General features: G+C 47.3%; 1 protein-coding gene and 5 long non-coding RNA genes across 13 annotated transcripts in view; 2 read left to right on the plus strand and 4 right to left on the minus strand.

Moving 5' to 3' along the window:
- Window positions 1-1185: 1185 nt before the first annotated feature.
- Window positions 1186-28561, minus strand: LOC123380310. Of its 5 annotated transcripts, none has more exons than XR_006585860.1 (3): window positions 24423-27305; window positions 11336-18710; window positions 1186-8283 (listed from the first exon to the last, which is right to left on the minus strand). It is a non-coding gene; the product is annotated as an uncharacterized LOC123380310 (long non-coding RNA). The 5 variants fall into 5 exon arrangements; XR_006585862.1 differs by having other exon boundaries at window positions 1186-17347; window positions 18551-18710; window positions 24423-26955; XR_006585861.1 differs by having other exon boundaries at window positions 1186-14458; window positions 15344-18710; window positions 24423-26955.
- Window positions 28562-28614: 53 nt separating this feature from the next.
- Window positions 28615-31638, plus strand: LOC123380311. Its single transcript, XR_006585864.1, has 3 exons — window positions 28615-28882; window positions 30269-30515; window positions 30859-31638. It is a non-coding gene; the product is annotated as an uncharacterized LOC123380311 (long non-coding RNA).
- Window positions 31639-31651: 13 nt separating this feature from the next.
- On the minus strand, window positions 31652-87493 carry LOC109491759. Of its 2 annotated transcripts, none has more exons than XR_002736029.2 (5): window positions 85913-87493; window positions 84915-85066; window positions 48129-48220; window positions 46436-46597; window positions 31652-34226 (listed from the first exon to the last, which is right to left on the minus strand). It is a non-coding gene; the product is annotated as an uncharacterized LOC109491759 (long non-coding RNA). The 2 variants fall into 2 exon arrangements; XR_006585863.1 differs by lacking the exons at window positions 84915-85066; window positions 85913-87493 and adding exons at window positions 64057-64163; window positions 74346-75162.
- A 5741-nt stretch (window positions 87494-93234) lies between these two features.
- On the minus strand, window positions 93235-111168 carry LOC123380312. Its single transcript, XR_006585866.1, has 2 exons — window positions 110604-111168; window positions 93235-99771 (listed from the first exon to the last, which is right to left on the minus strand). It is a non-coding gene; the product is annotated as an uncharacterized LOC123380312 (long non-coding RNA).
- Window positions 102501-106356, plus strand: LOC111556550. 2 transcript variants are annotated; one of them, XR_002736030.2, is made up of 3 exons: window positions 102501-103838; window positions 104701-105661; window positions 106244-106356. It is a non-coding gene; the product is annotated as an uncharacterized LOC111556550 (long non-coding RNA). The 2 variants fall into 2 exon arrangements; XR_006585865.1 differs by having other exon boundaries at window positions 102504-103838; window positions 104701-104957; window positions 105184-106350.
- Window positions 111169-134934: 23766 nt separating the features above from the next.
- PDGFD (platelet derived growth factor D) overlaps window positions 134935-144179 on the minus strand; it is a 221306-nt gene continuing 212061 nt past the window's right edge. For both annotated transcript variants that reach the window (XM_023239055.2, XM_023239054.2), the window contains exon 7: window positions 134935-137623. In XM_023239055.2, the coding sequence (XP_023094823.1) occupies window positions 137498-137623 (126 nt within the window). In that variant the 3' untranslated portion in view covers window positions 134935-137497. The remainder of the gene's footprint in view (window positions 137624-144179) is intronic.

Genomic DNA, 144179 nt, shown 5'->3' on the forward strand with positions numbered 1-144179 from the left:
AGATTATGATAGACTTTATGATGTCTTGTAAGTAGCGATCATGTGGTAGTCAAGTAAAACAAGAACTTTTTTGCTTTTTAGTAAGGGTTTATTCATGTAACTTCTGAGAGACAGCCCAAGAAGGGGAGGTTCAGAGAGGAGACACAGAATCCGAGGCAGGGTCCAGGCTCTAAGCTGTCAGTGCAGAGCCGCACACGGGGTTTGAACTCACCAACCAGGAGTTCATGACTTGAGCCAAAGTTGGTGCTTAACCAACTTAGCCATCCAGGCGCCCCAACAAACCCCTTTGAAGTACTCATGATTCAAGAATTAGCTTTGATCTTTCATAATTTTATGCATCAGGGAGAGCTCCCCATGGTGCTGTCGTTTAAATTATTATACAGGATTATCACAGCAACTTTGTAAGGTAGGGGAGCTACCCTCTCCCTAAATCTAAGACCAAGGGCTCCGAAGTGCCAGGTGTCGAAGAGAAACATGCCGGGAAGGTGGGCTCCCACATACTTCCTCGTAAACACCATTCCCGATCATTTGTCACATGCCATTATACCAGCCAGAGCCACAAGTGGCATTTGGGTCTGCTACTTGCCTTCCCAGGGTCATCTCACTTTCCCCGTATGAAAACTGAGTAAAACTGGAGGTTAGTGTTAGACTCTGGACACCTGAACAAGTGTTTCTAAGGCTCCTGTCCCCAGCCCCAAGCTGGAGCTCGTAAGAATCCTGGCTGTGTGTCCTCTGGCAGCATGGAGGACTTCTCTTCCCACAAGTCCGAGATCACTGGACTTCCAAGGGCAGTATCACAAGGTGAAGCTTGAGTGATCCCAATAGGGCCAGGACAAAGCCACTGGCTGGGCATAGCAAAGTCAGAAGTCGGGAAAATGGAAACTCAGTTCCATACACTCGCGAGGAGAAGTCCGGACCAGCATTGCTCATCCCACAAGGACAGCAAGCAAATCCACTGCACAGATGGGCTGGACCCAGTTTTGCCATCCAGCAATCCCCCAAAGCAAGCAAGCAAGCAAGCAAGCAAGGGACACGGCTGGTCATAGCCACCTTACGTATGAGTGCTGGAATCAGGGCTCGAGTTCTTAACCCTCATCTGTTGACATGCATGGGATACATATTTATGATGTGCATGTGAAATCTAGGTCATTCATTTTGCCCATCTTTTTCATCCTCTAGCTTTCATTTATGTAGATGTATTGTTCATCAACACACAAACACTCCTCAGAGACCAACCGAAGAGAACAAACGTTAGCCATCAGTCCCTTGGTCTTGAAGAACAAACTAGACTCCCACAAGGTTAATTCACCGAGGCCACACAGATAGGGATAGTGCTAGAAGGAAACACAATTGCTGCTGTGGAATCAGGTGGAATGTAGGACAGCTGACCATCAGTCCTGACAGGCGAGCATCCCCATCCTGCTACATGGAGGTGGGGAGCAGAGTCCGGTTTGCTCACCTGTGATTGGTCACATCTACACACATGCCTTTCCCTCTCTCTTCCTGGGGAACATTTAGGCCCAGCTTTTCTTCCAGAGGTTATCCAGCCACTGGCTGGACAGACCTGGATCTTACCCCTGGAGATGGTGGGCCCCACCTAAAATGAACCCAGGATGTAGGGGTCGTCTGCATTGTCTCCAATCTCCTGCACCCGGCGAGGCAGTCGTCCCTGCGAGGGATTATCTCCCAGTAAGCACAGTTTCCTGGTTCAGGCTCACACACATGTAAGTCCTGTCATGAGACAGGGCCCCCAAAGAACACAGGTGTTTTTAAAAGCCTGTTTTCAGAATTGTGTTCCACTTAAGTCAGATTTCTTAAACTGTCATAATTCACCTCCACATTTCAAACGCCATGAATCATGATTCCCTTCTATTGTAACAAACCCACCAAATTGTTCCAGGGAGCAGGGGAGGAGCCTTTAAAGACCTAATTGTTCTGTGACTCACCAGAAGAATTTCAGTTGGGGAAATTTTTCTAGAATTTAACAGATGAGTGTATGTTATGGTTTGTTTCAATATGGCTTGCTGAAAGGCACGGTCACAAAGGCATGGGCACTGATTCGACGCCCAAGAATTCCTCTCTCCAGGGTAAAATAAACAACCTGAGTGATTGGCAAAGACGTCAGCATATAGAAATTCCAGGCGACCTTGGATTTCAACTCCTTTACACTTTTCTTCCAAGTAGCTGAAGACTATTCTCTACCCCTCGACCCTTCCTTTTGACCTTTTAGGCGACACACTTAATTTAGCCATGACTAGTCCCGGCACTCAGCCACTCCCTGCAGGGACACAGATGTATATCCCAGCTCTCCCAGTATCAGTAGGCAGGCAGAGAAGACAAACTACCACTAGCACTCAGTGGTCCATCCACTAGTCTTCCTAAGTCATCTGCTCAAGTTTGGCACCTCAATTTCTGGTGGAAACGGTCAGCAAGTGACCAGAACGTTCTGGTTTCCTTGGTCTTTTTTAACACATAGCTAGGTGGGCATGTTAGTTTCTAATGCTCTTAGAATTTGGGAGTTCTTCCTCAATATTCGACTCCCACAGGACAACTACAGGGCTTGGGCTGCCCTGAGATACAGTGCTTTGAGCCCTCGGAAACCGTAGTAAAATGAAGACATCCACCTTAAGATTGAGCCTGAGGTGTTCACCTTCTCCAGAAAATCATCCAGGTAAGATAATGAAAAACGGACTAGTGTTTGGCCCTTCAGGAAGGTGTTACCTCTCTAGTTAGAGCCTTATGTGGGCAGAGGAAAAAGGGAAGACACGTTCCCTGAGCCTTCACTACACGGGTTAATGTGATTCGCCTACAATTGAGTTCACCTCCAATGGCCACAATCAGTACAGAGTGGGACATTTGAATCTAGATGCCCATTCTGCCTGTTTTTTCCCCCCCTAAAGATGACCGCAAAGATCAAGATCTCAAATTCTTTGGGACTGTCATGTCATTTCCATCGCTAAGGAAACAACCAGAGACCTAGCCAAAGAATATTCACAGGGGTGTTATACTAAAGGGTGGAGGAGACAGGCACGTCAGCAAGGGCAACTGGTTATCTCATGATGCAGTTATAGGATCAAACATTATACACAAAGAATATTTGATGACAAGAACTAGCCCAGGACGGGGGCGCCTGGGTGGCGCAGTCGGTTAAGTGTCCGACTTCAGCCAGGTCATGATCTCGCGGTCCGGGAGTTCGAGCCCCGCGTCGGGCTCTGGGCTGATGGCTCGGAGCCTGGAGCCTGTTTCCGATTCTGTGTCTCCCTCTCTCTCTGCCCCTCCCCCGTTCATGCTCTGTCTCTCTGTCCCAAAAATAAACAAACGTTGAAAAAAAAAAAGAACTAGCCCAGGACAATGTTCATGAACAAAAGCAGCATACAGTGATGACATCAGTCCAGTATTTTTAAAATGTACAAAGAAAGTATATCCTGAATGGGCATCCGAGTTAATTTCTTTTTGGTTTTCAGTGATTTAGATACAATAGTAAGAAACCTATTTTGTTGTGGTTTTTCAAGTGGTTTCCTTGAGGTTCTTGATACAATTTTAAGTTTTTCCAGCCTTTTCACTTATGTTCTCTTTAATCCCCTAGTGTGGTCTATAGAGTGGTTCTTCCCCTTTCAAGGTAGGAAAAGAAGCCCAGAGATCAGTAACAATCGGGTGGAGCCCACACGGCGAGATTCGGGATTTGAATTCTGGTGGGCTTTTTCTTGTTCCTTCGTGACCATCAAGGCCCTCTTTCAAGAACCTGTGAATGGCCAACTCATCACCTCCTATCATCTCTAGGAAGACTCCTCACTTGTGTCCCCACTTCTCTGTTGCTAAAGAAATATTCAAATCCAGGGAGAACCAGCTTCCCAGGCTTCCCTGTACCCCTCTATGGTCTCCCCCGAAATATCGTTTTCCAACTCAGACTGCCCACAAACAGAAACAGCGTCCTGGTTGTCAGGGGCCAACCCGGGTCTCAGTCAGAATCTCAGACACTGGGGTGTGAGCTCTAGGGCTGAAAACCCCAAGTAGGGATCACAACTTTTTCTAATCTGAAAACTCCAGGGGGTTGAATTGATGACTCATGTTACTTTCTCTTTAATGCTTACTTTATTAAAGTTAATTTTAAGCGTAGTATTATCTCAGAGCCAATGTTTAAGTCACTACTTCTGAACAAACTCCATGACAGAGTTCTGGTCACTACTTAATTGTTCACAGGACCCAAGTGATCAGTGGTCTGCAGGAAGTCAGTCATGACTACTACTTCTGGCTTAGTTCTTAACTACCAAAGAAGGAAATACAACTCTTCCTCCCAAGGATACAAAATTAAACTCAACAGATTAAGGTCAATGCCAGGTCAAAATTTGAACACTGTATGTAATTCCATCTTGTTTCATGGAGTGCTAAGCAGTTTTGCTCTGGTTCAGAACTCCACAGTGAAGGAGCAAGTTGTGGGACCAATACAACACAGTATTCTTTGTTTTTCTCCCCTTTCCTCTGGAGACAACTTTATGGATTGCATTGTACTTGGAGCCCCTCAACTCAGCCTTGATGCTTCTAGGTGAAGCCTGATAAGAATCAGCTATGAAGAAGTTTGTGTTACTGATCATGAGAGCCTTCAGGGCAGAGAACCCCAAGTTTGCTGAAGACTTGTATCCCTAGCTGATTAACACACCAACACAACACTGTAGACTAGGTGGTTTAAAAAACAAATCCGTAGGTCATTCTGGAAATCTGAGAAGACACATATTGCCTTTCTTGGGACAGAGCAGAGGCTGGACCTCTTTTCTTCTATGATGGTTATTCCAACATCAGGTCCCCACCCTCAGGACTTAACCCTAATTGCCTCCCAAGATCCCACCTCCAGAAAGCATTGTATTGGGGGTTAGGGCTTCCATGTAAAATCTTGGAGAGTTACACAGATTTGCATGGGTTTTCCAGAGCTCACCAGATGATTCCCAGGAGTTGCTGAATCCTGGGAAGTAACTCAAGAAAGGTTTCCTTCCCCGGAGTAGAGAGCAGGGCTTTCCTGATGGCAGCATGAGCAATTATTCTTGCTCTGCAAACTAAGAGGGTTGCTCACTGCCCCCCCCCCCCCCCCCGGGATCCAGCTCAGAGATGTGTTTCCGGGAGCCCACTGACCCCTGTGGTCTTTAGTCCTGGTCACAAGGCAGTTGCTAGATCCTCACCAAGGTCAGGAAAGAAGGGGAAGGAGGACAACTACGAAGCGAATTGTCAAGAAGAAATCAAGATCTGCTGTCAGTCCCAGAACAAATTCCTTAATCTCCTTTATCCTGCAGCTCATCAGGGGGTCATTTGTATTCTGTGTAGCAACAGGCTTCATTCTACCAACGCCACCCGCTGCAACAGCTCCCTGAAATTCGTCATTTTGACTTAGTTTTCATTTTTACTAAAGCTGCTTAATGAAACTGTTAAAATAGTTTGCAGATTCTCCTACATGAAGTGAACAATGGCATGGATACTAGCCAAAGATGGGCTCAAAAGTTCACATCTTATCGATGAAGAAAAAAATCACCATGTAGCTCTAGCAAGCTGATCAAAGCCTGAAGCAGGTAAGTTCAAGGACAGGTATCCTGTCCTGGCAAAGCAAACAGACTCGCTTTTTTTTTCCTGAAAGAACCCCGGACCCAAGTATGTTTTTCTCTGATCTTCAATATTCATCAGAGCCGAGGCTGGAGAGATTGTTAAACTTCATGTTCCCAGCACACACACCTCAGTAGACACCCTGCCTGTGTTTACAAGTTAAAGCCACGATTTCAATTTAACAGTATGTGGATGTTGAGTATTTGGAGGGTGAAAACATCCAACGCTGTTGGAAACCAGATGGGTGTGAAATGATGTAGCACAAGTTATGTGCGGGATGAGCTAAGTAGCAATGGATTCCATGTCTGTTTCAGCCCTAAATCCTTATGCCGAAAGGTCATCCAAGGTCATGGTTTGGGAGGTGGAGTGTTTGGGAGGTGATTAGGGGAGAAGGGTGAGCCCTCCGAAACAGGACCATTGCGTTTTTAAGAGCATTTCCTCCCACACCCTTCCAACTACGTGAGGACACAGGGACAAAAATACCCATTTTTGAGCCAAGAGACCCTCATCAGATCCTTCATCTGCCAGCACCCTCCATGTTGGACTTCTCAGCCTTCAGAAATGAGAAAGGAGCTCTTGTTTCTAGGCATGCAATCTGTGCAGTTTTGTTCAAGCAGCCCAAACACAGATGAAGATAGAAGGCAGGCTATATCAGACCATTAGCCATGCCAAGTCCAGCAGCAGGAGGGCTCCCTAGTTGGGTAGCATGTTAGCATCACCTAGTGAAGGATCTGGATTCCCACATCACATCCCAGAGACTTAATCTAAAGTCTCTGGGGCTGGGATGCAGGTATCCAGGGAGAGGACTCCCATGCACCAAGCTGAGAAATACCACCCAGGGGACTTTGTCACTGAAAGCCGCTTTTGCAACAGTCTGTCTTGTGGACAGCGGTTTCTGTAGATATGAGAAATGGTGGATCCATAGTCCAGAATCTGAACAATTCCTCCAGCAAGTTTTTCTCTTAAAAAAAAATCCATCCTAAGACAAAAAAGGTCCAAGTGTGTTGACAATATCAAGTCTACTGAAGTAATGGCTAGAATAAGGCCACTGGAAATTCCAATTCCTGCTTCAATAAACTGCCCAAAGGCTCAAGAGCAGGAAAATAAAATCCAATTCTATAGTATTGCTATTAGATTATAAGACCATTAGTGATTACATGGACATTTCTGGAAGTTCAGATTTGTGGCACTGTTTAGGGACTTCTAGGATTCAGTTATTCAGCAGATTATTTCTTTCACTGACTTGTTACCAGCTTCTATTCTAGGCACTGGAGACGTTACTGAACAAGGCCAAGTTCTTACTCTCGTTGAATGGATATTCAGGTAGGGAGAGACACCACGTCATTACCATCTCTGGCCTGCTGCCTAGGATTTTCTTGAGTCTCACACAGGGATTCTCCAAATTCACCGTGCGGACAGGTCGCACAGGGGTGCTTGCTGAAACGTAGGTGTCTGGACTCTACACTTGCAGATTTGGGATCCCAGCCTTAGTGCGGGAAGGTTAACAAGCATCCTGGTCATCGAAGCAGGCCGCCCATCACTTTGAAGAATTCTAGCACCGAGACCTCCTTTCTCCTGGCCTACAGGCAGCACTATGGGTAGGAGGGCTCTTCAGGACTTACCTAGCTGTACACTCACCCTACACTCAGATACAGAGATGGCCTCTTGGGAGGATGACGTTTGCTCATTGGAGGGGAATGGCAGCTGCCAAGAATTCCTTTCCTTTCAGAATAGAAGGTGCAGTTTCTACGAACCGTTTTGGGGTTAAGTTGGACCTACTACACATTAACAGCACATAAATATAGACTACTGCATTTCCCTCCACCTCAAAATATGGCTATTTTGATTGCAAAAGAAAACCCAATAAAAAGGAAGTTGTGGTAGGATACTTGGGTGTGGCCACAAAGCCCATACTGTGGTCCAGGAAGTGGGGGTGGCTGAGCCCAGTCCTGGGACAAATATGGCTCCAGCGATCGTCGTCATCCTCTTTCTACAGTTTTGAGATTTTGTTCAATTCCCCTCATCTTGCCAGGCTCCGTTTGATTCAACTTTGGTCACATGATTTCTTGGGTTCCACTGAAACTAAGAATGCCTAGGAATGGGCCAACCCAAATCTGCAGATCAGGTCTAGAGATAGGTTTATATTCAACAAAAAGCCCACTCAAAATATTGTTAAAGTAGTTGCTTACATGTTTGTGTTTCCACCACGAATGGCAGGTTACCTAAAACCCTCCAAGTTGATGAAAGCTCAGAATTAGCCACGTAGCCAATGGAACAAACCACTATGGCAGTGACCAGCTGTCCTTTGTCCTGGTTTCAGATTCAGAGAACGGAAGGGTTTCCTGTAACAGGGGACTTCCAGTGTGAAAACCAGGAAGAACTGGTCACTTTACTCATTATCGACCAGGTAGTGCTGCTATCTGCTCCGGGCATTTACAGCCTCGTCAAAAAATGCAACATAGCACATACAGTAACTTATTGCCGAATTATGTGCTCCACTGGGTGATACGATCTCCAAGCACAATAGGGACCCGGAGAAAGGTCAGTTTGATCTGCAGTCGCTGCAGAGCTGCATGAATTAGGTGGGATGGGGTCCAAGCCTCATGACTTGCAATCCTGCTTCCTCCTTTACAAGAAGTGTGGTCAGGTTTTCTGTGCGTAGAAACTTATTAATTGCCTTGAATCCACATTTTGCACCTAACAGGAAGGGGCAAAGAATGACATGGGCTTAGAAGTTGCTATGAAAACCTTTTCTCTATTTAACCAGTTAACATTTCCATGAACATACAAGAAATACAATTCCTGCCCTTGAGGTGTTCGTGGTCTACTGAGTTTTGTGTACAGGATTACCTACAAGCGCCAAGTTCAATTATATGTGAGGAGACCTTGACAGCTTCTCAGCTTTGGGGACCCCCCAGAAATGCTAGAGAAGAAAGCCAAGTTCAGTAACTAAACCTATCTTTTCCATACTTATTATGAAGAACTGTCAAACAGCCTTTCGGGGCAGCCAGAGGAGTTCAACTCAAGAGACTTGGTAGTGAAATACTCTTTGAATAACCAATAAACAGGCTATTTTGGAGTCTAATCATTTTTCACTTCATTATATGCCCCCACTGTGCTTACTCTAGGACTAATAAAAGGCACACTTATCGGAGAGCAGGGCAGAAGACCACTCTACAAGCCTAGGACTCTCTCTTGGCAGATTCACTGCTGCCCCAGGACCGTAAGCTTTGCAATTTCCCTATTTAGTGGGGTTTGAGGGAGGTTAGGCAGAAGTTAGGTTGTGAACTGCTTTTTCATGGGACAGGAAGCTAACCCACCGAAGAGCTGGGTGGGCCCATCAAAGGAATTCACCCTCTAGTGACGTTACCAGGTAGGGTAAGTGCTGGATCATCGTTTCTAAAGCCAAATAAAGAGATAAACAAGATGCACAGAATACGAAGTGTAGAATCCACTAACAACTCTGTCAGTAGAGGGGGACAGTTTGGGGACCCAACAGGACAGTGGATAGGAAGATTATGACAACTAAGTCCTGTCTTAGTCATCACACCTGGCAAGGCTCCCAAGATTTAAGAGCTCACACGGAAGGGAGGAGGGTGTTCAGTCCCCTCATCTAGGTACCAGTTTATTTCCTGAAGCATCCTGAGGGATCCGAGATCGTGGCCAGATTCTACCTTTTGTGTGGCCTGTGCACTTGACATCCAGGCAGGTGTCTTCTCACCTCTCAGTATCTGGACCATTTGCATTCCAGAAAAGAAGAGGTGCTGGTGGGGGGTGCAGAATCCCCCTTCCCCGGCGTCTCCAAAAGCCTATGAAATAGCCATATACTTTTCTCTCTCTTCGAAGACACTCCTCTTCATGTGAGTTCTGGGCTTTTACCCCAGATTAGCCAACCCTCAACAGCACCATTAAAGGGAAGATGCTAACCCATCAAACACTTAGAGGTTTTGCAAGCTGGCTTTTGGGACCTAGGCCTGGATGCATCTCCATCTGGGACCTGCAGGGTGAACCATCACCTCCGGATGCAATTTCCCTTCTTTCTACCTGGATGTGCAGAGGCCTGGGAGAGCCTTCTGTGCACTGCCACGAAGCTTCCGGGCTCAAATCCTGTCTCCACTGTTTATCTGCCCTGCCACAGCGCAGAAGTTATTTAACCTTTGTAAGTTGGTTTCCTCTTGGGGAATGTTGCTTTTAACACAGCTCAGAGGGGTTGAATTAAGGACTCAAGATTATGTATGCAAAGCACTGAGTCGAGTGCCTGACCCCGCAGCTGGCACTGGAGAACTATTTTTACGTGCCCCCAGCACGGGCAGCCCCGACTTCTTGCCATCAGGTTTCCTGTGCCCTGAGCTGGCGATGCGGATAAAGCCATTATGAAGCATGCCCCAAGCCTGCGGTCAAGGCCAGAAACCCCACCGGCTGGGCTCAACCCTCCCACTTCCACACCAATTACCTAGCAGAAGCACAAGCACCGTTGGGATAGACCATTGCACCCATGTCCTCCCTCTGCCTGTTTTACATGGTTGCAGGGCTAGAACATTCTCCATCAGGGCTGCTGAGGTCTCTGGTTTTGGCCATGTGCCTTAGCAGGCATGAGGCGCTCGCTATAGGTCCTGGGAGGCAGATGTGGACACATCAACTACCAGCTGGCAGGGCAATGGGCCAGAGCATAGAAGGATGTGTGGTCAGCCAGTACTTGCCAAACCCACGGCATTCTACCAGGCTAAGTGTCTTGCTTAAGTTCACGGGCAAGCTATGGAGGCTTTTTAACATCAGCCATTCTTGCTTTGTACTTGGGTGGGGATAAAACTCCCACCTCCTTTCCTTTGTTCCCCTGGTTTCCTGCGTCTGCATAAACACACCCATCGGCTCAGAATCCTGTTTAGACCTTGCACTTGGTTGGAAAAACAATGGAAGAGAAAACAGCCGCCTCCCCCTTCTCCCCTCCTCGCCCCAGTGTGAGTTCCAAGCCACAGCCTCTGACGCGGGGGACTCTTCTTATCGGTCCTGGTTCCCTGCTCTTTGCAGATCTGAAACTGTTGACAAGTTACGGCTGCATTCCCTCAGCTTTCCGCACAAACAATTCCCATTTGCAGCCCAACCCGCAGACCGTGCAGCGTGGGGTCATGACGCCTTCAGGGCCACAGGAGGCAGGGAATCGGACGCCAGGCTTCCAAGGAGCCAAACGCCAACGCTCAGTCCTTTGCAGAAAAACGGGTTTAATGAAGATGTTTTATACCTGCTTTTACCCTTCTAAGTGTACGAATTTAAACGTCTGTAATATTAAGTAGTTCTGTCTTCAGAAGCCTACTTTTCCTTAAACAAAAACCCAGCCTGGCAGGTTTTCCTTTAAACAAATGCTTTGTTTCAGTGAAATAGGAGAATGCAAATGAGCCGAGGTCCATGAAAAATCGTTGATTTTCTCTCCTGGTTTTACCTCAACCCCTTCAGGGCTCAGACGTTTGACAACACACCTTTAACTTAGGTCTATTTGTATGAAAATGACCGTGTTTCCTCCCTCTCTAGTGCCTAGAGATGGTTACAAGGCATTTTTGACAAGCGGTAGGCCAGTCTTTTTTTCTTTCCAGTGACATTTGCTTTGGAATGGTGAAAAATGAGCCAGGACAAGCCTTCTTCAGTGAAGGTTAGCAATGCAAACTGGGAAAGGACAGGCAGGCCCCGGCCGTCAAGGCTGGCGGTACAAACAGCATTTCTGGGGCGCTGGGGCAAAACATTCCAGCAGACTCACCCTGGCCCCACTTGCTAGGATCGGGTCTCTGGGCTGACTCTGGAGGTAGCCAAGGAGGACAGGCTGTCAGAGTGGTAGGTAACAAGGTTGATCCTGGACCAGCGAAGTAGGACGTGGTTCTAGAGTGGTTCCTGACCGTGGCTTCCCCTGGGCTGTGGCACAGAATTCTGTGTGAGAAACACCTTCGCACCTACAAAGCTGTAGCATTTTAACGCTTCCGCTAAGAGCGGACAGAAAGGCAAGCATGATAGGGTTTTTTCCAGAATGTTCGGGTTGTTTCTACAAGGTTTGTAGGCTAGTAAACTACTCGGCAAGTTGGGATCTGCAAGTATTTGCTGAATGAGGTGTACTGTATTTGAAGGGGTGAACGCAGGGTCGAAATTACACCCAACAGGATTCTGGGTGACAGGATCCCCGAACAGGCTGTGTGACGCACCCTTCCAGGCCAGAGCTATAGCCCGTGTACCAAGTCTAAGAGGAGACAGTTCCAATGGCTGAAATGAGGACACCTCTCCAAAAAAAAGGAAGGGTAGCATAGGGACTATCAGGGGGTCTCAGGTCAAACGTACGTTAGTTCTTTCCTCTGTGCTATTGATGAGGCAGCCTGGGGCCAGCTGAGAGTCAACTACAGGCTAACAGCACCCCCCCGCCCACACACACACCTAGTGGGATATAGAGGACCCACTTCGGGCTCTCCTAGCTACCCAAGAACAAAGTAAACAGATGGTTAAGTGGTACAGATCACAGTCACGCAGGACAGGAATCTTCATCAGTTCAAGATCTTCCTAATGAGCACACCGTACACCTTGTATTTTAGACAAGTTGACCATAATCCAAGAATAATCTTCCTAAGTTAAAAGACATAGGTTTCTGGAGATGAGGCTGTTGACAAGATTGCCTATCAACTCAGTTTCCTAGAGCCCCAACATCACCCCCCTTTCTCCACAGTCATGTGAGGAACCAAGTAGAAAACGGCAGGTAAAATTAAGTTTCCTAACCTGGAGCCCGTAGACAAGTCCTTGAGACCAGGACAGAGTAGGTTTCTCCCAGAACCCACACCATCCTGACGTTGATGCCTTCCAAGAGGAAAAACCACCTCAAGCTTGACAATAGCAAGGCCTCAGGTATCTTAGGAGTCCTCTTTAGCCTATCGAGGTCCCTCTAGGAATCTCCGTGCGACTTGACCTTCCCCAACTCCCAAGTTTATTATCACTCTTCACAACCCCAGGGCAGCTCGTTCTGCCCTTGGGTCCTGTCCCCATGCTTTACGGGATCACCTATTTCCAACAGAAGTGTCTTTAAGAATTCGTACTTGGCTGTCAGCTCTGGACACCATGAACCCCCAACCATTACCCCAAAACCTCATCACCATGAGGAAAAAGAGCGTCAAAAGACAGGAGGTCATCTCCCTCACAGGGTTCCTTCAAAGTTTAGTACTGCGGCCAACACTCCAAGCACTTGGGTAGAAGCAAATCATATGAAGTTCAGTAAATGTTAAACAATGAAGGACCCTCAGTACTTAGTTGTGTGGCACATTGATGAATTTAGGTGGCCTGAAGAGGTACAAGAAAAAATGCTTCCTGTTTTAATTGACAGGGACACCTGGGTGGCTCAGTCAGTAAGTGTCCGACTCTCGTTTTCTGCTCAGGTCCTATCAGTTTCAGGAGTTTGAGCCTCACTTCAAGGCTCTATCACCGACGGCACAGAGCCTGGTTGAGATTCCCTCTCGCCCACTCTACCCCTCCCCTACTTGTGTTTTCACTCAAACTTAAGGATATATGTATTAAAGTCAGAAACGAGGCTTGAAGGCTTATTTTACTGAGTGCACCTGGTCAGTTAGTTTAGGACCAGTCTATCCCTCATGACCAGTGCACTCGGTTTGTGCCACTCTAAAGAAAATACTACAGCTTTGGTGGCTGGAACACAAAAGTTTTTCTCATGGTTCTGGAGACTGGGACATCTAAGACCATGTGCTGGCTGGATCAGTTCCTAGTGAGGACCCTTCCTGGCCTGCCAATAGCCTTCTTGCCATATTCTCTGCAGAGAGATCATCAGTTCCCTGGGTCTTCTTGTAAGGGCACCAGCCCCAATCACCAAGGCTCCGCCTCGTGACGGGATCATCTCCTTAAGGTCCCACATCCAAATCCCATCACCATGGGGATTAGAACATAAGGATTCTGGGGAAACAGTCCGAAACGGGAAGAAGGATAGGTCATAAGGTTGTCAGGACTATTACTACAGAGGAAATGTTTCTATACTTTAGAGAGAACCCAGTAATGACTGTAAATTGGTTTCAAAGATTGCTTTACATTTTTATCACTTAGAATTTTAATGTTTTGTACCTTGTTTCAATTAACCCAAGGCTTTCTTATCTGTTTATGAACTTACTGTAATACTCTAGTTCTGTTGGTAGAGGTTTAGTAGAGAGCTTCTGATCTTGGGTCCCTCAAGAGGGTGCAGTTACACACTGGCTGTGGTTTCAGACACCTAAATATTGTCACTGGGCATGACAGTCAAGATGGCCCCTCTTGCACGTCTGGCCCCAGGCTATGACAGCTGCAGTAGCTTGGGGGGGGGGGTGTGGGGAAGGTTTCTTTATGTGGCTGGTGGGAGCCTACCGTCTTCTGGACAATCTCTTCATGGACAGCCTCTTACATGGGGTCAGGGGGCTCCCACCAGAGTGAGTTAACAGAAATTTGATGTCTTTTTCCATCTTCTGTCACTTTTCCAATATCCTCCTGGTTCTTCAGGACTGGGCCAGCCCATAGTCGGCAAGAGGGGACCACACTAGAGCATCTAGATCAGGATGTATGAGCAGTGCATTGGGACAGCTTCCCAATGAGCTAAAGTCAAGTCCATCAGTTGGCATAGCATTTCCCAAGCTTAGTTCGTTCCACTTAAAAAAAGAACCTCTTGTATTTTAATTTGTTGTTCATACTGGAGACACAGATTTTAGACTTAGGAGTCATCCAGAGACATCTTCTAGAAATGCTGGACCTCAAGTGTCTTCTGGTACACAAGGATAGTTACCAATGACCTAAACGATTTCTTCAAGGAAGACAAGCAAGCTTGAGCTCCTATATTCCCAGGGTCCCTCGGAGCCTCCATCCATGCCCCCAGACCCTAGAGAAAGAGCTTTTATCAGATCCATTGTATGCTCTGAAGCTCTGAGATGGAACAGGTGTTTAAGCAAGTTCATGTGACCATTCTACCCGGAGACACTGTTCTAGGGATGGCTACTGAATTTGCTTCAATTATGAATACAAACCATTTATTCCTTCATTTATTCAGATCTTTTGTAGGTCAGCCATTAGTTAAGCATCATGTAGTGGTGTTGTAGGTGTGCACGCGCCTTCAAGTACATCTCCGTGTTTTCAAGATCAACTTCTAAGGATTTACCTCCTGATGCTCCTGCTGTCCAAGTTTTACCACTTTGTCCTCCCATACTTGAGGCTCTCCGGCCTCCAAGTTCCTGGGCACACCTTACTTCAAGAGGAGGGTTCAAGATCGACTTCTTACCAGAACTGTCCCTTGAGTATCTTAACCTGCAGGCTATTCTGCCCTCTTACCTTCACAACACCATTCATACCTTGATGTCCCACATTTATTGACAAGTATTAACACCTAAAATCCTCTGCTCTATAATCTGTTTACTAGATTTGTTCCCTACTATAGAAAACCAGATTAAGCACACAGACATTTAGCATGAATGGTTACCATTTTGCCTGTATTGTTATTTAAGCCAACTGTGCACCTAACATAGGGCTTGAATTCATGACCCCGAGATCAAGAGTCACATGCTATATCCACGGAAACAGCCAGGGGGTCCCCCCACCCCCCATAGTATTTAAGCACCTTGAAAATATTTTTTATTCACTGCTCTCTTCCCAAGAAAGGCTGAGGCAGCTTACCTGTTACAGGGCATGGGCAGTGACCATCTCTGGGGCTGGCACTTGCCCCTAGGACCTCCCCAATGGGTCAAGGGGCACACGGCTCACGTATACTCACCTGAACCAAATGGACAGCGTACCAGCTCCCTATCTTGTGTGGGTATCATGACACCTGGTGTCCAAATTCAGTAGGAGTGCACATGTTGCCACCCGGAAGTTCTACTTGGTGCACCAGCTGTTACTTGGACTGGAAAGCAGCTTCTGATGATGTGCTTTAAGTCTAACCACGTGTCAGCTGAATGATCCCTCCGATAACAAATTAACCTTCCCTGCTTTCATCCCGTTCCTTTCCACTGGATGTCACTCCAGATCATCTTTAAAAATCGGGCTGGACAACATGGGGTGCCACCAACTGCCCCGGGGCCACTAGTTTGGATTTCTTGGTCTCTGCCACACTTCCTGCGGCTCGTGGATCTGAACCTCCAGCAGAGCAAGAATGGTGTGAAGCTGAATAAGGGCTTCAGCGGGGGCCAGAAATACTATTTGCAGCATCTGCGGGATCCCGAACCCTCGAGGCCAGGGCTTGCTGCAGACACAGCAGGCTAGGCACTTGGAAATAATTCCATCCAGGTTTTTTTTTGGTCAACCTCAACCAGCGGGCTCATGCTTCTAGCGCTCAGATTTCCCCCACGACCTTCGTTCAAGAGCAAGGGACTCAACGGCAATTGGGGCAGTGGACATTTTGGGGACTTCCCCGTCCGACCACAGCCTCAAGCCCCCACCGCTTTTATTTGAGCCTTTTCTGGTATCCCTCCCCACCGTTGTTCTCCTTGTAGATCTATTCATCTTTCACACATGTATTAAGTGACACTATGGGAGCCCATGATGTGCCAGGCATCCAGATGGAGGACAGCACATGAAGGCGGCCATGTTAGACAGGCTGCCCCCCAGGAGTTTAAGGAGCTTCCTGTTGATGTGGTTTTCTTGGAGCCCATCTTCAATTAGTGGTAACAGATTGCCCGGCATGAGCCGTGGTTGTGGCGGAGCACCAGCACCACTAAGTGGGGCTGTGGTCAGTCTGGGGGGGCTGCAGGAACCCCAGGTTTCAGGTGTATTTCCCCATAAGATCATGGTTCAAGGAAGTTCTGTTTAAGAGAGCTAGTAGACTGAAAATCAGCCAACTCAGTGATTGACCTTACAAGAGGCTCTAGACACTCAGCAAACAGAGGGCCTAACCAGAGGCTGGGAGAGGAGAGGCAAGGCCAGGGAAGGCTTCTTGCAGGCAGGGCTAACTCACCTGCGGGTTGAAAGAGGATTGGAAGGTCTTCCGGCTGACCAGATGACCTCCAGACCCAGGAAGAAGCATGAAGAGAAACATGGAGTCTGTTTAGCAGGAAGGACTTTTAATGCCCAAGAGATCTACTCTGAGGAGCCCCTGGAGAGCTGGGAGCACATTCATCAAAGATCACCCTGCACCACTGTCCAGGAGACTTTCCAGTCATGGGTGGGAGGGGCTGGAACCAGAAGAGCCTAGGGGCCACAGGTTATTCCGGGAGATTGAGACAAAGTCAGGAGGTAGTGGCTAGGGACCATGTGTAGAGACCACACTCTAGTTATGGGGCATCACCGGTTCCAACCCTGTGAACATGGGGATAGAGATGCAGGGGTCCCACACGGAGATGCAACATAGTATCTGAGAGAAAAGCCCTCCCTCAACCCACAAGGACCTCTGTAGCCTCTCATAAAAGTCAACTCTTCATAATTAAGCTTTCACTCTTAGGGCATTTTCGGGACAACCGTGCAAATCCTTCTTTCAACACTTGAGAGATGACACGACTTGGATTTATTCACTGCTTCAATTCTGAAAGCCTCTGGGTTGTTTGTGTTTAGCCTTAGACCTTTCCTTTCGTTCCTTGCGCACCTGCAGAGACCTTGTGTGTCCACGGCTCTGAAGCCCAATCTTGCAGCGCCCTTGCCCGTGAGCCAGCAGCCTCGTTTCTGTCGTCCGGCATGAAAACAACGGTGCTCGTGCTATTCTCCTAGATCCTGCATCAGAGTAACGGCTGCCAAGGGGTCCGTCTGCCCCACTGATCCAGAGTGAAAAGTGTCTCGGCCAGCGTGTCTGTGGAGGCCGGGGACCACCAAGGCCCAGCAGGTGAGGTAGTCAGCACCCTCATGGTACTGAGGGGCCATCCCTGGGCTTTATATTGCACCATACCTTGCCCGGTATTTTATGAGAACTCCTTTATTCTTTCCACCCCAAATTACCTTTTGCAGATACTGTTCCAATATATACACCATCCCCCAACCCCAGGGGTTATGACAAACACCTGACTGGCTTGTCAGGGGCCACTGTCCAGATTCTTTGGGGTGCCTTCGTGCTTCATACAGCCCTGGAAGGCCTGGCTCCTCAAGGACCCCTCATTTTCACATACACAGGTCCCCAGAATCCCTCAGCACATCCATGCCACATGGCTGGGGTTGACCCTCTTGTTTAGCACTGGGACCAACACCCCTGACTCCCCTACCTACCACCAGGGGCAAGAGAAGGTGGCAGGACCCTTGGACTAAGTTATAGATTGGCCTTTATGATGCAAGGTGTGATAGGTGAGTCGTGGCCCCTAAAGATATACCCGTGACCTAATCCCTGGGCCTGGGAACATTAAGTGGCTAAGACGGAGCTAGGACAGAGACTGAAGATGGACAGGTCACCCAGGTGGGCCTCAATGTCCTGTGTCTCAGGCAGAGGGGACACAGGGGACACAGGTGACAATGTGACCCAAGGCAGGGACTGCAGGACATGGATGTAAGCCAAGGGTGCTGGCAGCATGGAACCCCCACCCCTGGAGGGCCTGCCACAAGCATGGCCCGAGGGCACCTGAACTTCTGCCCGATACAGGTTTTGGACTTAAGGCTCCCAAACTGGGAGAATGTATTTGTTTTAAGCCCCCCAGTTTGTGGTCATGTGCCCCAGCAGCCACGGGACCTTAATACAGGCTAGATGCCCTCAGATGGTCTCCAGGCATTCTGGGGCTGGCAGGCCAAGAACCTCACTCTAAAAGCATCCGAGCAGGCTTCAGTGACATGGTGGCAATGGCACCAGGTCTGGGATAATTGGGCATCGGGCACTCAAGTATCTAATAGGACAGCGTCTGAGAACAAGGACTTCTCCGTTCACCTGGAACAGTTTACAAAGGTGAGGGGAGACCACAGCAAAGACCCCAACGATAGACCCGTGACCTAATCGCTGAGCAGAGAGGTCCGCGCCCCACACAAAGGTGTTGACATTCACAACTGAACACCACTACGCTTACCAGACACCCACCTGTGGGTGGAACTTGAACAGTCTTACGGGCTGAGCAGCTTAAGCTCACCCTTGTCTGCAGCCAGACCCATCAGCCAAAGGAAGAAACTAATGGAGCTTCGACAGTCCTTTCCCTGATGCAAATGGAGACAGGTGTGCCATGTATTTTCTCCGAGGTCACCTTTAGAAGGATGCATCTTGCCTGAGAGGAGATAAAGACTGCACAAATTCCCAAACAAGCAAAGGCACGTGGTCATTTCTGATGGTTACCTTCCAAGTCCCCCAGAACCAGGCTTGAGAGTAGGAGAGCTGACAGGTGTCAGGACACAGAGAAAGGACCTCAGGAGAGACAAAATGCCCTGTGAGGGGCCACATGGACACTCGGTGAGGTAACAGGAGGGTCACCGGTGGTACAACTTTTACAAGCACCCCTACTGGACAAGTCCTGTGTACAGAGGCATGGCCTTAGCTTCACAAACACCTTGTTACACCCCCCGGAGTCCAGCCTCAGAGACCCCAGCCTGGGACTTGACTTGGGCAAGTCATCCCTTATGAAATTGTGTGGAGGTCGTTCGTTTTCCAGGACACGGTCAAGGGAATTGGGGCTGACCTCACGCATAGGACTCCAGAACCAATGGAAAATAATCTACCTTAAAAGCTCTATCTCACATGATTATCATGCCTTTCTCGACCACTTCAGATGGCAATTATTAGGTTTTGCATGCTCTTAGAACTCATAGTTGACTTTTAATTAAGTGCCAGCCTGTTTCCAACTGTAGCCCATACCCTGAGGATTCCCTACCTCATTTCTCATTTACTGCAGTTGCTTACCCAGCACACAAAGGAAGGCAGAAACACACTTTACTGTTGGAACTGCAGGGAGGGTTGGGGGGTGGAGGTTGGGGAGAAATGGCAGGCTTTCATAAGCTTTCAACAACACCGATCAGGAAAACTAAAGCATTCTTTTTAAAAGAATTGCTAAGATCGGTCTTGAGGTGTATTATGTTCACAGCTCTCTGATGAACTTGGAAATCACAGCTACAGTTCTGGCTCAGATGTCAGCTCACAAAAACAAAGTACAGGTAGACCAACTATCTTTGGCATTCCCCGATATCGTCCTCAGTACTCAAGGATACATAACACCCGTACAGCATTTTATCACACGTCAATATGCAAAATGTAATTCTCTAAGGTTCCTAACTAGCTAGGCAAGCCACTTAAAACCATGAAAGCCATTTGAGATCAAGTAATGAAGGGAACAGATTAGCAGGTTGAGTTCTTCTAAGACCCCCCCAGCACACTTTCACCTTTGAGCTGTGGGGACGGAAAACTTCCTCTGCTGTGATACACTCTCATTTGAGATGGTTTTCTGATCAAAGGTCATCTTATCAGAGGCATTCTATAGTGTCAGTGTAACCAAACAGCGACTTCAGTTAATTCTCTCAACTAAATGGAAACTGGAGCAAGTCCATGATCTTTCCTGAAAGCCTCATTCCAATTACTGTTTGTTTTGCTATGTGAGAAGTTCCAAGTTTTTCGAACCCCAATGTGGTGGACCTTGGATTCATTCACTTCCTCTTCCTGCCTTCAGTGAGGGTTTATTGAAAACCTCCTCTGCCCCAGGCACAGTTCATCCAGGTCATAGACATAGAGAGGAAAAACAAACATCAAGGTCCTTGCCCTCCTGCAATTAAGCTTCAAAGGGAAGGGAAGAAATAAGCCAACAATTATGTATCAAGTAGTTAAAAGAAGAGCGAACACACTAAGGGGGTAGAGGCAGGATGCTGGTCCTAGGAGTCTAAGCACCTGTCCAAGCACAGACATCTCTGAGGTACACTGGAGCTGAGACCTGGAAGTTCAGAAAAGATGTGAAGTATTCCAGGTAGAACGAGCCCATTAGGTCAAGGATGGTCTTAGGACTGGAGGAGGATTTGGCACAGGGGAGGGACCAAGAGGACGTTGACAAGGGCCAGATTTGGGGTGTGTAGGCCATTGGGAGGATTCTGGCCTCTCCTACCTCCAGCTCCTATGTCACAGCTACGTAGGTTTTTCAGGTTCCCAGTAGCCACCCTTCACTTACCTAGACCCCTTAAAACTGCCCTGAGGATTCATCTTCCAAGATGATCCTGTGAGCAAACACAACACCCAGACGCTGCCCAACAGCCGAGTTCTCCCACCAAATTCTGGAACTGTTTACCTAACAGTCTGTTCTTTTGAGATGAAGTTGTTAAAGTAAAGGTGAAATTCGCTCTTCTAAATGTCATGGATGGCTGTTCACATTTGGCATCCTTGGTACGGAAAGCCCCGGGGGGCCTGACAAGAGTGGAGTTTTTGTTTATAGCAGTTTCAACATTATCCAAGGTTGGCTCTGTTGCTCCGCACTTCTCTACCAGTTTTTTTCTTTTCCTCTGTATGTTTTACCCTCCACCTGCACTTAATCCTCTAAAATGCTATGAGATTTACTGGTTTTGCATTAAAGTTGTTCCGTTTTCTCCTCACATGGACTTCTATGCACAAAGAACTGTGCAGACACTCAACTCTAAGTTCCTGAGATCGATTCCTGATTTGAAGCCCAGTGGAGTGGTCTCTGCAACCCAGCTACCCAGACACCTACCACAGGGATCAAGAGTGGCATTGTCTGTTTTTGGTTAAGTGTTCCAACAATTTTTCAGGTTTATTTGAAAGAGACAGGGAGCGAATGAATGAGGGAGGGGCAGAGAGAGGGAGACCCAGATCTGAAGCAGGCTCCAGGCTCAGAGCTGTAGACACGGAGCTAGAACTCAAAACCGTGATCCCAGACTGGAGCCCAGGTCAGACACTCCACTGACCCAGCCACCCAAGCACCCGGAAGTTTTAAGGGCTTTCATCATACAAGTATTTAAGGACACATTTAAAAATTTGAGATCCTTCACCTATAAGGTACCACTGGAGTTCCTGGTTAACCTTCATGAACAGCTCCTGTTCTAACATCCCATCTAGAATTCAATAGGACACCAACAGGGGAGTGCAGGAGTGGGACATTTTGGCTTCACCTGCAGTTTCCTGGTCTCCTGACAAGACCCTTCTTGCTGATATACGTAGAACATTTCAGTTTTTGATTTTAGTTTCTATTGTGCATGCATATCAAGTATCAACAAGCTGTCCAAGGGTTTTAAGACACTCTTGTACAACTCTCACCCCTTTCCCTCAACCCTGGGGGCAACTCAGGTTTCTTGATCTGTTTATGTTGCCATTTCATTTTCTAGCACATTTCCCTGGGATTCATCACTTTGCCTTAATTTCCCCTTACAATGCTCAGTCATCCAACACAGAACTCTTGGCCCAGGGTCTAGATCTGCTCCTTCAAGATGTTCAGAGAGGTCATGTGTTCAGTTCAAAATTACCTTCAATCAGTCCCTCCCCTGACTTCTCTCTGGGCCTGGGGATCAGCTGTCATCCCATGTTTTCCCTATGTAATAAACCCAGAGAATTCCAGGTTTCTCCCAAGCTGAATTTCCTAGATTCAGGTCTGCCTTGTGTGTGTATCTTGGGGGCGGAGCTTATTCTCTATCAACTTTGAGAGATGTGGGAACCCAGGCATTCTCGTGAGCCTTGGCCTTCCTAATTCCATAGTAATCTTACTCTCCAGTTTGATTTTGAATAGGCTGGCTCAAGAGTTCTAGGTTGGGCATTAGTCTTCAGAATTTTGAAGGCATTTTCCTACCGCCTTCTGGTACCTGGGACTGCAGTGTCTCAAGTCCTCATTCCTCGTCTTTGGTAGGCTATCTACTTTTACTTCTTTGATAGCTTGAGGACCCTCTCTGCTGTTTGAGCATTTCATGGCAACATGGATGATGTGTCATGTTCATCATTGGAGTGGGGCCAAGAGTGAGTGACCTCAAACCGGGAACTCTTAAGTTTGGTGAAGTTTTCCATTTTACATAAAGATGTTTCTGTATTTTGATTCCTTTGCCTGATCACATTTTCTCCCCCCTAGTCCTCTTAGCAAGGCTGGAGAAGGCATAGTACAGGCTGCATTCAATGCCTCTTATTTATCCAGAGGTTCCAATGCTGCTTTTATGTCCTTACTCCTGAGTGATAGTTTTTCAAATTCATTCGAATGTAATTCAGCAAAGGTCATGCCTACTCGTACTGTCCCTTTCTATTTGCATTTCTTGTAAGGAATAAAGTCTTCCAGGATTTAATGCTCTCTTCCATGAGGGAAGAACAAGCCATCCCCCCCTCCATTTCTAGAACACATTTCCATTTCTACCAAGTAACACGTTCTCAGGTGCCATGTATAGTGCTAACCCAGGATAGACGATTTTAAGGTTATCATAGGCCAGCCTGCTGCTCATTCGAAGAACCTAACGTGTTTTAAAGACCTAGGCTTGGGGTGCCTGGGTAGCTCAAACAGTTAAGCATCCATTCCACTCTTCATTTTGGCTCAGGTTATCATGTCATGGGTTGGGAGTTTGAGCCCCACACTGGGCTCTATGGTGACAGCTGAGAGCCTGCCTGGGATTCCCTGTCCCTCCCCTGCTTTCCTGCAAGCTCTGAAAATACATGGCCTTGCTAGGGTTGCCACATGGCTAGATCTACTTATTCAACAGATGAGTCCCACCAAATGTCTCAGAAAAACAAGCACCTGTAGAGGAACCTTTCCAAAATTCTTAAACCCAAAATAGGTTTTCAGGGCAGGAAGGACGGAGGCTGGTATGTGCCCAAGACAGGGCTGGACACTAGAGGGGAACAAGCCACGTAGACACAAACAAGAGGACTTGTGGGGACCTTCAACAGCCGTGGTAGCAAAGCCCGGGCCCAGACAGAACACCCTTCTGGACTGCTGGAGGCTAGAGAGGCACTCAGACCTACAGCCCTCCTCGGACCCAGCCCTCCATCACTCCAAGAGGGGGAGATCCAGGGTACAAGCGGGGGGGGGGGGGGGGGGGGGGGGGGGGGGAGGGGTAGTTACTGTAATTTTGCTTAACATATGGGCCAGATGGAATTACAGATCATTGTAACAGAGCTGACTACTATCCCAACAGGGTTGAACGAAGCACTCAATGCCATTTACAGAAAAGGTTGGGCGAGTTTTTCAAGCATGAGGCTGAGCTACAGGAAAGTTACTGGAGACGGTTTTGGGGAGGCTGGTCAGGGTGATTCGGTTCTGTAATTAGTGCTTAAGCTAGGCTCCGCTGGAGACCAGGAGATAGACACCCTGTCTCCCTTCAAGAGGTCAGGTCCAAACAGTCGGCTTCTGGGTCTTTGTAAAAATATCAAGACACTGAAGTCTTACATCTTAGCCTTAAAATCTTAAGGTTTGATTGCCAGTTTTCTGAAGTAAATGCTCCGGGGGGAAAAAAATTGCAGGTCAGGACTTCTAGTTGGGAGGAAACCAGTGTAAAGTTTAGCCAAGCCAAGATGACCGTCCATCTTGGTTCATGCCAGGCAGGTGTGTGGCCTCCTTCCTCCAATGCTCCTGCCTGTACATGACGTCTAGGAGACAGCATCATTGTGCTTAGCTTCAGGGAGAAGGCCTTGACCCCCTCAGGTCTGTCTCCTAACAGGCAGAACCTGAAACCACATCACCTCCACTTATCCCATTCACAGGTGAAAGGTAGGCTGGTGACGCCAGGCCAGGATTAAGTCAGGAATGGAGGGATTTGAACCAAATACAATTTAAGAGCTTCAAAGATGGCTCTTTAGCACAGTCAAGGACAAAGTTCAGGTGGAGTTGTTTAAGAACTTAAATATGGAAGATTGCCAAGAGACCAATAGACTGTAGTCATGATACTACGTTTTTTCCAGTAAGGAGGGAAGAAAACTCTGGATTGGGATCCCAGGTCTCCCTCCCCCACCCCCCATCATCCATTTGCTCAATTCGGTTCATCTGGGCAGAATCGTGCCCTACCCTCGAGGTAGTTCCGAAGCTAAAGGGTGGGTCATCACTTAAAATCTTCCAGGAAGCTTCTTAGAGGTTTAACAGCTTTGTAAGGCCATTCTTCGGCACTTCCCCCATTTTCAGCCCAGAGGCAGGAGTCTGGATACAAAAGAGCTTGTCTAGGTGAGCCAAGAGGTTACCCAGGGGGACAGAAAAGTCCAGGATCAACTTGACTAGTGTGGGGAATTAGCCTGAAACTGCTCCACAATTAAGTTAGAAAAGGCACAGCAACTTTGCCCGGCCACCACCCCTGCCCTTTAAGAACACCTTGTATGTGCCCTTGTGGAAAAGGGTGATTAGTACCCTCAGGGTTTTTAGCATACGGTAGGCATTTAATTAACGTTAGTTCCTCCCCACATTCCTGTTTACAACTGTTTTAGTTTCTATCAACACTTTTCATGAAACTTCAACTCTAGTATGGTTACTATACAGTGTTTAGGTTTAAGGAATACACCCTGATACCTGGGCAAACTTTAGAGATCGTTGAACACAGACGTTGCAACAGTAAATTAGGAGTTAATTGGATGCACTTTTGGCCCCTTTCTCAGCTGCCCCACGGCTACTCGTGCGTATTTGTCCTCGGGGAATCCACCTACATCCTTAGGTTGCTTAATGACCCCTTTCTGCCTGGATCTCTTAACTCCTCCCCACAGGGTGATCTGCACAGGAGCGCAGATTTGGTCTCCTCCTAGATTCTATGCGCCCTAGGACTTCTACTTTGGTCACATCATGGCGTGGTACTGTGCTTCAGGACTTGGGTTTGGAGTTAGACTTAGCTTGCGCTGGAACTCTTACGTTCACATATGACTGGACCTCTCTGAACTGCACTTTTAGCCCAACACCAAGGGGGCGACCGGGCCTTTCCGTTTCGACATTTAAGTGGCAGAATAGATGCAAAATGCTTAACCAAGTACACCTGGATTCTAGAAGGGATAGCTTGGAGCCCATGTCTAGATCAGGCTCACAGTAACCCCAGGAGGTAGACCGAATCGCTCTTGTTAGTGGATCACTGATGACAGAAACAGGACAGGGGTATAAAAAAGCCTAGGACACGCGGAGTTTTCAACATCTTGTTTCTGGCCTTTCATCTGGGAGAAGTAGGACAAAGTCAGGAACTCAGGTAAAGGAAGGCCTAAATTTAGGCCTGAAAGCATAATTAGGGTCAGGTGGACACATGAACCGCTTTCCAAAAATTAAGGTTTTATAGGGGCGCTTGGAGGCGGCGGGGGCTCAGTCGGTTGATCAGTTTCAGCTCAGGTCATGATCTCCTGGTTCAAGAGTTTGAGCCCCACACTGGGTTTTACGCTGGCAGCTCAGAGCCTGCCCATGCCGCTCTGCCCCTCCCCCACTTGCACTCTCAAAAAATGGCCCTTCATGGAAGGAATTAAGGTTTGAAAGCACACAACAGCCTTCAGCCAGCCCCAGGGCCTTCTGATTGCGAATGAAGGCAAAGCTTCCCACCGGCTCTTCTTCCAGGAACCTGAGCTGCCATTTAACTTAAGAGCCCAGTGATTTTTCTGTTTTGCAAGAACGGTCTTCTTTAAACGGCTCAAAAATGCGGTCTTCTTTAAACGGCTCAAAAATGCCCGGGACTCAAACACCTACGGACTAGGAGAGGGGGGAGGGAATCACGTATACTCTTCCCAGAGCTGAACAGATAAGGGGAGCTTGAAAGGCCAAAGGCAGAGCCCAACAGGAGAAAGACAACAGCAAGGACTAGGTTCTAGGTCCCAGGGAAAGTCCTTCCTTAACGCCGGGCCTGTGTCCCCAGTCCCAACAAGACGGACCCAAGGGGCTCCCGGGTGGGCGAAACCACACAGAAAAAGTAGAACCTAAAAAAGCCAACAGTCAGGAACGTTAGCTTTAACGTCACCCCGCTCTTGAAAAAAATGTTTGGGCCTTTTGAAACAAAGTAGGTAGAGATTTCGAGGCAGATAAGGACACAGAGTAGCTTGAAACCCTTCCTATGGAAGCTAGCACGGCTCCTTTTTAACAGATTATGCCAAACTTAGAAATGAAGCTCCAGCAAGTCTAAGAGGCTCCTTCCTGCAGGTGGCCTCTGTAGAAAGTGCCAGAAAAGTTAGGGCCCTTCCTGTGAAAGATTAATGCTTCTATCCCACAAAGCTGGTTAATCCCAGGCCCAGATTTTCCAACAGCCTTCAACCAACAAGCAAAGACCCAGAAGAAAAGAGCAGGGCCCGACATAGCACTTCTGGCGTTTTCTTGGCCCAAGGAAGTTCTTCAGTACAAAACAGGGCTTTCTCTATAGCACAAACAGGGGATGTTGGTGCCCAAATCGTGACTTCGCGAGAATTTGTGATTCTGAGAAAGGAAAGGAAAGTTCCCTACTTATCTTGCCTCCCTCTCCCCCAGCCAGGCAGCAGGAAACTCCCTGTCCCTCAAAGAAAGCAGAAACAGAAAAGCAGAAACTAAAAATACAGAGACCCCAGTCCCGACCCACTCCAGCCCCATGCCTTCTCAGGCTGCAGTTTAAGAAACAGGCGAGCCCTGGGGATGTCCCTTAAATAGAAGGTGGGCGAGGATGATTGGTCAGAGGTGAGGCCCTGATTGGCCAGAGCCAAAGAGCTTTCTGGACACATCAAAAGAAGTCAGGTAGCAGCTGAGAGCTGGGCTGTGTTAATTGAGGGACGCGTGTTTCCACCTGTAAGGACGCTGCGCTGATTCACACTCCAACGTGGTCATTGGGATTCACAAGGCAAAAAAAAAGTGGCACCTGTCGAAATGGGCTAGAATCCCAAATTTGACAGAAAAGAAGCTAACTCCGCAAAGGGGAACATTACACCGTCCCACGTGAAAAACAATAAATATTTCTTTTCTTGAATGGCCTGGAGGAAGACCCAAGCCACATGACTTTCTGTGTGCGCACGGAGCCCTGCCGACGCCTTCCGTTTTAGGGCTTTTTGCTGGTTTCTTTCTTACCAGCTGTCGCGTTCTCCTTCCAGAAACTTGACAGAGCAAAACAAGATCCTTGTGGCCGCGGGATCACTTCCGGCCCTCAAGTGCGCCTCTGGATGGCCGCAGTGGATGTCTAAATCCACTCTCTATGCTTGGAGTTTTTCTCACGGAGATAGCCTCAGCCTCAAGCTTAGGAAAATCGATGGAATGTCTGACGGCGATGCAGGACAGCAACAGTTTCTGTTACCCTGAGAAAATCCACGTGACGTGGAGAGTGTTCATGCTGCCAGAACATTCGTGTGTGTGTGTCTGTGTGTGTGTGTGTGTTAGGAATGCTGGTCTGGCGACTAGAGCGGCAGGTGGGAAGGGTAGAAAGGCAGGCAAGGGTTATTCTTTTTCAGTGCCTTTTTAAAAACAGTGGTAAAATTCAGAACATAAAAGTTGCCATCGTCACCATGTTAAACATACAGTTCGGGGGCATCCAGAATATTCCCATTGTCGCGTGCAGGCGTCAGAACTGTTTGTCTTGTAGACCCGAGAATCCTGCCACCTGAACGGCCTTCTTTCCCGGGTCCCTCCCTCTGGCGACCACCCTTCCACCTGCCGATTCTGAGTCTGACCACTGTAGATACCTCATGTGAGTGAAATCATGCTGTGCTTTTGGGGACTGGCTTATTTCGCTTGGGATAATGTCCTCAAGATTCACCCGTGGTGGCTCATGGGAGAGGACGTCTGTTTCCAAAGCAGCATCACACAGCACTGTATGTATGCCCCACGTTTTCCTTACCCACTTCTCCACCCGTGGCTTGCGGCTCGCTTCCCACCTGTTGGCCGTTGTGAATAATGCGAACGAACATGTGTATTCGTAAATCTGTATTCGACTCGAACTTCTTTAAAGCAGAGGGTCAGTACTTTTTCTTTTCACTGAGGACTAACTGACATATTCATTCTGCGTGCACCACACAATGATTTGATATTTGTATACATTGTGAACTGATCACCAAAATCAGCCGCGTTGATACCTGTCACCGTACATAATGGCAAATTTTTCCTGTCCTACAATCTTTTAAGATTGCGTCTTAGTGGGGTGCCTGGGTGGCTCAGTCAGTCAAGCCGAAGTCAGACTTCGGCTCAGGTCATGATCTCCTGGTTTGTGAGTTGGAGCCCAGCATCGGACTCTGTGCTGACAGCTCGGAGCCTGGAGCCTGCTTCGGATTCTGAGTCTCCCTCTCTCTCTGCCCCTCCCCCACTCCCTCGCGTGCCCTGTCTCTCAAAAATAAATAAATACGAAAGAACAGATCTACTCTGACACCTTTCAAATACACGACTGCAGTATTTTCCACCGCAGTTGCCAAGTGGCCCTGCTGTACCTGCAGCCCCACGGCTTATGTTATAACTGGAACTTTGTGCCTTTGGACTTTCTTACCCGTTTGCCCACCCACCAGCCCCCACTCCTGGCAGCCCCCAGCCTGGTCTCTGCGTCTGAGTTTGCTTTGTTTGTGTAGATTCCACAAGTAAGTGAGAACATACGGTCTGTGTCTTTCTCCGACTTCTTTTACTCAGGGCACCGCCCTCAGGTTCTAGCCACGTTGTCCCAAATGTCAAGGTTTCACTCTTCTGGCTGAGTAGTACGTCATAGTGCAAGTATATGCATTTCCTCTGTCTGTTCACCCATCGATGGACACCCAGGTGTTTCCGGATCTCACCCACTGTCCGTAATGCTTCTGTGGATGCGAGGGTGCACATATCTTGTGGAATCCGTATTTTCACGTCCTTTGGCTCTTTTCCCAGAATTGCTATTGCTCGACATCATGCGAGTTCCATTTGCAGTTTTGTGAGGAACTCCATTCTGCTTTCCGCAGTACCCGCACCAATTTACACGCCCACCGAGACACAAGGGTTCCTTTTCCCCTCCATCTTTCCCACTTCTTGTTGTTTCTTGTCTTTTTGGCGATAGCCATTGCCACAGGCGTGAGGTGGTAATCTTGTGGCTTTGACGTGCATTTCCCTGATGGTTAACGATGCTATTTTTTCATGTGTCGATTGGCGATCTGTAGGTCATCTTTGGGGGAAAAAATGCTATTCGGACCCTCTGGCCATTTTTTAATTAGATTGTTTTGTTTTTGCTGTTGACTTCTATGATTTCTTTATATATTTTGTGTATGAACCCCTTATCAGATATAGGACTTGCAAATATCCCATTATGTTCCCTTTGTCGTGCAGAAGCTTTTTAATTTGATGTCCTCTAACCTCTTTATTTTTGCTTTTGTTGCTTTTAATTTTGGAGCCAGATCCAAAAAAAAGGATCAAGACCCATGCCAATGAGCTTACCACCTGTTTCCTTTCAGGAGGCTTAGGATTTGAGGTCGTACATTCAAGCCTTTAATCCATTCTGAGTTACCACTGGCTCATGTGGATCTCTTTAGGTTCATTTTATCGGGAATTCTCTGGGCTTCCGGGTCTTAGATGTCTGTTTTCTTCCCCAGGTTAGGGAAGTTTTTAGCTTTGATTTCTTCAAGTAACTTTTCTGCCCCCTCATCTCTGTCTTCTCCTCCTGAAACCCTCCCCGGATGATGTGAATGTTAGTCTAGTTCGTGTTGCTGCATAAATCCCTTAAACTATCTTAGTGTCAGAGTTTGTTATTCATATCAGGTTATTTTGGAAAATTGGCTAAAATGAGAAATAATAAGGTTAAAGCCACATAGATGTGTTCATCCAATCTTACGACAGAAGTTACCCATGACTTTAAAGACCTGAGCTCCGGTGCTATTATAATCCCTTTCGGACTATTACTATAGTAATGAGAAGCCATTTAGCAGGATGGATTCTTTCATATTTGCTATCATACAATACGGTTTACTAGGAAAGTAACTGGAGAGTGTCTTGAATTTATGCTGCAGATTTGCAAATCAGCCACTGGTACGTGAGGTTTGAAGGAAGAAAGTGTCCAACACCCAAACCCGGAAGTGATGCCAAACAAAAATGGTGCCACGCCTTGAAGGGAGAGGTCTGGGGCCATCCCTGTAAGCTGTGGCCCCCTGGGCCCGAGATCATTTCCCTCCCCTGCGTTTCTCCCGCCGGTCAACGTGCACACTGGCCAAGAAGTAAGCAAGACCGCAGGCCTTCCAGAAAACAAGACAATTTATTGTAAGTCCAAGTAAAAGCTTCCTTAAAATTCTTTTATCTGAGGAGCTGGGGGCTCCGGTTTGTGGGGGTGTCTTGTTCATCATTTCCTGATACGTGAGGCCTGTGGCACCGTGGCCACCACACAGTGTGTGGGGAGGAGCCTGTGGCCACGTGCTGCCGGCCTGTCAGCCCATCCCCCACGGGAGCAGGGTCACGGTGGGGCCTCATGGTTCTGCAGGGGCCCACGGCCCTGCTGGATTCTCGGCATTTCTTAGTGTTCCCGGCCGGCCTCCTCCTCGCTCTTTCTCCAGCTCTCACATCGGTCCTGGGAAATTAAGCTCTCCCTTTTTTTCTTTTCATTTAGGTACCGATCCTCGTGTAGTATTGCACGGTAATATCAGACACTTCACCGAGTAGACACCGAAATGGTCATAATTCACCTTTCCGTTTTAAGAAAAGAAGGATCTGGTGATTCAGTGCTTTCTCCTCCTTTACCGAAACATGCGTGGGTGCCACGAACCCACCAACTGCAAACAACGGCTCCTATCTCCTACTGCTGCCCGTGTCCCTGTGGTTACTTTCTGGAAAGGAACGGGTGTGTGAGGAGTACTAAGTCGGTTTCTTCCTTTGGGATTTTATAAATTAGAAGTTCAGCCACACAGCCCTCAGAGTGGGAAGTACAAGGACCAAGGTGGGACAGAAATAAGTTTTGGCAACATCCACGGGTCACTCATTTAACAATACCGCTGCGTCCCCACCACGTCCCAAGCGCTGTGCTTGCCTGGGGCCACACGGCCCTTCCTTGCACAGACCTTAGAGTCTGACGGGGGAACGCACAGACTGGACACGTCGGAAGAGGTCGTAGAAAGTGCATTAGAACGCGTCTTTGTGAAACAACAAAGAAATCGTTAACGATCATAATCTCATTCTCTCAGTATGTAAAACACAACACATACCCAGATTTTATGACATTTACTGACATGAAAGGCTAGTATCCAGGGTAAATTCCACTTGTTTAACCGTCTTGGGGCGCCTGCGTGGCTCAGTCGGTGGAGCGTCCGACTTCGGCTCAGGTCAGGATCTCGCAGTTCGTGAGTTCGAGCCCCGCATCGGGCTCTGTGGTAACAAACAGCTCAGAGCCTGGAGCCTGCTTCAGATTCTGTGTCTCCCTCTCTCTCTCTCCCCCTCCCTTGCTCATGCTCTGTCTCTCAAAAATAAATAAATGTTAAAAAAAAAAAAAAAACAACGACAACTCCTATGGACAACCTTTGACCTCTTAATGTATACTGCCTCCAAACTGAATCCCGATATTACGTCTTTTTATCTAAGAAGTCTGAAGCAATTCATTATAACCTGAATTAATAATATCATAAATACTGAAAGTTTGTCTGTGAATATTGATTAGAAAGCATTCTTTCCATGCAAGGAACGAGGCTAGGAGGCCGTCACCTGTAGCGCTGGCTGCTTAAATACATTCTTGAACCTTTCCAGGCCTTAGAATATATGACGCAGATGAACTAATGATTTGTAATTACACCGCAGCTCTAAAATTAATGATATTGTGATTTTTATTAACTTGCAGGAGATCTAATATTCTTGACAGGGAAATGCAATTTCGTAGCAGAACAAGACACAATTGTCCGTGTTTCCTCCTTGGAATGTTTAGTTAGTGTCACTGTGTGCGTGACAAGTGAGCCTCCTCTCCCAGGGGTCCCTCGTACATACCCACTTGCCTTTCCTTTCTGACTCAGATCCCAACCGACGAAGCCAGCCTTGATGACACTTCATCACTCTTCTGTGTTGTTCCTCAAAAGCCTTCTTTTCCCCAAGGAAGGGTATTCTCCCCAAGAGCTGTGTCAGAACAAGAACAGTCAGTACCCGGGAGGCTGGGTGAGGAGGCTTAGAGATTTTTTAGACTTCCCTGGGGAGATCTCTTCTCTCTCCGTGCTTGGTTCAAGAGATCATACTCTACACGTATTTTTTTCTCACCTGTCTTCTGCGTCATGTTTACCACGGTTTCAACATAACCCACAAAATCTATTTGCATCTTGATTTGTATCCAGTGTATTAATTTTGCAGAACCTCCAGCCTCTTAGTTCACATAAGTTTACTCTTCTGTTGTGTATGTGGCAAAAATCATCATGGTTAAGTCCTCCTGGAGAAGGATATACCATGAGCCTAAGGGGGACACGTATTTCTGGCCCTTCAACAAGCAAAAACTTCTGACTGATGACAGAAGTTCGTTTTAACCCTTCGAGCACGTACTCCCAGAAGATTTAGTTGTTTATAATGGGGGAGCCTGAACAAACTCCTGGAGGCATTCTTTTAATAAATATTTGTCTGAGAAGCTACTGTGTGTAAGGCACTGTGTTGGGTCTACATCTAGAGCAGACGAGGTCCCTGCCTTCCTGATATTTAGTCTTCTAGCTCTGACAGAGTGTGTTTGCAACAGAGCCTGAGAATCAGCATTCCTGATGAGCCTCCGGGTGAAGCCACAGGTCTGTGGACCACACGGTGAGGAGCACGGTTTCAGCCAAGGTTGACACACCTTTGGTATGCCTCATGAGCTAAGAGTGGTTAGCAATTTTAAGAAATCACAAGAAGAACAGTATTTCTTGACGTAGGCAAATTCCGTGCAGTTCAAATCCCAGTGCCCAGAAGTACAGGCATAAGAAAGGCTAGAAAAAATACGTTTAGGGTATGATCTCTGTTCCGTTGAAACAGAGTCACGTTCATTCACTTTTTGGCTTTTGCGCTCTAATGGGAGAGTCGAGTTGTCGCAAAAGGTACTAAATGACCCACAAAGACTAAAATATTTTCCATCTGACCCTTTAGAGAAAAAGTCTGCCTACTTCTGGGGTAGAAGGAAACTCGAACTCATAGGAGTCAATTAGCCTCTAGAATTTTTTTTTTTTTTTTTTCATTGCTATTAGGACCTCATAGGATCAGCCTTCTCATTGGGAGCAGACTCAATGACACGGACCTTCTCTCTCACCAAGGTCCTGTGTGGCACCCTGCAGGCCTTCAAGGCTGTGAACCTAGGGCTTGTGCAATGGTTCCTCTTACACAATGATGGGCCGAGTCACCCCCTCTGGCTCTTGTTCACCCTCACACCTTGCTAGGGTCCGAATATTCGCATCTCCCCAAAACTCTTCTGTGGGAATTCTAACCCCAAAGGTGATGGGGCTCTGGGGGGGTGTGGTTAGATCATGAAGGTTCTGCCTTTTTGCAGCAACCCCAGCGAGCTAGCGTGTCCCTTCCACCGCGGGAGGACATGGCAAGGAGTCTGCAGCCTGCAGCCCGGAGGAGGGTCTTCGCCAGAACCCAGCCGTGCTGATGTCCTGACAGTGGACCTTCCAGCCTCCAGAGCTGTGAGCAATGAACTTCTGTGGTGTAGGCACCACCCAGTCCGTGGCATTTGGTTCTGGCAGCATAAATGGACTGAGACCTACTATCACAGCATCAGGGTATTGTCACACGCAAGGGACTTGTCCCATGTGCAGAGGAAAACTGTGACTTACAGCTTTCAAAACAAACGTTTCTATTTGTTAATTGACAATCTCTTGAAACTGGACATTAAAATCAATGTTTCTCTGCTACACACAGATTCGTCTCCCCTGCTTTGAAATAAAACGATAGAATGTCTATGGAGATTTTTCATCAGTGTGAGGGCTTGCTATCTTCAGACGGGACCTGCAATACCATTCTTCATCACCGCAGTCGGCCTGACACCTGCCACAAGAGAAAATGCCGTAAGGTTTCTACCCACCTCTCTCACCAGTATCTTAATATCTAATATGTTTGCAGAAGATCGCACGCTTGGATTACTCAAGAATAAACTGCAGTTAATAAGTGAGTGAAAAGAATCTGGGAAGCAGAAGAGAGAAAAATTACCGCCAAGCAAGCTCTGTGAGTTCACAGAGAAGTGGCTACGGACGCACCGATACCGTGGCTCTTCCATATTCAGAGCGATAGCCACAGCCACTTCTCACACAGTGGTGACCTTGAAACTACCTTAAAAGGTAACTTGAGGGGGCGCCTGGGTGTCTCAGTATGTTTGTCCGACTCCTGACCTCTGCTCAGGGCATGACCTCGTAGTTCGGGAGATCAAGTCCTGCATCAGACTCTGTGCCGACGGCACGGATCCCGCTTGCGATTCTCTCTCTCCTCTCTCTGCCCCTCTCCCGCTAATACCCTTTCTCTCAAAATAAATGGGCACACTTAAAAAAACAAAAGCAACTTATGAACAATCTTGAATCACATCCAAGCAAATAAATCTATTTTACTTATTCTTCTTAATGGCTCCAGCTCAAAACTTGTCAACATAATGGTCTCTGGTTTGGGGATCGTCTGGAACTGACGGCTGCCGGGCCTAAAAGGTACGTTCTCCGTTATTTTTCGCTCCTCACAATCATCGCAAGTCCAGACACGCGACCCAAGCTAGCCACAAAACGGTAGCTCTCTTCCAGGTCAGTCGTTGTGAAAGCTAATGCGTCAAGAAAGATGGAGTGACCCATGCTTTTCTCAGAGCCCTTGTTGTCATGGGCACATCTGCTCTTTTGTTTTGGGTACTCGCATGGTCAATAGAAATAATCAAGTAAAGATAAATAAAGTAAAAACAAAGAAATAAAAATTGAAAACACCTTTCATTAGGTCATTCGAGCACACGTCTGTTGTAATAATCCCAAGAAATAAGTGTGGTTATTCCCCCAAACAGTGTAGCGACTTGCCCAAAGGCCTCCGGTTATGTCATGAAGGAAGGTAAATTCAACCCCAGGCCCCGTGGCTCCAGAAATGAAAGCTTTCATTTGAATCTGTGTTTACTCTTCACAGAGTAACTCTCAAAAACGTTCTCTGGAGTCTGGTGTCACGCAGACGTGGGGAATTCTCCAGGTTGTGTCCTCCTCTTAAAGATCTATAGCATACATTATTCTGGCAGTGGCTCCAGGCTTACTAGTGGCTTCTGCATATAAATCTATTTATATTTCCTTAATGCTGTATTTCTTAAATTTATTTTTTTTTTGGACCCCCGCTCCTCCTTGCCGTTTTTTCCAGAACAACTATGAGCAATCTGCACGGAGTCATTCAGGTCCCGGTGTGGATGCGGTCAGCACTTGAAATCAATTCAGAAAATATTCCAGGACAAAAAAGAAACAAAGAAGAGAGCGTGGTTGGGAAGATGGGTAAAGGTGGAATAATGAAGGGAAAAAAAAGAGGAGGAGGAAGAAGAAAAAGAGAAAAGAAAGAAAAGACAAAGAAAGACAAGGGTACATCCTTAACGACCTGAACACAGGAAGAGAAGGGAGCAGAGCATTCTGGCCAAAAACATTCATTTGGAAAATCATTCACAGATTCAACAGCATGTTGATATAAACTGAGTTTTTAACATGCTGATATTTCGAAGCAATTAAAAAACGGTTTTGGTAAGTAGCAAAAACAGCTCTCGGCCTTGTGAGGCCCTAACAGAGGGACAGCGAGATTCAGATGACCCTGTCTGACCCGTCCAGGGGAACATAAGATGTTTGGGCGGACAAGACAAAGGTAGAGATAGCACTAACAGCATGGAGACACAGACCGGGCGAGCCACGGTGGTTTAGGGGAGGCCTGTTTGGACATGTGATTGTGGGGGCCCCCCACCAGCATCCTGGTCCTAGGAAACTGCTCCCACAGCTACATATCCGGACCTCAAACCACGTCTTGATTCTGTGTCCTTTGCCAACTGACTTAGCTCATTTGTGCCTCAGTTTCCTTATCTGTAAAGTGGCGATCACAGGAGAATCTATGTGACAGGGTTGTCACCAAGATTCAAGTGCTCAGAACGTTCCGGTGCATGTATGTTTTAGGAGTCTCAGTCATTCTGATGCGTGAAATTACTCTTTCGGAACACATGCGGGAAGAAGTTGAGATCCAAGAAACAGACAAAGGGGCTGCGAATGTGCCCTGGGAAACGAGGAGGCACACATTTATAAGTCACGTTTCGTCCTGACTACGTGCGTCAGAGAAGGAGGCGTGGGAGGAACTCGGGGACTGAAGAGCCCGAGAGAGCATGTCGCTCTAGAACTGGGTTCTGGCAGCTCAGATAGGGAGGCATGATGGCCAAGTGTCCCAAAGATAGTACAGACACCACTAGCAGGCTGGCCTGCAGGTGCAAAGCCAGGGAACAGGCCACTGGGAGGCGTCAGGCTTGGGAAGCCCAGGCTCCTGGAACCATCCACCCCAGACTGTGGGCCCAGCATCCTTGCACTGACCCCAGCCAGCTGCACCTGTGGAAGGAGAGGCTGGGGCGGAAGGTGCCAGAAAGAGGGCGTAAACCCGAGAGAGAATCCATCCTCAGGGACTGGAGGACTGGTCTTGACTTCATCTCGAAAAATAAGCAATACGTTCAGCCCAATCGTGATTCTGCTTGTTTTTTTGAAAAAACCGGGGGTGGCTTATCATTGTTTGTCCCACAGATGGGTTTGCAAATTGTCAGCCAATTAAAATACACAAAGTTAGCAAAACCGGTTACTCATGTTCCCCAAACTGCACACTGAATGTGCTGTAAATGAGCTTGCTTTCAAAAGTTCAGTGAGGTATACAGATTCCAGTTACTGGTAATGACTTAAAATAGAGCAGTGAAAAAAAACAACAACAACACAAAATGCCACGGCAGACTCTGGTGTTTCACCCTATACTTTTGGTTCTTGATGTGGCTCCCTGAGAAGTATAATTGGAATGACAGGTTGAGTTGTGGCTGCTGAAATCTGTCTTTGTTGACGTGGAAGCCAGAGAAGGCGTGGAGTTAGGGACGGGTGGGAAGGGGGCGTGGGGGCGGGGCGGGCTTCTACAGATGGAGGAGAAGACCCCCTTGTACCTTCATCCCTCATCAGGATTAGTGGTGGGCTAATGCCCGGGGTGTCCTGCCAATCTGTGTGTCTCATAAGGACTGAGACTAGAGTCTCTGGGACATCAGCTGGTTCCCGCTGGCATGGCATTCCATTTTAAAATATCTCCCCTCGAACGATGGTACCGAGACTTGCATCATGGTATTTACAATAATTATGAGAGGCATTTGCCCGTTCCTCAAGTCACGTGGGTCCGTGTAGCTGACGAACAAGTTACGGAGGAATGAATCTCGGGGGGGTTGCAAGTAAACGGCCAGAGAAAACTGGAAGAGAGTGATGAGCACAAGGTAACAGAAAACTCCAAAACACAGAACTCTTGAGAAGGCTACTCTAGAAAATGTGTAACCAGAGCACAGAAAAGCAACACCTCAAGTGTTAATTCCTCCAAGACAGTGGTTCTCCGCCGGCTGTCACAATTAGGGGAGCGGGTGACTCTGGCATCTGCTGGATAGACATGAGAGATGGGATTGTGTTGTCTGGGGTGTAGACGTCAGAGACCGTGCTGACCATCTTACAATGCACAGCGCACACCCCCACACAAAAAGTTACCCACTTATTCACCCCCAAATGTCAGGCGGATCGGGATGGAGATTTCCTGCCTTGTATGACACAAGATTTCTGCAAACCCAATGTTTTTCTAGTTGGAGAAAATGATGGCTGCTGTAGTGTCTAAGTCCTTCACAGTCCTCTGCTTTGGACAGCGTTGGTAACGCAGTGTTATAAAGGCATCGCATTAAACATGAGTGTACAGATTAATGGATGGCTGTGCCCTGGACACTCGCATGACCCCCGGCCAGGTCAAGAAATGGGGCTTTGGCCAAGAGCCGAGAACCTCGCCATCCACTGCGGGGCTCCTCGACGGCGCAGACGCTTCCTTTCTCCACATTCTCCTTTCTTGGCTCCTAGGTTTTCTTTGTACATTACCAGGCAATTATTTACCCCTAGACCTTTTTTGGTTTTATCTGTTTTTGACCTTGATGTACATGAAGCGTGTGTTCTTATCTTTCTTCCCTCGTCATTTTGGTGCATTCTGTCTACGCCGCTGCATGTAGCAGTAGTAGGTGCCATTCACTGCCGTGTGGTAGTGTGTTGTATGCTCACACCGCATCTTTCGTAGGGTTGACGGGTGTTTGGGTTGTTTCGAGTTTGGGGCTATCGCGCTTGTTGCTGCGGACATTTTTGTAGGTCTGCTCTGACGCGCACATGCACACTGGTCTATTGGGTTCATACTTAGGGATGCAGCTCCTGTTAAATAAACTTTAAAACAATTAAAAAAACAAAAACGGGGGCACCTGGGTGGCTCAGTTGCTCACCTGTCTGATTCAGTTTCAGCTCAGGTCGTGCTCTCAGGATTCTTGAGTTCGAGCCCCACATCAGGCTCTGCGCTGAGAGTGAGGTGCAGAGCCCTCTTGGGATGCTCTCTCTCCCACTCTCTCTCTCTCAAAATAAAGAAATAAACCTTAAAAATTTTATATATAAAAAAAGGAATGCAGCCCCTAGGCCACAGAGTGTAAGCGTCCTCAACATCAGTAGAGAACATCAAATTCTTTTCAGAAGTATTGGTAGAAACTTCCGCGTCCACACGCTGTACTTGAGCAGCAATTACTGCACGTTTTCTTCATTAGTGGGTATTGTCCGTCTTTTTAATCGTAGCCATTCTGGTGACCGGTGGACGGATCATACTGTGGCTTTGATCTGCGTTCCTCCGATGACCAAGAGGGTTCAGTAGCTTCTCACGTGTTTATCGGCCACTGAAATATCCTCTCTTTGTGATGTGCCTCGTCAGGTCCCCTATCCACTTTTCCACAGGGATGTCTTTTTCTTGTAGTGTAGTTCTGTATATATTTTTGACATGAGCCCTTTGTAGCTTATTCAAGTTCACGTATTTTCTCCCTATCTGTGGCTTGCTTTTCACCTTCATGAGTGTGTCTTTAATGAATGTTTTTTTTAGGTTTCTTTATTTACTTTGAAAGAGAGAGAGCATGAGCAGGGGAGGGGCAAAGAAAGAAGGAAAGGGAGAGGGAGAGGGAGAGAAAGAGAGAGAGAGAGAGAGAGAGAGAGAGAGATTGAGAATCCCAAGCAGGCTATGCATTGTCAGCACAGAGCCCAATTTGGGGATCGATCTCACAAATCCACAAACTGTGAGATCATGTCCCAGGTCGAAATCAAGAGTCAGATGCTCAACAGACTAAGCAACTCGGGTGCCCCTGAACATAAGTTTTTAATTGTAATGTAGTTGATGAAATGTATACATCTTTTACGTCCTGTTGAAGAAATTTTTTTACCTTGCAATCATGAAGACAATCATTTACGTTATTTTACACAACTTTTATTGTTTTGTCCTTCGTTTTAGGACTGTAATCCACTTGGAGCATTTGGATATATGGGTGAGAAAGAGGTTTTATGTGTTATATGTGTATTTATTTTAGTGCATACTCCCCGGGATAGTTACTGAAATAACTGTTTTCTCCCCACTGCTTTGTGGTGACACATTTGTCGTAAATCAAATGTCCCTAAATATGTAGTCCTGGCCTTTGGGTTTTTATGCCATTTCAGTCATGAGTTGATTTTTGAGTCTATGCCACATTATCTTAATGAGTACAGGCTTACAGCAATCTTAATATCTATACAGCAAGCCCTGCTACTCCTTCGTTGTCAATAATGTCTGGGCTGCCTTCAGCCTTTTGATTTTCAAATGAATCTTACAGTCAGCCTTTCAAGTTTTCTTATACACACACATTTCAGAAACGTTAATGCCACTGCAAGGAATCTATACCTTTTCAGTGTCAAGTTTTGCAATCCATAACACAATACACCTGTCCACATAGGAAGGCCTTCTTTAAAATACCTCATTAATGTTTGATGGTGTTCTGTACAGGTCTAATAGAACACAAAGGGTAGAAATGTCAACTCAGGCATATGTGAATTATAGATTGGATTCAACAGAAAACATTACTCATAATTCAAAGGATGCAGGATAAGAATACAAGATGCGGGCAATGTGTTCTTCCTTCGGAAACGTCCAAAGGCATCCACAGAGCTCCAGAGAGATTCTTCTTCCTCCGGTCTCGGGTGTGTGGGGGCTCAGATTCACCACCTGATGTGTCAGTGATGCCTGTGGAATATTGCTTACGTAAAGGAGACCACGCTGGTTAGAGATCGTCCCCATCGTACACTCAACAAATTGTGTAGCTCATGTGACATTCTCCGGTCTATCATGCCCTCAAAACACAATATGTTCCAGGGTGTGTGTTTGTTTGTTTTTACAAGAGGTAAATAGCACTACAAGCAATTTATTAGAAAAAGACTCTCATTCATCTTTCTGCTGCGAAATACCAGGAGCACGCTGACCAGGAGGCGGGTTACTGGTGTGTTTACCAGGGGACTGATCTCCATTATTCTCCTTTCTGGGAAAGCCTGCTATATATAAGCCCACTATTACCATTTTTCCTGCCAGGTATCTTTGTTAGATATGCCTTCTACCTCGTTGATGATACTGCTGTTATTTTATTTTATTTTTTTAATTTTTTAATGTTTTTATTTATTTTTGAGTCAGAGAGAGACAGAGCACGAGCAGGGGAGGGGCAGAGAGAGAGGGAGACGCAGAATCCGAAGCAGGCTCCAGGCTCTGAGCTGTCAGCACAGAGCCCGACGTGGGGCTCGAACTCACAGACTGTGAGGTCATGACCTGAGCTGACGTTGGACGCTTAAATGACTGAGCCCCCCAGGCGCCCCCCATTGCTGTTATTTTAAATGATGTATTTGTTTGAAATATCATTTCTAACTGCTCATGGTTGGTATGGAGAAATCCAGGTATTAAATTTATATCGACTTTGTAATAAAAACTTAAAAATGTATTAAGTTTTATAAGTTTCTTATGAATCTATTCATTCTAATCATCTGTAGCTTATGTTAGATTTTCTACTACCTGGCCATATAATTGGCTGTAATGAAAGCTTTCTTTCTTCCTTTTTTTCTTCAATCTTTGTATTTTTCATTTGTCTCATCTTATTTCACAGGCTGGAGCCTCGGATACAAGGCTGAACACCAGTGGTGAGAGCTGCTTCCTTTCTGATTCCAATAGAAAATGTGTCAATATTTCACGAGTGAGTAGGATGCTTGCTGTAGTTTTGGGAAGATGACATTCATCAGGTTAAAGAATATACTTTCTACTACTAATGTGCTGAAAATTTCATAATAAAGAGATGTTGAATTTTATCAAACACCTGTTTTTTGGTGCCCATTGAGATGATCATATAGTCTTATCTTATTTATGTGATTTACCACATTGACAACAAGTTCGCATTTCTAGAATAAATCCAACTTGACCATGACAATATATACTTACACGTTGCTGAAATCAATTTGCTAATATTTTGATTAGCATTTTTGCATCTGTATTCATGGGTGAGATTGGCCCATAGATCTTGTTTTTTGCATTGCCCTTGTGAGGTTATGGCAATTCATAAAGCAAAGTGGTTAATATTCTTTCTTTTCTTATTCTATGGGAAATTTTGTGTACATCGGTATTATTGTTTCCTTAAATGTTTGTGAAATTTGCTGGTGAAACCATCTGGGTTTCACAGACTCTTTCATTGAAGCTTCCAACCATCCAGGGACTTTGGGGCCATCCCAGTGTTACAAACATATGTAGCAGCAGGAAATAGAAGAGAAAAATAAAATATGGCGACCACTACGGTTAATTGGAAAGCACTTCAGTGTGTTCCAGAGCAGGTAAACCTACCTATGGACGCACACGCAGATGGACAGGCCAGCCACGGCTGCTGCCCCATTTCCTGAGGGCCTCCTTCAAAACTCGGCCATTTGGTGAGTGATAGAAGATATAGGGCCTTCAACAGCCTCTTCCTATGTGAGGCCTTAATCTTAAATCATTTGTTTATCTTACTCTACATAGCACATTCCCACCTGTTCCTTAGCCTAGATATTTCCGAAGAAACTGCCTTCTGGATGGCCCCTGGGGGACTGAGATGGAGACCGATCTGGACGGGACCCTCTAAGACCTCAGTATTTCTATGCCTCTCTGAAAAGATAGACCCAAAGCTAACAGATAAAAATGATCGGCTTTCCTAAAAGGAGCATTCCTAAAGACACAGTCGTCACGAACGCCTTCTTGACGGCCTTCAATAACCTGTATGTGGGAACTATAACCTGGAGTTGAGGGCAAGTTTATTTTGTTCAAGGTTGCCGATAAAAATAGCCTCACATAATGGGTTTTACCCAGTAGCTGAGGCACGCAGGGAGGAATGCTGAGCCACAGCAGAATGGCTAACACACTACAATTATTCGCTGACCGTCTCTTTCTCTAAGCTTTCCCCACATTGTGGGGTTTTCATTCTCAAGTGTTCTCACTGAATACGAATTTCCACAGTGGAGACTTTCAATTACACCCATCCTGCAGATTCAGCTCAAATTCTCATGTCTTCACGAAGCCTTTGAGAACCAGCTCTATCACGTCTCCTGTCCATATTGTCTATACTCGCTATAATAACGCACATACTACGGAGGCATGCTTCATACTTCTGACACCACCTACACCAACCGCGAGTAAATGGTGGGTATGGCTAGAACCCAGACCTTCTGACCCAGCCCGGCTGTCTTTCCGGTAGAATCCTCCAACCTCTGACATTCTTGACATTGTACGTTCAGGGCCCTGGCCTCGTAGGGGGTGAGTCCTGACATGAAGTTCAAGGCAAGTGGGCACAGCAGGGAGAGAGGAGAGAGAAATTCTCGAGATTGTGCATAAGGATTACACTTTATGTGTTCCGTGGCACAAAGGATCCGGGAGTAAAGGGACCCTTCTTCCAAACCTCAGGAGTGAACTTGCCACCTGCTCCAGGGGAGAAGGGGTTTACGATTTCCTCACTGCCAGCCGGACTGTAGGCGATCACTTTGCAGAACTGATAATGATCCTTTTCCTTTTGATAAGCACCTGGGCTTTCCTGCACAATTCCGTCCTTCACCCAGCTGTTAAACAGTTTGTAAAATAAAATCACATCATACTAATGGATGGGATTGCTTGACTCTTCCTGATAAGCCCACGTCGGCCGCTTTCTCTTCTGACAACCATGTCAATGACGGGGAGAGGAAGGAAGGTACAGAAGCAGCTACCGGGTGTGGTGAGACGCCCTCATAAATGGCTGCATAATGAAGATTTAATCACAAAACAGCTATAATGAGGCTTTTAAACAGCCTATTCATGATTCTGAATCTTTTTTTCACCAGACTCCTACCAAATTCTGCAGCAGGCAGTGGGGAGACTGAATTTATGGCTCATTAATAAAGATTGCTTTCTCAAAAGCAGGTCTTTTACATAATCATGAAGACGAGGGAACTTTTACAGGAATTGTATATCATTGCAAAAGTGACTGATGGGTCTGATCAGCAATGATTCCATTCTTAACCCAGCTGAAGGTTTCTATTTGAATAATTCCTGCAAGTATATCTTCTGTGCAAATACATTTTTGATTGGTAATAAATGTAACTAGTTATTTCGTTTGCAACCTACAGTCTGATCTGATATGATCCTCTTTTATATGTGGCCTTGATTGGTATTCCAGAAGTTCCTGTCGGGGGACTGTGGAAGAGACGAGATGACGTAGCGCCCGAGGGGATAATGTGGAGAAAGTGCAGGCGGGAGAGGAAGCCATCACTCTGGTGATTCTGGGACCTGAGAAAAATATGCTTCTTCCCTGTGTTTGAGAGCAGGGAGACAAAGTTCCACTTTCCACATGACTTATCAAAAACAGATCCAAGTACCTCCCCGAAGCTCCTGTTTGCCAGTTTGTAAACTGGGTCCATTAAAAAGCCCTTATTGACATTGCCAAAGCTGGGTTTCTGAAGAAAATTCTGAAGCTCAAAAAAAAGGATTAAGGACCTTGACATTTGGCTTTGAGGCTGCCTGGCTTTTAATGACCATCTAGCATCTTCACAGCTCCTGTCATGGCTGTTGTCATGCCATCACCTGTCGGACTACCACCAGCTGCCATGGCTGGGAACTCACTGCGTCCAACACGCCGGTGTCCTTTGCATGCATTGTATCTCATTAAATCCTAAGTTCTCTGTGGACCTTTTATATGTGAGAGATCACATTTGGATACGTTAATTCACCTGAGCAAGATAACCGAGGTACAAAGTTGGCATTGCCTGGGATTAGACTAAGGCACTCTGATGTCAAAATCCAAGGTTTTTAACGACTGAGATGCTCTGCTTATAATCTGCCGTGGAGTTAAAAACCAGGTGGTCAAGCTCATTGCCACTGTATCTGAAGATAAAGTATGTAAGTGCTGTATTATGATTAAGAAACTCTCCTGATAGCAATGTATCTGGGCTTTGGAGTGGTGGGTTCCAGTCGGTGTTGGGGAAGGCAGGAGCATTGGGTCTATGAAACTAGGTAAAATAGCTTGCAATACACATATCACCACTTTTCAGATGTATGTATTTTTTTTTAAGTCCCTTTGGAATGGCACTCACCCGTCTCTCAGGACCAACTGACCGGTGGTGAACCATTGTTCACAGATGTATGTATTTAAAGGTAATGATTTAGGGGCGCCTGGTTGGCTCAGTTGGTTGAGCCTCTCATTCTTGGTTTCGGCGGTCAAGATCTCATGGTTTGTGAGTTTGAGCCCCACGTGGGGCTCTGTGCCGACAGCATGGAGTCTGCACGGGATTCCCTCCCCTCTCTCTTTGCCTCTCCCCTGCTCTCTCTCTCAAAATAAATAAGCATTTAAAAATAAACAAAGGTACTGATTAAAATGTGCTCATAGATTCATAGCCTGTCTGGTGTATTAGTGGAGAGAAGGATAGCACAGCGGTGTGGATATGCCACAGACTCGGAAGCTATATTTCCTGAGTTCAGATCCCAACTCTATCACTGTCCAGCTGGGAGGCCTTGGTTACCTAGTCTCTTTGTCTCAGTTCCCTCTCATGTACAATGAGGTTAACAATGGTAAATATCTACCCATAGGACCTTTGTGAGGATGAAAGAAATCAGACAAGGAACACTGAGAATGCTTCCGAGTACCCATGGTGGGCCCCACACTCATCCCGGATGCCAAAGGCTCACTACATAACAAGCTGTCCTTAAGAGGGTCTGTCACTATTTTGGGTTAACTGAAACCGTTAAGAACCATGGCTCTGGAACAGATAAATTGAGACATCTTGTTTGGTTGTTTCAGAGAAAATCCTAAAGCCCTTCCAGGTTCTGACTTGTGTTCTGGGTGGTTCAGAATATTCTGTAAAGAGATGCCTCTACAGTGTGTTAGGAATTTACATGCATATGGTTTGCACGTAGGGGCTGAATCAAAGTCCGTATGAAATAACACCACCTCTGGGGATTGACATTTAATGTAAAGGCAACATAATAGATGTAATCTAAAGATAACAGAGAAGAAATTTAAGGAAATATATTTTCCTTTTTTTACTGTTTCATTTTTATGTTTGGAGAAGTAGACCATTATTCTCACTCTTTGGGGGGTTTCATTAACCCAGTTTATATAATGTATTTCTCTCCCTGCCCACACATCTATATATTAATTCTCTCATCAGCTGAATTTTCAACTCAGATTCCTCATTAATTGTTATTGTTCTTCTCAAGCGGAAACTGGGGTATGCTCTGAATGCTATTTGATAAGCCCTGTCTTTATTTGTATTCACAAATTCTGCTGCAGTCTACTAAAAGTCATTTCTTGGCAGCCGTGGGTAATTGCAGATGAAAAGGCTATGCAAGTAATTTCCCCCTACAGGAAAGTGAGGAAGGATGCTGCTGGAACTAGGTAGGAGGATTCCAACCCAGGCAAATAAGGAAATAATTAAAGGCAGGAAAAACAATTTGGCTCTATCGTATCTCATGCAAATTAGAGAGCCCCAGGATTCTCTAAGAAAACCTTCACTCCCTCACCACCCCCACACATACCAGCACAGACTCAGAGCAGAAACAAACAAACAAACAAACAAAATCCCCCCCAACAAGGTGGTAGGTAGCTCACAAGTGAGCCTCCCAAAGCTTGAGACCTGACATGTGGGTTGCACAGTCCTCACCTGGACAGATTGAGGGTCCTGTGGGATTTGTTCACAAAGTCTGCACCATGAACAGGAACTCCATGAGGTGATGCAAATAACATGCTGAACATTTCCTACTTGCACGTCCTGTCACGTGGAAGGATGATACAGTCATCTTTGATACGGGAACAGGAAACAAAACTGTACGATACGGGAACAGGAAACAAAACTGTACACATGATGTGCGCTCTGAAAGAACACCCCGCCTGTGTCTGTGTGTGTGTGTGGCACGACACAGAACAGAATGGCCCTCCCCTGGCCCCTGGCTGCTCTTTACAGTATGTTACATGCCCACGTGGATGCCACCCTCAGCGTCCGAAGGACACTTAGTCTCCCCGTTCCACAAGGACAAAACAGAGAGTGCACTCCTTCTCAACGATTTGTTTCATGCATCGCCAAGAGCTCTTTTTTAGAGAACACTGAATCTCAAAATCGATTGTACATTAATCCAAAGATCTTGCTCAGGTCTTTATCCTCAGGGATTCTGATTCTGTAGGTTTCAGGCAGGCCCGAGAACTGCCACTTTTAACAGGTTCCCGGGTGATACAGAGCTTCATGCTAAGAGTGCAGGGGTTTTCAAACTATTCTGCACTTTGGAATCACGTAGAGATCTACAAAATCACTGCTGCCTGGCACCGTCCCCAGCAATTCCAATTTCGTTGCTATGGGGTGTGAACTGAGCATTAGGATTTTTCAAAGCTCCCTATGAGATTTGAAAAAGCAGCAAAGTTTGGGAACTGGTAATGACAGGTATACTCTCTCTGCCTCTCCTGAAAAAGTTTAAAAAATTTTTTTAACGTTTATTTATTTTTGAGAAGAGAGAGACAGAGCATGAGCAGGGGAGGAGAAAGAAGGAGGGAGACACAGAATCTGAAACAGGCTCCAGGCTCTGAGCTGTCAGCACAGAGCCCAACGTGGGGCTCGAACTCACGGACTGTGAGATCATGACCTGAGCTGAAGTTGGACGCTCAACCAACTGAACCACCCAGGCACCCCAGAAGTTTAAAGCCCTTATTCTCACCCTAGTGTTTCACTGGCGTTTGGTAAGCAAAAGTCCCAAGCTTGGGCTAGTACATGAGCTGTATTTTTAACTTCTTTAGCCATGTCGTGCACTTCCACAGAAAATAATGCACTTGCAAATCCTGATGTGTTGGGGCACCACAAAGTCACTGGCCCAGATCGGCAGGGCCCTCAATTGTTTCTAACTGTCATTAGATGAGACCTGATTCCATTCATTTATTGTCATCCTCATTTTCTCTCTCATGTATGAGCTCTTTTTCTTCCTCTCTCATTTCTCTTAATATTTTTTTTTCATGCTCTCTCAACATCAGATCTATTTCAGTGGTGCTCAGTCTGGGGCAATTTTGCCCCCCAGGGGACATTGGGCAGTGTTGGGAGCCAATTTGGTTGTCACAAATGGCGATGGATATGTCTGCTATGGGCATCCAGTAGGTACGGGCCAAGGATGGTACTGAACATCCTACAAGGGACAGGAAGCCCCCCAAACATGGAATTATTCAGCCAAAACGTCAGTAGAGCTGTGGATGAGAAACACTAGTATTTCCATGCCACCTTCCCCAACTCCGCAGAGGACATCATGTGAGCTTCAAAGAGGAAAGAGAGCCCACTGCCCCCTCCGACCTCACTCTCGCGTATCCAAACATGTTCTTACCTGTTCAATTAGGTTTCTGTAGACAGGGGAGACCTCTATGGTTAGCAGCACACAACTGCTCCTCCTACCATCTGTGATCTCTTCAATCACTCCTGCAAGATAGAAAAATTTTAAATGAGTACTCATTTACTCACTGATTTATTATTTTATTCACTTGGAAAATGTTTATTATCTACTGTATGTCAGGTGTTATGCGAGGTGCTAGGAATATAATCCTGAGCAAACCAGACATTCTCTGTCTTCAATGATTTTCATGTCCAGTAGAAGCAACACACATTAATGAAATAATCCTCCAAACAAACATTAATTACAAAATGTGGTCAACGCTAAGCAAGCCTCTCTCTGGTGAACTTGACCTAGTAGGAGGGGTCAGAGAAAGCTTTTGTGAGGTACTGTTGGCCTCTGCACGAGTTTGGTTAGCTGGGCAGCAAGGTTGAGAATGGAGAGGAGACAGACCCCAGGCAGAGGGACCAGCATGCACTGAGGTCCTGAGGCCCGATGTATAAAGCTTGTCTCATTGGAGGATGTAAAAGAAGGTCATTGCTACCGGAGAACAGACAAGAGGGAAAGAATGCACAAATGCGAGCCAGGGGGCATTTCTTTAATTCTTGCATTCATTTGACATGGAAGTATTGAAATTTACTAGGTGCCAAGCTCCACTCTAGACACAGGAGATCTAGCAGTTGAGTTTTTTTTTTTTTTTTAATTTTTAAATGTTTATTCATGTTTGAGAGACAGAGCAAGCAAGGGTGGGGCAGAGAGAGACAGGGAGACTTAGAATCTGAAGCAGGCTCCAGGCTCTGAGCTGTCAGCACAGGGCCCAATGCGGGGCTCAAACTCATGAACCATGAGATCATGACCTGAGCAGAAGTCGGATGCTTAACTGACTGAGCCACCCAGGTGCCCAGCAGCCGAGTTTTATTATGCTGGGTGCCACAGACTGTAAACAAAAGAAGTAGGAAAACTATGTTTTGTGGTCACTGACGAAGAGATGACTACATTGGGGAAGGAGTGTGGGAGCATGGTAGGAGTGGTAAGTTTCTATTTTATGTAGGGTGCTGACATTTGGGTAAACCTGAGGAGGATGAAGGAGCAGCCTCTGCCACAGGACACACCTTTCCTGGTGGAGGGACCAGAGAAAGCCAAAGCCCTGAGGAGATGCCTGTTCAGTTCGAGGAAGAGTGGTAGGGTCTGTGTGACTGAGGCAGAACAAGCGAAAGGCGACGACAGAAGGAGGAACGGATAGAAAAAGGTAAGGGTAACAGAGATTGGCAGAGGGGATTACAAACAGGACCCAACAATTATGCTGTCTAAAAAAACAAAAACAAAAACCACATCTCACTTCAAATATAATGACATAAGCAGGTTGCTAGCAAAAGGATGAAAAAAGATATGTTAGCAAGCATTAAGCAAAGAAAAGCAGAAGTGGCTACATTAATATCAGATAAACTTTGGAGCAAAAAGAACCACTAGACACAAAGAGGAGCACTGTATAACGATTAAAGGGCCAATCAACTAGGAAGACATAGGAATCCTAAACGTGTACGCACCAAACAACAGAGCTACAAAATACATGAAACAAAAAGTAATCAAACTAAAAAGAGAAATAGACATATCCACAGTTGTGGGTGGAGACTTCAACAGTTGATAAAACAAGTAGACAGGACATCACCCAGTATATAAAATAATTCAATATCATCAATCAAGATTTTACTGACAGTTATAGTACATTTCACCTAACGGCAGCAGAATACACATTCTTCTCCATTGCTCGCAAATCATAAAACAAACCTGAATATATTTAGAGATGGAAATCATATAGACTGTGTTCTCTGACCGCAATGGGAGTAAATTATAATCAGTGCAAGAAAGATAAAGGGAAAATTTCAAACACGCAGAAAGTAAAGAACACACTGCTCAATAATCCACAGGTCAAAGAAAAAGTCTAAAGGAAAACAAAACAATGCAAGGAATTTAATGAACATGAAACACAAGACATCAAAAATCGCAGGATACAGCTAAAACCACTGCTGTAAAAGTAGTTTATAGCATTACATACACACATTAGAAATAAGAGAAGTCTCAATAATAGAAATTCTCATGTCATGGATCTAGAAAAAATGCAAGATAGACTAAAAATGCTCAGAAGGAAGGAAATAACAAATGTAAGAGCTGAGGTCAATGAAGGTAAAAAACAGAACAGTAGAGAAAATCAATGAAACAGAGTTGGTTCTTCAAAAAGATCAATAAAACCAACAGATCTCCAGGAAGAGGAACAAGAGGGGGGAACAGGCTGAGAATTTACCAATATCAGGAATGAAACAAGGAATATCACTACAGACTCTACAGATAATAAAAGGATAACCAAGGAATACTATGAACAACTCCACATGCATAAATGTGACAGTGTAGATGCAATGGACTAATTCCTCAAAAGCAAAACTAACAATTCACCCAATACAAAATATGTCATTTGAATAGCTCCACAAATATTAAGAAAATTGAATTCATGACTTTGAAACCCCCCAAAAAGAAATTTTTAGGCACAGATGGTGTCACTGAAGTATTCTCCCGAACATTTGAAAATAGAACACCGCCAATTCTACGCAATGTCTTCCAGAAAAGAGAAGAAGGAGTACTTTTTAATTCATCACATAAAGCTATTACTACTCTGATGGCAAAAACTAAATGAAGATATAACACTCACAAAAAAGCAAAAAAGAATGAAAGAAAACCCCAGACCAATATCCTGCATGTATATGGATGTTGAAAACCTTAATGAGATATTAACAAACAGAATTTAGCAATATATATAAAAAAATTATACACCATTATAAGTTTCTTCCAGGCATGTAAGGTGGGTTAAATAGTTGAAAATCAACCAATGTAATCCACCACATTAATAGGCTAAAGTAGAAAATCACATGATGATATCAATCAACGCAGCAAAGGCATTTGATGAGATTTGACACCCATGCATGATAAAAACGCTCAGAAGACTAAAAATAGAGGGAAAGTTTCTCTATCTGATAAAAAGCAAATACAAAAATCCTGCAGGCAACATTATACTTAATGTTGCAAAACTGAATGCTTCTCCTCCCAGGATGAGGAACACAGTTAAGACGTAACTCTCACCACTCTTATGTAACATAATACTGGAAGTTCTAGCCAGTGCACTAGTGCAAGAGAAGGAAATAAAAGCATACAGGTGAGAAAGGAATAAACAGAAGAAAATAAGAGGCATACAGATACGAAAGAAAGATGGATGATGCCCTTGTCAACATAAAAAACTTTAAGAGATATCTACAAAAAAAACCTCTAAGAACTAAAATGTGAGCTCAGTAAAGTCACAGTTTAGCAGATCAATATACAAAAATCAAATGTAGTTTTATATCCTAACGGTAAGCATGTGGACACCAAAATTAAAAATATATAACGTTTACAATTGCTCAAAAAATGAAATACTTTGGTGTGTGTCTAATAAAAGCACACACAGGACTCTTCCACTGACAACTGCAAAGCACTAATGAAAGAAATAAAGAAAAAGATCTAAAGAAATGAAAAGACATACAAGGTCTTTGGATTGGAAGGGTCAATATAGTGTAGATGTCAATTCTTCCCAAATGGCATAAAGGTCTTAACACAATTCCTATGAAAATCCTAGCAAGAGTTTTTGTAAATATAGACCAGATTATTTTAAAATGTATATGAAAACCAAAGGAAACTAGAATAGGTAAAATAATCTTGCTAAGAAGAAAGTAGGATGAATTATTCAACTTCAAGACTTATATAACTACAGTAATCAAAATTACGTGACATTGTCAGAAACATGAATGGAACAGATGTGATTTTTGACAAAGGTGTAAAGACAGTTCACTAGAAGAAAGATGGTCTTTTCAACAAATGGTGCTTGAACAATTGGACTTCCATAAGCAAAAAACAAACACAAAACCCAAAACCAAAACAAAAAACCTTGACCTAAGGTATAAAAAAGGTTAGCTCAAAAGGGATCACAAACTTCAATTAAAACATAAGATTATAAAACTTTTAGAGTAGGGGCGCCTGGGTGGCTCAGTCGGTTAAGCGTCCGACTTCGGCTCAGGTCGTGATCTCGCGGTCCGTGAGTTCGAGTCCCGCGTCGGGCTCTGTGCTGACACCTCAGAGCCTGGAGCCTGTTTCAGATTCTGTGTCTGCCTCTCTCTGACCCTCCCCCGTTCATGCTCTGTCTCTCTCTGTCTCAAAAATAAATAAACGTTAAATAAAAAAAAAATTTAATAAAACTTTTAGAGTAAAATACAGGAAATCTTTGGAACCTCTACCAAGTCAAATAGTTTTAAAACATGACACCCAAAGGACAATCCATAAAAGAAAAATTAATAAGTTGTATTTTATCAAAATAAAAAATTTTACACTGTCAAAGGCCAAACTATCCAGTGGAAAATGGACAAAAGTAATAAAGAGACATTTCATCAGAGAGGATATGCAAATGGAAAATAAGCACATGAAAAGATGTGTAACATCATTAGCCACCAGAGAAATGCAAGTTGAAACCACAATCAAATATTGATACACACCTATGAGAGTGGCTAAAAAAACCCAAAAACCAAAAACAAAACAGTAGCAACACTAAATTTTGGTGAGGATGCAGAGACAGCAGTTCACTCCTATACTGATGACGTGAATGTAAAATGACACAGCCCCTCTGGAAAACAGGTAACTACGCGGGGCACCTGGGTGGCTCAGTCGGTTGAGCGTCCAACTTCAGCTCAGGTCATGATCTCACAGCTTGTGAGTTCGAACCCCATGTTGGGCTCTGTGCTGACAGCTCAAAGCCTGGAGCCTGCTTCGGATTCTCTGTCTCCCTCTCTCTCTGCCCCGCCCCTGCTCACACTCTGTCTCTCTCTCCCTCAAAATAAATCAACATTAAAAAAAAAAAATTTAACGACAATATGATCCATCAAGTTGACTTCTGGGCATTCACCCCAGAGAAATAAAGATTTATGTTCATACAAAGAAACCCAAGCATGAATGTTCACAGCAGCTTTACTAATAACGGACCCAAACTGGAAACAACCCTGATGTCCTTGAACAGGTAAATGGTTAACAAACTGCGGTATGTCCATAGGACGGAACAGCACTCAGCAATGAAGAGGAATGAACTATTGGTATGCACAGCAACCCGGTTCAATCTCCAGAGAATAAAGCTGATTAAATATTGACAGCTGATATATTAAGCTGATATATTGACATCACATAAGTCATAATTCCATTTGGATAACATTCTTAAAAATGACAAAATATATATCTGGAGAACAAGTTAGTGACTGTCAGGGTTGAGGTGACGCTGGGGGAAAGAGAGAAGTGAGTGTGGCTTTAAAAAGGTAAAATGAGGGATCTTCGCGGTGACGTAAATGTTCGCTATCCTGACCATATCAGTGTCAACATCCTGGTGTGATATTGTACTATGTTTGTGCAACGTGTTATCACTGGAAGAAACTAGGTAAAGGGCTCATAGGATCTCTCTGTATTATTTCTCAGAATTGCAAGTGAATCTACAACAATCTCAAAATAAAAAGTTTAAGTAAGGGGCGCCTGGGTGGCTCAGTCGGTTAAGCGTCCGACTTCGGCTCAGGTCACGATCTCGTGGTTTGTGAGTCCGAGCCCCGCGTCGGGCTCTGTGCTGACGGCTCCGAGCCTGGAGCCTGCCTCGGATTCTGTCTCCTCCTTTCTTTGTCTCCTCCTCTCGCTGCCCCTCCCATGCTCATGCTCTCTCAATAATAAATAAATGTTAAAAAAAATTTTTTTAAAGTTTAATTAAAAGAGTATGTATCTCACATTAACATATAGATATGTTGGCGTGCCTACTATATGGCACAATGATTAGCTAGTAAGCACCCTGCTACCCTCTTTCTGCCCTCCCACCTCTCCCTCCCTCCAGCAAAAATAGAGGTTTACTTTGAAATGTGGCTTCTCCACTGTGCATCGTACCCAACTACCCAGTTCCTTAAACTTAAAGCCATCGCAAGATGAAATTTTGCAGGACATCATTTACGATTAGAGTTGGCCTTAACTTTACTAAAAACTGAGGGAAGACATTAAAGCGATGACTCATTTTATTTAAGAATTCTTGTCCTCATTTTTCTTGACTTTTCATATTCAATATCATACTGTGAGAAAATCAATTGCCAGATATTCTGAAAGAATGATAAATGAGATGATGTAATATTTAAGGAAAAAAATTACTCTCTGGAGCATAGTACAGTCTGGTTTTTTTTTCTTTCATTTTTCTTTCAGTTTTTTAAATGTTTATTTGAGAGGGAGAGACAGAGCATGAGCTGGGCAGGGACAGAGAGAGAAAGAGAGAGAGAGAGAGAGAGAGAGAGAGAGAGAGAGAGAGAGAGAGAATCCCATGAACTGTGAGATTGTGACCTGTGCTGAAATCACGAGTCAGATGCTTAACTGACTGAGCCACCCAGGTATCCCTATAATGTAAATAATGTTTAAAGAGCACATCGCAAGGGTTCACAGCCATGAGATTTTCTCATAGGTTGTATACAGAAATTTTTTAAGTTGTAACTATTAACACGGTAAGGAAATTAAAATGAATGAAAAGTAAGTTAATTTCTAGGGGTAATAAAAGCAACACCTTACTAGTAGGAAATACACGACACCCAGAGTTTATGTGACCATAGTGAGAAATGACACGAGCAGAGATGGAAATAACACCGAATGTAGCCACGTTCCCGCTCTGGTTTATGGAAGAAAGTTGACCTTGAGACTTATAGAATTGGAAAAAATTAGGGGAAAAAAAAAAACACCCACACAAAAAACAGAGAACGGGTAATAGGAATAAAAGTCTTTTTTTTTGAGGTTCTTTCGGCTGTAAAATGTATTTTATCATTTCTCACCTGGGTGTTACGTCTTCGGTCAAGCTGAAGAGCTCCAAGAGAAGAAAGCAGAGAAACAGCTTCTCGAGAAAAGCCAAGTTTACCACATACACCCGAACATTCTCCGGTCAACGACAATCACGAGGACCACAGCACGTCCGAGTGCCCCTCCACAAAACACGAACTTTCCCCCACCCCCAGAACCGAAGGAAAACTGGTGCGTTTTCACGTTGAATACTGACAGATAAGTCCTCATTCCCTCCTTCTCTCTCTCTCTCACCCCCCCCCCCCCCCCGCCAATGGGGATCATTCAACCTCTTTTTAGTCACCGGTACATCCTACAGGCTACTGTGTCCTCCTTGCTCACGATCCAGATCTATAATTATGCCCCTACAGTTTATATTTACAGAGCATTTCGTGTGTTGTAAAGTCTTCACAAAGGTATTTTATTTATCGTTTTTAGTCACAGCACTTGTCTTGCGTGAGCTTGAAGATGCTGACCTGGTTCATAGGTGACGACACAGGACAAGTGACGCGGATCGTGCCTCTCACAGGGCACAGCGTCCTCGGGAGAAGCACACAAGTGAAAGAAGAAAGGAGATTGTAAGCCACCCTCTCTGGAGATGACTCTACATTTCCACCCTCAACACGGCGCCTGAGCTCCGCGAGAGGCTTAGCCGTACATGTGCGTGTCGGCACCTCCACGTGCGTGTTTCGTTGGCACCTGCACCCAAACCTCAGGTTCCCTCTTCCCCTTGGCCTCCGTATCGTGCTATTTAGCGGCACCTATTCCGTAAACCCAGATGGCAACGTAAACTTTGGTTGCACTCTGTGTGTTCTTGTTCATCTTTGATTCATCTGCTGCCTATCACCTTTTATCCAATCCATGCCGCGGATTGTAGCCTTTGCCTATAAAACACCTTACCTGGCTCGCTCTCCTCGCGGCCGTCCCCAGGGCCGCCTCCGACCAGCCGGGCCTCCTACAGGTGGTGGCAACGGGGCTCTCAACTTCTCTGCCACTTCTGGACACCCGCGTGTCATGACATCCCTCTGCCCGCGGGTGGCTACCTTCAGCATCTCTCCGTCAACCACTGGCTGAGGCACAGACTCCTCAACCTCAGGGTCGCTGTCCTGGCTTGTCTTTGCCTCAGACTGTACTACATGAACTCTAGCCTTCTGGGATCCTGACTTTCCTGAAAACACACCTCAGTGTCTGGCTGGCACTCCTGTCAACATCCACGGCAGCCGCAGAGGCCAGTTCCAAATGCCTCACCTCCAAAACCTCTTCCCGCCTCCTGTTACCCGCTTCCACGGTCTGTCAGTTTTTCCCCTTACTTCCCTAATTCTCCAGTCACTTGTGCACATGTCTTTCCTTTTCTTCTACATTGTAAGCTTCTTTTTAAACAATTTAAGTTTCTTTATTTATTTTGAGAGAGAACGAGAAAGGCAGAGAGAGGGGAGAGAATCCCAAGCAGGCTCTGCACTGTCGGCACGGAGCCCGACGTGGGGCTTGAACTCACGGACAGTGAGATCGCAACCTGAGCAGAAATCAAGAGTCAGGGCTCAACTGACTGAGTCACCCAGGTGTCCCTAGATTGTAAGCTTCTTGAGGACGGACATGCATTAACATCTTATTTTCTCAAACAACCAGATCTGAGAATTCAATATCTTGGAAATGGGAGGTCACCACCCACACAAGGAGGTAACAGCATTCTAGGGAAATGAGATGGGTGTGAAAAGGCACAGTGTGGGAGGCGCCATGTCAAACTTTGAGACCGTGGTTGAACAGAACTTGAACTCAAGGAAGACAGGGGTCGCGTGTTAGCGGGCTGTATGAGTCAGCTGAGGGAAGGTACAGATGGCTGAGACTTTTGGATTTGGTGTGGACCTCAAGATCCCGAGCGAGGGGATGTTCAGACTTCATTGAAGGTATGGCAATCTGCGATATTTGGGTACCGGGGCAGAGGGGTGTGAATGAACAAGCCCACACCTTAGCAGTGATCGAGGACAAGTTGAGCTGCGGCATCAGCAGAAAAGTCCTTGCTCAGGACATAAGAAGGGTCTCCGTCTGGACCAAAGCTTTTAGGCAGGAGAGAGTAAGTTATATCAAAGCGACATCAGGCACGTTTCAAAATACGGAAATATCCAAGCACTTGATCCCAGCTGGGCTATGGAGAATTCAGCTCTATCCGTGTCCCAGACAAGGTCAGAGGAGGAAATGCCACCACCACCGGGCTTGCCGTGTCCACAGCCCTCAGTCTGGAAATCCCTTTGGTCTAACCTAAATTTATTTTCCTGTAGTTTAAGCTCATTTCCTTTCTTCCATCCTTGGGGAAGGTAAGGAACAGATGGCCGTAAACCACCAGATAATGACCCTTTATAGACTCGACACACATATTAAATCATCTCTCAGCCAGCACTCAGCTGAACAATACAAACTCCCAAGCAGTTACTCTTGGATTTGCTGTCCTGAATCCGTAGCTTTGTGTTCGCAGGGTGACTGTCCGGTGGCCTTCTCTTCTTGCTGACATGATCATCCACAGACAGGACACGAGTCTTCAAAAAATGGGTAACGATTTCCAAGTTCACTGGAAGCATTTCTTTGGGGAACTCTGTCCTGTCACAGTGGAGTGTCATGTTACGTTAAAAACAAAGAAACAGGACCTCAATGTTACTGATGGACATCGTGAGACCACTAGGATTTTCACATACTTTTGATAAGTCTGTACCGGGCCATTCTTCCCATCTTATGCATGTGAACTTCAAACTTTTTGTCGTTGTGACTGTTGCAGTAGGAATTTGCCTCTTCGAATCTCTCTGGCCCTGGCCGTTGATTTCTGGCATTCTTCTCCTTCTCTGGCCTTGCGTGACAGTTATTATTTATTTTACCTTGAGTTACAGTCAGAAACAGTTCAGATTTTCCACATCTCTGCACTTCTAAAGATCGGACAAGCCTGTGCCCTTTTGAAAGTGTCCCAGATTTCCCTTTGTACCAGGCTTCTCTGCAGACCTTCTCTGAGGTCTTTCGTGCGTGCTGTTCCCCTGCCCCACCCCACGCTTCCCGACTCCCTGAAAGAACCACTGAAGATCCGTAATGACTCACTTTGGGCCAGACACTGGGATGGTTGGGGTGTGGGGGACAAGTGAATCACGCCATCAATCCCCGTTCTCTGGGAGTTCAGAGCCCAGTAGGGGCTGGTCTAGCGCATTCTTCGCGGGGTAGGGATACAGCTGAGTATCTCAGAAGCTTGAACTCCAGATGATTACCTGAGATGCAAATTATTCCTGGAGTTATCTGAGGAGCCAGAAAACGGTAATTGCCACCTATTATACCCTTGAAAAGTCTGAAATGGAGGCCTCCTTACTTGTCCATTAACAATTCTAGTTTTGAAATGAGCTAAGCTTTTTTTGTTGTTGTTTATTTATTTTTGAGAGAGAGAGAGACGCAGAATGCGAGTAGGGGACAGGCAGAGAGAAAGATGGAGACACAGAATCTGAAGCAGGCTCCAGGCTCTGAGCTGTCAGCACAGAGCCTGATGTGGGACTCGAACTTGTCAACCACAAGATCATAACCTGAGCCGAACTCAGAGGCGTAACTGACAGAGCCACCCAGGCGCCCCAAATAAGCTAAGGTTTTTAAATACTCTCTTCTCAGAAGATCGGTGTTTAATAAAATATAAGAAATAAGAGGGCAATTCTCAGATGAACACTTAAAATAGGCTCAGAATAAATCCTAGAGCCCGTGCAGACCTCTTAACCCAAGAGTTGAGAAAGAGAAAGTAACCCCCCCCCCCTTTTCTTTTGTCCCTTCAATCCTCACCAGCCCTCTGGGTCCTTGTAGGTTCAGACCTTCGAGAAAAGCCCAGAAAGAGCTCAGAAGGGAACGTGTTCCCTGGTCTTCCATTCAGGTGACCCCCGTCTCTGAAGGGACAGTGAGTGCCATGGTCACCTTTCCCCGAGGGCCTCAACATGACAGAAGGAGGCTCCCCTGTGGCCGAAGTTCAGGACTGAGGAGTGTCCTAATCAAGAGCTCATCCAGAGGGACGATGGAGTCAGACACCAGGAGTTTCCATCTGGTAACCACAAAGCAGGGCCGAAGGGGGGCAGTGACTGAAAATCTAGAGCGCTTGGAGGTCCCGGGTGGGCTGTTTCTACTCGTATCTGATGGAGCGCTGGGATGGAGCATCGGACAGAAGGACAAACCGAGCTGTACGTGGTCAAACCAGGAGAGAGGTGGGAGAATGTGGACGTGAGTGACCCTGAGGACCACCCCAACCCCCCTGCCACCAACCAAGTACAGCACAAAGGGCTAAAAGGAGGCGGTGAACCTGTTACCCTCATCTTGTTTGCACCAGAAGTTTGTGAGTGCAGAGAGAGCGGGAAGGCGTGATCGTGTCCTCAGAGTCTGTGGACCGTGCAGCGGGCACGACAGATCCCGCTTCGTAGAGGACGCCATTCTCACAGCCTGTGGGGCCCCCGCCGGCACATCCGGGCTCCAGGTTGGACGAGGTCGCCTGCTAGGAGCCCAGGCCGCCAGGATGGAGGCCATCGCTCTCTTCTGGAACTAACCAACCAGAGAGCCGAGCGGGACCCTCACTCAGTGGGTCCATGGGGTCCCCGTCACGGCGACACTGCTGAGGAAGTTCCCGATTTCCCAGGGTCCGGGGGAGGAGATCATCCCCCCGTGGAAGTGACTTTGGTGATGGGTTTCCTTCTAGAAGATCTCAGCCTGGAGTCTCCTTTGCTTGTTTCTCTTCTGCATCCTTGGTTTTCTTCCCAGGCATACTGCCCCCTCTGCTCCCTTCCCGGAGCTCCAGCCCGAGGGAGCGGCCCCTTTACCCTCAGCGCACATGGTGGACGTTTCAGGGCCTCGACGCTGCCAGGGCCTGTGGTCAGGGGGACCGCCTGTGGTTCTCCTCCCTCCACCACTGGACCACGTCAGCCTGATGTCTCTGGGCTAAGGGTGAGGGCAGGCGGGCAGAGTCTGCCGGAGGAGGAAACCAAAAGCGAGAACAATGCCACTTTTTTTTTGCGGTATTTGTAGCACCTATTATCTCACCGTACAAGCCTGGTGGAGGCTTATGAAGGGGGCGTGAGGACGAGCCTACAGGGGTGTGAGAGGTGGCCTCCCCCCTGCCCTGGGCTGTTGCAATTCTCCCTCTTCCTTGGCGCAGAGACTAAGGCTTCTGTCGGCTCCCCCAGGTTCCTGTGGGTGGGAGACTCTTTCCTGTGGTGCTGGCTTCCTCCAAGACTCGAAGCCTGCTTCTCCGAGCACAGGCCAGAAGGCAGCTTCCATCTTGGACCTCCTCCTCCGCAAGTGCCCCTGCCCTGCGTTCCGTGGCCAGGTCCCCCCTGCCACAACACCTCCGACCTCCACCCACCTCTTTGCTTCGCCTGCTTCTGCATCAGGGTCCCCACGTGTGAATTCTGCCCGTCCTAAATGGTATTATTTCATCATTTTTATTCTCCACCCCTCCGGAGCTACCTTTTGGGCAGGTTGCCACGTTGCCCACGTTATTTCTTCTGCTTAGGACGCCTCTTGACAAAGGACGGGATGCAGGATTGCGTGTTGCAATTCGCAGCTGTACCTTTCTCTTCCGTGAGACCGTGAGTTCCTGACAGGTAGGGAGGAGATCAGATGAGCACTGAAATTCAGCACCCTGTGCGGAGGCAAACACACGGCGGGTACTCAGTGCACGTTCAGCGCACCGTAAATGAAGGCTTCCTCTCCGCCTCTCCGTAGGAGCATGTCAGGTACCCTTTAAAAGACTCCGCTGCTTACGGTGCTGACAGTCAAGGTGAAAGCCAAAGGCAATCAACAGTCATTTAAATAATTTATCATTAATTACTGATGTGCGGTAAAAGGGGATATTGTCTAATCTTCTTCCAAGCAAGGATTCAAAGCCTGCAGATCCGGAGCTCTGAGACTCCTACAAGAAGATAAGAGTCAGCTCCCTGGCCGAACCCGTCAGAAGCTGCCGATTTACTAACATCACAATAAAGCCACAGCAACAAAACGGTTTCCCAAGCTACCCTGGGGTTCCCCTCCCCCATCTTCTGGGAATGAACTACGCAATAGGTGTCGCGAACTCAGTCCCCTGCTTGCTGTCCCTCTGTTACCTTATACCCAGAAATCAAGGCAGCAAACGGAAAAGTTAGCAGAACGTCACAGTCTGCCCACCATTTGCAAGGAGACTAAACTCGACACACAGCCAGCCCTTTGTGCGTTGATAGATCCCTTTCAAATTCTTTGAATTATATATTAACTTTCACTTAGAGTTGAATAAACTAACACTTGTTTTAGGAGGAACTTGCTCAGCGTCGTGTGTGGTAGGCAGTGGAGAAACAAGTAGCGTCTAAATTCTGAAAACGTAAAAACCCACAACCTAGCACACTCTTTGTCTGACTGTTATATTGTCTCTTGAAAGCTACGTGCACCGAGAAACACTTTAGCGATACTTCCCTGAAAGAATTAAAAATAGGCTACACTGAGTTTCCAAATTCAGTTCATTTTAGACAAAAGAAAAACAGCTAGACTCTCACCAGCTCCAAAATCACAAAAGCTGTGAAAACTACCGCAAACACTCAGAAGTCACGTTTTCCACCGTGTTTTCATGTTCTCATTTAAATATTTACTGAATGCCTACTGCTTCACTCTTTCTGACTCTCTGACTCTGCGTCGAGCCAAAACTAAAGTCAATGTAGCTGATGAGGTCCTGTTAAGTAAGCCTAGCGAACTATTATCTACATTCAAAATGTTAACAAACACCACGTGACCTTTACTAGGGTGAAGTGAAAGAGAAGAATGTTACGTATCAATGGCTTCACCCACTAATGTATAGAAGCTATTCTAGTTTTCTAGAATATGTAGTTTTTTCTAGTATAGTTTTCACAAACTAAACACACATTACTCAGAGGTGGAACTTTAGTTAGAATGTTTCATAATTTCTAAGATTGTGGCAACAAAACTATTGGAAACAATTGGTATTTGTGCGGCTATCAGTGATTTTGAAATGTTCCCAATGAGTAAGCTCCAAAATGCGAGGCCATTACTCACTGCATCTGACTTGACCTTTAGGACTTGTGTAATTGGATCATGCCAGCTTATAATATTCAGCCGCCCGCTGTCATAACATCACGAGCTACATAGATGTAGGAGAGCTTGGTGACTAGAGCTGGAGCATTAACCTTCCCTCGCTCATCACTTTACTGGCTGTGTGGTCCCGAGGAAGTTGCTTAATCTCTCTGAGCCCTACTTTCCCAACCTGTACAATGGAGTTAAGGATCTTTGTTCTTCTGTGTGAATTAAATAAAATAATATAAACAGGGGCGCCTGGGTGGCTCAGTCGGTTGGGCGTCCGACGTCGGCTCACGTCACGATCTCGCGCTCCATGAGTTCGAGCCCCGCATCAGGCTCTGGGCTGATGGCTCAGAGCCTGGAGCCTGCTTCCGATTCTGTGTCTCCCTCTCTCTCTGCCCCTCCCCCGTTCATGCTCTGTCTCTCTCTGTCTCAAAAATAAATAAACGTTAAAAAAATTTTTTTAAATAATATAAACGAAGGACTTAGTATGGGATCATTAACAATCCATAGAAGATATTTAGTACGCAATTTTTACTGAGACGGGCCTCTCACTCTAAATCACTGGAGACAGACGTGACAGTCTGGTGTCAACGTGAGAAGTCAAGAATCATTCGGTTAATGGCTCGATAATAGTTACATTAGGTAGACAAGGTCAGTATCAGAAGGGGGGTAAGAGGCTTGGGAAGCTTTAAGAGGAAAGTATTTCGTAAATATCCAAGAAGATTTTAATCTAAAATCTTAATGAAGGGACAAGTTCATTGCACCAGAAGAACAAATATTTCCTGGAGACTTACGCGTCCAAAGCCAGACACTATAAGAGACACCTAGGAATTCAACAAGTTCCTTCAGTAAATGTGTATTTACTGTCTACTCTGCCAGGTACTGCTTATGTCCTGGAGCAACAACCATGAATCACAGAATCACATCCTCTACTCTTTCTAAAAATAAGAAATATGAAGAAAGTATTATTTTCTTTAAGGCATTTACTACTTAGTTAAGGATGCGTGAACTTTTATATTTTTAAAAAAAGTTTAACAACAATAATTGCAACAAAGGATGCCAGGAATGTCACTAGGAGACTGGCAGGAACTCACGGTGTCCAAGAAACCTGAGTTCAAATCCAGATTCTGATAACACCTCCGGACTTTGAGACAAGATGCATGGTGGCAGAGTCTCGTATGCTTAGCTGTGAAATGAGCATGTTTTATAAATATACTTTATAAAATACCTCCGGTAACTGAAGGGAGTTGCAGGTGTAAATCCCTCCAGGGAGTGATAAGGATACATACACGCTTTCATTGAGGAGGACACCTGACCAGTGCCTTGAAGGATATGCAGGATTTGCTAGACAGACAGGGAGAGAGAGTGCATCCTGGGCCAAGGAAAGAGCCTGATGAAAAGACATGAATCTGGGAAAGTGCAGGAGTATGGGGAAGAAAGGGAGTTGAACAATGTGACTACAGCAGAGTCCGTGTGGATAAGCAGGTAGACAAACAACTCCAGCGATGGGTGGGCCTTGGATCACACAGAAAGAATTTCAGAGGCATCGCCCAGCTCTCCCACGTGTGCAGACACAGAAACACAGACGATGAGGTGAGTGTCTCAAGGTTACATCATTAAGAGCAAAGTAGAATCCCAATACCCATCTGGCGCTCTGTCTCCCCGATGGCCCAGCCCAGGGTTGGGACAACATCTTGTCATACTCCTGGTCGATTCGTATCGGAACACGCGCAGCCTGTTAGACACTTTTCATAATATACAGCAGAAATCCTACCCGACCCTCTAGTTTAAGTGTTGCATTTATGGCAAGGAAAAGCTATTCTGGAACGACCAAGGGGAATGGAAAACAAGGGGCTATTTCTCAAAAATGAGATGGTGCTTTGCAAAAATGAACTGACTTTACGATGCCATCTGGAAAATGTTTCTGTATTCCCGACGCACTGCACTGAGCATAACTTACAGTTGACCAACCAGCTCTGAAATGCTCTCTTCCGCTTCCTCACATATGGATGGAGCCCTACAGGAATAGACGCTGTTAGTCCTTGGACAGGACATCTGGTGTGACTCCTGAAAAAGAAGGTGCACAGCTCTTGGGTGGTTTTCAGCACAGCACAACAGCCTAATGTTGGAAACTTTTCAGGGTTGCGCCCTTGGTGATTGGCCTTGTTTGGAAACCAGTGCTGTGAAATCATATTCCCATCGAGGAGATTTTTTTTCTTCCTCACTCTTGCCCTCCTTCCCTCCCTCCCTTCCTTTCTTTTGTCCTTCCTCTCAACCTGCCCAGAATGTCTGGGATGTGTAGTGACCTGTGGAATACTCAGACAGAATTCCAAGTGGACTGAACCCTAAGACATCGTATCACAGTCAGACCTGTCACCTCTTAGGGTTGGCAGATGTTCTTCACAGTTTCTTCCAGAACAACAGTTCTTTTGCATAATTTATTGTAATTGGATAGTGGAATTATGGGCAGAGAAATGCTCCTTTCTCAAATTTGGGAATGGAACCTAATTTTAACACCAGCGGAGGAGATTGAGAATCTCATAAATGAAGGAAACTTTCATTAATTTGGATAGGAATTAAGCCGAAGCTAGCTTTGCTTTATAAAAAAAAGTCGTCAATAAAACAGTCTAACACTTGCAGAGAGGAACATTTAATTTGCTGAAGAGAACAAATTGCTTCTAAACAATTAAAAACACCAATTTATGTGTAAACAACCAGTATGTTAAGTACAAATCATTCTCCTCTATTTGATAAAGCAGCCAACTCCCTTGCCTGACCATACTTAATTAGCCTAACGCACATTACTTTATTTAATTGAAATTAAAAGACAAAAATATTATTTTGTTGAAAGTGACTTCCCCCATTTGGCCACGGGGTGAAAATTAACAAATCTGCTTTTAGAAACGATTCCTTTTTTCCCTTGGTCAACACATTACATGTTTAGATGGCTGATCATATACCTTGGCTCCACCATTTACTACCTCTACGACCCTTGAGGATTCAAACTTCTCTGAGCCTGACTTGGGTGTGAAATGCAGACAATAGTTATTTAGCAATTGCCACATCACATTTATTGGGTGCTTAAAACATGCCAGGCTTGATGAACAGATAAAGAAATTGTGGCTTATGTACACAATGGAATACTACGGGGCAATGAGAAAATGAAATCTGGCCTTTTGTAGCAACGTGGATGGAACTGGAGAGTGTGATGCTAAGTGAAATAAGTCATACAGAGAAGGACAGATTCCATATGTTTTCACTCTTATGTGGATCCTGAGAAACTTAACAGAAACCCATGGGGGAGGGGAAGGGAAAAAAAAAAAAAGAGGTTAGAGTGGGAGAGAGCCAAAGCATAAGAGACTCTTAAAAAACTGAGGACAAACTGAGGGTTGACGGGGGGTGGGAGGGAGGGGAGGGTGGGTGATGGATATTGAGGAGGGCACCTGTTGGGATGAGCGCTATGGAAACCAATTTGACAATAAATTTCGTATTTTAAAAAAAATGTGCCAGGCTCTATTCTAGGGGCTTTGTCCACATTAATCCAGTTAATCCAACCATCAAGCCTATGACGTAGCTACTTTTTAAAGTTTATTTATTTAAGGTGGGGATAGTGGCAGAAAGAGAGAGAGACAGAACCCCAAGCAGGTTCTGTGCTGTCAGCACAGAGTCCAATGCGGGATTCGAATTCACAGACATGAGATCATGATCCGAGCTGAAGGCAAGAGTCAGACACTCAACCTAGCCACCCAGGCACCCCCGTGATGTAGATATTTTTATAAATCCATTTTGCATGTGAGGAAACTAAGTTACAGACAGGGTAGCTGATTTGCCCAAGATCACACAGTTGGCCAGAGGAGGGCCTCAGGTCCCAAGAAGACAGCCTGATGCCAGACTTCACTTTCTACCTAGTTACAGAAGTTGAAGTAAAGACTAGCATGTGGCAGGACACACAATAAGGCATGTACATTTGTGACCACTGCTAAGCCTTCAAGATACTGACATACCTCAGAGGTCTCTCCTGCTCCTTCCCTACCCATACTTTCCCCATGCGAACTCCTTCACTCCACACCTGTAGACACCATCCTGGTGCAGATGGCTCTGAGAAGAAAGACACAGTCCTGTGTTTTTCCTGTGTTCATAAGCTGACAATACTTCTGACATCTGATGTGTGTTTTCCACTCATCAACCAATTCTCAGGCACCAACTGCATGACCTACCATTTAGCTCAACTCTGACACTATCCACCTGGTAATGGCCTCCGATCCCACAGATTAAGGGCTCAGTCCCACAAGATGGCCCCCGACTCCCACCTCGGATACCACCTACAAGAGTACATAGGGCGAGATCCAGAAGGGTCCCGAGTACAGGACCTTCTGTCACATGGAGTTGGGGTGCACCACTGTCCCAGCATGTGGATTTGTTCACCTGCCCCTACCTAGAAGTTCTCCATACCCTGTAATCTGGGGATTTTTATGGAGGCTTCATCATGTAGGCATGTTAATCACTAACTCAATTTTGAAACCCCCCCTCCCCTTCCAGGAGATGGGGGATGGGACTGAAAATTCCAAGACTCTATTTAGGGCTTCGTATCTCTGATGACCAGCTCCCATCCAGAAGCTATCCAGGGGCCCACAAGGAGTCGCCTCATCACAACAAAAGACCCAGGAAATTCCAGGGGATTTAGGAGCTCTGTGTCAGGAACCAGGATTTATTTATTTATTTATATTTATTTATTTATTTCCCAGTTCTCAGCTTCTGTTTCCAACCCTGACATCTACCAGTCCTTCCGATCCATACACTGTACTGCCTATTTGTCATGTTACATCATCTAAGGGGCAACTCAAACTTTTGCAGCCAAAAACAGCACTCTAGATTTTTCTCCTTCCTCTATCTTCTCCATCCTCAGAAAATGAGCCACCATCAGCCCTTCTGCTCATGATAAAGATCTAAGATTCTTGATCCCATGTCAACTCCTTCTCTAAGTCCTCCAGATTCTTCCTCACCTTTTCTCCATTTGTACATATATAGTCTAGTCCAAACCACCCTCCTGCTTAACTACCCCAGGAGCCACCTAAAGAGTCTCTCAACGTTCTCCAGGGCCTTCCTATAAATCCCGTCTGCCCAGAAGTGGTAAGCTCATTGACTACAAATCAAAACCACACGGAGACACCACCTCACACTGGTCAGAATGGCTAAAATGAACAACTCAGCAAACAATAGATGTTGGCGAGGGTGCGGAGAAAGGGTAACGCTCTTGCACTGCTGGTGGGAATGCAAACTGGTGCAGCCACTCTGGAAAACAGTATGGAGGCTCCTCAAAAAGTTAAAAATAGAACTACCCTACCATCCAGCAACTGCACTACTATTTACCCAAAGAACACAAAATTCTGATTCGAAGGGGCACATTCACCCCAATGTTTACAGCAGCGCCACTGAAAATAGCCAAAGTATGGAGAGAGCCCAAATGTCCATCGACGGATGAATGGATAAAGAAGATGTGGTTTATACACACGATGAAGTATTACTCAGCCATCAAAAATAATGAAATCTTGCATTTGCAACAACGTGGATGGAAGGTATTATGCTAAGCAAAATAAGTCAGAAAAAGGCAGATATCATATGATTTCACTCATATGTGGAATTTGAGAAACTTAACAGATGATCATAAGGGAAGGGAAGGAAAAGTAAGATAAAAACAAAGAGGGAGGCAAAACATAAGACCGTCTTAAACACAGAGAATATCCTGAGGTTGATGGGGGTTGGGGGGATGGGTTAAATGGGTGGTGGGTTTTAAGGAGGACACTAGTTGGGTTGAGCACTGGGTGTTCTATGTAAGTGATGAATCACTGGGTTCTACTGAAGCCAAGACCACACTGTATATTAACTAACTTGAGAATAAAAAATAAAAGAAAATAAAAAATATTTATAAATAAAATGTAACTCAGATTAAGTTACTCATCTCCTTAAAATCCTCAAGTTTCTTCTCACTCTATGTATTTATGTATGTATTTTGATAAAGAATTTTATTTTTTATTTAGAAAATGGAAAGCATGTATTTATAATGTGTTCTTTTTAAATATAATTTGTTGTCAAGCTCATTAGCATACAGTGTATACAGGGTGCTCTTGGCTTCAGGAGTAGATTCCCATGATTTATCACTTACAAACAACACCCAGTGTTCAACCCAACAAGTGCCCTCCTCAATGCCCATTACTCCTTCTTCCCTGTCTCCCGCCCCCCACCATCAACCCTCAGTTTGTTCTCTGTATTTAAGAGTCTTACGGTTTGTCTCCCTCTCGGTTTGTAACTATTTTTTTTCCCTTCTCCTCCCCCATGGCCTTCTGTTAAGTTTCTCAAATTACACATATGAGTGGAAACATATGATATCTGTCTTTCTCTGACTGACTTACTTCACTTAGCATGACACCCTCCAGTTCCATCCACGTTGTTGCAAATAGCAAGATTTAATTCTTTATTATTGCCAAGTAGCATTCCAGTGTATATATAAACCACATCTTTATCCATTCGTCAGTTGATGGACATTTGGGCTCTTTCCATAATTTGGCTGTTGTTGAAAGTGCTGCTATAAACATTGGAGTACATGTGCCCCTATGCATCAGCGCTCCTGTATCCTTTGGGTAAATTCCTAGCAGTGCTATTGCTGGGTCATAGCGTAGTTCTAGTTTTACCTTTTTTGAGGAAGCTCCACACTGTTTTCCAGAGCAGCTGCACCAGTTTGCATTCCAACCAACCGTGCAAGAGGGTTCCATTTCAGCACATCCTCTCCAGGATTTGCTGTTTCCTGATTTGTTCATTTTAGCCATTCTGACCGGTGTGAGGTGGTATCTGAATTGCAATGTATTTTCTTCTTAGGACTGCCTTTGCTGCGTCCCAAAGGGTTTGGACTGCATCTTTTCATTTTCATTTGTCTCCATATAGTTTTTTAGTTTCTTCTTTAATTGCCCATTTGAGCCATTTGTTCTTTAGTAGGATGTTCTTTAACCTCTACTCATTTGGGGGCTTTCCCAATTTTGTCTTGTGGTTGATTTCAAGTTTCATAGCATTGCGATCTGAAAATATGCATGGTATGTTCTCAAATTTTTTATATTTATTGAGGGCTGTTTTATGACCCAGTATGTGACCTATCTTGAAGAATGTTCCATGCACACTCGAGGAGAATGTGTATTCTTCTGCTTTAGTCTGAAAAGTTCTAAATATTTCTGTCAAGTCCATCTGGTCCAGTGTATCATTCAGGGCCATTGTTTCTCTACTGATTTTCTGCCTAGATGATCTGTCCATTGTTGTAAGGGGAGTATTAGAGTCCTCTGCAATTACCATATTCTTATGAATAAGATTGCTTATGTTTGTGATTAAGCAATTTATGCATTTGGGTTCTTTAATGTTGGGGGCATAAAGATTTATAATTGTTAGCTCTTCTTGATGGATAGATCCCCATAATTATGATATAAGACACTTCTTCAACTCTTGTTATAGTCTTTAGTTTAAAATCGAGTTTGTCTGATATAACTATGGATACTCCAGCTTTCTTTTGACTTCCAGTCAAAAGACAGATAGTTCTCCATCCCCTCACTTTCAATCTGAAGGTGTCCTCAAGTCTAAAATGAGTCTCTTGTAGAAAATATATAGATGGATCTTGTTTTTATTTTTTTAATCCATTCTGATACCCTCTGTCTTTTGATTGGGACATTTAGTCCATTTCGAGTTGTTATTGAAAGATACGGATTTAGTGTCATGGTGTTATCTGTAGGTTTCATGTTTGTGGTGATGTCTCTGGTCTTTCATGGTCTTTGCAGCATTCCACTCACAGAATCCCCCTTAGGATCTCTTGCAGGGCTGGCTTAGTTGTCATCAACTCCTTCAGTTTTTGTTTATCTGGGAAAGCCTTCTCTCTCCTATTCTGAATGACGGGGTTGCTGGATAAAGGATTCTTGGATGCATATTTTTCCTATTAAACACTTTGAATATTTCCTGCCACTGCTTCTGGCCTGCCAAGTTTCAGTGGACAGGTCTGCTACTCCTGTTATGTGTCTACCCTTATAGGTTAAGGCCCATTTGTCCCTAACTGCTTTTAGAATTCTCTCTTTATATTTTGCCAGTTTCACTATGATATGCTGTGTTCCTGATATGATATTCCTGTTGAATCTGAAGGGAGTTCTCTGTGCCCCCTGGATTTGGATGTCTGCTTCCTTCCCCAGATTGGGGAAGTTCTCAGCTATAATTTGTTCAAGTAAACCTTCTGCCCCTTTCTCTCTCTCTCTCTCTCTCTCTCTCTCCATCTTCTGGAACTCCTATGATATGGATATTAGTACATTTCATTGAATCACTTAGTTCTCTAATTCTCCCCTTGTGGTCTAGTATTTTCTTATCTCTCTTTTTCCCCGGCTTCATCATTTTCCATAATTTTATCTTCTATTTCACTTATTCTCCCCTCTGCTTCCTCCATCCTTGCTGTCACTGCAGCTAGTTTCTTTTCCGTCTCATTCACAGCATTTCTTAATTCATTGTGACTGTTTCTTAGTTCCTTGTTCTCTGTAGCAATAGATTCCCTGCCATCTTCTATGCTTTTTTTCAAGCTCAGCTATTAATCTTAGGATTATTTTTCCAAATTCTTGCTTAAATATATTATTTACATCTGTCTTGAGCAATTCTCTAGCTTTCATTTCTTCCTAGGATTTCTTTTGAGGAGAATTCTTCCATTTCATCATTTTGGCTTGTTTTCTGTCCTTTGCATGTTTTAATAGCTTGTTATGTGTCCTGCCTGTGAGCACTGCTATATTAAAAAGGGGTCATACGCTGTCTAGGGCCGGGCCCTTCAGGAAGTGTTTTTGCAGTGTGTAGCATGCTCTCCGTTGTTGTGACTCTGGTTGCTTTATCTTCGTACTCATAGTGGTGGTTTGGATCTTCCACAGTGTGCTTTGATATGCTCATTGAAGCAACTCTGTGGAGCCACTCAACTTGGCAGGGCACACGTCTGCCAACTCAGGTCCTCTATACAAGGAGTTCTGCCCACCTTGGAGTGGAGTCCTTGCAGGCTCTGGCCAGGTGCTGAGTCATAGCCACACCCTCGTGGAGGAGAATGTCTCCCGTCTCCTTCCCACTGTATTTAAGTTAAGATCAAGCTCTTTACCACGGTGCATAAAGCCACTCAACATTCAGCCTCAGGCAAAGCCTCCAGCCTCATCCCAACCACCTCTTTTCTTGTCCGCTATCTCCAGTCACTGTGAGTCTCAGATCTTCAGGATCATTCCTGGTTTTGGACTTTTGCCCAGCCTTTCCTCACTCTGGAAACATGTTCTATTCGATCATCCAATGACTGGCTCTTTCACGTCACTTCAAAGGTCTATTTCAAATGATACCTCGACAGAAAGGCTTCCTCACCACCCAGTATGAACTTGCTCTATCACTCCTTCCAACAAGAGTGCTGCAGACACGCATGCCTACATGCACACCTGAAAATATAAGTTCCACGAGGGTGGGAGTCTTCCTGTTTGTTGTTGGTGCTCTGATTCCCAACATTTAGGGTGTGGTAGCTAATAAAAGGTACTCACTGAATTAATGACTGCACTAAATTGTAGTTGCTGTTATTAATGGTCCTTCTTAATGTGAAGGACAATTTTCATCTTCTATACCTCTTACCATATTCTGTGACAGGATGGGGTGTGGCCCAAGTGCAAAAGGGGGAAACACCCTCTTTGTAGAAAGTGAGCAGCCTGCTACACAGAATTCAGCATCTGGTGAGAGTGGCTCTAAACCACCAACGACACTTGGTCTACAGTTGGCATCTATAGTCCAACTTGAAGTAGTCATTAGTCCCCAAGCCAGAGGACAGAACCTAGTGATGGAGAGGCAGCAGGTAACATGGGGAGGCACATGCAGGTGGGTGTGCATGATGGGTTTTGAGCAGGAGCCCAGCCAGTTGACAAGGAATTGGGATTGATAGACAAAAAGGACAGAGGCTCATTTCTAGAAGGAATGGACATCAAATTTGCTGACAAACTTCAGAAACCTGAGGTCAAAGAACAAAGTAAGGTTACCCATATTCACATAAGGTACAAAAGAGGGAAGTGGCTCAAGGGTCAGGCAGAAGCCCACCCTCAAGGGTGGAGACGGTGAGGGGACTTGATGACAAGTGTCAAGCTAAAAGCAGACTTGAGAGTGAACGAGTTATAATGTGAGGCTGTGTTCCATGCCGTGGGTGGTCCAGTCTGCTAGGAGGTCCCATGGATTGCTTTTCACTGCATCAGAACACTGTCAGCCACAAGACCCAAAAGCCCAGCTTTCTGCCTGCTGGTTTTGATCAATATGATAGATCTTCCCCCTCAGAGGCCTGTCTGAATCCTATTATTCTGCCTACACACATGTGGAGCTAAATTAATGATGATGACTCCAGGCTTCAGAGCATCTGTAAACTGTTATTATCACCGTCCACACCGCTGCTTTATTGATCTCCTCCATTAGGCACTGACTCAGTTTATGACCACTCTTTTTTAGGAAGCCAATAGGTTAACCTCCTTCTTTGTGTCTACCCATAGTCGGGATAAATGTAGACCTAGTAAAACTTGATATCCTTTCCTCCAGGCTCAGGGCAAAAAGGAATCTGCCTGGGGGTAAATTCATCACACTGGTTATATGAAATGAATTTACCAAACACTTCAATGAAACATCCTAACTCATTATGAAAATACAAGAACAAATTTAGGACTGACCACTGACCACACTTGGTGCATAGATAGTTCAATGTTCTCTCATCAAGGGGGGCGACGGGCGGGCGGGTGGGCGCGTGTGTGTTTCAGTTGGTTAAGCGTCTGACTCTTGGTTGCAGCTCAGGTCATGATCTCATGGGTTGTGAATTTGAGCCTTGGATCAGTTCCGTGCTGACAGCTCAGATCATGCTTGGGGTTTTCACTCTCTCCCTGCCTTTCTGCCACTCCCCAACTTTCTCTCTCTCTCTCAGAATAAATAAATACACAACTACAAAAAACAAAACATTCTCTCATCAAGGATGATTAGGAAAATGTTTCACTCCTTCTATTCTGAACTACTGTAACCTTTAATTTTGATGTTTTCTTGTGATGTTGGCAGGGGACCTACAGACTCCCTCTGGTGACTCAGTGCTTAGTTTTTACTATTCCAATCCGGCTTGTGGGGCCTTCTCTACACACACATATCACCTTCCACACAATGGGCCTCCATCACCATCTGGCACACAGTAGACGCTCCAGAAATGATGCCGAGAGATTGTACGAATGTTCCTTCTTAGGGAGAGGTGACTCTCTGGGACACATACATGGGACTTCTGCGATCAAAGCTGTGACCCATGGTTTTCTGAGCATTGTAGAAATGGAGTGGCCTGGTTGCCACAAAGAAAATCTTTAACAACCACTGGATAAAACAGGAATTCATTAATTCTGGGAGGCACATGTAGAGACACGCACGCATATAAACGCACAGACACATAACAGCAGGAGCACTTAGTGAATGCATGCAGGCATGTCCAGTGTGTGTTCTACATGGCTCATCTAAATGGAGGGGTAGGACTGTGTGACGTTCATTCGTGTTATGTCCTCTCTTACACGCAGCAAAGCATTGGGGGCTATAATCCAGTGCACGAGCAATGCTCAAGGGAGAGCAAACTAATGACAAGTTTGCTGCTCTTTTCACCCGTGCCTCTTTATTCTTCCAAACACTAATCTTTTCTCAAAATCCAATATTCGTGTAAGTGTTTTTGGAAGAGAGCCCAGTAGAAGGATTAGAGGGTCTTTGGGTGTGAGGGGAAAATCTAGAGTGCTTCCGCATGATGTCCACAGAAGGGGTTGAAATAGACAGGATGATGTGTCCCAAGCAGTGGTCAATGAATGCCATCATCAAATGAAGGCAGCCACATAGGGGAAGACATAAAAGTCGGTTTCCATCTCAGTCACGGGTAGAGTCTTCACCCAGCCAAAGTTTATGTCATTAAAATATCAGCAACTATTTAACAGCTCGCTTAAACATTTCCCACTTTTTCAGAAAGCTCTGATGCATAGTATAGATGAGGAGATTATAACATTACAAAACCTATTTGTCTCTGGAGATTTCTTGTTATGAAATTTGAGGGAGTTCTGACTCCTAAGCAGGGAACTTTGGATGTGACATTCTATTTAAACATCTGTTCAGCCAATATGTGATTACATATAATCTGCTTCAATCACATTTGGTTCACTGTTAATCAAAACCCAAAAGCTTTACCTTGTGCAATAGCTTTTTCTGTGTGTTTCCATAGTTTGAATCTAACGAAGCACATTTAAATGACTGCCAGGTGGTAAGCCCGTATGAAAGTTTCTGCTGTGCAATGTCCAAATTATGGATTTCTTGATTAAAAGGTGTTAATCATTATAAAAGTAACCTGAAAGCCAGGGAAAACAGGAAATGAACAGTTATATAATCATTCTTTCCATCTAAGTTGTTCAATATATTAAAAATGAAATTCTCTGTTGGAAGAACCAATGGATAGAACTAAATATGCTGTATTAATGCTTCCTCTCTTCTTTCTGATTTTCTAAATAACATCAGATTGAAAAATGTATACACTTTTAAAGTTTTTGTTTCCATACTGTGTTGTGTTTAAGAAAGCAAATCAGCAGTATCTTAATCCGTAGGATTTTCTCCCCTCGCTTACCAGTCAATATTGACATCGAAAGGTCTCACAGATAAACCCAAATGAAAGTCTTCTACTTCAAGAGTCCTCAGCCCTTTATCAATCATCAGTTTCCAGATTCAGCAACAAAAAAGGACAATTTGGTGTGTGTGTGTGTTTTGATTTTTTTCCCATCGCTTGGGCTTGTTCCTTTGGCCAATTTCTGCAGAAATAGTTAGAACTTCTCTTATCACTCTCTGAGTAGATTTTTCTAGTTTCTTCTTGCAGAGGAGGGGAATCATTTCATGAGCACTTACGGGAAGTTTTATGGCCACAAAATGAGGTGACAGGAGCCTGTTCCAGTGAGAAACTCCTGTTTGCAGGGAGTAGAGAGAGAAGAAGAAACAAAGAAGCCCAAAAGAATTTAAACTTAAGGGCACCTGGGTGGCTCACTCGGTTCAGCGTCCATATCTTGATCTCGGCTCAGATGGTGATCTCATGGTTCATGAGATCAAGCTTGGGATTCTGTCTCTCCCTCTCTGTCCTTCCTCCACTCATGCTCTTTCTCTCTCAAAATAAATAAACGTAAAAAAAAAAAATAAACCTAAACATTTTATCAAACGTGTATTAACAGGGAGTATTTGTGCATCTGTTTGAAGCACAGTTTTCTGTGTCAAAGAAACCATGGATTTTATTTCTATTGAAGATGACAGACGTTGGGGGCAAGTCATCCTCAGGCTGAATCCTATCTGCTCTCCATACCTGTGAAGATGCTGCTCACCTGTCAGGAAGGGTCTCAGTGGCCACTGGGCTCGGCGATTTCCTCAACTAGAGCTTAGATTATCCAGCAATGACTTTTAACCAACGATCAGATTATTTTCTCACTTAAGGAATCACTTTCTTATAAGTGGAAGGTAAATTGCATAGGACATTAATAAATATTGCTTCTTTCCTAAACTTATTTAAAAAAAATCTGGAGTTTCTCAAGCATGATGTGTATTACTGATGAATCCTAACACCAAAAGGAAGAAACAATGACAATTTAGGTACATACACAGATTACGCACACAAGTACAAACACACACACACACACACACACACACACAGCCCTTCAGTACAGATACTAATGAAACAAGGGCTTTTTGGTGCGTATCACCCATTTATTGGGCCATCACAACTTGCTCAGAAGCAAGAAGACAACTTTACCATCTTTCACGGCTTTTGCTTTATGCCCATTTTTTCTTCCCTTTCTCTAAATGGAATCTTAGTCCCCATAACAGTTTAAACCATATTTAGATAATTAACAAAGTGTGTCTAAATCCAGGTCATTCTAATATCTGTCTTCAGATTCTCACCATTTGCAAACTCCTTCCTGCCCTCAGCTTGCACCTGACTCAGTGAAGGAGGGTGAGGTAACCTCTCCATCCTCATACTTGCTCTCCCACTGTATTTCCTTCCACTCCCCAGACATCCCCGACCCTATAGGATTGGACAGGACGGGAAAGGGGCAGAGGGAATCGGGTCTGACTCTGGAACCCTCCACATATGCCAGAGGTCCAAGTACTAAGTTCTTCTCTCTTGGGTGATTTTGGCAGATTTTTAGAACCACAACCACTGAGGACCTCATACTTAAAGTTCTCAGGGGGCAATGCCCCGATGCCTGTCCTCCTAGTTTCTCACAACTTTCCCCCTTAGCCTCCAGCCTCAGCCAGTCTACCCCACACAGAATACCTCTGTTAGGATCATCTAATCCTCCTGGGCAATGTCTCCTTTGGGACAAATCAAGCCCAGTTTTCTTTCCACTAATTGGACTGTAGCTCCCTCCCTCCGTAACCTCTTCGCCCCTTCCTGCCAGTTCCAGGAAGCTTCTTACTTTTGACATTTCTGAGCATGAGCTCCAAATTCCTAAACTTCACATGAGCTTTGAATGATTCTTTGAAATCCCGTCTCTTGTGAGAAAAGGAAAGCACCCCTCTTCCCAAAGGAATGGAGGGGAAATGTGGCAGTGCTCCAGGAACATCTGTCTCTTTACCAAAGAACCTTCTCCCCATCTTGCACAACTACTCCAGTGTCTCACTTTCTGCTCTACACCCTGGAGGTGGGTGATGGATGCATGCCAACAGAATCTGTCTTTGGCTGCCTGATTTGGAAGTCCCGTACGTGGCAGGAGATGGGCAATGAGAAACGGGTCTCCAATTCCTTCCCTCCCTTTATGGTGGGGTTAAGGAGATGCCTTCAAGAGAAAAGGTTACCCAGGTGACAGACCTCCTGAAAAACACTGATAGATGCTTGCAGGGGCTACCGATGGAAGACTTTTGGCAGGATATATCTGATCTCTCTAGGGTTGTGGATGGAAAGCAAACCTGGAATCCATGGATTTATCAGGCGTAGATCCTTGGAAATGTCATGTGAGCTAAATATCGAACTAGATATGAAATGGAGCTGTTGTGGGGTGCCTGGGTGGCCCAGTTGTTTAAGTGTCTGACTCAGGTCATGATCTCACAGTGTGTGAGTTTGAGCCCCGCACATTGGGCTCTGTGCTGGCAGTGCGGAGCCTGCTTGGGATTCTCTCTGTCTCTCTCTCTCTGCCCCTCCCCTGCTCTCTCTCTCTCAAAATAAATAAATAAACTATAAAATACATAAAAAATAAAATGGAGATGTTTCACTGACTGAAACACCACCTTCCTGTGTAAGTAAGATCTCTGCACACACAATTGAGAGCCCCCTTACTCTGGGCCAAAGTGCAAGTCCATGCAGTAAGAAAGAGCCTGGGGACCAGCCTTGGCAGTGCCGGATGTCTCTCTGCTTTGGCTCTGCCTCATGATTACTTGTAGCCTTGAAATTATTATTAAAGCTTGAATTTGCATAAGATCTCCAATTCACGGGAGTCCGAACGGACAAACTGACATTTGATTAATAACTTAAATGTAAAAGTCAAAACTTCAAAACTTTTAAAAGGAAACACTGGAGAATATTTTTCTGGGCTTTGTAGAGAAGGGTTTCTACATAACAGCCAAAACTGTAATTCATTAAGGAAAGTATTAATACATCTACTTCATGAAAATAAAGACATCACCGAAGAAGTGAAACTGTGAGCCACTTTGACACACAACTCTTCAATAATGCACAACTACCAGAATTGGTCAGTACCAGAATTGGTCAGAACAAGACCACACTAAGATGGCGGCATGGGAGGCCCCAACCTTCCCTCCTCCCACGGATGCACGGAGTGTAACATATGGATCGATTTCTTCTGAGACAAAATCAGAAACTACTCAGGTTGTTTCTCCCAAGTATCAGGCAACTGAGAAAATACCCACACTGGAGTGGATAGGGTAAGGAAAGGCCCTACCCCAAACGCCACTCCAGGACAGAGCGTCATAATTGAGAGGGAACTGCCAGCTTCTCCTTGAGGAGCTGTGTGTTGAAACCACTCACTTGGTGCCCCAACTCTTAAGGCCAGTACTTAAGGGGTGGACCCCCACATCACTTAGCTCTGAGATCCAACTGGGGCTTGTATTCTCAAGTCCTATGGGACTAAAGTGAACAAAGGTACACCAACACTCCCTGAGGCTATCCTCCCCAGGCTCAGTGGAAGGATCAGACAGAAATACCCACCTCTCAGTTTTTCAGTGGAGGGGGTTTAAGTGCCTGTTTCCCCAGCTGCTGCCTGAGGATCCAGCTTCTCATGAGCCAGCATTGGGGTGTTGACTGGGATCCTCCCCAGGAGACCAAAAGAGATGGTGGGTACTCCCCCTGGCTTTCCCCTCTAGCTTGTTCCAACAATAAAATCAAGTCACCAGCTTCTCCCCAGAAGGAGCTGGTCCACACATTTATCATCCCAGCATTTGTGGTTGCCACACATGGGACAGGGTCTCAAATCATCTCACTTTGATGGTAAATGGGGTTTGTCATGCACAAGTACGAAAGAACCATATCAAACAACAAAAACAACATTATTAAATGAGCACACAAACATATTCTATAGTTACCCTCTTGGACTCAGCACAGAGGAAGTGGGCAAAAGTGCCCACGTCCATATCCCAGTTTCTTCCTGGAAGGAATATCACTGTGTACTGTCCCAGCTTCAGCCTGAGATCCCAGCTTCAAACAATCCAAACAATCTGCAGGTGGAAGGTGACTGGGATCCTCCCAGGAGCCCAGAAGAGCTGGGCAGCTCATCCCCTACCATCTCCTTTAGTAAAACTCCAACAGTAAAACAACATCTCCAGCTTCTCCATGGGAGGAGGTTGTCCACATAGCTAGCCACCCAACTATTACAGCTGCCACCCAGAGGACTGGGTTCCAAATCACCTAGTTCTAGGAGCTGATGTGGTTTGACATTCAGAAGTCCCCCAGGACCAGAGAAAACAAACACATGGTTCTATTTGGGCACAAAAGCCATTCCAGAAGCTCAGTACAGAGTGAGGAGGCAAAAACACTCAGCTTCCAGTTTCTTCCCCAGAGCAATGAGATGCATATCTAACCTTGTGACATTCCCATGTGCTTACTGAAGGTCAACCTTCAAATTATCCTTCACTGGGGAGTGTAAGTGTCAGGCAGTCAAGGGTCCTCTGGGAGCCTTAACAAGCATACGGGCATTTCCCGAGCCTGTGTATCACTGAAAACTCTTGGTACACCCTCATCTACTGGGAGCTACTGAAAACAAAGATGGTGGCCTGGATAACCACAAAGATTTAATAGGCAACTGGAAGTGCAGGCTGGGCTGCTGAAGAGGTTCCTGTCTTCTAGGAGGCTGGTCTGTCAAGACTAAGACAGGTGCATGTTTTATCTAACACACAGAAACCAGCACAGAGTCAAAAAAAAAGAAAAAGGAAAGCTCTCAAATAAAGAACCTCAATTCACAACTCGAAATACTAGAAAAAGAACAAATGAAGCCCAAAGTTATCATGGGGAGGGGGGAACAGCAAAGAAAGTCGGAGCAGAAATAAATAAAATGGAGACTGGAAAGGCAGTAGAAATGATCAGAACAATAAGAGTTGGTCGTTTAAAAACATGACAAAACTTTAGCTGGAGTAACTAAGAAAAACAAGAGCCTCAAATAAATCAAAATCAAAAAGGGAGGAGGAGACATTACAACTATAAGAAAGAAACAGTAAGGGTCGTAAGAAACTACTAGGAATGATCACATGCCAACAGATTAGGTAACCTGAAAGAAATGGATAAATTCCTAGAAAAATGCAGCCTACTGAAATTGAATCATGAGGAAATAGGAAATCTGAATATACCATCCCTCTCCCTCCATCCCTCCCCAACTTGTGCTCTCTCTCTCTCTCAAAAGAAATACACTTTATATACAAACGACCAAACAAAACTCATTTTGGGAGGCCAGCATTGCCTTGATGTCCCTAGTAAACAAGGATGTCACAAGGAAAGAAAATTACAGACCAACACTTCTGATGAAAAGAAATGCAAAAATTCTCAGCAAAATACGAGCAAACTGAATTCAACAGTATAGAAAAATGGTCACACACCACGACTGACACGTAGGCAAATCAATCCATGTGATACACTGCACTAACTGAATGAAGCATAAAAATCATATCATCATCTCAATAGATGCAGAAAAAGCATTTGACAAAATGCAACATTCTTTCACAACAAAAACTCTTACCAAAGTAGGTACAGAGGGATTGTATCTCAACATAATAAAGGCCATGTACGGCAAGCCTACCAGATAACGTTATAGTTGGTGATGAAAAGCTAAAAACTTTTTCTTGAAAACAGGAACGAGACAAAGATACACATTCTTGTTACTTTCACTCAACACAATATTGGAAGTCCTACGTAGAGTAAAGAAATGGAAATATATTTCATGCTCATGGGTTTGAAGAATGAATATTGTTGAAAATGTCCATACTACCCAAAACAATCTACTGATTCAATGTAATCCCTATCAAAATTCCAATGGCAGAAAGAAATAGAAGTAACGATTCTAAAATTTGTATGGAACCACAAAAAGACCCCACAGTGCTAAAGAACCTTGAGAAAGAACAAAGCTAGAGGAACCACACTTTCAGATTTATTTATTTATTTATTTATTTATTTATTTATTTTTATTTATTTTTGAGACAGAGAGAGATAGAGCACGAGCAGGGGAGGGGCAGAGAGGGGGGGAGACACAGAATCTGAAGCAGGCTCCAGGCTCCCAGCTGTCAGCACAGAGCCCGACGTGGGGCTTGAACTCACAGAGCGTGAGATCACGACCTGAGCTGAAGTCGGTCACTCAACCGACGGAGCCACCCAGGTGCCCCACACGCTTTCAGATTTAAAACTGTATTACGAACCGGTAGTAATCACAACAGTATGGTGTTGGGATAAAAACAGACACATATATCAACAGAGCAGAGCAGAGAGCCCAAAAACAACTCCATGTATATATGGTCAGTTAATTTTCTACAAAGGCACCAAAAACACACAGTGGAAAAGGTAGTTTCTTCAATAAATGATGCTGGGAATATTGATAAATGGGAAAATTGGACAACACCCAAAAGAATGAAACAGGAACCTTCTTTCTACCATACACAAAAATCAGCTCAAAATGGATTAATGACTTGAATATAAGACCTGAAACCACAAAAATCCAAGAAAAAACTATGGGGGGGGGGTAAGTTCAATGACATTGACCCTGGTAATGATTTTTAGATTTGGCATCAAAAGCATTGGCAATGAAAGAAACAAGTGGGCTACACCAAAGCACAATGCTTCAGTTCAGTGCAGCAAAGGAAATTATCAACAAAATTAAAAAGGCAAATGTATGGAATAGGAGGAAATATTTGCAAACCACATAGCCAGTAAGGGCTGTTACCCAAAATGTACAAGAAATTCATAAAACTCAATGGCAAAAAAAATAATTAAAACATGCAAAGAACATGAATACACACTCCCCCGTCCCATAAAAGCCACACGAATGGCCAACAGGTACATGAAAAGGAGTTCAACTCACTCATCATCGGGGGAATACGAATCAAAACCACAATGACATATCACCTCACATCTGTTAGGATGTCTCTTATCAAAAACAAAAAAGATAAGAAATGATGGTGAGGAGGCAGACAAGAGAAACCCTTGACACCTTTGGAAGGAATGTAAACTGGTGCGTCCACTGTGCAAACAGCGTGGAGGCTCATCGAGAAATTTAAGACAGAAGGACCACATGATCTAGCAATCTGCTGTCGGGGTAAATATCCAAACACAAGTCACTATCTTGAAGAAATTTCTATACTCTCATGTTCACTGAAGTGTTACTTAGGAAAGCCATGATGTGAAACTCACACAAGCGTCTGTCAATGGATGAATGGGTAAGGAAAAGTAAGATGTATATGATCTATGATAGATGGTGTGATATGTGATACATATACAAGTCTGTCTTTAAAAAGAAGGATGAATGTGGAGGGCATTATGTTGAGTGAAATAAACCAGTCAGAGTAAGACGAACGTGGCATGATATCACTTATATGTGGAATCTTAAAAAAAAAAAAGTCAGACTTATAGAAACAGTGTAGATGGATGGCTGTTGGGGCTGAGGGCAGGGGTCAGGGAGAGCACGGGGAGGGTCTGTTAAAAGATATAAACTTTCAGTTATGGCTGAATAAATTCTGAGGGTCTAGTGTAGTTTGGACATAACAGAGTTTACAATCCTGTATTGCCTCAATGAAGTTTGCTAAAAGGAATCTGGAACATTCTCGGAAGAAAGAAAGAAAGAAAGAAAGAAAGAAAGAAAGAAAGAAAGAAAGAAAGAAAGAAAGAAAGAAAGAAAGGAAGAAAGAAGGAAAGAAAAGAAAGAAAGGAAGGAAGGAAGGAAGAAAAAAGGAAAGAAAGAAAAGTGTATCAAAACATCCCATTGTATACTTTAATATATTATAATTTTGTCAGTTACACCTCAATTTAGCCCAGAAAAGGCCATGAGAAGGACACTGCATCCTAACATGGAAAATGAGCAACTAAGGAACAGAGAATTCACAGCGTACATATGAATACGTGATCGGTGTGATCATTAACCAGAAAAATGTGTAAGACGATGAGATACCAGTTCAAACCCAAGAGATGGAGGAGAATTTACATCGTCTAGGAATGGAAAGTTCCAGAGGAGATACAGATTGAGAGCCACGCATGGCCGGTGGAGGGGTGATTTTGGAGAGCCATTTTGGAGAAGAGTCTCACAATCGCAGGTAAAATCACACATGTACATTCCCTACGACTCAACAGTTGAGCTATCAGGTGTTTGCCGCAGGGACAGCTTGGTACCTGTGCACTAGGACTCGTGTCCAAGAGGGTTAAGCAGCTCTACCCACCAACACGGATGATGCATAGAAAGCTCATTCTGAGAGAAGAACATTTCAAGCATTTGAAGATTAAAACCGATATAAAGCTCAAAGCAAGCCAAACTAAACTTATTACTGGTTAGGCAAAAATACACACATCGTTGAACAGTTTTTAAAGGAAGCGATTGATGTACACAAACACCAAGTATCAGATGATTATTAGGCACGGAGAGGGAGTAAAATCATCTGACACAAGAGATATCATGGTAACAAATAATGTTCTCTTCCTTTTGGTGGCCTGCGAGTAGGTTAAGTGTTTCTTTAATGTTATTCTCTAAACTGGGCATGTGTGTCTATATATTCTTTCTTTCAGCAGGAAATATTTCAAAAGAAATGAAGGAAAGTATTCTTCTAACAATTTAAAAGATTCATTGTGGCTGGGGCACCTGGGTGGCTCAGTCGGTTGAACATCCAACTGGGTTTCAGGTCATGAGCTCTCAGTTTGTGAGTTTGAGCCCCGCATCGGGATCTGCGCTGACAGCTCAGAGCCTGGAACCTGCTTTGGATTCTGTGTCTGTCTCTCTCTCTCTCTGCCCCTCCCCTGCTCATGCTCTGTCTCTCTCTCTCAAAAATGAATAAACTTAAAAAAAATTTTTTTTAATGATTCAGTGTGGCTGATTTTCACAATACTGTACAAATCTCTAGAACAAAGAACTACGTTATGAATTAGGGAAATTTCTACATTTCTATTGTCTCATTTATTTCATACCATGAAGATGTTCTGACTGATTTCTTAAGGTCTGGTTTTCAATTTCTCTTTCTCCAGTTCACCAGGCCTTTCATTGTGTGGCACTTGTGTTTCAGATTTAAGATGAATTTAGCTTCTTAAAAACTGCCACTCTTCCAAATAGAAATATACGAACAGATTGTCTTCCAAATTACTGTCAGGATGTTTTCAATAATCTCTTCATTAATTTCGAAGCTAGAATTATTTAAATGCCTTAAGCCAAAGGCATGTATTTGGCAAAAATCATTGTGTGGCCTCCCCAGGGACAGTGCATGTCACCATGAGATAACCCAAAGCACCAGTTCCAACTCCCCTCTTATACGATGGGAGGTGCTCCTTCGCCAAAGAAGATTTGTGGTATAATACTGAAGTCGCGTGGACTTATTTTTATTTTAAGATTATTAAAGCACTCACATCCGCAACTCCAGCGACTCAGCAGCTTTCACTCATTGCTGCAGAAGGCAGGGAACATAATTTTTCAGTGATATTCACAACAAGATGTTTCTCAAAGGGTCGGGGAGGGAAGGTACTGTGAGACATTTTGTCTCAAGAGTGGTCACCGGGAGGATCTGCAGATCGGTAAGAACACCTGCTTCGGTGACACGGATTCCCATTCTGGCTCTTCTCGTTTAAAAGGGATGCTAAGGTTCCGCGGGCCATGCAGCAGATACATTCACTACTATTCCGGTGTTTTCTGTAAGAGCGGTGTTTAGCCACCTGTCCTGTTTCGAACGACTGTCCCGTTCCCCATAACAGTTATTTAGGAAAATCATCAGGGGACCATAATATCCAAGTGTTTGGCTGTTCAGAGCACACGGGGCAGTGTGCTGGGGATGCTAAATGCCACAGAATACACACAGCACATCATCCAGGAGTTTGAACTTCACTCAGAAACGTGGAGGTGAAAATTGAGGTGATTTAATCTGGTCTGAAATTCAAATCATGCCGACAGTGAGACAAAGATACATTTTGCTAGAATAGTCCTAATTTGCGTGTGTTTTAAAAGATTCAACTCTAGGCTTCAAATAAATTTCACATTTGTATGCTCCCATAAAATAACTTTTCTTTTCCTACACCAGGGGTCATTTCACTTCCAAAATTCTGCATACCTGGATGATGAATCACTAGCAGGAGGCTAGAGAAGCTTCTTATCCGAGCAGTGGGCACGGAGAGAAGGAAGAAGTCCAGACCAGCAGGTGTTCTTAGCCAACAAGTCCTTCCCGAAAGAGAAAGGGAGGGACAGCACAATCCATGAAATGTTCTGTGGGGAGAGAGAGGGGGTCTGCCTCAGTCTGGTGGAGACAAGACAAGGGTGTGTTTGAAAGAACCCAGGGTTACCCCAAGGCAAGGAATGGCAACTGGTCAGGGGACAGATGACAAAGCTGAGCCAAGATGCTGGTTGTGGACAAACCGACGGAGAAGACAGACTGACCACAGGAGGGGAACCAGCAAGAACAATCGCCGATTTCTCCAAACAAATCAAATGGTTTGGGGCAAAACTTAAAAAGTAGTGCCTGTGTCTCAGGTGCCTCATTTATAAGATGGGAGAATGGCTCCTTTGCGGGGGGTGGGGGGGGTCATGTGGGTTTAAAGAGCTACTTCAGGCCATCTGGGATGGTGTCTGATATAAAGTAGATGCTTTGCCATGGAAGCTACTGTTCTTAGCTTTGATATGTACTTGCGTGAGACCTATGTTAACTTGTATGCTGCAAAATAAACCCAAGAGTTTAATGATCTGTATAGAAAAAGTGCAAAAATGGTCAGTCAGACACCGGCTAGGAGCCACCAGGAGGGCTCTATAGAATCCAAGCCGACAGGGATCAGCCAGCTTGCCAAGTCCTGCATGGCCCAGTCTGTAGCCAAAAATACACCAGAAGATGTCTTTCCTCCTCTCTTCCTCCCAGATGCTCAGTCCTCAGGAATCCTCCAGCCTTCACCTCCCCTGAACCTCAGGGCTATGGAGGCCCTCCATGAAAATTCCCGGAAATCTAAGAATGGTTTCATCTACCACCAAGTCTCCCTTAACTAAGGGTACGTGCCCATCGAGCCAGAGAGCCCTGCGAGCCCCTTCTTGCTGAGAAGGGCTGTCCCATTTTTGAAGGCTCACCTCTGCTTCGCGTATGTATCCAGTATCTCCTCCTGGTCACGAGGACGGCTTTGAAAGCCCAGGCTCGTGGGTGCTATGTTCTCGAACTCTTGCGTGTATCGGAATCATCAGGGGTCTAGTCACAAACGGAGAGTGTGCCTCAGGAGGTCTGGAGTGGGGTCTGAGAGTCTACAAGTCTTGCAGGCTCCCGGGAGTTGCTAACGTTGCTGGTCCCAGAGCACACTTGGCAGAGCAGGGTCTGGGGCTACACAGAAGGAGGTGGGGAGAGGGGGTGTCTTCTTGGCTTCCTGGCACCTTGAATTTTTTGTCATCTCTGAGCAGCACAGCAATGCCTCTGAGCTGGCCCCCAGGAGAGTCCCACCTAGCTATGACCTTTGGCCAGTTGTTAAAAACCAAAAAGGCCCAGCTGACTCACACGGCAGGGACTCGCAGATGCACACGGGGTCAGCGAAACCAGGGAGTCTGTGGATTTCGCTGCCCGGTGACGTCTGTCCTCACACCCGTTGACAGGGAAAACGACACGCAAATTTTATGCAAGCACACTGAATTCTGTATCCGTGATTCCCAAAGATTAAGAAGAAAGTCGACTCCGAGGAAAATTCCGGGAGCTACTAAGGGTTGAGCTGTCCTCTCTTTGATCTTTCAGGAAAACTTGCCCAGCCAACCACAAAATGGCTCTGGGATACTCAGCGCCCAGCAGGACGAGAGGACCCGCATTTTCCTCTCCACGAACATGCCCTTTCTTTCAATGGTATTTCTTTGAAATCTCTCTTGGCCATTTTCACATCAGCCCTGAAGTGATCTTCCAGCAGTGTGTCCGTACATGTCAATCGGCATCATCTCAAGAGGCAACGCTGGACTCTACTTAGTGGCTCAGGCGGTTGTGCCGAATGTAACACTACCGGACGGTCACAGCTTTGTGTTAACTGTATGGCTGCCGTGGGGCCTCTGTTGACTCACAAGTCTTCTTAGTATCATCCGCAGACACTCAGCGTCTCCTGCAGCCCCGAGACCACAGGCGAGAGGCTGCCACACAGCCGAGCGACTATGTTTCACATGTCACACTACGGCGCATCCACGGTCACCGCGAGGACATCGTGTCTACCTGGTGCCACTCCTGTGATGGAGACAGCAAGGCGCACAGGTTGTGCTTTATGAGGCTTTAGGGGAATGGAACCAGTGAAAGGGAAGAAATCATGTGGGGCCCAATATATTCTACGAGACGCAATACCTGTCCTGTCTCTGTTCTCATTCTTCCTGTTTCAGCCTTCCACGGGAGAAACCACCCCTGGATTGCGCTGCAAACTGCAGGCGGGAAGAATACTGAAGCATAAGACAGCAGAAGGCAGCACATTTTCCAGTGCTGGGCCGAGCCATCCCGAAGCCTGAGGCGAAGGGAGAGTCCCTCGCGCTGATGCAGCCTTCATTTACGCTCGCGACGCTTCGTTCCCTATGGACGTTTGGGCATTTCGACTTTTAAAAACATCACACTGGGGCGTCTGGGTGGCTCAGTCGATTGAGCGTCTGACTTCAGCTCAGGTCGTAATCTCGCAGTTCGAGGGTTCGAGCCCCGCATCGGGGTCTGTGCTGACAGTTCGGAGCCTGGAGCCTGCTTCGGGTTCTGTGTCTCCCTCTCTCTCTGCCCCTCTGCCGCTTGTTCTCACTCAAAATAATAAATAAACTTCATTAAAAAAAATTGGGGCACCTGGGTGGCTCAGTCAGTTAAGTGTCCAACTTCAGCTCAGGTCATGATCTTGCGGTTTATGGGTTCTATCCCTGTGTTGGGCTCTGTGCCGACAGCTTGGAGCCCGGAGCCTGCTTCGGGTTCTGTGTCTCCCTCTCTCTCTTTCCCTCCCCTGCTCACACTCTGTCTCTCAAAAATAAACATGCTAAAAAATCAGATGAAAATACTCCTTATTTTGAGTTCCAGTTTTTTAATGCCCTGCCCCATAAATTTTGTGCCCAAGACCAGTACCTGGCCTTTGTCTTGGCCGTGCCATTAGAGAGGAGATCATCTATGTAACTTATAAGAAGATTTATAAAGGCTGAGTTAGTGTCACTGCATATTGAACAGAAAGAAAAAAACGATGGCTTTTCATGAACTGAACTGGAAACCAAAGCCAATAGGATGCGGATGCTTTGCTGATTCCTGAAGCTGCAGAGAGTGGCAGAAAATACTTTGAACTCTTTCTCAAAAGGCCCTTCTGTGTCAGACCTTAAAATCACCTTACAAAAGGAAAGCCTTTGTTGGAATCGACTGAATGAGATTTTAGTTTATTTGGCTTTTCCTTGTCTTTGCGAGTCTTCCTATAGCAGTTTGCAGCTTTAGTCAGAGCTGAACTTGTAAAGCATGTAATTTAACGGCTGTTACGAGAGGCGGGTGTCCCCCCCAGACGACTGCCGAGAGGGTTGCCGGGCGCGGGCTATGACACCGACATCTTCGGGGAGGCCGAAATTCGTCACCTCGTTTTCCGTGGTCATCTCCAGATGTTGCTTGTCACAAGCTGAGTCGGGAGCTGGGTGTGGGGGACACAGGACCGCCTTCCGACCCGCAGTTCCCGTGACCCGGGTTGGGTCAGCCTGCGTGTTCACCGCTTTCATCCTCTCTTGTGTCCGGTGGCAGGAATAATGTGTGACTGACCGGCTTCCCTGATCGGGCTGCTTCCAAAACAATTCACAAGAAGTTGCTTTGTAAGATATGCTTATCCCCATGGGCTGACCATGAATTTTCCAAAGCGCGCAAAGATAACGTTCATTGAGACGCGTGCAATTGTTGTCCATTGTAACTAGGGAGCACACACAGCTGCAACAGCGTCCCGTAAATCCGTGTGGTATCACTCACCACGTCCTCCCCACACGTAGGACAGATGCAGGGATGCCCATCGAGTAGGGTCAGTCTACACCCGGCATCCGTTTGGTGACCCGGCGCCCCGTCCCCCTGGGCTGCGTTCCTGCGTGGCTCCACTCTTGATCCACACGCCTCACCCGTTGCCCCCAGCCCTGCTTCCCATTTCTTCTCACCCTCGCAGCTGGAAGAATGATATTCTAATGTGGGCCACACCCCAGGACCCTTCTCAAAACCCTCCGGTGGTCTACTATATCACTCTGCGTAAAAGCCACATTTCTTGTGATGGCCCCGTGAGACCCTCCAGGATCATGTCTTGTTGTTTTTCTATATCCCTTTTCCATCTTCTCTCACTTGTTTCCGGCCACACGGGGCTCCTCACCATTCCTGTCCCTGCCCTTCCTTGGGCCAAATTACTTAAGTCCTCAGCACCTCCATTTACTTGTCTGTAAAATGCGTATAATAAGAGTAAGAGCTTCAGAAGATGTTTGTTAGGATTCAATCAGTTCAACAGTAGATTGAATGCTCAATATTGTATCATTACCGTCATACTTTTTATTACCTTCATATGATTTTCCCAAAGTCTCTAATCATTGGACTCCTGAACTGACAATAATCTCTGACAGCATCCTGTTAATTCATGGCTTCTTCCTAGGAAGCATCTGTACAACCCCTCGCTGCAGAGACCTACAACTCACAGACTTCAAATACTGCTGGGTTCTGGAGCCCTTGCTGGCGTGTCTTCTGCACTTGGACTTTGTGCTGAATCTTCTTCCTTACTCATCGTTTGGCGGGAGTGGTTTTGTGCTTGTCTACTCTGCTGATCTTGCCTGTTCATTTCGCTGTAATGTCATTTTCTATATTCCAGCCTGTCCCCACACTGGCCCCTGCCCTCCACTCTGTCGTCAATTCATCCTGCAATTTTCACTATGCCCTCCTTCCCCTCCCATGTGAGAGCAAGGGCACATTTCTTCCACCTCTCTGGAAATCTTGTGTTTTGGTGGGGAAAGACTGGCTTTCTGGCGGTTCTAAGAATAGAGAAATCCCTTGAGCACTTTTGCTGTCTTAGCCTGGGTGGGAGATTGGAGCTGAGGGAGGGGCCCGCTGTGGTGTAGGGGCTCACTAGCTGGGGAACGTAGTGTGAGGGCTGGGAGGGCAAGCTGGGAATACGGATACTGCCCATTTCTTCAAAACAAAGGCCAGAGATAGCTTCACTCAGTTTGTCTTTTGTGAAGGAAAGAGTGTAAGCTTCATGTTGGAAGACTCAAGGCCGAATGAGATTCTTCAAAGGCACAGTTACATGGAAAGCAGCACCCTCACTGGCTGCTACCTATAAGAGACGAAATGGGTTGGGTCGAAATCCTTCAGGCAAGGTGCCAGCATCGGCCTGTACCATTCAAATTCTAAAGACAGACCAAGCAATGTAGAGGACACAGCATCGCTTGGGAGTGGGTCTTACAAATTCAAGGAAAGCGAGGGGGACACAGCAGGATTTCGGGAAGCAATCTTTTCCAGTTCTGTCCACTGGGCCAGGCTTCAGTCTTCTTGTCCTAGCGGTGGCCACAGTGATGGCCTCGAGGGTTGCTACAGGAATGAAATGAGCATCTTTACCACGATGTTCAGCACGTGGATGGGTGCCCCTACTTACTTTTAGGATGCGCAACAAATTACCATAAATCTAGTGGTTTAAGATAACCAGGCTCTTTGTGGCTGATTTCTCCACGCCTTTCCCCCTAGAGACTTGACTAGGGAAGGATCCTTTCCAAGCTACCTCAAGTTCTCCACAGAATTCAGTTCCTTGCCGGTTTCTGCTGGGGACTGCTCTCACCCGCTAGGGGCCATGTTCAAGTTGCTGTCACGGGTCCCCTTCACCGTCAGAGTCCACGACAGAGACCTCCCCCAACCACCATCCACATTGACTCTCACTCATCCTTTCAATATCTGTGACTTCAGAAAGGGCTCGCCTGATTAGGCCAGGACCACCAGAATCCTCCCCACGGCGGTTAGCTCAAAGTCAGCCAACATGCACCCTAGTCACGGGAGTGACTGCCACCCACAGGCCTACCTTCACTCAGGGGAAAGGGATTGATTCTACGAGGTGCATACAGAGCCAGGAATCTCGGCAGCCTTCTTAGAATTCTGCCCAGGAAACCACTGCTATTGTATGTTATGAGGCATAAGTAGAGGAGACTGCCTAGGTGGAAAGAATGACATTCTTATGTGGTGAGGCAGTCTGGGCAAGCAGGACACCGACACAGGAGATCCCCGTGGGTTAGAGAACCTGGTACAACTAATGGATGAGGGCTTCTCAACTTAGAGATCTAAGGGGCAGCCCAAAGATGGCCCGATGACCATACATGAAGTCACGTGTGGCCACAAATCCATGGAGGGCAGGAGAGGAGAGAGCATCGAAACCAGAGCGCACAGTGAGGGGGTCGTCCAGAGGGAGGGCTAGAGCTGGTCCCCAGAGGGGAGACTAAAGGGTCCTGTGGTTCCTTCCAGCCCTGGGACTCCATCCCTGAGGGGGCCATGGGCCCCCTGGCTCGGTTCTCCACCCAGGGGCCCTGACAGCACCAAGTGGTGTCTGGAGGCAAATAGGTAGAGTGAGGATTCCTCCATTAGGACCAGTTACGTCAACACCAAAAAGCCCGTGTGCTTCCAGCACAGAGTTTGGCAGCAGTAACAGAAAGAAGGGCTACAACAGAACAACAACAAAAAATCACTCTGGTCCTCTCTGCCCCCCACCCCCCAAACCCCATGTGGCGGGACGAGGACCAGAACGGCCCAGAACTCGGATGCTTGGCTGTCTCACGTCACTGTTGCTCTGAGCCTTTCCAGGCCTGCACAGAGCTCGCCGCTCAGGAGATTAGCTTTCCAAACTGAAAATGCCTGATCCACTTGAAATCTATTTGTGGAACTTACTTTCGTCACTGAACCGTGAAAAATAAATTCAACAAATAGAGTCCTAAAACCCTCGCCCCATCATGAAATCGCTCAAACTTTTCCAAATGTCCAAGACTCAGAGGGAGACAGGAGATGCACCATTTGTTACCTTACTCTATGCCTATATAATTTTTTCCTTTCTCTTTTCTAGTATCTGGGATTTTTTACTTGAGAAGGAGATATTGTTGCTGGGATTACTGTCAGTTTTCATGACTACTGTGGTTTTCTCACCAGAAATCTTGAACATTTGTTTAACTTGAAAGCAAAGAGAAATTGTGATAGCTTTTTCTGCCATCATTTAAACAACAAAATAATAGTAATCTGTCAACTAGTAGAATAAGAAGTCACTGTATATGAGGAAAACAACTGGTATTCTTCATTCTAATGAGGCATATGATTTTTCTCCTACCATTGAACATTCAAACATCTGGTCTTGAACTTCAACAAGAATTTATGACTTGTTGATCTACTTACGGAGCTAAAAGAATATTCTACCAAATAGTGTCCCTGCTGTTAACTCATTAAAGAGTTAAAAGGGACAGAAAATTAACACGAACATGACAGTTACTAAGAACTTGTGGACACCAAAGAAGGATCCTGAATAAATGAACCCAAAGAAAGTTCTAAGTATGCCTCAGACTAATGATTGACTGGGAATTCTCTGGGAATCCACTATCTCTGGGATAGTGGGTCCAAAAGAAAAAAATAGCATCAGCAAAATATCTAGAGTCTATGGAATCTTTCTTACCAAGATCCTATCACTTAATGGAAGGATGGCAGAGAGAAGGAGCCTTTAATGAGAGCTGTTGATGTACAGACACGTTGTGAGGCACTGTTCTGACACCACGTCCTTAATTTCTCCCACCAACCCTGTGAAGGAGGTGGTACCTGGGTTTTACAGATAATCTCCCAGAGCCTCCTAGTTCTTAAGTGACTTGTTGCTCAATTACTATTGTTGCCTAAGAATGTGTCCCAAAATGTAGGAGTTTAAAACAACATTCTTTCTCTCTTTCTCAAGATACATTTGTCAGAAATTTGGAAGAAGCCCGGCTCGGCAGTTCTCATTGCCTCTTGGGGGTAGAAGTCAGATGTCAGTGGGGCTTCAGTCCTTGAAAGGCTAGGCTGGACTGGGACTCCAGGCTGGCTCACTCACAGGACCGCCCATCAGCTGGGAGCTGTTGACCAGACACGTAGCCTCTCCAGCCAGAGTGGTGGCCTCAGGACAAGTGGACTTCTTACATGGTTTCTGGCTTCCCCCATAATGAGCGCTCCACAGGACCGAGTCCGAGCTATGTAACCCTTTGTGACCAGCTTCAGGAATCACATAGCATCACTCTGCTGTACTCGACTGGATGGAACACTGAGAAGCCCGCCAAGACTCCAAAGAAAAGCACATAAACCCCCTTTTTGGTAAAAACAATGTCAGACTCTATGGGGCTGTATTTTAAAATTATCATACTTGCTCAGAAACAGCCAGAAAGAGCTCACTCAAATGTATTATAAACAACAAAACCTCTGATTGCAATTCAAGGTAGATAGAGGAAAGGAATATTTTTATTCGCAAATGACGAAATTTAATGCTACTGAGACCAAGACTAAAAGAGTGACAGGTTTGTGAGGCAGATCATAGGAAAGAAAGGATGAATGTGGCTTTCCTTAAGAGTGGTGACCAGTGGGAGTTTCATCCTGAAACCACATCTGCCTCTCTCTGCATGTTGGCCACTTGTCATGCACTGTGACCCTTACCCTCACAATGCTCTCAGCACCAGCCAATGCCACCCAGAAGGTTCTCCTCCTCCTGGTTCACATTTGACATGTTGAAGGGAATGCTTCAGACACCCCCTTCGTGTTGCACCTGCCCACCTGTTCAAGACATACGACAGGTCCTATTCGAGCCACACGGTTGGAAGTCATTACTAGAGGATTGGAAGGGAGATGGAATGGGGAAGGGGAATAGTGGGAAAATGTGCACCTTAGAGGAATCAAGAGTCTACAGTGATTACTGAGCTAGTGACTTCTCTTGCTGGGACTGCTTTGTGAAAGTCTCATAAACCTCGCACAGAAGGTAATCAGTCTTTAGCTCTCGACAACAAACCTTTGTAGTCCAAAGAATCCACAGAAGACTGAATGAAAGGCTATTTGATTTCACTGATAAAGTAACAAGCCAGAAGTCGGAGCTGACACACACAGGCTTTCATCCGTACTCCAATGATCGAGCATTTTCACTTGATTATCTCGTTTATTCACACAACAGCTAAGTGTTATAGGGCAGGTTTTATCTTCCCTTAGCAGGTGAGAAACCTGAGACCCAGGAATTTTAAGGGACTTGATTCCAGTCATGAAGGGAATAAATAGTAGAGCTAGGGCTTAAATTCACATTCCCCCAGGCCTAGTACATTTTCCACTTTGCCACGGATTCTCCTGATGTACAACTTCAGGTTCCTTGGTGGCATGATGGATAGGTAAGGTCGTCTCTACTGGAGGACCCAGCAACTCAGCTACTGAATCTCGGAGTACCTGCCAATTGGAGTATTGTGGCTTCTACAGCCTAAATTAAAGGGGTCATTTTCATTGATGTAATTCACCAAAGTAAACTTCTCTTGGCAAGATCATCCTTCTCGAACATGTCACTCCTGTCCATAGACACTGCCCATGGGCTTCCATTCATGGCATGTAGGATGGAGTCCAGCCTCCTGAGCAAGCTTCACAAAGCCCTCATCACCTGGTCACAACTCACTGTCAACCCACTGTCTCTCCTTCTCACCTGATGCTCTTAAATAGGTCAAGGATGCAATCTGAGGGTAAACTCAATTCTTTCTCTGTACACTCTGTCAACCTCGTCACCTCTCCCATGTAAGAAAAAGGCCTCTGTATGAGTCAATAACTGAATGGCCTTCCAGGAACAATAGCGGACCCTGTACCTTGGGAGCGGTCTTCTAGCAGGAAAAACAAGGATTTTACTATCACAACTGAGCAATGCTTACTGGGCTCTCTTGTGGATTGCCTTATGTTCTCAACTATGTTTTGTTCACATTTGACCAAGATGGAAAGATATGACTCTGCCTACAGTGGACACCTGGAATGCCTACAAGTGCCTACAAGGACCAGCACAGGATCTAGGAGAGAAGACGTGGAGAACATATCTTAGAACGCTTTTACTGGCTCTCACAGAGAATATAAATAAATAATCTTCTCTTTCTCCATTCCTTTGCCTTTTCTTTTCTCACTAAGAGATAGCCAAGTCTAGAGTACCAAGATCAGGGTATAAGCTTGAGGCAAGGGCCCTAGGTGAGGTCATTCAGTCCACCTCCACTTATAGACTCTGCTAAAGGAGCAAAAGGAGTCACATCGATGTTGAGAAATACAGGAGCTCCCTGGGTTTGGGAAACACAGAGGGTGGTAAGAACCACGAGGGAGCTAGAAATAAAACAAGCTCCATCATTTTTGAATGCCCTCTGTGCACAATTACCTTTTTGGAAATTCTGGAAGTAGTTGGACCTACAGGAAGAAAATGCAGCAGAGAAGGATGTAGCGGTTTGCCTCATGGGGGGCTTACAATTGCAGACCTCGTGCTCCAGCGGGAAAGCCCAGAACACACTGCAAAACTGATTGAAGCCACGTTTAGGGTTGTGTAGATCATAAAAGTTTGTTGACTACACGAGTCAGCAAATACTAAATAAATAAGGTGCGTTAACGTCAACACCAGCATTGGTCAGTTGGGTTCCATGACACGTTGAGGAACTGACCTCAGACCGGCCTCAGGAATTATCTGTAGCTCCCAAAGTCAGACGCAGTTGACACAGGGCCATTTCATAAGTCCTCGTATCCTTGGCTAAAAGTGAATCCAAGAGCCTCTCAAAACTTTCTACGCTCAAAATGAAAAACGAGGTCAAAACAGTGAAAAGAACATACAGCCACTTTTGCTTCCATTGGTCATGTATTGTTTTCTTTTTGAAAGACCTCTTAAGAATCAAGGGCTTGGAATGTGACTGGTGGTGACTTTGATATCAGTGTAACCATCACTGAGGATTTCTTGAACTCAGGGATGTACATTTTAATTCTTGAGCCATGAATCCATAAGCATCTTGGTTTGGCCAATACATAAGCCGGAACTGATCATCCGCCTAACTATGAAGTATGAGGTTTGCCTTTGACGCCCCAGATCTTGTCTGCTCCTGCTTTCCTTCTTATGTCCTGTTCCTCTTATGTCTTGCTCCAGGAAGACCCATCCTTCCCTGGGAAGACACTGTTTCAAGTAGACACATGTCCAGAAATGATGAGGACCCCAGTGGTGATGATGAGGACAGTGCCTTCTATTTATTCGGTGCTCACCATTCGCACGTTATTTACTCAGTGCTGATTCAGGTCAGGGTTTGCACCATATTTCATGTAATCCTATCCATCCTATGAGACAGATACTCTGTTTTCCCACTTTACAGATGATAAAACTGACACTCCCAGGTGGAAATAATTTGTAAGAAGCCCCACAGTGTGTGAGTGGGAGAGTGGAGACTCAGTCTCCCATTTGTGTGACTTCCGAGTCCATCTCCTTCATTGTTTCAATAAACGCCTCCATGGTTGCTAAATCCATCTCGTGTCTGTCTTCCAAATACTTCCATGTTACAAGAGGATGTGCAGTAGCAAGTAGTGCCTAATGGAAAGTTAAGAATTACTTAACTTTCCTAGCATGGGTAACAGCCTAGTACCTAAGATATTTTCAAGTCGCTGAGAATGGGCTTCCCAGAATCCCCCAAATCACACCATGTAGAGAGATTTCCTGTGCTTTCTATGATCCAAATGAGCACAATAAGACCCTTATGACAGCACTGAGTTCCAGGCTCTCAGTTCCTCAACTGTAAAATGAGGGAGACCAGATCGCTTCCAGGGACCGTTCCAGCCCCGACACCCCATCTGTGAAGGATTGGTTACATATCGAGTGAGTACGGTGAGCTTAACCCGGGGCCACTTGGTAATCCTAAAACCTCGTTACCTCTCCCTTCAGAGATCCAATTTCTTGGCCTTATATGAGTTTCCTCTGAGGTGAAAGATACCCTGTAACACACAGCGAAGGCAGTTTTAAAGTGAATGTTGTTACAAATCACAGCCCTGAAACAAATTCCTCTCTCAGCCTACATTCCCAGGAATTGGTAGGAAAGATGCAAAACCGTTTCCAGCCCCTTTCATCTTTCAAGCTCTTACTAAAACATGGAATTAATCTTCAACATGTCACTAAGGTAGGCACAACCCTAGTGCTGTCCTCTCCTCTTGCGCTCCCTTCAATTTTCCTTGTCCGCCATGTTGTTAGAGTGGCATCAGAGGAGACTTGCAAGGTCATTTGCTTGAAAATCACATCTGATGCCTGATTGTCACAAAAATTTTTGCCAGGTGCTCATCCAGTGTGGGGGATGATTTTGGAGGATCTTCCAAGCCTAAGGACCAAGAATTGCCCATCTGTCTATACGTTTTATCCACTGAAGTCGTGAGGTGAAGACACCCAAATGATGGCTCAGGTTGGACACCGGCAGGAATCTGGGCCAATCAGACGACCCTCCTCCAGAGCAAAAATGGGAATGAAGCTACTATAGCATCAGCCTGGACTGTTTCCTTGGATGCAGCTGATCACATTGGAAGTGAAGGTACGTTTATCTACCAATCTGCAGAAGTAGAAACACAAGGCAGATGTACAGCAGGGAACAGAGCTGTGACATGGAGAAGACAGTACTTCCTGGATCTCCACCATTTTTCATTTACTGGCTCCATTCCTTGACTGCAACTTCGCATTATGTCAAATTCACATCTTCACTAACACCTGCAGCCTGTGCATGAACAACTATAGCACCAGACGACTCCCCGGACGCTTCTCCAGTGCTTCTTCCAACTCCCTATTCTTTCTTTCTGGAATTCTTGGGGTCCACAGAAAGCCTCAGGATTCAGAAAAGTTGTGCCTTCCTCCAAATGGGGGTGGGGGTGGAAAAAAGAGGTAAGCGTGGGGGGGAAAGAACTGAGTATTTTTGTCTATTTTTCCTGCCTTCTTCTGAATTTGCTTGCTGATAGCAAATGGATATCTGCCTCCTTTCCAGGATGACTGTCACAGAGTTACATCCATTCTCTGCAGTGCTATAATAGAAAACCTAACAACAGAAGTCCACTGCCTAACTGACTTGCAGCTAGCCATCTAAGGAGAAAGAACAGAAATTTTGAAACAGCAGTAAGGCTAATATCTTCTCACCTTCCCGAATTCATGCCTCGACCTTTCTACCTAATTTCATTGATCATTTTGAGGTTGTGCTGTGTCACAGAATCATGGACTGTCAGACTAAATCAAAAGCAGACCATTATTTAAAGTGTACACAACTGTAAATAACCCCTTGCTGGGTCCCCTGACTGATGCACCTTGGGGACGGCTCTCAATAAAGCCTGCACAATGGGTTTTCCATTGGGAGCAATGACTCGGGAAATGAGTTGGGAAATTTAGCCCCTAACCCATGGCTAGCTGTCAAAACATCCTTTTGCTTGACTCGAAAATCCCAAGACAGGCTCTTATTGGCCCAGAGAAGTCATGTGACCATCCCTGAAGCAGTCACTGTTGCTCTGGAGTGGTCAGGCCCCTACCTAGAGCTGGCCTTAGAGGGGTTCCCCAGAGGAAAGTCCAGGTGTCCTTAGCCAGAGGAAGGAAATGGAAACTGAGTAGAGTTAAGCAGTAGGTTGAGGGGTGGGGGGGTGGGGGTGGAGGGGGAGGGGTTTGTTCACACAGGGCTTCATGGGCCAAAAGGCCTCTTACCTTCACTCCCACCCATCTCTGAGAGGGGCTGAGGAGGCCGGGTCCCAGTGGCATCACTATAGGAACAGACTGGGTGGCATTCCAGTCAAGGATGCTAAGAATGGGTGATGGGTGGAGGACAGAACAGAGGCCTCTGGAACCAAACTGAAATTGAACCTCTTTTGTGCTTGTGCCCTGCCCCTGGAGCATGGAAATGGACATCAGAGCCCCAGTGACCCCAACATCTGCCTCAAATATGTCACCTTGTCACGAGCAACAGAGAGCTGAGCCCACCCAACGTGAGCGATAAAGCGCCCCTTAAAAAGACAAAGGATAAGAGATTCCTCTTCAATATGCCCCTCAGTATACTTGCCGGCTGACCTTGGCTCTAGGACATTTCATTTACTCACTCAGTGACCAAAAGCATTTTCCTTTAAATGAGCTCCTGTTATGGGTACTATTGGCTTATTATCCAGAGAGCTGTCACCATGATAGTTCTTACATGTGGTCCCTACATCAGCAGGAGCCCTGTCACCCAGACCTGCTAAATCAGCAATTCTAGACTTGGGGTTGAGCAATCTGTGCTCCCCCAAGCCTTCCAGGTGACTCTGATGCACAGTACGGACGGTGAAGCACCGCACGCTTCTGGAGACCACAAACTTCAGACAGGAAGTCTGCGTCACGTAATCCCTGGAAAGGAGATTGGTCCCCCTTGGCAGGACAATGAGGAGCTATGGCAGGGCTTCAGGCAAAAGTTAAAATCAAGAAATCAATCCTGGCTTCATTTAGAAGGTAGGCATTTTGTCCATCATAAATTTTTGGCCTTTGTTCGGAGTTTTGAAAATACCCGTCCTTCTTACGGAGGCTTTTGGCGATCCCCTGAAGTTTGAGGCTACGATGGGCGTCTCAAGTGCAGGCTGTGGTCCTGCCCTTTCAGAAGCCATGCACACCAGAGAGCAGCCTGCTCACTGCCGCCCGGGTCCTGAGGGACAGCAGGACCGTCATCCAGAAGAGCACGTGCAGGGCTCCCACCGCAGCCCCCAGCTGTGGGTGGAGAGGGTGGAAATTCTGTAGGATCGCAAGGTCACAAGCTATTTTTCCATTCCAGGGATTTAAACAACCCCTTCAGAAGTGGTCCTGGGACTTCTCTCGTCGTGAGCACAGTTGCGGCCAGAGGCGATGACTGATGTATTGGCTTCTGAGGCAACCCATGTTAATCAGGATGAACTAACTCGACTCAACGTTGAGTGTCACACAGGCCCAGAGTTACATTCCATTTTCTTCTCCCGTCATGGTGGATTACTCATGGCCCTGCAACAAGAAGGCAGGAATTCACACTGCGGGTCTGGAGCTCGTCCCCACCTTTGGTTGTATCTACGCAAGGGCAGAGGTGCCAAGGACAGGGCCTCATGCCACAGCATTCCACAAACCAACCACCTTCTTTCCTGTCTTCCTTCTTTCCACAAGTCTTGCCTCTAAAACCGCAGGAACAAAAAGGAGTACAAAATCTGTGCGTACAGAAATTATAATTTCATCAAACGAAGTCAGTACCTGCACAAGCTTCGATTTTGGAATAGATGCCAAGTCCTCTATTCGCCTGAGCCCATCTGTGGGCACGGAGGACACCGAGCCTGCCTGCTGGCTGTAGAACAAATTCTGATCCAAGATGGCAGCCTTTCTGGCAGGACATGACTTAGCACATCCCCATATCCCTTCTGTAACTATGAGGCCCCCAGTCCCTGACCTGCGGGTCTCTCAGGGTGATGCCTCGAGGGTGCGGCTCTCACTGGAATTGCCCTCAGCCATCAGGATCGGCCTCACCCAAAGCTACACCACCTCCAGGAAGGCGTCCCACAAGCAACAATATGCCGAAGCAGGGAGACCCAGCCCCGGCCCCTGTAGGACCCCATTTGGGACACTGTGAAAGTCCTCCCAGCTCCAAAATGCTCGACAGAATCAGCTGAGGCCTCAGCTGCAAACTGGCGTCTCCTTCTGCTCGCTTCTCTTTCCCTCACTTCCTTAAAGCTGTGTCTTCTGAGAGACTTCCGGCCCCTCCCCACCCAAGCGGCCATCTCTCAGCGATGTCTCGGCATCTGCTCTCATGGAATTCAGCGTGACTATCAGGCAAGGTTCTAGGACGTGAACCGTAACGGGATTTTGGAAATAGATCCGATGCTGGCTGACTGGCAAGGCGGACCCCATTGCAAGCGGCAGGGAGACGACAAAGAGCCCCTGGAATGCTGTCGTAGTGCACGTGTTCAGACTCTCACTGGCAGTGACCTGGGATGAGAGTTGGGTCACAAAGGATGCAACGGCCTAAGTGACATTTCTGGTGCTTGGGGCTTGATAGCCATAAGAACCATGGAGCGGGTGGTTAATGCTGAGGACCTGTGGTTTACTCCACAGGTTGATGAGTCACCGAGTCAAGATGGCATGGGAAGGCAAGAAAGGACTCTTTGCAACATTTATGGTATCTCCTGTGGCAAGAGGTTCAGACTCAAGACCAGGTTGAAGACTTAGTCATGAAAGTACTTAAGAGAAACACGTAAGAGAAAACTGAATTCTCTACCGTAGCAGGCTTCCGGTGCCAAAATTAGGGCTCTAATAGTGAAGGAAGTGAGACCCTGAAAGTTGGAACAGGGATAGCTGGGTAGATGCATTTGGGAAAACCTTGACATCCCAGATTCCTCTGAGTGTTCTGGGCCTAAGGAAGAGACCCACTCTTCACGTGAAGATAATACAGAAGCCTCAAGGGAGGCAGGCGCCTTATAAGATAAGGTCCCCTTATGTCCTCCTGGAAACCAGAGTAAGAACAAGGATATGAAATGGGCCATGTGCTGGGCCTGTGGTGGGAAGAGAGAAACTATCCACTGAAGGAGTTGTGGAATTTGGCTAATGTGTTCTGGTAGGAACTGGAAAAAACATCTCTGGCTATTTTTAGGCTGACCACGGGAGAGTTTTGAGATGTGGAGCACTGTAGGATGTAACACCCTAGCAAGGACCCTATGAGATGTGCTAACGCACTCCTAGAATGGCTCGTGGAAGCTTGGCAAAAGTACCAGCATGCACTGAATGAAGTAGAAATGGCTGACAATAGAATAGTGAACACAAGGTTCAGGGAAGGGCATGTGTTAGGGTGGATTTACTATGGAGGGCTGGAAAAGTCACTAGCAGGACAGACTCCTCACGGGGGTCAGGAGACACTCCCTTCAGGTAGGCAAGATGCAACTGTGTGAGTCAGAGAACGGGAGGCCCACATTCCAGCAGGACGGTGTGAGGACTGAGCTGTGTAGTGTGTGTCGGGAGGTGGGGCATGCTGAGGTGGTTACTGGGCCCAGGGCAATGGATGTGAGCTTTCAAGGACCTGCTTGCCCTGGGTGAGCAGCGAGACTGGAGCCCCGCCCTACTTTTGCCACATGCATGGCTGGAGGCCACGTGGCGGGAGCAAGAAAGACAACAAGGAGCCTCCCGGAGCCAAGAAAAAGAGCATCTCCGTCCTGCTGTATCCCATCACCCCCTCCTCACACGCTTGCCCCAGAGGTGAAACGCTTGGAGTCCAGCCCAATGATCACAGAGTGGGCAATACGGGACACACCTGGAGATGAAGAACAACAGATTGGTGTCACAGCCCGCTCTTCAGTGACTCAGGTTCCACATGCACACACGCTATACACATTTCACGCAACGTTTCAACAACGCTGTATTTCCGCCCTAGGAAGACACGGTCATCTTTACAGGTTATCTGTACGAGTTGCCTTTACAAGCCACGTCTGGCTGTATTAATGACTCCCAAACTCCATCACATTCCCACTGCATATTCTGTGAGCTAATGAGCACGGTTTACAATTAACCCAGAACAACTTGTATATAAAATCAAAACTGGGCAAAGGAACAAGAAGAAAACAATCTATGCAAGTGAATACATATAACGAGGAAAGAAAAATATGCAAAGCTATTCTAGTTCTTATTCCTGTAATTGACTATAAGACTCTAGTGGGTACTTAATTATTGCATTTTTCAATATGATTTCTGTATTTCCCCCTATTCAGCCAGGATCTCAGCTGATTTGGGTTATTTTCCAGGTAGAATGACTCAAACAATTCTCAAAGGGTCTAGGTCATCAATCGATGTGTCTCTTTTTGGTTGCCATACTTTTCATTAACTTTTCCTACTGGATATGGAGGTACTAAGAGGCACTCCAGAGAGTCCAGTGGATTGTAGATAAAATCTCCCTTGTGCAGCAGTGACTCAGTTTCCTCTTGGCGTTCAAGATCAACTACTCCAACAAACATGGTAACTCCCCCACCTGTCTGCTCAAGGGGCATCAGGAGCCCAAAACGGTCAGGTAGAAGTCTCATCTTCCAATTTAGGGGGAGCACCATTGTGTCCTCTGATGGAAGTATATGTCCCCTTTAGGGACTAAGACATCCAAACACACACAGCCCAAAGCTTCTCAGACGATAAGCAGAGATTAAGCATCATCGTGAGAAGAACCATCCTCATTCGTTGATTCTGGGAATTCATACTCAGAGAAGAACTGGTTGAGCCCTGATGCAGGATTGTGAAGGCATACTGTTTGCCCCGCCAAGTGAAAGCAGAGATCATCTTGTGTTCCTTCCAAATTGGTGCGGAAATAAAGGCTTGGCGGGGTCCCTAGCCTCGTACCAAGTGTCAGAGTTCCCGTGGATTTGTTCCAGTGAAGATGATACACTGGAAACAGAAGCACCTGCCGTCACTATCTGAGTTAAGTTTGCAGCAGCCCCCGTCATCCTCCAAGATCTATCCGACGTGATCGCAGGGTGAGTCAGATGGGAACGTGACAGATGCCATCACCCCCTATGTTTTCAAATCTTTGGCGGCAATATCAATCACTGCAGTTTTTCCAGAGAGGAGGTATTGCTTCTAGTTCACAATCCTGATCAGGAGAGGACATTCCATGGACTTTCACTTGGACATTCCGGCCATCAAGACAGCACCCCATGGTCAGAGAGTTACTTTGGGGGCAAATGAAGCCCCCTGTGAGTCGGATTTGAACTAAGTCTCTATTATTTCACTGCTGTAAGCCCCACTTTGACTGTTGAGTCATCGTGGCATCAGCTCGGAACTACGACCTAATAATCCCATAAGGATCATCGCATTATGCCCCAGTGAGCTCTCATAAAGGACTACGGGACTCTTGTTACACTGGGTGTTTGCAACAATGGTACAGGGTCCTTCCTCAGGTTACTTGGCTTCTCCTTCAGTCGAAGAGCTCTGGGTCTGTGAACCGACTGAGGTCTGGAAACTCACTGAGAGGCCACGATTCTTCACTGTGGTGATTCAAGTCAGGGTTGTGGCTCCAGATCTAGAGTTTATTAACTCAGTCAAGGAAGTTACTGGTAGGTTACAAATCTATGTAATTCCTACAGACACTACGATCAATCAGCCTCCTGGGGGATATCCTTGTGGTTAAAGCATTTTGGTGACTGGGACCCTTTATGCCACCCTTTATGGTAACTATTTCTGTTTTATCTTTGTAGCTGAGGGCTGCACCTGGTCTAACACCCTTAGAATTCCCTCCTGCCTGTCTTTTCCAGGCTTTCTATCCATGTGTAAGATTCTTGCAATTCTTTGAGTACGCAAGCTACCTTCTCCTGGGTTATAGTGTGTTCTGGTCCCCTAGAACATGGTGAGATTTGGGGGCATCTGGGTGGCTCAGTCGGTTGAGTGTCTGACTTCTGGCTGAGGTCATGATCTCACGGTTTGGGGGTTTGAGCCCCGTGTCAGGCTGTGGAGCCTAGACCCTGCTTCCCATTCTGTGTCTCCTTCTCTCTGCCCCTCCCCCACTCGCACTCTGTCTCTCTCTCAAAAATAAACAAACATAAAAAAAAAAAAGAACATGGTGAGATTTGATCCTGGGCCTAGCAGCAGCAGAAGATCTTGGTGTGTTGAGGGACAGGAGAATCTACTCCCAAGGCTTGCCCCAGGTGAGTGGTCACAAGGCTTCCAAGCAAAGGCAGGATATCCTCCTCAGGCAATAGAGGGAAAGCTAATTCTTCTGGCTCAGGGAGGCTCCGAATGACACAGCAATTCACTTGGCAGCTTTATTTGGGTCCAACCAGTTGTTCCCAAAGTTTCATGATTCCATTCTTTTCTAGCCAATGTCCGAAAATGCACACGAGACGCTTGATGAGACTGTGAACTTCAGAATCACTGTAATTCAGCAACCCACACAATTAAATGTTCCATTTTTATTTCCAGCAATCTTAGCCCTGCTTCCATAAGAAAACGGAGATCTTTCCGAGGCCATCGTGGAAGCTCTCAGACAGCCAATGAAGCTGAAAGCTACAGGAAGTGACTGTGTCATTTTCTTTTCAGAAATGCTCAAGTGCACTGAAAGAAATCACTCCCAGATCGCGGGGCTCATAGTTGTCATTTGAGCCATAAAGTCAAGTGCAGCAACCACTTGGTGTCCAAAGCACTTACTTCAACTGGCACCTCCTCAGAATCAAATACAGGTTACAGTTTGCTTAATTCTAATGCCGCCGTTTGCCACGGGTTACCGGTATCCCTGTCCCCACTATCAGGGGGCTTAACAGGGCTCTGTGGTCCATGGGCAGGACCAAACCGATCTCTGGATCTCATCTTTGAGGGGCTGCGGCCTCTCCCAATCCCGTATCAGTCAGGTTCCCGTTTGGAGACAGAAACACACAGGGGAAGTTCAATATCAAACCTTATTAACAGGGGAGAGACTCTAAAGAATTCCCAGAGGCCAAGAGACGATACCTAAAGAAGGAACACACTTAGAGAGGAGGACCCAGCGTAAAGTTGGTGTTTAGACCTTGTTGGAGGCACGTCAGTCCTCCGAATGGAAAAGAAGTTCCCTGGGCTGTTCCAGGACCGGGAAAGTGGGAGACAGCCCTCCGAGGTGTGGCTGCATGATGTGGCTATGGGTACCTGAGGGGAGTCAAGGGTGGGAGGGCCACACGGAGCGGTCCACAGAGAGGTGACCACCCGGCCAGGGTCAGGGCCGGGGCTACAAGCCCACAAGGGGCTGGGGCTCCAGAACACTGGCCGGAGAAGAGTGCCAATGGAGTTTCCTCACACATACGGCTGCCACCAGGAGTCAGGACCACTCCAGTGTCAGAAAGAGAAGCCCTCCCTCCTGAAACGCCTACCCGTGCTCTCTGCAGAAGGACGTGTTCCATTGTCGCAGAAGCAGGTGATGGGGGCAGAATTTCGGGCCGGGGATCCTGGCACAGATCCTAGTCTTTGAGCCCCGTCTCCTGCTTGAACCTGACCACTCCCACCCTCCCTGGGTTCCTTGCTCCCCTTCTCCTCTCCTCTGCGGCCTGAGTCTGGCCACACATACCACCTACAACCGCTGCTGAGGTTTTCCAAGAGGGGAAGTTCCCGGGGGAGATGGAGGGAGAGAGTCCAACACGTTCACTTATGTTCTTTAATACATCATCTCTTTGGGTGATGCTGAGACCCGGTCCCGGGTAAGCATGTGGTTGTGGTCTCAGTTCTCTTCCCCTTCCTCCCATATCACACATCACACAGTTGTCAGGTTGTGTCTCCAATCCCTTCTGATCTGCAGCAGAGATGGCTGCAAGTTGCCTGGTTCCCAGATGGCCTGTGGGAGCGTTAGCAACTTAACATGCGGGATTCTCCTAATACTGACTGCCTGATTATGTTGCTCCCAGAGAGCTGGGCAGGGGCTGGGGTGGGGGGTTGCTGGCTCAGATTCTGGATGTGAAGTCGCCCCAATTCGAATCCCCGATTAAACGATTAAACATTCCAGGAATGGCTTCTAGGTGATCACTGCCAGGAGCTTGCGGAAGACTCCCGTGACAAGTCTTTCCTGTTAAACTGTGTTCACTTACAGCTACAAATAAAAATTTTCCAATTTCTGAGTCAGTAAGCAATATGGTTTTCTAGAAGCGGAAATCAGCACCTCAGACTCTGGTGCTGAATGCTGTTCTTCGTTTCTTTTCTTTTTTAAACGCTCATTTATTTTTGAGAGAGGGAGGGAGCCAGAACATGAGCAGGGGAGGGGCAGAGGGAGGGGCTAGGCATGGCTCCTAGGCAGGCTCCAGGCTCTAAGCTGTCAGCAAGGAGCCCGACTCGGGGCTTGAACTCATGAACCGTGAGATCATGACCTGAGCCGAAGTCGGATGCTTAACCGACTGAGCCACCCAGGTGCCCCAACCCTGTGACTTCTATAGGAAGGAACCACACAGCGATTTCAGTACCGCACTTACTGAGGTAGAAGCTTCTGGAAGAGTTGCTGTAGTGGGCATACACACTAATGCGGGGCTCTGGGTTCTGGGGTGCAGCCTTTACGGCTGGGGCACCGGTGAGGGCTAAATACGGAGAGTTTTCTTCCCCTGCTCCTCCATTCCCAGCGACCTGCACAATTTGTACCCTCAGAGTTCTTGATTCCAACGGGTAAGCCAGGAAGGGAGTGTGTTGGGAGAGTAACATGGACCCCCAGAACTAGGCGGAGCCCGGAGGCTCAGAGAACACGGTCTGCAGACCCTGCGGCCGACATCAAGGGCAGGCACACACCGTCCCACGGCTGCTAAGGAGATGACCTTCACCGGCCGGGAGACCCCAGGCCACCCACGAGGGACACACAGCCACAGGCCAGCACATCTGTCTCCGGCCACCGGCTCAGGGGAAGCAGAGAGCAGAGGACTCGGGCTGCCTTTGGAGAGAGGGGCCTTGCCGACACCGAGTGGAGTGAGGGATTACTACGAGGTCCTGGGCGATAATAGGAATGGGGATCGGATGCTAGACAGTTGCAAACTGACCAAGGTCCCACAGTACCCCCTTTTGGGCACCTGGAAGATACATCAGGTGTGTGTAGACGAGAAATCAGCCAAGGCGGAATGGTTTCAAGCCCTTTACACGCTTCTGCGGCCCATCACACACCCAGCAAACAGGTGGTGGGCGTAGCCGAAGCACCTGTCCTGTGCTGTCCTGTCTCCGCACACACCTGTCCTCCCTTGCTCCTCTCCTGCCCGCTCTCAGCCTTTGAGGACCTCACATATCGGAGGCGGGACTCCTCCCTTACCCCCTCCTGCGGCTACCGTCAGGCTCCCCTGTCCTCAGCACCTGCCCCCAGAGTTCCTCCTGGGAGCTGGTCCCAGTCCTGGTCACCGGGCAGCTGGGCTGAGACTCCATCCCGGGAAGGACGGGAAGGGACGCAGTAGTTACGCCGGGGTATCTTAACACAGGACCTTGCACCAAATACATTTTACAGATTATTTTCGGATCTCAGTGACCTGTGTTCTCCCTGGCCCCCATCCTCAGAGCTGATGGAAAGCTGGGGTGATGCAGGGCCCTCAGGAAAGGGGTCGTGAAGGACACAAGGCATGGTTCAGCTTCTGGAGGGGCCTCTGGCCAACTGCACGAGCTTTCTTCCTGCTGCGTGAAACACAGTAGAGTACGATGCACACGGGTGAACACCCACCCGCGTGCACACGTGCGTGCTCCTGTAAGCAGTGGAGTGGGAGAGGCCACAGAAGCGGTGGGGGGTGGGGGGGCCCTGGACCCACACGGACCTGGGGCTAACTCGGTCCACCCCCACAGTTGTGCAACTGTGTGTAGGTACTCACCTCTTTGTGTTAAGTTCTTCCGATACTGCATGGGAGTAACGATCGTACCCATGTCACGGGGTTCTTGCAAGAATGAGAGGATCTAATGCTTGCAGACCTCTGAGCGCCCGCTCGGCATCACAGACGGTGGCCCCTCCATATACATCCATACACACCCGCGCCCTCGAGTTAACTAGCTCTGAAACCTTCGATAATCCCTTCTCCTCTCTGAGCTGCCTGCACAATTGTGCATGAATCGCCACCTCCCAGGTTTGTTGTCAGGATTAAAGGAGACGGGCAGCTAACAGCACAGAGGCCCCAGTGCCGTGAGCGAAAGGCTCAGAGCACCGAGAGGAGGGAGCCCGTGCACACAGCAGTGGGGCGGGGGCGGGGGGTGGTGTTCAAGAGAGGCTTGAGATTCACATTCATGTCACCATCGCCTCTGATTAAAATGCCACTTGGGAAGTCCAGACCTTTCCTTCTGAAGGGATCCACGTCACCAGCAAAAGGTTAAATGGCGACTCACCACTGTGACTTTGCAATCAAAAGGAAGATCCACCCGCCAGCCTGTATTTACGAGGGAGAGAGGGCGCAGCGACAATACTCTGAAATGAAGTTCACCTTGTTCGAGAGACACTCTTCTGGGGAACACTACAAGGCCCCACTGTGCAGCCTGGCTCGGCTGACCTGTCCCCAGGAGAGGGAGCGCGGGGCCACTCGGGGACAATGCCAGGGTCCGCAGGGGGAGAGCAGTCTAGCGGACAACGACTGAACAGCTCTGACCCTGCGGGTCCCTGAGCTGGGCTCCGGAGGGACCCGGCTCGACATCCTGAAACATCACACACAGGGACTGTTCGCGCAAGTCTGTGACAAGGGAGGTGAAGGGAGCTCGGCGCGAGTGGCGAGGGGCCAAGAGGCTTCGCCCGAGAGCGGGGGAGGTCCAGAGGGACCGCTGGCGCTTGCAGAGAGGGCAGCCTTGCCCTTTGAACGGACAGGTGTTTGAGGATGGAGTTCGGAGGAGACACACACCGGGCAAGCTAGAGATTTTCCGTCTCTGTCCTGTGGAACAGGTCAGGGGCCTTCAGCAGCGCCTTCCGCCCTTCACCCCGGGAATAAGGCAAACGCCGCCACTAACTGGGAAGCCTCCCGCTCCCGTGAGCTCCTCATCATCCTAACTTTGAGCTAAATGAAAGTGGCAGTGTGTCAGTCAGGTGTCTTAGGGTTATCCAGAGAAACAGCCCATAGGGAGGCAGGAGGGAGAAGGAGAGAGAAAGGAAATGGTTCATGAAGGTGGGGCAAGTTTGAGATTCATAGAACGGGCCAGCAGGCTAGAGATTCAGGTGAGAGCTGTTACTACTGTCTTGTGTCTGAAATCTGCAGGGAGGGCCTGCAGGCGGGACACTCAGGCAGGATTTTTATGTTAAAATCTTGAAGAATTCCTTCTTGGGGGAACCTCCGTTTTGGCTCTCAAACTTTCACCTGATGAGAAGAGGCCCACCCACACTATAGAAGGTAATCTGATTTCCTTCAAGTCAACCGATCATAAATATTAATCACATTCACAAATACCTTCGCAGCAACGTCTAGCCTAGTGTTTGACCAAACAACTGAGCATCGCAGCCTAGCCAAGTGGACACATAAGATTCATCATCATCGCAGGAAAGAATAGCGACTAATTTTGCATGGGGTGGTTATAAAAACTCACAGAGAGGGTAATATGTAAGATTTGGTCATTAAGAAACAGTGGAAGTTTGTTCTGTGAGAAAGCAAGGGGAGCAAAAAAATTCCTCTCAGAAGGAGCCAGAAAGCCGTGGAGGCAAAGAGAGTGTGCTCTAGGAAGAGGCCATTTCTCCGTGTGGCTGAGCAGTGAAGTCCACAAGGCAGGGGAAAGGAGGCTGGACAGGATGTGAGCCACCAAGAAAGATGTATTTACCAAGTAGAATTTGTTTTCCAAACAACAGAAAACCACTGAAAAATGAGTATGAGGGCACCAGGGTAAAATCTAACTTCTAGAATAACACTTCTCAAACTTGAGCGCATTCAAGGATCACCTCATAGTTGATACAAAATGCCAACAATTCTCAGGATATTCACCTCAACTTTGTTAGTCTGTAGGCCCCGTTTGAGGTCCAGCCCTGGAAGAGATTTTGAACAAGCATCTGATGCTTCCTCTGCAAGTAATCAGAGACTTCCCTTTGGGAAGCACTGTTCTAGAAAGACCATGAACAGATGAAGCAGAGAGAGCTGGCTGTGCTCAGTCCGTGGTTAGTCCTGTGGTTAGTCATGGACGTGACCTCTGCTCTCACGCCTGAGTCCTTCGGGGGCAGGGGACCAGCAGCATTCTCTGGAGACAGAGAGCATCTGTCTCTGGCACACAGACCATCTCTCTCCTCACTTGGATATTACATTACATATTAACGCTATAAAGTAGTGTTTTATCTGCTTTGATGGTAAAACCATCCTTGGGTTTTAGAATTGAGCCCCTCAGATAGAAGTCCTCAGAAGGACAAGGACGGGAGACAGACCCAAGGAGCAGACACGGTGCGGAAACAGAAGGCCTACCTGCTGTCCAACTCCGTCCATGGGTTGGTGAAGGGGCAGAACGGAACACCTTTGTTCTCTTCTCACAGACGCCCTTTGCTCCCAGGTTCCTTTGCTCCTGGTAAGAGTACGTTCCTGACGGTCACTTTTCACTAGTTGATCCCAGACGACCAGACGTTTCTGGATCCCAGGAGGGAAGAAGACTTTTAGGCTTTCGTAGCAACTCCCAGCCCACATATGTACCAGTAATTCTGCGCAGTACGTGAGGAACGCCTGTGTCTTCCTGCCTCTTCCCTGTAAAGTCACCTGCCTTTCCTATAAAATGAATCAGGTCTAAGTAAACATCTGAAGACCATCAACATCGGTGTTGCTTCAAAAAAAAAAAAAAGTGCAAGACACAGCTTCTGTGTTCACAAAGTTAATGACCTCGGCAGGGAAGAGACACACACAGCAGGAAGTATGAACAAATACCATATCCAAATTGTCACACCGAATGATGATTACAATAAATGCCAAAAGGTAGCTGAATTAGGAAGTAAAAAATGATAGGAAAGGAAGGAAATGAAATGAAATGAAATAAAATAAAATGAAATAAGATAAAATAAAATAAAATAAAATAAAATAAAATAAAATAAAATAAAACAAAATAATAAAATAAAATAAAATAAAATGAAATAAGATAAAATAAAATAATAAAATAAAATAAATAAATTAGTAAAATAAAATAAATAAAATAAAATAAAATTGTAAAATAAAGTAATAAAATGAAATAAAATGAAATAAAATAAAATGAAATAAAATAAAATGAAATAAAATGAAATGAAATAAAATAAATAAAATAAAATAAATAAAATAAAATAAAATAAAACAAAACAAAACAAAACAAAATAAAATAATAAAATAAAAGTTTGTCCTGCTGCCAGGGTCCCTAAGCCGAGCCCTCGGGATGGCTTCACTGACCACGTCTTACTTTTCTCTCTCATTCCTACCACGGAGGCTCGCCTCGCTGACGGGCCCTACCATGTCTGCCTCGAGACAGGCGCTCTGCCCTGAACCACGTGCACTTACTCAGGGTGCTGACGCAGGGCCTGGCTCTCTGCAGCTTCTTACCGTACAGGCCAGGCTGGGCCCCAAACCCAGGGGTCACCAGAGTCTCCGTGCTGTGATCGGCCTCCCCGTGTGGCCGGAACGTGCCCGGAGCCATACTGGCTTCGAGCTTTGGAAGGTCATTTTGGTCTGGGTGTACCATCTGTTCGTCTCCTTCCTCGAGACACTGTCATTTGCATTTCTGGTCACTTTGCCCCACAGCCCTTTAGTCCTCAGAATAAGCCGGTGGGTTTTACCTGGAAGCCCAGAGAGGACGTGGCAGGACACGAGCCATCAAAATGCTGTGGTGCCTCGCACACAGGAAGGTTTCACATGACATTTAAGTAGACTCGCAGTTCAGATCCACATATGATTTCATGAAATACCTGAGAGAAAATTCAAACCTGCATACTGCCTTTTTGGGAAGACCCAACCCCAGCTAACTGTCCCTTCCTGCCTTGAAATGAGGGCAGCAGGTCAGAATCAAGCCTGTTCTGCAAACACTCTCTTAAATTCAGGGGAAAATAAAGAAAACTTTCTGGTCACACTTCCTAATCTGGGCTGTGCGTTCCAGCACAGATGTTAATAAAATGGTATTTTCCTTCTGGTTTGGTGATTATTCCTCGTTCAACCAACTCTTTGGGGTTCGGACCCCGGAGAGAGACGGGGTCAGCAGTAGGATGTGGCTACAAAACCCCACTCGAAAGTCACATATGTGAATATTAGCACGTAGGTGATGGGAAGAATGGCCAACCCATCCTTGATAAGAGAGCCTACCATGGCCCCTCGGCAAGGCTTTGGCGGTGTCCTTAACTCAGTCTTTAGGGGAGAGAAGATGGTCACTTTTGATAGAGTCCTAGAGAGGAAACAGAGCGAGGAGACACAGTACAAATGCTCTGAACTGTTTGGCAGGAAGCGACCACACGAACATTGAGGTTATTACTTTCCAATGTGCACAAAGGGAACACCTTTGCTCTGTCACCTTGGGCCAGGGAAGAAGCAACCGCTTTATTATCACCTATGACATTCTGCCTGCGGACTCTTTCTCCGGAGAAGTTACCGCATTTTGATAGACCATCAGTTTCAGCTGTTGGGCAACTGGCCTCCACCGACACTGATGTGGAAAACCAATCTCGAGTCCCAGAAGGCAGAGCGACTACTGCCAAAGGTCACAGAACATTGGCAGCAGGTGTCTCTCTCTCTCTCTCTTCTGCCCTCAGCTCCCCTCCTGGCCAATGCAGGAGAAAGAATGACAGAATGAGAGAGCCAAATAAAAGGCTGTCATCTTTTAAAAACAAAGAAAGGTTAAACTGACCTTAGAAATATGGAACATCATTCTATTTCAAGTTTCTCCCGCCTCTAGGATTCAGCCTAAAGCCAGATTCAACACAACTCTCCCTGATTTCCAACCACAGTTAGTGTCACTGGATCTGGCCACTTCTAATCAACTGGCCGTTCATCCCACCCTTCCTTCGCTCAGTCTAGCCGACTGCCAACCCCTGTCACTTTTTCCTTTCCACAACATCTCTCCCATCTACCCCCTACTTTTCCTTTCCTTCTAGTGAAATAATAATCCAGAATTACACCTACATTATTGAAACAACTTCCCTAGAGAATTCCTACTTTAAGACTCACCCCTCTAATCCATTCGTTTAACTCACCACAGCAGTCGTGTTGACGCTGGGCATTTCTCCCATGCACACATATCGTATCCCCATTTAACTGAGAAGAATATTAAGGCTCAGAAGAGTTAATTGCGTAAAAGACTCAAAGTCCCACACCTAATACTTGGCAGATCTGAATTTGACTCTGGATCTGAGTCTGCTGTTTTGCATTTCACCACACCCATGTTCCTTCCACTTGACTTCCCCAGGGACCTTCCCCAACAAACTGAGGGCTGTTTCACAGCCCTCTCACAAGTCTCCGATGGCTGACCCATCGCCAGATTCCTGTCTGCCATTTATATAACCTGTGTTTCCATTTCCTCTTTCTTAGAAACTTTTCACTGGAAAAGGCGGATGACAAATTCATGTTGGACAGTCCACATGTTTTGCCACTTCTGGACCACTGGTCTTCTAGTAACACCTTAATGTGAAATGCCTTTCCAACTCCTACCATTTCAATTCACATTCATCCTTGACGACTGCACTTCATCCCCCATCTTCTAAAAAGTTTTATGATCCCCGTGACCCCTAATGACTTTTCCTTACTCTGAGCTCTGGAAACTCTCTCCGTACAGATGGCTGCATTCAGTTGATAGACACTTGATCTCACTGCAGATTCCTCTAGGGGCGCATCTTGCCAACAAATCCTCACTGCCCATGAGGCATCTATGTGTGGACGGCTTCATGTTACTTGACATAATGTGGACTAACGACTTCCTGAACTCCACTGCCTGCGTCCTCTACGATGTTTCCTTTCTCATGATAGATCTGGTTTCCGCGAGGCTCACTAACACGGAGTCTCCTGCACTCTTTTTCTTCCCGCCTACTTCCAATGCATCCTTAAACCACGATTTTTTTTTCCCGTAATGTTTCTGTCCACTGGCTCTTTCTTTTTCCAAGGCTGCCATCTTAATTTAATTTCTTTTTACGTCACCTAGACAGAGCAGCCGGCATCTGATCTGTCCCCATTTTAATTTGCTCAGTGTATCCCAGTCAGACGCGCGTCCGTCTGTGATGCTGTGTTCCATTTACAGTCCTTCATGCTTGGGTTGGCTCTTGACTTCATCGCCTCTGCTTCGGCAGTTTGAACACGTGTGCGAGTATGAGCTGATACCACCAGTTATAAATTACATAAGACCTTTCGCTGCTTTTGTATAAATGGCTCATGCTTCGTAACGTGTTGCTCGGGTGAACGACGCTCTCCTCATTTCGCCCCTCATCTTGATGCCCCCAGTTTAGCCACTGCCCATTTTGGTGTCACATTTCTACTTGCTCGGGTCGTTGTGAAAACAGAAGATCAATTCTCTGCCTTCACGATGTTCAGTCGTGTGTTACTAACCCCTTCCACACTGGTTCCTAACCACAACTTCACTGCTCCCAATAAGTGAATCCATACACTCTTCCTCCCCCTAGCCCTCTGTCTTCCCTAAGGGACCCCACACTTGCCTTGCAGCTGGATATCAGAATTCCTGACTGCTACCGACGGAGTATATTTATAGCCTCACCGTGATTTATATGGAAACATCATCCTGAAAATGGTGGTACGGGAGGTGGAGCCTTCGGGGGTGAGTCGATCATGAGGGCAGAGCCCAAGAATGGGATGACTGTACTTATAAAAGAGACCCCAGAGAGATCCCCTGCCCCTCTGCCATGTGAGGACACAGCAGAAAGAGGAGGAAGTGAGCTCTCATCAGGCGCCTAAACTTGTTGGCGCATTGACCTTGGCCTGCCCAGCCTCCAGAACTATCAGAAATCCGTCTGTGTTGTGTATGAGCCACCCAGTTTATGGTGTTTTGGGTATGGCTGCCCGAATCGATGAGGATGCTGATGTCTTGGTGGCATATTCAATAGCGACCGTGAGCTTGTCTTGTGCAAAAAGAAGACAAAAATGGCCTCAAGCCACCGTGAAAGATGACAATGCCACAACAGCACAAAGAGCAAAAAGTGACAGGATCTCTTCTGAATGCTTCCTGGTAATTCAATTAGCAAGTGTCCAAATGGACACCTGGCTCCTGGATCCAATCCTCAAACCAGGGAGAGCACAGTCCCATTTTACACAGGGGTTGGGTTTTAGAGGCAGGACGTAGGGCGCAAACTATGAGGAGCGTTTCCCAGAAAACGTCGCCCTGACCCACAGCCCCCTGTCCGGTAGCTCACGATCATTTTTCCTATTTTTCTTTAACTGGAAACTAGATGAAATCATTGGCTTGAGCTTAGGACACATGTTATAGAAAAAACACGATAACCGTAAACAACTAGTATTATTCAGCTCGGCGACATGGTCGCCTTATGAAAGGCACGTGAGAAACGACACTGGTCTTGGGAAGAGATCTGCGTTCATCAAGGGCATAAATTCATTGTCGGGAATGGCAGGCTGTGCCCATGCCTCACGCTGTACAAAGACTTGGCCACTCATTTTTCTGAAGCACCATGAAGATCACATAGCTTGTACTCAATAAATGCTTGTGACTAAATCCATTAGTGTCACCCTTGTATGTGGGCGACCAGGCTCTTCCCTGACCTCTCCCCTGACCACACTCCCCCATTTTTGTGCCTTCAGGCACCTGCGGGCAGCAGTGACCCCACGTGATCTGCCCCCACAGCACTACGGGGCATCAGGACCACGCCACGCAGGAGCATTTCCTGTGTGGCTGGGGCGAGGGCAACAGATGTACTCACTTTCTTCATGCTAAAGACAGAAAGAAAGAACTGAAGCCTCACTCAGTTCGAGTCCATGGGAGAACACTTGCTAAGGGGAGTGGTTAATGGAAGCTTTCCTGGTGATCGAGTTCTGTGATACCTACTACAGTTTTATGGGTCTTAGAAAAAGCACATTACCCTCGTGTGAGTGGTAAAAGCCCACGGAATCTTTAAATTTCCCAACTCTGAGCAGGATTCATGGAGTGATCGCACCCTAAGATTTTCATTGAGGTAGAAAAAAAAATAGATGCTCTTGTCAGACCTATATAGCTAGCCAAAATTTATAAACGGAAGAGTCCCCCAAATTTACTTGTACATCACCTCTTTGGAGTCTGGGACTACTTGCCCATAAGAACAGCATCATCTACAGTAGTTCAGGGCCTAGCCCAGCCCACAGTGGCCTTGCAAACCCATGACGGAGGTGAAATCAGACAGATGAAAACCCCAAGTCTTGAGTGAGTGGCCCTCTGCCCAGTCTTAGCTCTCTGGGGCCAACGCTTGGCACCCAGCCCTGAACCCCTGTCCTTGGATGTGGAATCCCAAGGAGGAGGTTAGATGCTGGCTGGAGGGTCCTCCAGCTGAGTCTCAGGGCAGCGGAACAGGGTCTGAAGGAAGCTAGGGGTTGAATCAGCAGCCAGGAGGACCGGTACGAGGAAAGCAAGCTCTCCTGCACGGAACAGGTGCTGCGATTTTCACAATGGTGAGGACTCTCCCATTCTTTCTCCTTTCCTGTCTTTCCGTGTTATCTTGGGTATTCTTGGAAGAACAGAGACTTTGAAACCTTCCCTTTCTACTTGGGGACCTTAGTTACCTTTTTGGTGCTTGTGTTTCGTCACATGGCAGGTTGTAATACATAACGGTTATCTGGCACTAATTCACACTAATGTTATTACAATGATGCTTTTCCTACTAAATTGTACAGGAATTTGAAAGCGTGGACAGTTTGCACAGGCAGGCAGCTTCACTAATGCACTATTTCTTTAAGCTTATTGTGTTAGGTCCCAATGCAATGCACAGGCAGCCTTGGAGAGGAACGGACAGAATCACTTGGAACGTAAAATATGCATATTGCTCGACTCTCACTGAGGACCACTCTGCTGACCTTGCTAATGACAAGCAGCCTCTGCAAATGAGACGGCCCTGGGCAGCTGGCCCTCTGTTAGGGGCCTGGGTTGACCAGACCCCTGCATCGTCATGCGGTGGCCTCTCACTGAGATTGCTTGTGACTCGAACCTTGTCTCAATGACCCTCAACCTCCCCTCATCTTCTCCACCAGCCGGCTGGACACGCTACATCTACACGCTGAACGGAGCCTCGTAGCACTTTCAGCTTGCCAACACCCTCATATAAATAAAGCCCTGGTCTCTGCTCATCCCAGGTCAGGGAGTCCTAGGAGCTAAAACTGCTTCTGGTTTCCTATTTGTCGCTCAGAACTGCAAGTCTGGCTTTCTTTGTTTTCTATTAACCTGGCCTGTGGGGATAAGCTTAGGAACCCCCCGGGCTTACACCGATGGCTTAACAAGGCACAAAGAAATACAAAGTCAATATAATGCTCACACCCGAGTACAGGTAAACCAGATTGGCACTCCAAGAATGGGGGGGGGTGCAAAGACACCCTGAGAATAGGGAGGCGCAAAGGTGCCAGAAATAGGGAGGTGCAAAGGCACCCCACAATAGGGAGGGGGTGCTGAGCCCCCAAAAGAGAGAGAGGCAAAGGCCTGAAATAGAAACGGCACAAAGGAGCCCAATGCACAGGAATAACAAGATTAGATATTCAGGGTGAAAGCACCCCAAATTTAGTACTATAGCAGAAAGCTGCTTTCATAGGAGGAAAGGACCAGGTTAGGTAAACTGGTTAATTGGACTATGGACCACTGCACTGCAGGCAAAGCAGCCCTGAGCGGAGATGGTTAACAAAAGAAAAGGTGGCTTATTAACCCTGAGGTTATTCCCCGTCTGTCTCATCCCCTAGGCTGGCAAAGATATACAGGCATGCGGCCTCCTGTCTGCTGTTAACAACCATCTACCCATCTGCCCGGTGCCTGGATTTTGTTTTATATTGACCAAAACCCCAAACACTGTATATCTTCAAAATCCCCTTCCCCCGCTCACATCCACAAGTTAATGTTCCTAGTTTCTTTGTCTCTTTGTACACGCCCATCACGTTTGCAAGCCTTCTGATCGGAATACGTACAGGGCAAGGACCCTCACTCGGGGCTCTTGTCTTTTTCCCGGACACGAGCCATCTCTCGTTTGAATCCTGTGTCTGCTCTTTTGCTGGGCAAAAGAGAACTTTAGACTTGGAGTCTACGACACTGGCCATTTCTCTCAGACCTCAGAGGTGGGGCCATCCTACCAACAAGAGTAAGAGCCTTAGGAATCCACCAAGCAGTATAGCTGGATTGGATGCTGGGACAACAGCCCCCTTCACTGTATTAGACTATTCCATGTGCTGAGAATCTCCCGAGACGCACAGACGACAGGTCTGAGTCACGAGACGGTGCAGAAAAACAGCCTACCGACCGTGGGAAAGTGGGCTCTGATCCCACCAGTCGGTAAGGTGAGACCACGAGCAAAGTCTTAATTTGGCTGGACTTCAATTTCATCGTTTGGAATAGAAATGGTGATGCCTGCTCCAACTGTCTTGGTACTGTTTCCAGGATCAAATTAGAGGTAGGTAATGCCGTATTTTAGAAAACATAAGGCCTACGAGGCAACCACGAGGCATTACACGGTTCATCGTCACCATCAGGATAAAGCTTCAGTAGCCTTGGAGCTGAAGACATGCGCCACGCTGACCTCCACATACCCCAGCTTCTCTCCCAGAGGACACTGTGACCTTTTCGAAACCGTACCCTGTCTTGCTCTATCACATTCCCTATCTGTTGGCCGGTGCCCTGCCTTCCCCAGCAATGATCAGCTCCCAGCTTGGTTTGCAAGCTTCTAATTCCACTTATTTTCTTTACTGCAGATTAGCGTCAATTTGCAGATGTTGACTGAGGACCTACTTCGTGTGTTAGACACCTTACCAGTCTTTTCAGAATGCAGAGAGGACGAAGGCACAGCCCAAGAACTTAAGGAATTCACAAGAGCTGTGAGGCCATCACGGGCAGGAAAGAACGGTCAGGTTCATCGGGATACCCTCAAGGGCCGCGTTCGGGAATAGCTTCCACATGCACCACATTGGCGAAGAGACACATGACCCCAACATGGCAATAAAAGAAGCCGGGAAATGCACTCTTCTGGAGGGTCCGGGAAGAAGCAACATGGGATAGAACGTGCTGGCTGCTTCACACGGTCCCCACCACGCGATGCGCTCGGGAAGCGTGATGCTGGAGGTCGTGTGGGTGCGGCGCTAAGGGACCAGAGGGGATTGCTGTCATTCGAATCTGCCGAGAGCTTGGGGCTGCGGATGGTAAAGCAGAGGCTTGAGAGCCAGGTGCACCTTGCCAGACGAGCCAGAGAGAGGAAGGACGCTTTTCACGGGGAACAGCACGGGGGTCACCGTCGAGGCGTGGAAATGTACGTGCTTTTGGTGAGAACAGAAGGTGTATTAAATGGGGCGGCACAGCTTTAGACAATATAGCAAAATGCAGAACTAGGAAAAGAGGGTGAAGTAGATTTCTAAGGCTCTCGGATGCCAGGTTAGAATCTGATGAAGCCATGGAAAGCTATTCATTAGTTTTAATGAGAAACTTTGATGTCAACTGAAAAGAAGGTCTTCTGGTGGCCAAGTACAGGGAAAATGTAGCGTGGGAGAGTAAGAGAGGAGCAAGACTGACGGATTTCACACCAGAATTTCCTGAGGTGCTTTAAAAATACAGATGTATGGGCCCTTTACTCACCAACTCAATCACAATTTCTGGGACAAGCACTGTATTTTTCAAGGCCGCTCAGGTAACACTCATGCAGAGCCAAGGCTGAGAGTCAGTGGTCTACGGCAATGAAATTATTGGGCTTGAAGGGCGGTCTTGTTTGTTACACATTTTAAAAGTCTGAATTTGGCAGATGAGACGAGGACACGATAATTTAATTGACTGATGGGTACTTGGGGTCATGAGTAGAGCTCTTCTAGCCCAGGCTGACGTAAAACCTTGGCTGGGCTCCCTTCGCGGGAGTAAATGACAGGACAGCATGTGACTATGTCCCAACTGGTGCAAGGCATTTTTCCGCACTACTGATGTCATTCTCCAATGTTCTTTAAGCGTGCATTAGATGTTATTGAGGGTAGGATTCATTGGCAATGTTTAAACACTTTCCAAAGTCACTTCTGTTTTGAAATGATCTCCTTTAACAGCAGACAAAAGGCTCTCAGTCCATCTCCTAATCCTTCTTCACACCTGTCCCACCAGCAATGTGTGGGGCCGGTGGGGGGGGGTGGATTCCAGCTCACAGCCTTGACATCCACCCCAGGTTCTTGGATCACCAACCGTCCTGGTCACCAGCTTCCTTTTTATGGTGGATGAAAGGCACGACCCCCGTCCTCAGGACAATCGCAATCAAGAAGAGGAGAGTGGCATTTTCTACTTAGGAATGGGGTCCTCTAGCCCCGGGACCCACTCTGGAAATTCGGGAGGCAGACGACTCGTGGGTGTGTTTGAGGCTGTTTCTCCCTGGATTCCGCATACACCTCGGACGCGCCTCTCTGCGTGGCTTTTGTTGCCTTGTTCTACGGTGGCCCCAGGGAGTGGAACACCTTGTTGCATCCACCACAGGCCCCAAGCTCAAATGTGCTTCTAATAGTTCCCAGTATCCACATTTGCCATCTAGTCCCGGAGGGTCTCTCCTGGGCAACCGGACTGCTTGGCAGTGAGACTGCCGTCTTCGGCTCTCAAAAGCAGTAGCCCCGGGGAGTTCCTGGGACATTCCCCCGACCCGGACCCCGCACCGTCCCTGAGGAGTCCAGAATGTGGCCACACGGTCTTCTGCTCCAGGTGGCCCCGCCCTGCACCGGCCGCCACGAAGCCCTCGGGGCCAGTTTGGCAAGTGCCCACGTGTCCTCCTCACCACCCCCCTCCGGGCCACACGCCACGCGCACACGCTGACCGTCTGGAACACCGCCGGGCATCTCCAGCTCCCCCCAGCAAAAGGCAAACGCCAACCCGCTAACGCCCCGCCCGCAGCCGTATTTCTCCATCACATCAGCCCCGTCGGCACTGCTGGCATGGGATTTGAACTTAACACCCTCCGTTTCAGAGCGGAGACCTGACGAACACGCTTTCCCTAAACCAGGGTCGCTCTGTTTCTGACCCAAACTCCTGTCTGTGGTCCTTGGGGGGTGGTGCCAGATGCTGCTGAGGCTGCTGAAGGTGTACCGTGCGTGTGTGCATGTGCACGTGTGCGTGTGCGCGTGCGTGTGTGCATGTGTCCGTGTATGTGAGGCTGCAAAATGTGTAGTCGTGCAAGCGTGTGTCCAGCAGCTTGTGATCATGTGTCACCTCCCCGCGGGGTGTGAGGTGGGGCAGACTTGCTGCGGCCCTGTCCCCAGGGCTCTGCCGAGGGAACCCGGGGACGGCTGCGGGTTCCGGGGCTGAGCAGCCGGAAACGAGGCGGCACTCAAGTGCGCACTACGCTTATGCAACACATCACGGGGTCCTCGGGTCCCGGCTTTCGAGAAAGCAGGTGTGGAACGCGAACGGACGGCATCGCACTAGCACCTCTTACAAGTTTTCGGCACTGCTTTCAAAGTACACAATCTGCACTTCACGTGTGCTCATTTGCATGCAAGTCCCCGAATGCCCTTCTGGCCCCGGCCCCTCCTGCTGCCGTTCCTGCAGAATAAAGGCTGACGTGCCCTGTGCTGTTCCAGGCTTGTGCACATTATCCCTCTGATATGCAAACAAGAGGAGGAGGAATGTCTCCCTCTGCCCTAAGCATCGGGGGACTTCGAATGAAAAGGAAGAGCCTGGACTAAGCAGAAATGGTAATATGTTCACTCAGCACCCGTTTGAAGTCACCTTGGAGCGGCTGAATTATCTAGCTCCTTCCAAACCACTTCTTGGCTCATTTCAGCTGCAGAGATCACAGATTCGGAGATGTGGAACACTGCAATGGGTTTTGGGGATCTAACGTAGGGTACTCCTGTCGATGGGTCATCATCTCTGGGCAATCACTCACCTGGTCACTGCTGCCACCGTCTGGTGCCCTCGGTGACAGCTGGAGCAGGGACACTGTCAGCAGGGGCCACGCTTCGCCGACCCTCGGTGGCCAGAGGCACGTTTGACCATTCTACCCCCAGCATCTGCTTCAAGTCTCAAGGACGTACACCCACCCAAGTAAAACCTACAGCTTTCTCGATCTCGATCGCTACTGTAAGGGGAAGAAAGGTGAGGCTGGAGTGGCGAAGGCTTCCCCGAGGTTTTGTGGAGCGTTGGTGGCTCATTTGGATATAAACCTAGGGCTCTCATTCTTAGAGCTCATTCTGCACCATCTAAGTGGCCTTGAGCACACACCATGGGCCAGTCATTGCCCGGGACTGGGGACACAGCAGTGACCAAGACAGAAACTGTAAGAGCTTTTTCAGAGACACTCCCTCCCTCCCCCCCGCAGCACAGACACTGGTCACGGGTCATCACCATCACGGCACAGATGATCAGAACCGTTGAAAGGAGCCGATTTCCTTGTGGAATCGTCCATCTGCCAGGGAGGGAGGGGAACGTTCTCCTCCATGTGTTTTTCTTGCAAAGTATCCAGTTAGGGAAACACAGTCCTCGCAGTGCAAGTGCCAGGAAAGACCAGCGTTTTCAGCACGGTCGACTGATTGTTTCATTAAGTCAGTTGATTGGACACCTTTTATTTGTCACACGCTGTCTTAGGTAAAAGGTCTGGGGGGCGGGGGGCGGTGCTCTGAGCGTCAGTGAAAGCCCAGTCAGCGGTGGAGGGCAGGGGACAAATAAGACCTGTGAGGTGGTGGCATTCAGGTGGCCTTGGGAGGACGCGCTGTGGCTCAGCAAACACAGAAGGCGTACTGGGGGTGAGCCGGGCCCCAAACCAGAGTGCACAGCATGAGCGAACTGTACGGGCAGCAGGCGTGCTCTCGGCCCTTGGTGCGGGTCTCAATTCTGCGGTTCTGAACCCACCGGTACCCACTCCTGCCCGAGTGAGGACCAGCTCTCCCCAGCGGCCCGTGGGGTCCCGTGCTCCCTGGTTAGGAACACAGGCCCTGAAAGCAGACCTCCTTACGTTCCGGCTTGGAACCTTTTTTGCTTTGGGATCTCAAATTTTCTCTCACCTGTCTCGTCTTTCAAACGTGCACAGGAGAGGCCTAGGATTTCTGCAGGGGTCCAGTGAATGCCTGGCGTGAAGTCCTTACAGCACTTGCGGGCACATCCTCGATGTGTGTTCGTGATTACTGCGTGGACCGCAGGGAGAACTGTGGTATTAAAGGCTCCCGTTCAGAGGGCAGGTGTCCTACTCTCCACTCGGAACCCTGAGGGACCCTGAGGGACCCTGAAGGGCGAGGCGCTGTTGCAGCGATCATGGCTTGGGCCACACGCTCCGTGGGGAAAATCATAGAAATGTTTCCTGAAAACTGTGTGCTGCCCGCCACCCCCTGGGATGGGGCTGGGGGTGGAAATGGGTTTTCCCCTTCCCCACTTCTATTTTGGCTGTTTTTACCGCCGTCTATTACAATGCATGAAATACCTGAGTAGGATTTGTGGGCAGTTGGGTCCACCCACCAGAAGGTTCTGCAAATGATCTGCAGTCTCCTGAGGTCTGTGTCCACTCTGCTCAGGTGGCGATGGTACCAGCCCCACTCCCCTGGGGCTCCTTGTCCTTCCCTCCCCGCCCCCAACAGCTTTGCTGTGTGGGATCCTTGTCCCACCTCCCGGTGTTTTTGGTCCATGAAACGTAAGAAGCTTTCTGTCAGCTTGACAGAGAGCCCTGGGCTCCTTCTCGGCCTGAGAGCAAAGCCGCACTCACGGGTTGCCATCCAAAGCCTGTATGGGGCCCCTCTCCCCGGACCAGCCCCCTCTCGCGTCTGTGCACTGAGCCCCCAATCCAGTACTGCCCCCAGCATCACCATCCAACGTACCCGCCCACATTGTCACCTGACCAAAGACACAGCCTATAAAAATTACGCTGATGATCCTCTCCCTGTAGCTCGCGAGGTACATCCGATGGAACCACTTGTGCTAAATCATTAGGTTTTGCATAAACCCATCTACCATGAAAGGAAACACAAATTACTTCTGAAAGGAAATATTTACTTTTTTACCAACGATAATTTCCCTCTCTGGGCAGGACACCTGGGAACCTGATAATCGAACTTTCCTTTTACGGGTCACCCCTCCACCCCCCACTTTGGTCCCTGGCCGTTGGCTCTGCTCGGTTGACTTTTAACACAACCGTCTGCCTCTCTACTAATTCCAGGCTTGGTTTTGGCCAATTGGAGGAATGATCCTAAGTCAAAAGACAAATTTTGGAAGGTGGACGATTTCTCAGAGGACTTGCAGCCAGGTTCGCACAAGATCGGCCGACTATCCGAGTAACGGCTGCATTCCATGGGCAACACGGGAGCGGGCTGTAACCCTGGAGAGGTGACGTCGCTCGGGGCCTTGCAGAAAGCTAACCGTTTTTTTATTCCCTTGAAACACCAAGCTCCATGTCACTGGAACATTGCACCTTTTTGTACAAGGCGGGTTCTGAAGGAGCAACTTTGAAACAGGGAAGAACCACGTAGCTGGTACGAAAAATGGTTAAAGGACTTAGAATGATTTAAAAAACCCCTTAAGCCTAATCGTTCTCCAGAGAGATTCGAAACCACATTGGGAGACAAATAAACAGCTCGAGTCTAGCAATTGTTCTTCCATTTCCTAAAGGCGACTGAACACTGACCTTCATACCGTTCCCAGGCAGGCGATGAGCCTCCCCATGGCCTGTGAAGTCAGAAATTGCACACGCACGTGTGCGTGCACACACACACACACACACACACACACACACTTAGAAGAAAACCAAAGAACTAAAGCATAAAAGCCATCAGATTCCCACAATTTGACTTTTTGGACTCATCTGCCTGTGACAAGATGGTGTGAATGATGTGGTGGCCATTGAGGGACATGTCACGAGAGCGTGGACTGGTGAAGGACGGAAAGGGAAGGTGGAACAGGAGACTTCTCCTCCAACAGAGCAGTGAGAGCTAAGGCGTGGTCCCATGAGCAGCGAAGTTAGCATCACCTGGGGCCCTGCTGAAGGGCCAGCGACTGGGCTCCCTCCCACACCTATCGAATCAGAACTCTGGGTCAACAAGCCCTCCAGGTGATCCCAACACATCAGGAAGTTGCGGGACTCCACCCCCTGCCCCCCCGCCCCCCACTCCGGCTCGATTCACAAGGTATGGAACTGTCCAGATGTTAGGAAAGCGGGTGTGGGAGGCCTCCCAGGTGTGAGTGTCTGGTTCAGTCATTAGCTAACTGAGGCACCGATGGCCGAGTCCTGAGTCCCCGGCCTCCTGCTACTTAGGATCTTTAAGGGGACTGGATGTATTTGCAGATACATACCTCCTACCACTCTTCCTCAAATGCACCCTGGCTGGCTTGTCTCCGACACTCCACGGTGGCCTCCAAATGCTGAATGGGATGGCCATTTCTAAATCTTCACCCTGTCTGTCCCTGCGGGAGCTCTGGGCACAGTCGGCCACACGTGCCTTTTAAAGCTGCGTGTTCACTTTTCTCCAAGACTCTTACATCAGTGACCCTGATGACTCACTCCAATCAGGAACATTCAAAGAAACTAATTACCGAGCTCTGAGTAGGGTGCTGGGGACGGACAGGGGATAGGGCAGGATCCTGGGGCCACCGGGACGGAAGCCGCCACCAGCTTCGAAAAGTGGAGGGCAGGAGGAAGTTGCTGGAACCCCAGAGGGCACTGAACCACTCAGTCCGGGCGGCACAGGCTGGGACCACGTTCTGTGGGCACAGGTGAGCACAGGTGCGCTGAGCACAGGGTAACGCAGACTCGCGGCCCCCACGTTGTACACCTGAAACTCAGGTAACCTTGGGTGGCAACCCTACTCCAACACCAAACAAGTACAGTCACCCGCTCCTGGTCCTGGCACTTGCGGGGGGGCGGGGAGCCCAGCCAAATTCCACTTGCTGGTGGCACTGTCACTTTCAGGAGATTTCCTGTCCATTTCTTTCTTCTTCATTCACTTGGATTCACTTCCAATAACATTGGTTAGTAAGGTAACTATTTTAAATCTAACTGGAAGTGAAAGTGTTTATAGCTGTACGTCCTACACAGATAAAAATATTCCAAATGAAGAAGAAGAAAAAATACAGATTGATCGATCAATCTGCCTCCTGGGACAGAGACCCAGGTGGAGAATTTGGAGGAGCTGAAGGCACGCAGGTGACGCGTTCAGCACCACCACGCACGCGTTACGTGTTGTTTCACCGACTGTTCCTGCCGGTCATTCGCCGTCCCTTGACCCCAAGGTCAAGCACGCCCCAGGGCTTGAACCTCTTTTCCATCTGCTGTCACCCCCATCGTGACGACCTGCAGTTTCCTGGCTCTGCACACTCACTCAGAGTCATGTCTCTGCCAGAGCCCTGGACCCGCTCTCCACCTGCTTCCCGACTTCCACACGACTGGTCCAGTCAGGTTGCAGACTTTGGTTCATGCAGCTCCCCCCACCTCCACTCAGCCCCAGATTGTGGGAGCACAACCATCCGTCCTCTGACACCCGCATCCCATCCACAGACAAATCTCGGCAGCTCTGTTTCCCCAATATTCCAGGATCGGAGCACCTGCTACTCTCCCACGGTGTCTGGGCCACCATCACCTGTTGCCTGTGCTAAGGTGGCATCAGCCACCCCCTAACTTGTGTTCAAGCCGCTGCCCCACCCCCTTCAGCCCATCCTTAACAGACCCGGGGTGAAATCACAATTCCTCACCTCAAACCCCGGGGAGGCTCCCTGCACCAGCCAAGCCAGGAGGTGCTGCAGAATCGGAAACCACAGCAGCTCTTCCCACGGAGTTTTCTTTGTTTCTCAGGATCTACAACTAGTATGCGTCATCAGGGGCTCTGCTCAGCACATCCCTCAGAACCAGGGTGATACACGCTCGGCCTTGGCGTGTGCTAACGTCGTCCCTGCAGTACGGACGGGGTGGGAAGATGGGCAGCGTCTTCTCAAGACTCCTCGTCCGCTTCCATCTCACTGGCTAAGCCAGGTGTGTAGCAGCACAGCACAATTCTGCTCTGAAATCTCCGTGGCATGAGGACGGTCGGCCTTCATTGGTTGAGCATCTGCAGGCCAGCGGGGGTCCGCTGATCTCTACTAGGCTGTCGGGGGGGGGGGGGGGGTCAGCTGACCTCCACCGGGCTGGCTGGGGGATCAGCTGATCTCTACTGGGTTGGCGGGGTTCAGCTGGTCTCCACTAGGTTGGTGGGGATCGGAGGGGGGTTCAGCTGGTCTCCACTGGGCTGGTGGGTGTCAGCTGGTCTCCACTGGGTTGGCGGGGGCTGGGGGGCGGGGTTCAGGTGGTCTCCAGTAGGCTGGTGGGGGTCAGCTGATCTCCACCGGGCTGGCTGGAGGTCAGCTGGTCTCCACCGGGCTGGCTGGGGGTCAGCGGGTCTCCACTGGGCTGGATGGGGGTCAGCTGGTCTCCACTAGGTTGGTGGGGGTCAGAGGGGGGTTCAGCTGGTCTCCACTGGGCTGGCTGGGGTTCAGCTGGTCTCCACTGGGCTGGCTGGAGGTCAGCTGGTCTCCAGTAGGCTGGTGGGGATCAGCTGATCTCTACTGGGTTGGTGGGGGCGGGGGGGGGGGGGGCGTTCAGCTGGTCTCCAGTAGGCTGGTGGGGGTCAGCTGACCTCCACTGGGCTGGTGGGGGATCAGCTGATCTCTACTGGGTTGGCAGGGTTCAGCTGGTCTCCACTGGGCTGGCTGGGGGTCAGCTGGTCTCCACCGGGCTGGCTGGGGGTCAGCTGGTCTCCAGTAGGCTGGTGGGGGATCAGCTGATCTCTACTGGGTTGATAGGGGCGGGGATGGGGTGGGGTGGGGTTCAGCTTGTCTCCAGTAGGCTGGTGGGGGTCAGCTGGTCTCCACTGAGTTGGTGGGGGCCGGGGGGGGCGGGGTTCAGCTGGTTTCCAGTAGGCTGGTGGGGGTCAGCTGGTCTCCACTAGGTTGGTGGGGGTCGGAGGGGGGTTCAGCTGGTCTCCACTGGGTTGGCGGGGCCTGGGGGGGGTCAGCTGGTCTCTATCAAGCCCAGCAGGGTCAGCTTCAAGCTGCAGGTCGTGTGGGGTAGCTCTGTTAGGCAGGTTCATCCTCCTCCTGCAGTCAGTGGACTGGCCAAGGCACGTGGTTTGACTTTGTTTTGTTTTCGCTCTAGAGAGCGAGCCCCACTCGGCAAGTCCTTGCTGGGGTCACAGCCACTTATATCCCGTTGTCTGAAGCAGACCGCGTGACCAAAACCACGTGAGGAGAGGTCTCCTCCATCTATGGTGAAGCCGGGACGTGTATGTAGATGAAAGAAGGAGTGAAGACTTGGGTTGGGTGATCCAACCTGGCACACATGGCCACACCCAACTTGAAGGGAGCAGGGAAATGTAGTCCTCCCATGTGCTAGGACATTCCGGAATGTCTGTAGGGCACCAGTAAGGATCTTCGGTGGTACGGACTAGAGTCTCATAATGGCCTAAAACATTCACTAAAATCTGGCTTCTGTGAGCTTCCTCCCTTCATCTCCGACCACGCAACCTCGCTTACCCCATTCCAGCCCCACACCAAGCAAACTTCTACCTCAGGGCCTTTGCACTTGCTGTCCGTTCTGCCAGGAATTCTCTTTTATCAGATATTGACGCGGCTTTCTCTCTCGGCCTCCCAAATCTGGGGCCTCATGGGTCTGTCAGCTTCTACTCTGGTTTCCTACATCAACTCGATACCCAGTAAGAGGCCTTTTAACTGCCTGTCCTACCATTTCGCTCCCTGGATCAAAAACCCCGAGGACTTCTCAACACATGATGAACCCCATCCTTGCCATGACCTAGAAGACTCACGTGAATTAGTGCTGCCTACTTCTCTCCCTTCCGTGTTCTTGCCACTGAGTTCCTTGCCCACAATACCCTAGTCCTCTCGCTGTTCCTTACACCATCCCTAGCTTGCTTCTGCCTCAGGACCTTTGCACGTGCTATTTCCTTTGCCTGGAGTGCTCCTCCCCAGGGTATTTCCACCTATTTTCACTTCTTTTAGATCTCAGCACAACTGTCACCTCCTTAGGAGAGACCTTCCTTCGTCTCTCTCAGTAGCTTTGTTCTTTAACAGTACTGATCATTATATGAAGCTACATGTGTGATTATTTTCTGTATCTACCTTGCTGCAAAGTCCACAAAATCTAGAACATTGTATTCTCGGTGGTCCTCTTCATTGGCCCTTATGCCTAAAAGTGTGCCTGTCCTATAATGGATGTTCAATTATTATTAATTAAATAATGAAACTTGACCAGAATAGTCAATGATGACCTCTGGAGCCATGCTCGGGATTGTGGGTGACAAGACTCTATGAGGAAATCCTTTACCGCTGCCCCCCATCCACTGGCCGAGACAGCGGGCGTACATTGTGATTAAGGATACTGGCCGCACAGGAATGGCCTGGAGGTCACCACTGGTTGACCTCAGGCACTTTGTTTGAAGTCTCTGGGCTTCACGTTTTCACCTTCATGAACCGTAATAAATACAATAACAGGGTTGTATAATAAAAACTTTATGCATACTCACTTTCAATTTCAGAAAACTCATTTGTCATCGGGTTATTATGAAAATTAAATATAGGTAAGCTTCAGAAAATTTCGGGGATACTGTAAGCGTTCAATGAACAGACACTATTATTTTTTATTTATCTTCTTAAAATTTCTTAACGTTTATTTCTTTTTGAAAGAGAGAGCGAGCGCGTGCGCGAGCAGGGGAGGGGCAGAGAGAGAGGGAAGGAGACACAGAATCCGAAGCAGGCTCCAGGCTCTGAGCAGTGAGCACAGAGCCCGACGCAGGGCTGGACCTGAGAACCATGAGATCATGACCGGAGCCAAAGTCAGACGCTTAAACCCCTGAGCCCCCCAGGCGCCCCAACAGACACTATGATTAGTCAGTATTCATCATTTGTAGCTTCTGTCTTTGCAAACGTGCTCACTCCGCACGATTTATACGTAACTCCAAAGTCAAATCCACGTGGCGCTTTTGTGCGGTCATTCGGGGACAGGGTGAGAGCGGTGAAGCACCTGACGCGTCCCCCACGGTCCCAGCTGCGGTTGAGCCGGGGGCCTCTGTGCTCTTGCCCCAGCTCTCAGACCGTCTTCGTGGCCTTTTCGGCGTCCCGTCTTTTGCAGGTCCGTGCTTTTTGGTGGTGCACGTTGCCATTGAAAGAGGCGCCCAGGCAGGTGCTGGAGTGCTGTGTGCCCTCAGTGTGAGAGGCTGCGGTGACGAATTAGAGCGCTCTGGCTGGCAGCTCAACGTTCGTGGCTCAGTAATCCATGGTAGATGAGGTGTCTCTAAGCAGAGACTCCCCCAAACAAGGTGATGCATTTGCCGGTGGAGGGAAATGTGACCAGAGGCTCCCAGAATGAGCCCCCCGTTTCCTGGCCACGGGGTGGCGATCAGTGCTCTCTAATCCCATGTGTGTGGCGGTGCTGGGGCAGCTAGGGACGGCGAAGAATGAGGATCCGCCCTCGCCCCCCGCCCCCTGATCAATCAGCTTCTCCAATGGGTGGTTTTCACGCAAAATCCTCCCTCTCCACACACTTCTTCCCTCCCCGACGCCCCCGATTCACGCCTCCGCCATCTGACATTCCCAGAGGAGCCAAGAGTGGGATCTGGCCGGACCTCGGGACCCAGCGGAGCGAGGGGCTCCCTCGCGGCCCCTCTGCATGGTGGGGTCATTCTTCTCTCCCCTCCTTTGCGGTCTGACCCTTGCCGGGCTTTACGATCGGTGTAGACAGATCACTGCTGCCATATAACGGGGGAGACATCTTCGAGTCTTCTCAGTTCCGTACGTCCTGACACGGACTCACGTCCCAGTTTGGGTCAGGTGCGGCTACCCTGGCTATTCGGCTGAGGCGTGTGAGTGTGTGTGTGTGTGTGTGTGTGTGTGTGTGCTGTGAAGTGTTACTGGGGCTGCAGGCCTGTGGGGGGAGCCCTAGACCCCCAGTCACGTGTGGCTGTTTACCCTTACACGTAGACTCCCTACCGCTGGCACAATGAAGGTGTCTTTGACCACGCCAGCCACACTTCACGTGCTCAGCAGCTACCTGCTTCCGCCCCGTTCCCAGACCCTCCTCTGAGCTCCAGACCCACAGACCTAACTGCCTACCTCATGTCTCCGGCCGTTTGGCATTAGTATCTCATATGGATTTCTGGATCTAATGCAAACCTCTTCCCCTCCCCGGCTCCCCATCTCAGTAAATGGCGTCTCCGTCTGCCTAGTTCGTTATGCCAGAAGCCCCAGAACATTCCGTGACATCCTCCCACTCCACGCTCGATCCACACCAACTGTGGCCACTTAAACATTCAAAACGTGCTCCTCTTCGAGCCGCAATCCTGTTGACATTTCTGATGCCCCAACTTAAATCCTGACGCCTCAGTCTCCTTCCCCGTTCCCGCTGGCTGACGGGTGTTCAAATTTCGGTTCCTGCTCCCGTGTCTGAACAAGACCAATTCTTAAAGGATCTCTTCCTGCCCCTGCTCTACACTCTACCTTTTGACATCATCTCACGTCAGGCTTCTGCTGTTCACGAACACAGCGGGTTGTTTATGTGTTTGCGTGGCACCCACCACCCCTCTCTCCTTTGATCAGAGCATTAGACGCGGCCGCTGAGTCGTTCTCCGAATCTGGTCCGCCTGGCACCGCCCTCGGCGACGTGTTTTCCGATTTCGGGAGCACTCACTTGTGAGCTTTGTGAACTGCTGTTGTCTCGTCTCCTCTGCGGTCACGGGTGTCCTTCCGCTTCTGCCCCTTATCATCCTTCTTACGGGGTCACCCTCGCTGCCCGAAGGACGGTACCCGGTCAGCGTCACCAGCCCTGGCTCTTCAGACGGGTGTGATTTCTTCTCTCGAAATGAGCCTCCCCCTCCCTGCCTCCCTAAGAGTTCTGAGTGAGGAGAGTCCTCCCAAGCATGCAGCCCACACGACTTCTTCCTCTGGGACACGCCCGGAGGAGCCTGCACTGCTCTCCCACCGCGTCGACAAGACCCTGAATTCTCTCGAGAACTTTGCTCACAGCACGGTCCGTGCACCCACAGGGGACCCACCCCTTCCCGTCTCTGCGGCCTGAGCCCGAGGAGAAGCTTCCTAATTCGCATTCCCACCCCATCCTTCCCGTACGGGGCCATCTGCCAAAGTGCAGAATCTGCCAAAGTGCAGAAAGGCTCTCTGTCGCCCTTCTGGTTTTGTAAACGAGGACGCACAGGTCCAGAAAGGGAGGGCCTTCTGAGGTTCTCTCTCCTCCATTATGACACCCGCAGGCCCGTATGCTTACAGCCCCAGGCGAGGCATACATCCTCTCCTCCACATAAAGGACACAACTCCCTGCCAGCCATCCACACAAGAGGATTCCTCTGTGACCAGAGGATTTTCTACCTTTTCAAACTTCCCTCCGGTTGTGCCTCTAGACATTCCTTCCTGCCACTTCGCTTGTGAATCCCACCTACATTATGTGTCTCTACTTCTACCTTTCGTTGTGGGCTCTGGGTTGGGACCCCAAAGCACAGCTGATACGTAGCGTGTTTTAATACGTTTTGTTGAATGAATGCACGAAGCACATAGTCAGTTTTCCCCATACTGATGGCGGCTAGGTATCCGTTCATAGAAGGCGATAAATACTCTGATGTTCGTACCAAAAGGGGCCATAATGGCAAATGTTTCCTTGATGTGTTCGACGCTCACGGAGCAGTGATTTCTTAACATGTGGCCATTTAAGCCTGTGAAGTGCTCCTTTGGGAAACCACCCGCTCTCCCAGTCTCCTCGAACGGCCCCCGCCTCCTGCGCCTTCCCAACGCACACACGGACCCTGATTCTGACCCTAAGACTGGTGTGTAGAGACCAGTGAGAACGAGAAGGAACGTGGAAGTCACAGGGAGAGAGGAAAGGCTAGAAAACCCTGGAAGAGAAGGAATTTGTAATATGGCCTCCACCAAAGACTAGAGAATGTGACCCAGGACACGTTCTCAAAACAGAATCGGTATTACATGAATTATGTAAAATATAAATTGAATCCAAGAGTAATTTTAACACTTGGTTCCTGGCCACTAAACCTGGCAGCCGGTATCCAACCGTTTAAAATAATGAGAAAGTCAAATGGTTTTATTAGAAAATGAAGATTTCTTGGCCCATAACTCGCTGCCCTAGGAACACGAAGCGTTGGTTCCCGACTCAGCCCCACTCTCTTCTGATGTGGTCTGCTAAAGAATTGTTACAGATCGCTATAGAGATGAAATTTATTTTGAAAAAGATACAAGTTAACTTGCAAATTCAGGACTGTAACAAGAAGAACAAGCCTGAAGTCTTAAATTAAGTGCGTGGCCATCGTGTTCAGGAGATACCCCCGTGTTTTATGGTAAGTTCTGCAGACCTCTGTAGGCTTCAATTCTCGATTTTTGTAAACAACAAAATTTAAGTGGGTGTCAGTAAAAACCAGTGACTTACAAATGTTCTCTCTTCTAGCATATTTGATCAAAGCTGTCAATAAACAACATTGTATTTCCTGCAATTTCAGGCATGAATACTAATCTATGAATTTTAATTTAATATGCTATCAGAGGACCCTGGGAGGCTATGAACAATTTGGACATCTGTTAAGTTATTCTTGGAGTAAAACTGGACACATGTACATTTCAGGAAATAAAATAAGATTATTAATGTATTTGCATTAAGATACTGTTTACACACACACACACACACACACACACACACACACACACACACAGCTACCATGATTTTTATATAAAAATCCAAGTTATCTGAATTAACAACTATGCACAGCAGTATCTGATTCCTTCCTGCCCCTTCCCCACACTTTGACTCACACATTACTGGTACTTCCGACGGTAAAATTGATCCTTTTTAATGTTTATTTTTTGTTTTTGAAAGAGAAAGAGAGAACGCAGGTGGGACGGGGCAGAGAGAGGGGGAGACACAGAATCCCAACCAGGCTCCAGGTTCTGAGCCATCGGCGCAGAGCCCGACGCGGGGCTCGAACCCACGAGGCCAAAGATAGGCTGCCAGCAACAGCACCAGATCCTGCAGTGAGAAGAGCTCCCCTTCCACTCGCCTCTGCCCCCTCGCCCGCCCCTGCTCAGAAACCAGTGTCTGCACGCCTGTAGCCCCTGGCCTGGTCTTCTGGAGCGGGTAGGCCTGACCCTGCTGTGGGAAAAGGTTCCCAGGCGTCTGGGTGGTACTGACGTTGGGCCCCTAAGGAAGAGACAGGCCGTGCGTTTGCAGGGATGGAGGTCAGACGAGACTGTGTTTTATTAAAAGGCCAGTGGGGAAAACAGTCCAAGAAGTAAACAGCAAAACAGCAAAGCCTCCGGTCCCGCCCTGCTGCCCAGCTCGGGGACAGGGACCCGGTGAGAACCTGCCACCAGGGCCAGGCCTTGCCCTGTTCCTGCCTTCTGAGCCCCGGCCCTCGGAAATCACCCAGCCTGGTCACCCCAAACAGCCGCAGGCGTTCCTGAAAGTCAATGTGTAACACTGCACATTGGGGAGCTGCAATTGGGGAGGAAATGATGAAGGAGTTTTGTTCAAAAGCAATATATATTTTTCATGGAGATAAGAGGCATATTACATTTGCTACAGAAAAACGCTACGAGACAAAAAAGCTGTGTGCTGCCGATATGACAAAAAGCATAAAAAATTCTACTTACGAAAGTGTTCTGCCCTGTGAGGACACACGGAATGAAAGGCATTATTCCAGGTGAGTGAACCACGCAGAAATGCGGATTTATTAGGGTTTGTTTTGAAATGTAATTTGTACGGCGAGCTTTTTATTCCTTCGATGGCAATGAAACATTTATCTGCTCCATGTTGGAAACGCAAGAGATAACAGATAACCGAGGGAGACGTTTTAATAAAACACTCAGGAAAGAGGAAAGAAACGTGAGTGAATACGACCGCTTGCATTTCAGCTAATAAATAAAAAGTGCAGACGGGGCTTTAACTGGAAACCGACCCGGGTGATGCAGCCTGGAAGGTTTATTAAAAATTGGGTAGAACACTGATTTTTCCTACTTACAGCTACGATGGGAGCTGCCCACGATAAGGCCACGTGCACCCACTTTGAGTTGGGGTGCACGGGCCGACGTCTTCATGGGGCAACCTGCCAGTGGCCATGATGGGGACACAGGTCCTCACTGCGAGCGCGCCTGCCTCAGCCATTTGTGATCGTGTCTGCGATTCTGGACAAGTGACCAATACGGCGATCTTCCCACTCCCCCGTCATGGTACAAACACTGGAGGTCTCTAGGGACATTTTCTTTTTTTAAAAAAAATTTTTTTTTTCAACGTTTATTTATTTTTGGGACAGAGAGAGACAGAGCATGAACGGGGGAGGGGCAGAGAGAGAGGGAGACACAGAATCGGAAACAGGTTCCAGGCTCTGAGCCATCAGCCCAGAGCCCGACGCGGGGCTCGAACTCACGAACCACGAGATCGTGACCTGGCTGAAGTCGGACGCTTAACCGACTGCGCCACCTAGGCGCCCCACTAGGGACATTTTCAAGGTGCACCTGCCATGAGCCTTCCCTCTCAAAGGGCTGAGAAAAGATGAAGTTCCCACTAAGGAGAGGTGAGAACCTGGTCCAGGCTCAGAAGTCCAAGTATATTTAGGCCACTCGCCTGACCCCAGCGCTAACCCAGCCCGTCACACAGCCCTCACTCAAATGGTGTTAGCACACAGGGCCCCAGACTCACAGAAGAAATCAGCTCTTGATTCAAGGCAGGAACGGAGCCCTCTCTGAACAGCCCCGAGGCTCTCTGGAGTCCAGTACGTTCTCCTAGGAGTCTTGCTTTGGAGAACGAGGAGTCACTCACTACTCTGTGGATTCAGTCTCCTTGAAAACAGACATTGAGGAGCCGGGGAGGGAAAATGACTCGAAACCCCAGGAAGGAAACCCTGGTGGAGCAAGGCCACGTTCGTGGGCCTGTGATTTGCAGGTGGCTTCTCACAACACAGCTCCACAGATGTGGCAAGAACCACAGCCCCCAGATCCGACTTCGCTTAGTCCGGAAGCCGGAATTCAGACTGGGGAGTGAGGATGTGATGGGGAATTTATGTCAACAAAATCGGGTTGTTCTGATACGTGAAAGCTTTCAGGCTGTAAATAATTCGTGACGTTTGCCAGATATAAAACGCCATCGTAAACACATATTTGTGTATCAGAGAGACAGGAACAGAAAAGCAAGATACATAAAACGAATTGGCCTAACCCGGAGAGTTGGGATCCGTTATTAAACAGGGAGCCAATTAAATATTCCATCCAATCTCAAGTTATGTTAGTAATTCTGTGTTCACCGTTTTTGCTTTCAACTACCCAAATCTTCCGACGAACACCATTTTGAAAGGCTCCTACGGACTCCCCAGGCCATTCTCCAAAGGCGTCATTTCTGTGGACGGGCTTTCAGAAAGAAAGCGTTCAAAGTTCTGCGACAGTTGATAAATTGTCTCTGGAAGGATTGTACTAATAAACCTTCTGAGAGATTTTTTTGCGACAGGTGTTAAATGAATTTGCATGCCTCAGCAGGATGCATAAAAAGAAGACTTAATGACTTAATTTCTAAGGCATCTATATTATTACCGCATGCTTCTGCAGACAGGTAATTACTGCCTACATAGGTAAGCGTGTAGTGCGTCCCTCGGGAAAAAATGGTCAGGTCCCTGCCTTTTTCCCAGAAACCGTATTTTTCCTTCTTCTTCTTCTCCTTCTTTTTCTTCTTCTTCTTTTTTTTATAATTAGGATGTATCTATAAGAAAAGCCCATTTATTGGTTTTTTAGTATACACAGCGCTTTCTTTAAAAGACCAAGATCCAAAACTGTTTTGTGATTCAAATTTAGAAGTAAACAAAGTAATCTTCTGAATCTTCCAAGGACGCATTTCACGTACTTAATTTGTCCCTCAATGTGTCACAAGATTTTAAGGGTTTATAGACCTGCAGCATACGTAAGCTCTGGGGTACACGGAAGAAACCAGCTGATGTATTTACACGTGGACACGGACAGCGTACACACGTATGCACGTATGTGCACGCTCTCTGACACTATCATTACGCGCCGTCCTATGTTCTGGGGGACAGAAGCTGATGAGGGGCCTTTCCACCTGCTGTGGCTGAGCGAGCCAGGCGGTGGTTCAGCACCCACCGGCGCTCACGGCTCTACGGGCCGGTCCTAAGTGCGGCTGCTGGTGGAACAGGGCCTCTCACAACCCCCCGCCCCCCGACACGAAAGGTTCCCTCACGCGCGAGGGGATTTGGCACACGTTCTCCTATCGCGGCGGTCTTGAGCTGCAGACGCAGTCGCAGCGCTCGTGGTGATCCAGCTGGATGTCGACGAGAGCCATGTGCTTGGCTCTGGCCCTCCTCCTGAAATGGCCAGGCTCGAACTGTAACACCTAGGACGAGAAGCGCGTGTCCCGTTAGCAAGCCCTTGGGTTCACGGTCACCAGATCCCCTTCTTCTCTTCGTGACAACCGGTTCCCAACCCCTGGAGAAACCAAGGAACACGACAGGCTGCCTGTCCTGATGCACTCGTGTAAATATTGTTACAGTCATCGGCTCCCTGATGTGGAGGGGTCTGGGGTCACAGGGTAACGCCTGCTGTGTTAGTTACCAACCTGCAGCACCGTGGGGAGCTCACGTGTCCCGACAGGGGCCTCTCGGTAGCTTTCTAAGGGCCCGATTTGGGCCAAGTGCTGCTCCAAATACTGTCACAAGTATCCCTCGGAAGAGGCATATGTTACAGATAAATCCAACACTCAGCATTTATTACTTCTTGCAGACAGAACAGGGCATATGCTCTTGTGGCTGAAAGTGGGGTGGATGCAGAATGTTTTTCCCTGAGGAAGGGGATTAGTGGCCATAATTAAGCGGAAATACGTTTACGTTCTGACGTATCTGTTGATATATAATGCCTTTTACGATTTAAAACAGATCAGACTTCACCATATTCTTTTTTTTTAAATTTTTAATGTTTATTTATTATTGAGAGACAGAGAGAGGCAGAACATGAGCATGGGAGGGGCAGAGAGAGGAGGAGACACAGATTTCGAAGCAGGCTCCAGGCTCTGAGCGGTCAGCACGGAGCCCGACGCGGGGCTCGAACTCACGAACCCCGAGATCGTGACCTGAGCCGAAGTCAGACATTAACCCACTGAGCCACCCAGGCGCCCCTCACCATATTCCTTCTACATTAATACCTGCGAATCAATACAGCCTTTCTTCGTGAAGTGCATCCTCGATTTCTTACATTAATAAGTTGATTGCGATGACATGAACGCAGCTGGAGAGTATTAAGCTAAGCGAAATAAGTGGGAGAAAGACAAACACCGTACGATTTCGCCTGTGTGGGACTGAAGAAACAAAACGAGTGAGCAAAGAGGGGAAAAAGGAGACAAACCAAGAACAGACTCTTAACGACAGAGAACACACGGGTGGTGCCCGGAGGGGAGGTGGGGGGAGGGGTACGATGGTAGTCTGTCGCGATGAGCACCGGGGATGCAGGGAAGTGTGGAACCATCGAATCGTACTCCTGAAACTCGAAGTACTCTGTACGTTAGTTAACTGGAGTCTCAATACACGCTTAGAAAAGTAAGTTGAAACCGAACTTCAGCGAAGTTTAAAGAGAAGCTGTCTTCTCTCCTGCTTCTCCCCTGCTGCGGCCTTCGGGAAGGCGGGCCTTCACCGTCGCAGGCAGAATCCCCCGGAGAGTCCTACTGTTGCTTTCACATACACTGTCTGGTCGGTTCGATTGCTTCTCTCGCTTATGCCCTCAGGTTCCCGCTAGCCATGACTTCTGCCTTCCTTCTACTGTCCTTTCACGGAGGTATCCTGTCCCCACCCTGGAGGACTGAGATGCTCCAGGAGGCCGTGCGCCCCATCCAGGGTCTTCTGGGCACCGAGCGCCAGGTCCAAGGACAGGGTCCTGTCCTCCAGCGTCCTCGCCCACGGGGGCCACTGCCTCTTCAGCGTGCCTGTGATTTCCCTCTGTGTCTCCAAGGGGTGTGGGGCTCCACGTGTGCACTGAGTGGGGACGCAATATGCTTTGCCTGGTTTACTGCCGTCCCGGGTGAAGGCCAGACGTGGCAAAATCCTGCCTCAGTGTCTGCACGACTATTCCTGGCATCCCTGCAAGTCTTTACTATGGATTCTCTCCCCAGAAGTTTTCTCGGATGACCAGCTTCACGTCATAAACCAAAACCATCTACTAGGAAACGGGGGTCCAGACTGCTCAGCCCTTGGCCTCCCTTATTCAGCCATGCCGCCCACAGGGGCTCCAGCGAGGACAAGAATGGATGCTCTCCCTTGCTCAGTGTTCAGTCAAGCCGCAGAACCTGGACCCTAAAGTGGGGCAGAGAGTCCCACGTGCAGGGGACCCCCAGGAGGACTCATCCCCGAAGCACAGAGACTCACAAGTGCTTGCTGTCGGTAAAGCTGGTCCAAAGGGCAGTTCTGACGACCACGTATATCGTATCCTTTTGCTCCTGCAATTCTAGGACACGTACAGCAGGGATCACACGCTCTCCCACAATTTGTTATGCATTCTACTCACTGGATCATAAGCACGTAGAGCACAGAGAAGCAGAAGGCATTACTAATGTCAATGAGGATGTTCTAGATGCTGCACGCTGTTGTAAGTGACTTTGCATATGACAAATTATTTGCACTTCACTCCAACCCTCTTAGGTACTCTCCTAGGTCTCCATCCATGAGGGAAGAGAGACACGAAGTTGCCCCTGGTTACACAGCCAACATCCGCTGGTGCCAGGATGTGACTCCCCCTGGACCAGCTGACGCTCCCACCCGTGCGTATTTGGTCAGAGGGACTCGGAGAGAGTCAGAGGTTTGCGTCCTCCAGCTTCGCCCAGAATTTCTCCACTGCGAGCCGGTCACTATCACCCAAGACCACACGGAAAGCACACCCCGGGGCTTGCAGGGCAGGGGAGTGACTTCTGAGACGATGCACAGGGGACAAATATGTCTGCTCAGGCCACTCCGACCGGCGCCTGTGACTCACTGCTCTGTCGCGCTGAGTTCTCGTTGATGGCAGACAGCAGCGCGTGCCCTCGGCTGACGGCAGAGACCGGGCACTTTCCAACGGCTCTCTTGCTTGTTCGGGGACTTTCCCGGTGTTTTATATTAAGCAGCGTGGGCACAGGGGCCAACGTGCTTTGCTGATAAGCTGGGAAAAGTGAATTGGCAGATGCCTTCCCAGACAAGGCAGGAAAAGCCGCGTCTGAACAGAGCGGAGGCTGGCCCGCTTCGCCGGCTGATGGCAGCGCTGAGGTTCAAAGCGTTAACGGTCTTGGGTTCAGGCACACGGCGCTCAGAGGGAGAAGAAAGCAGAGACAACCTGATGGAACTGGGGAGGCGAAGAGGGAGACGGAAAGCCTTTATCTGGGAAGGAAGCCCGGCTGCTCGGGGGCGGTCTGGTCACTTTTCAAGGCAAGAGCCACCGCACGAATTATAGCCGCCCGAGGCCGCTCGCGAATGGGCCTGTTCCCCGAGCTGTGGGACACCCAGAAACACAAATCCAGCCAGGAGGACCCAGCCACTTCTTGTCACCTGCGGGTGAGAACGGAAATCCTGACCCCTCTGTGTCACCTGGAAAACCACACGAAGCCGGGAGGACTTGACTTTTGCTAACCGGAGAACATTCTGCCGGAGCCGGTTGGTGGCTTTCGTAACACGACACAAAGTCAGAGAGGCTCCGCTTGCAAATTACCATATCACAACAGATATTTCACTACAGTTATGCGCCTCGTAGCCGAGAAACCACTGAGTGAATCATTGCCGTGAAGCTATTAACACTAATAAAACACTGGGCAGGAAAACTATGTGCTGAGTTGGGTCCTTCTTTATTGGGAAGATAAAAAGAGGTGGTTAAGGCCTTGTAACGCTTCTCAAATTAATGGCTGACAAAGGAATATAAGGGCATATTCCAGGACAAATGCGGTGTATAAACCACAATCATTAAGAGTTTAAAAAAAAAATTTTAATGTTGATTTAATTTTGAGAGAGAGAGTGCGAGTGGGGGAGGGGCAGAGAGGGAGGGAGACACGGAATCCGAAGCAGGCTCCAGGCTCCGTGCTCGAACTCATGAACCCTGAGATCATGACCAGAGCCGAAGCTGGACACTTAACTGACTGAGCCACCCCGGTGCCCCCAGAGAGTTTATCTTAAAAAAAAAAAAAGCTTCCTATTTTTGCTTCCAGTTTGACTTCTTCCCTGCTCATAAGACTTTATGAAAGATGTGCAGAGGGTTAAGGTTTTTAAGGGCTGGTAGTCAAGTTTTGTGATGAAACCTCAGTGATTATAAGCAAAAGTATGTGGAGGAGGGAAAATGTACTATTTTCTGCCCGGGTAACTGCTGAACTTGTGGACAATGGTCCCAGCAGAAGCAGAGCGTTGTGGTGGGGGGACTGGTACCGGGTCAGAAGACACGGTCCTCGGTAAGAAAGACACGGGTGACAGCGTTTAACAGTGTGTCCCTGACAGAGTAAGTCTGAAGGTGATGTGACAGTGAGGGTCCGTAAATCTCTCCTCAATACTGAAAATGCAGTCTTGCTACTGGAGACATGGAGTTTTGTGGGAGCGCCCTGGGGTTCCTCTGGGAGCACCCTGGGAGCACTCTGGGGTTCCTCTGGGAGCACTCAGCCGCAGTCCCACCTCTAAAGAACAAAGAAGTCACTATGTCTGCACCATACAGGCTGAAAGACTGCGTGCTCAGCCTACGTGCTGTGGAAGACGTAACAGGGGCCTCACCAGGCACCGCATTTCCGAGCAGGGAATCAGCACCGAGGGTCATGTCGCCAACGGGTCTGGTCTACCTGAAGGGCGGCACGCCCCCAGGCAGGAAGGCCGGACCCGGAGCGCAATCCAGAAGGAAGGAATGTGCACATTCTGTAGCTCTCAGTGGATGAGCGAGGAGTCAGTGGGCCACACGGAGGCCAGACAACCCCACCCAACTCCGCTTCGCACTCTACGCCTTCAGATGCTCTCGTGGATCGGCATCCCCGGGAGGGGAGCATCCCGGCATGATGTCCGAGAGGTGGACGGGCCATCCTAGACACATTAACCGCCCCAGATCGTATCTCTGAGTCTCTCGCGTGTGCCCGGTGCTCCCCCCACCAATTTGTTAGAGTCCTCACGTGATTTCAGGCAGGCAGGACTCTGGCGGGAGGACGGTGCCACGGCTAACAGAGACCGGGGAATCTCGGGTCTGGGAACCCCAAACTGCAGGTGATTGTGGGGACGAAAGGAGGAAATCCGAGGCCCCACGGGGCTTCAAGTGCCTGGCCCTGGGGGGCCTCCCATGTGGCAAAGCAGGAACCGGAGGCCACATCTTCCTTCCAGCCTCAACGGTGTCCCTGGAAAGCACAGGGAAAGTCTGCAGAATGCGCTCACGGCTCACCCAAAGACACAGAAACAGAAGGAAGCAGGGAGGCTCTGTACCAGCTCAGAAATGCTATTTCCAGAAACAGAAGAGAAATGTTCTTGACTGTCGCTAGGTTGGCTATCCTCACAACCCCAAACCTCACTGCTTTTGCCACAGAGGAGAAAGTCTTTGGAAACCAATCTTTTCTCGGCCTCCTCGCCCTCAACTTGCAATTTTAGCTGAATCTGTTTCTACGGCAGATGCTTGAAACACATCAAAACTCAAAGTACTATTTTTTTCTCCCAAGTCTGAGGCTCGACCTTTTAAAACCTCTAATCAATCTTTTGGTTCATATATAAATATCTGCATTTTCTGACTCTTAAACTGTAACAGAAAGCAATTTTTAATATAAAATTTTACAGTGAAATAAGAGTAATGCTCTAAAGTCTTGCCCCCGCCCCCCGCCCGGCTGCCATTTGGTCCGGAGACAGGAACGACTGTGCCAGAAACAGAGGCTGGTCCAGGCTGTGCTCTGTAGTGTGGTAGCTACTGCCTGTGTGGAGCTATCTACGTTTGAATTAGTTAAAATAAAATAAAATGACAAGTCCGGTCCCCCATTTGTGGGGCATACACATCAAGTGCCCCATAACCGCACATTGCCAGTGACCACCGCCCTGCACGGCCCAGGCTGGAAACGTGTCCATCCCTGCAGAAAATTCTACCACATCGTACAGGTGGTTGTGGGGGCCTCGTGACAAAATCGTGAGAAGCAGCACAGAGAAAGCTGACTTGGCTCTTTCTCTCTCTGCTACGTCGTGAGTTTTTGGCTGTCGCCTGAATGGACACAGATAGGGCACCAGATGATGAAAACCGTCATCTAATTTAAAAGGTCGCTGGGGCACCTGGGGGGCTCAGTTGGTTGAGCATCTGACTTCGGCTCAGGTCATGATCTCATGGTTCGTGGGTTTGAGCCCCACGTCAGGCTCTGTGCTGACAGCTTGGAGCCTGGAGCCTGCTTCCGATTCTGTGTCTCCCCCACCCCCCCCCGCCCCTGCCCTGCTCACACACTCTCTCTCTCTCTCTCTCAAAAATAAACATTAAACAATTTTTTAAAAGGCACTGTATTTCTAGAGAAGATCCTATCCCCTCATGCACATTATCAAGGCAGATGAGAAATGAAATAACATCATCTCACTGTCTACACAATATGTTTTCTGGAAACTTCCCTTTTGAAAAAATTACCACCTCAAAGTTATCTTTTGTATCCTATACATTCCAAGAGGCATAAAGGACCTACTATTAGCCAAAAAGGAAAAACACCTTAACAGGATACTTACAAGTGCTTTTGAGAACAGAAAGTCATAAAGAAGGTAACACTGCATCGCACAGAGAAGAATGCTCTGGAGAAACAGCATGACCCGTGGAAAGAGCAATTATATCAGCTCCATTAGGGGCTTCATAATTTTTCAGATTTTATTCCCTAAACGCCGAGTGCTGAAATATCTGTGCAGAGTCGCACAGTTCTGCTTATGTGATGGGTTCCAGTTGCCCCCGTAAGGCAGTTCGTGCCCCAC

The sequence above is a fragment of the Felis catus genome, chromosome D1 (assembly GCF_018350175.1).
Source record: "Felis catus isolate Fca126 chromosome D1, F.catus_Fca126_mat1.0, whole genome shotgun sequence".
Taxonomy (NCBI): Eukaryota; Metazoa; Chordata; class Mammalia; order Carnivora; family Felidae; genus Felis; species Felis catus.